The sequence below is a fragment of the Cetorhinus maximus genome, chromosome 3 (assembly GCF_964194155.1).
Source record: "Cetorhinus maximus chromosome 3, sCetMax3.hap1.1, whole genome shotgun sequence".
NCBI classification, from domain to species: domain Eukaryota; kingdom Metazoa; phylum Chordata; class Chondrichthyes; order Lamniformes; family Cetorhinidae; genus Cetorhinus; species Cetorhinus maximus.
The window spans coordinates 161,700,994-161,845,172 of record NC_135881.1 but is presented as its reverse complement, the minus strand read 5'-3'; the positions used below and the strand labels follow the sequence as shown (position 1 = coordinate 161,845,172).

Sequence of the window (144,179 nt, the reverse complement as noted above, 5' to 3'; positions counted from 1 at the left end):
ACAGTCCTAGCCCCTCCTTGCTTAAGCATTCTGGATTCACTTCAAAATTGTGAACCCCATTCTTGTGACGTCACTATTTTCCATTACTACCAGAAAGAGTTATTTCCTGCTTTGGTGTTCGCTTGGCAAGCAGATGCAATATGATTTTGGGAGGCAATGGTGTAGTTGTATTGTTGCTGGACTAGTAATGCAGAGACCCAGCGTAATGCTCTGGGGACCTGGGTTCGAATCCTGCCACGGCAGATGGTGGAATTTGAATTCAATAAAAATCTGGAATTAAAAGATGACCATGAAACCACTGTCATCATTGTCGATTGTTGTAAAAATCCACCTGATTCACTATGTTAGTTCCTTTAGAGAAGGAAGTCTGTCGTCCTTACCTGGTCCGTCCTACAGCAATGTGGTTGATTCTTAAATGCCCTCTGAAATGGCCTAGCAAGCCACTCTGTTGTATCAAAACCGCTACACAGTCACAAAAAAGGAATGAAACCGGATGGACAACCCGGCATTGACCTAGGCACCGGAAACGACAACGGCAATCTCAGCCCTGTCAACCCTGCAAAGTCCTCCTTACTAACATCTGGGAGCTAATGCCAAAATTGGGAGAACAGACTAGTCAAACAACAGCCTGACATAGTCATCCTACAGAATCATACCTTACAGATAATGTCCCAGACACCACCATCACCATCCCTGGGCATGTCCTGTCCCACTGGCAGGACAGGCCCAGCAGAGGTGATGGCACAGTGGTATACATTCAGGAGGAAGTTGCCCTGGGAGTCCTCAACATCACCTCCAGAACCCATGAAGTCTTTTGGCATCAGGTCAAACATGGGCAAGGAAACCTCCTGCTGATTACCACATACCGCACTCCCTCAGCTGATGAATTAGTACTCCTCCATGTTGAACACCACTTGGAGGAAGCACTGAGGGTGGCAAGGGTGCAGAATGTACTCTACCTTCTCAATGGCAATTAGATGGGCAATAAATGCTGGCCCAGCCAGCAAAATCCACATCCCATGAAGGAATAAAAAAAAAACCTTCTTTGGCAATTAAAACATTTTGTATTTCTGTCCTGACATGCCTGTGCCATGTGATTATCATTACAGCGTTGACAAGTCACTACCACAAGCACACTTCTGACCAGGTTTCCCCACGTTAGGCTTGGTGGAAGCCTTCTGGCTGTGGACAGAGCTGTGCTAGTCACTATCATAGGATGAAATTCTCTCCTATTATTTGATGCTGTCACCATGGTAAAAACAATCTTACATGCTAGCTCAAATGTAAGATTTCTTGTGTTTACTAACTTCCTGCAGTAAGCCATTCGACTGACTATAACTGCTCAAAGTAAGGAACAGTGAGGCTCTAATTGAAATCTCCACCATTCGAGCAGGTAGGTCACCAGGAGCCAGCTGATTTTCTTCATCACAGGCCCTACCCCTGTTTGCTGCCAATGTTCTTATACTTTGATTTTATCTTGCTGCCAAAATCTGTTACATAGTGAAAGACACTTACAAAGAAAAGACAGAAAATAAGGTAGCCAGTTCACTTGTTTAATGATTTCAATTGTGCACTGTGCATGCTTAGAACATATGAATACATTACACTCTGTCTCTTCTTTAAATATAGCATCGTACTTCTGTGATGACCTAGTACGGTTAACCAGGATGGGAGTATCACTCTCTAAATGGGATTGTTGATTTAAAGTTATTCCAGACCTACTTTGCTTAATATCTAAACTGATATATTTAAAACTCCCACAAGCCTGACTCCCTATTCTAAATTCTATTTTCACCTTATTAATTTCTCAGATACCGCAGTACCACCCATAAAAAATCAATAACATGTATCATGATGATGCCTGAAAGTTTCTCTTCGTGAAACATTTGAGGCAGAATTTTAGGCCCCTCCTGGTGGGTTTGGAGGTTGAGGAGCCTGTAAAATTCTCCAGGTGACCCCCTGCCACTTTCCCTCCAGCCCCTGACCTATCAGAAATTTTATGATGGAAGGTGAGGCCTAGGGCCCGCCCTCACCCCAAGTGAGTCCCTTATTTGGTCAATTATTGACCACTTAGGGGACTTTTCCCACCCAGCTACAATATTGAGGCCAGTGGGAGGAGATCAAGGACCAGGTTGAAGCTTGGCAGGGAAGCCTCCTTGGGCCTTGGGTGGGAGAGGCAGGTGAGCTTCTGTTGCTGGCCTCCTTTCCTGATTGGTATCTCTCTCAAAGTCTGTCCCCTCCCCTGCAAGTTCTCTCCCACCTCAGCCTTGCCAACATGGCCCCCATCACCCCAGGCCTCCCCTCCTGTCCTTTCCGCAAGGCCTCTGGACTTACTTTTGTCCTGGGCTCCCAGCATTTACAATCTGGAGACTGCTTGTAGTGCCAGCAGTGGTAGAATTGTAAAGTGGTTACAGCACATAAGGAGGCCATTTGGCCCATTGTGTCCTTGCCAGCTCTCTGCAAGAATAATTCACCTAGTCCCACTTCCCTGCCTTTTCCCATAACCCTGCAAAACCTTTTGCTTCAAACAGTTGTTCAATTCTCTTTTGAAAGCCACGATTGAATCTACCTCCAGCACAGTCTCAGGCAGTGCATTTCAGATCCTGAAACCCATGCAAAATGGTTTTCCGAATGTCACTTCTCCTTTTTTTGCTAATCACCTTAAACTGGTGTCTACCAACAGAGACAGTTTCTCCCTATCTACTCTGTCCACACCCCTCATGATTTTGAACATCTCCATTAAATCTCTTAACTTTCTCTTAAGGAGAACATCGCTAGCTTCTCCAATCCATCCAATGTAACCGAAGTCTCTCACCTCTGGAATAATTCTTCTGAATCTCTAATGCCTTCACATCCTTTCCAAAGTATGGTGCTCAGAACTGAACACAATACTCCAGTTGAGGCCAAACCAGAATTTTGTACTGGTTTTTTTCTTTACTTGACTGCACCAAAGAGTATAAGGAGCACACTATTGAAATTCACTAATGAAACAAAAAGCAGGGGTTTTGGAAAATAGTGGAGAAGATTAGAAAAGGCCTTAGAAAGATACAAACAGCTTACTGATTGGACAGGCGAGTCTTCCTGGGTGAGAAGCAGAAGTCTCATCTCCAACCAATTAATGTTCATTAAATAGCTGTTGGACTGCCAACATTGGCAGGGATGTGCTCCCTGCTGACCTTCTCAATGGCATGATGGCAAACACCGCCATATGAAAAATCCTGGACTTGCGATTTGATTTTAATTGAACACAACATATTTTCAGCAAAACAATGTCACCAAAAAATACTACACCCTAGAAGTATCATTTAGAGATGTGTTTCTTTAACTTCTATAGCTTTCCTTCTACATCTGCCTCTTTAGGCGCTTTCAGAAACACTTCTCTCTGAAAAGTTTAGCCCTCCAGAAATGTCACTTTTAGAGTCATACAGTTGGATTTTACTGGCCACCCACCTCCTGGCACACCATCTAGGGAGGGCAGTAAAATGGCAGGAAGCCACATTAGGGAGGCTTTCTCATGTAGTCCCACTGCTGGGCCATTTTACCGGTGTCGTGAGTGATGATGGATTGACAGGAGGTAGGCGACCAATTAGTCCAATTAAAGACTCAATTAAAAGCTATTTTCCTAAACCATCAATGGAGCACCATTGATAAAAACAAAAAACTGCGGATGCTGGAAATCCAAAACAGAAACAGAAATACCTGGAAAAACTCAGCAGGTCTGGCACTGAACAATTTCTCCTTTAACTCCTCTCACTTCCTCCAAATAAAAGGTGCGGCTATGGGTACCTGCATGGGCTCCAGCTATGCCTGTCACTTTATGGGGTATGTGGAACATTCCTTGTTCCAGTCCTATTCCGGTCCCCTCCCACAACTCTTTCTCTGGTACGTCGATGATTACTTCGGTGCTGCTTCATGCTCTCGTCGGGACCTGGAAAAATTTATTAATTTTGCTTCCAATCTCCACCCCCTCCATCATTTTCACATGGTCCATCTCTGACACTTCCCTTCCCTTCCTTGACCTCTCTGTCTCAATTTCCGGTGATAGACTGTCCACCAATATACATTACAAGCCTACCGACTCCCACAGCTACCTCGACTTCAGCTCCTCACACCCCGCTTCCTGTAAGGACTCCATCCCATTCTCTCAGTTCCTTCGCCTCCGTTGCATCTGTTCTGATGATGCTATCTTCAAAAACAGTTCCTCTGACATGTCCTCCTTCTTCCTTAACCTGAGGTTTTCCACCCACGGTCGTTGACAGGGCCCTCAACCATGTCCGGCCCATCTCCCGCGCATCCGCCCTCACGCCTTCTCCTCCTTCCCAGAAACATGATAGGGTCCCCCTTGTCCTCACTTATCACCCCACCAGCCTCCGCATTCAAAGGATCATCCTCCGCCATTTCCGCCAACTCCAGCATGATGCCACCACCAAACACATCTTCCCTTCACCCCCCCTGGCGGCATTCCGTAGGGATCGGTCCCTCCGGGACACCCTGGTCCACTCCTCCATCACCCCCTACTCCTCAACCCCCACCTATGGCACCTCCCCATGCCCACGCAAAAGATACAATACCTGCCCCTTCACTTCCTCTCTCCTCACCGTCCAAGGGCCCAAACACTCCTTTCAAGTGAAGCAGCATTTCATTTGCATTTCCCCCAACTTAGTCTACTGCATTCATTGCTCCCAATGCGGTTTCCTCTTCATTGGAGAGACCAAACGCAGACTGGGTGACCGCTTTGCAGAACACCTTCGGTCTGTCCGCAAGCATTACCCAGACCTCCCTGTCGCTTGCCATTTTAACACTCCACCCTGCTCTCTTGCCCACATGTCTGTCCTTGGCTTGCTGCATTGTTCCAGTGAAGCTCAACGCAAACTGGAGGAACAGCACTTCATCTTCCGACTAGGCACTTTACAACCTTCCGGACTGAATATTGAGTTCAACAACTTTAGATCTTGAACTCCCTCCTCCATCCCCACCCCCTTTCCGTTTCTTCCCCCTCCCTTTTGTTTTTTCCAATAATTTATATAGATTTTTCTTCTCCCACCGATTTCCATTCATTTTAAATGTATTCCACCCATCGTTTATTTCACCCCACCCCCACTAGAGCTACCTTGCTTGTCCTGCTCTCCACTCTTAATTAGCACATTCTTTTAGATAATATCACCACCTTCAACACCTCTTTGTTCTTTTGTCTGTGACATCTTTTGGTTATCTCCTCCTATCACTGCTTGCTTGTCCCAATAACACCCCCCCCCCCTTCTCCCCCCCCCCACCCCCACCCCAAACCAGCTTATATTTCACCCCTTTCCTATTTCTACTTAGTTCTGTTGAAGGGTCATGAGGACTCAAAACATCAACTTTGCTCTTCTCTGCCGATGCTGCCAGACCTGCTGAGTTGTTCCAGGTATTTCTGTTTTTGTGATGGAGCACCACTACCCTCCACCTGGCTCCTCCACCCCCAACACCTGCTGCATGGGGAGGCTGCAAACTACAAGGAGGTGGCATACTCGCGGCTTCCTTAGGAGGACTATTGTACCTGAGGCTCCATGGCTCAAGGAGGGGGTCCCTACTGGCAAAGGCCACACCCACGGCTTCACACTCCTGCTGGAAATGTTGTCAGTTCAATCGCTGGGGCCTCCGTGTCTGGACCCTGCGGAGAAAAATCAAAACTTTGAACTTCCAGTGAATGACTGAAAGGATCACAGAACAAGATTTCAAGTTTTAAGACTTTAACTGTAACAAAAAAATTAAAAGCAACATTGACTAAATATTATTTTCGTAGGCAACTTATGCTTTAAACTACAGAAAAGAACTTCCCCTTTTAACTTTTAAAACAACTGAAAATCCCATGTTACAGTTGTACTTTACACTGTCCTTTAAGTGGACACTTCATTCTCCAGGAACCAGCCTAAAGTGATTCTTAACTCCTGAGGTCTTCCCTTTTCCAGCCGGGTAACTTTTAATGCCAGAACTGACTTTCGTGGTGAGGATTACCCTAGAGATTCCTCTCTCTAGCCAAAACTAGGGGAATCTTCCCGTCTTGGTTAAGTCCTCATGAGCATGGTCTCTTCATGCTGAGTGCGAGCTCCCACCCATTCTGTGTGATGAAAAATAGAGACTGAATGCCTCTATTACTCTCTCTTTCTCTCTCAGATTCTTGCATACTGAGGTTCAAGGGTATCTTAAGAAACCTGTATGGCTTGCTTTGGGCACTTCCCCTTTCAAAGCCCATCTCCATGTCAACGTGAATCACATGGGCCTTGTATCCTGGTGGAACCTACCTGGAAGTCAAATTGGAGTGAAGTGGAGACAGTCGGGAGCAGGGTGTGACTTAAATACAGCTTGGGGATCAGAGCATTGCCTAACCTACCAGGAAGTCAAAGCGGAGCAGCTGGAGACAGTCGGGAGTTGAGAGCACATCATTTCAGCTGCTGAAGAAACTGGGTGAAAAGAAAACTGTGACATCACAGGAAACTAGTAATTTGATTCGCCTGTAAGTGCTTGGTGTAATGCCTAGTGTGTTAGTAGCCAGTTTGGGGCACCACAATTAAGGTAGATCTATAAATCAAAATAACTAAAGCTTAAAAATAAAATAAATAAAATAAAATAATTAGAAAAATACTTAAAACACATACCTGTGTAATTAAGAAACATACAACTTGTAGTTGTAGGTCATACTAGCATTTAATAAGTAAAGTACATGTAGTATACATAGGAATTATACTAAATTAATTAAGAAAATAATTAATTTAAATTAACTAAATAACGTAAGTAACAATGGTAGGGCAGGTGTTATGTTGCAGCTGTGGAATGTGGGGTCTTTTGGATGCCAAGGCGATCCAGGACAAACATGTCTGCAGGAAGTGTAAGCAGCTAGAGGAATTTCAGGTCAGGGTTATTGATCTGGGAGTCGAAATGCAGACACTGCGCAACATCAGGCAGGGCAAGAAACACCTGGACACTTTGTTCTAGAAGTCACAGAATAGCAGGAAGGGACAGAGAGATAAAATCTAAGGGTACACCAACAGTCAAGGCTAGATGTTACAATAATAACAAAAATTCAAAACTAAAGGCTCTGTGTCTAAATGCACGTAGCATTCATAACAAAGTAAATTAATTGGTGGCCCAATTTGAAATAAATAAATATGATCTGATAGCCATTACAGAGACGTGGCTGCAGGATGACAAGAATTGGATATTGAATATTGAGGGGTATATGATATTCAAGAAGAATAGGGAGCTAGGTAAAGGTGAAGGGATAGCACTGTTGATCAAGGATGGTATTAGTTGAGGAGATCAGGATGTAGTATCGGTTTGAGTGGAGGTGAGGAATAGTAGGGGAAATAAGTCATTAGTGGGAGTGGTCTACAGGCCTCCTAACAGTAACCATAATGTAGGACAAAGTATACAGGAAGAAATATTGGGTGCTTGTGATAAAGGGACAGCAATAATCATGGGTAACTTTAATCTACATATAAACTGAAAAAATCAGATTGGCAGTAATACCCTGGATGAGGAGTTCACAGAATGCATTCCAGATAGTTTTTTTAGAGCAGCACATTCTGGAACCAACCAGAGAGCAGGTTATATTAGACTTGGTATTGTGTAATGTGACAGGATTAAATAATGAGCTCAGAGTAAAGGCACCCCTAGGTAGCAGTGATCACAATATGATTGAATTTTACATCTAGTTTGAAAGGGGGAAGAGTGGGTCTAAGACTAGTATTTTGAATTTAAACAAGGGCAACTATGGGGGAATGAAAGCTGAGCTAGCTGAAGTGAACTGGGATACTAGGCTAGGGGATTTATCAATAGAGAAGTAATGGCAGGTATTTAAGGGGATATTTCAGAATACTCAGAATAAGTATATTCCTACTAGAAAAAAAAATCTAAGGGAGGATTCACCATCCATGGTTAACTAAAGAAGTTAAGGAAAGCCTCAAACTTAAGGAAAAAGCTTATATCTGTGCAAAGGTGAGTGGCAGGTCAGATGATTGGACAGGATATAAAGAATGGCAGAGAAGAGCTGAAAGGTTAATCAGGAGAAAGACTTTAGAGCATGAGAGGAAGCTAGCTAGAAATGTAAAAACAGATATCAAGAGTTTCTACATGTATTTAAAAAGGAAAAGAGTAAGTAAAGTGAGTGTTGGTCCTCTAGAGAGTGACAGTGGGGAGTAGTAGATAAGATAAGAAGGAAATGGTGGATGAAATGAACAAATATTTTGCTTCTGTGTTCACTATAGAGGATACAAAAAACATTCCAGCATGGCTGTAAATCAGGAGGTGGAAGGGAGAAGGGAAATTTGTGAAATTACAATCACTAGATAAGCAGTACTGAATAAACTGATGGAGCTGCAGCCTGACAAGTCTTTGGGTCCAGATGGACTTCAACCTAGGGTCTTAAAAGAGGTGACTAATGAGGAAGTAGATGCTTTGGTGTTAACTTTCCAAAATTCTCCAGATTCTGGAAAGGTTCCATCAGACTGGAAAGTAGCAAATATAACCCCTCCATTCAAGAAGGGATGGAGGCAGAAAACAGGAAACTATAGGCCAGTTAGCTTGATGTCTGTTTTGGGGAAGTTATTAGAATTGATCATTAAGGAGGTTATAGCTGGGCGCTTAGAGAAACTCAAGGTAATCGGGAAGAGCCGGCATGGTTTTGTGAAAGGGAAATTGTGTATAACCAATTTATCGGAGTTCTTTGAAGGAATGACATACGCTGTGGATAAAGGGGAGCCTGTAGACCTGCTGTGCTTGGATTTCTAGAAGGCATTTGAAAAGGTGCTACATCAAAGGTTATTGCAAAAAATAAAAGTTCATGGTGTAGGGGTAACATAGATAGAAGATTGGCTGGCTGGCAGAAAACAGAGTGTATGCATAAATGGGTCTTTTTCTGATTGACAGGATATGATGAGTGGAGTCCCGCAGGGCGCTCAACTTTTTACAATTTATATCAATGATTTAGATGAGGGGAATGAAGGCATGGTAGCTAAATTTACAGATGACACAAAGATAGGTAGGAAAGTATGTTGTGAAGAGGACATAAGGAGGTTGCAGACAGATATAGGAAGGTTGAGTGAGTGGGCAAAAATCTGGCAGTTGGAGTATAATGTAGGAAAATGTGAAGTTGTTCACTTTGGCAGGAAGAATTAAAAAAACAGAGTATTACTTAAATGGAGAACGGCTACATAATTCTGAGGTGCAGAGGGATCTAGGTTCCAATGCATGAGTTACAAAAAGTTAGTATGCAGGTACAGCAAGTAATTAAGAATGCTAATGGAATGCTATCCTTTATCACAAGAGGAATTGAACATAAAAGTACACTTCAGTTATACAGGACATTGATGAGACTACATCTCAAATATTGTGTACAGTTTTGGTCTCCTTATTTAAGGAAGGATGTAAATGTGGTGGGGGCGGTTCAGAGGAGATTCAGACTAGATTCATACTGGAATAAGCGGGTTGTCTTATGAGGATAAGTTGGACAGGCTGGGCTTGTTTCCACTGGAGTTTTGAAGAGTGAGGAGTGACTTGATTGAAGTATATAAGATCCTGAACGGTATTGACAAGGTGGACGTGGAAAGGATGTTTCATCTTGTGGGTGAGTCCAGAACTAGGGGGCACTGCTTTCAAATTATGGATCACCCTTTTAAGACAGAGATTAGAAGAATTTTTTTCTCTCAGAGGGTTGTGTAACTTTGGAACTCTCTGCCTCAGAAGGCAGTGGAGGTGGAGTCATTGAATATTTGTAAGACAGAGATAGATAGTTTCTTGTTAGGTAATGGAATCAAAAGTTAGGTAGGTAGATGGAAATGTGGGTAGAATGGAATTCGAAAGACAAACAGATCAGCCATGATCTTATTGAATGGCGGAGCAGGCTCTAGGGGCCGAATGGCCTACTTCTGCTCCTATTTCATATGTTCGTATGTCATACGGTTGGAAGCTATTATTAAAGATGTTATAGCAGGGCACTCAAAATATTCAAGGTCAAAATGGTCTTGTGAAAGGGAAATTATGTTTAACAAATTTATTGGGGTTCTTTGAAGAAGTAACATGTGCTATGGATACTGTACCTAGATTTGATGAGGTGCCACATCTAAGGTTATTGCAGAAAATAAAAGCTCATGGTAGAGAGGACAACATATTAGCATGGATGAAAGATTGGCTAGCTAACAGGAAACAGAGAGTAGGCATAAATGGGTCATTTTCTGGTTGACAAGATGTAATGAGTGGTGTGCCACAGGGATCTGTGTTGGGGCCTCAACTTCTTAGAATTTATGTAAATGATTTGGATGAAGGGACTGAAGGTATCATTACTAAATTTGTTGATGACACAAAGATAAGTAGGAAAGTAAGTTGTGAAAAAGACATGAGGAGGCTACAAAAGATATAGATAGGTAGGCGTGAAGGCAAAGAACTAGCAAATGGATTGTAATGTGGAAAAATGCAAAATTGTACATTTTGACAGGAAGAATAAAAAAGCTTATTATTTAAAGAGTGAAAGATTGCAAAGCTCTAAGATGCAGAGGGATCTGGGTATCCTAGTGCATGAATTGCAAAAAGTTAGTATACAGACACAGTAAGTAATTAGGAAAGCTAATAGAAAGTTATTATTTATTGTGAAAGGCATTGAGTCCAAAAGTAAAGAGTTTATGCTTCACTTATATAGGGCATTGGTGAGACCACATCTGGAGTACTGTGTCCAGTATTGATCTCCTTACTTAAGGAAGGATGTAAATGCATGGGAAGCAATTCAGAGGAGGCTTATTGGAAACACCTGGAATGGGCAGGTTGTGTTATGAATGAAGGCTGGACAGGCTGGGTTTGTGTCTGCTGGAGTTTAGAAGAGTAAGAGGAGACTTGATTGAAACATATAAGATCCTGAGGGGTCTTGACAGGGTGGATGTGGAGAGGATGTTTTTTCTTACGGGAGAATCGACAACTGGGGTCACTATTTAAAAATAAGGGGTCACCCATTTAAGACAGAGACGAGGAGAATTTTTTTCTCTCAGGGGGTAGTGAATCTTTGGAATTCTCTTCCTCAAAAGGCTGTGGAGGCAGAATCTTTGAAAATCTCTAAGGCAGAGCTGGATAGATTCTTGATAAACAAGGGAGTGAAAGGTATGTGGGAATGTAGAGTAGTGGTTAAAATCAGATCAGCTACGATCTTATTGAATGGTGCAGCAGGCTCGAGGGGTCGAGTGGCCCACTCCTCCAAATACTTATGTTCGTATGTATGTTTGTTTGAAATGCTAATTAGCTATCCTTTAGGCTCTCAACACCATTCTACCTTGGAATTAAATAGACAGTTTAAAAGCATAACCATTTATAAAGCCTGACACTCTTGTGAGACTTGGAGACTAAGGGCGGAATTTTCTGTGCCCGCTGGCGTCCGGCTTATTTGGCAGAGTGAGCAGAAATATGGCGAGAAGGCCAAAAATCAGTTTCATGACATCGTGAAACCAGTTTGCGATCATCCGCTCAGCCTGTCAATGGTGGGTCACGTCTCCTCATTATAATACATCAGCATATCATTATAAGGCTAGCCCGCAGGACTCATCCACCCACACTGGATCGTCCGCCCACATCGGCGTGATAGCACACCAAAGTGTTTCACAATATCACATAACTGACGTGCACCTGGTGAGCTGCACTTCGCTTGGGATTTTGAGGTTTGTTTGTCTACCTTACTTAGGGCAGCCCTTGTAGTCATCAGCGCCAGGCTTCACAGACAGCACCACATCACTTTTAGTGGGGGCTCACGGGCAGGTCTCTACCTACCAGATCAGCTGTAAGACAGAGGTGGCTATGAATGGATACAGGACTAGGACTTGCTTGGGGAAGGGGAGAAGTGGCCTTAGGCAAGGGAAGAGGCTGCAGGGCGAGGGCTGTGCTGGGGAAGGAGGGTAACCCAGGGTTTGTGTGGGGGGCACATGTTGATCTGTGCAAGTGGCCTCAAGATGGTGAGGGCTGAGGAGGCAGTCTCCAGAGGAGGTGAGGCCAGATGGGGATGTGAGGGTGTGTGTGAAAGATAGAGTGGTGATGTCCCTTGAGTTGGCAGTGAGAGAGATGCCCATGAATGTGTAATGGACTTGAGTGTGTGAGTTTAGAGTGATGAGATGTTTGCCATACCCTGGCTGCATGGATGAGATCATTCATCCTCTATCTGCATCGGATGGCCAACCCCTTCTGTGCCGCATTGGGATTGATCGCCACTGCCATCGCCTACCAAGCTGGATTGGTAATGTTGCTGCCCATCCTGCGGCCAGAACGGGGGTAGAGGACATCACAGTGGGCCTCCATGGCATCCAAAAGGTGCTCGAGGGACACGTCACTAAACCTGGGGGCTGCAGTCTTTTTGCCTTTTGGGGCCATCCTATCTTCTGTGTAGCAGTCCTGAACTGGAAGCACTGAGTGGTGTGCACGCAGCTGCACTTTAAATAATGCGTCTGGCATGATGAAGCGGCAAGGTGCTAGCATAGTGCATGAATGAGAGCCTGCTCGCCATGGAAAAGGTGTGTTTCCTGGGAATGCATAATTAATGCGGTGGGTTTGGGACAATACAAAGTGAGAAGCCGCCATTACGGCCAGCAAGTAAAATGTCGTTTTTCTTGCCCGCTACCACACTTAGGGCAAATCTGGGACGATTCCGCCCTCAGTGTGGTGATGGGCAGGAAACTAGGAGTGATTCTCACTGTACGGTGGGAAGGTTCTTGTGCCAAATCATCCGTTTTTCAGCTCATTATTTATTCATCAACGAGGAGCTTGCTGAATCTCATGGCACGACCGGTAGAGATTTGTCCACTCCGCCATTGCCTTATGACCGAGTCGAAGGTCCATCGCCATATTTAAATGGCACCCACCCACACATTCACTCAGTGCAGGACAGGAGTGGTGTCAGAAAAGGAACTCCATGTGCCAAACAGATGCAAACCATCTGCCCCCAAGTTCAGCGACAGCTCCCTGGAGAGATTCCTCTCGGAACTCCAGGATTGGCGGGAGGTCCTCTATTCCAGAGATGGCAGCAGGAAGTCCACCAACTTGCCTACGCTGGCTTGGGAGGAGGTCACCAGGAAGTTCAGTGCCTGTGGACCCCAGAAGACGACCGTCCTGCAATGCAGAAAGAGGTCAAATGATCTCATCCACTCTGCCAGGGTAAGTCAACCTCATCCTCACTCCAAACTCACACTCTCATAAGGCCATCAGGCATTCGAAGGGTTACAGTCCGCCGGGGTCTCACACACTACTAACAGAAGGGACATCACCACTGATTGTCTCACAGACACTTCAACATCATCATCTCCCTTAACATCCTGCACAAGTCGCATCTTCAGCCATTACTGTGGAGCACTCATTGCTCACTGCATGTGTGCATGCTTATGATCTGCTCTTTCAACTGTACTGCTCACAGCCTATATGCAGGACAAGATCACCCACAACATGAGGGAGAGATCCCAGAACAGAGGTGGGATGCTGGAGTTGAGGCCACTCGCTCCCTACAAGGAAACTTGCTCAAAATTGGTTGTACTAATTTGCCCAACCATTTGGCCAAATCATGCTGTGCAGAAAGATATCCTGCAGGATAATGGCTACCCCAATCAAATCATTTCATGCTGTAAATTGTACAAACTCATGAATGGGCCTAAAGCTGTCACTTTTGGCCCTGAAAAGTGCCCAGTCTGCCTCAGATTACCCTGGAAGGGCAAAGAATCTCAAAAAATTTGAGCAACAGGTGAAGCTAGCTGTTTCATGCTGCCACTATGTAGCAGCAACACGAGTGGTATTGACCAGTAACAGGATGCTGCTGTCAAGCCGAAAAGACTTTCTGCCTATCACACAAATGAGTAATGTGGTGTATGAATTTCAGTGCCAGTGTGATGCTCGGTATGTAGGCCGTACATCCCAAAGGCTGGCAGATCATATCAAACAGCATGACCCAGCCGCTGTTCACAATGGGCAAGGTACAGACTGTAATCAACCAGCCCATGTTTGCAAAATTCAAAACACAGTGTCCAACATTAGACGTGATTTCGAGATTGGATAACATTAGCTAAATAATCCTCAGGGTGCTAAGAATTATGCTGACAACCAATTTAAGATTGTCAGTCGGGCTCGCAGTTTGGCACATTTGCGTGTACTGGAAGCTACATATATTAATACACAGGGTCCTGTTCTTTGCAGACAGAAAGAACATGTACACACATTGCACCTGCTTCAGCTAAACAAAATAAGTGACAGCCATTCGCTGGTTCATTCCCCAGGGCAATGCCTTGACCAATCAGAGTCAGGCTGCATGGTTTAAATTTCAAACAATGCTTGGCAGTTAGCTGTCAGTTGCCATCAACTGGTGCATTCTCCATGGCAACGCCTCTACCAATCAGAGTCCACTTGCCAACCAATCAGCATCCTCTTCTCATACAGTATAAAGTTGTTGTTTCCCCTGACATTGGCATTTTCTTGTGAATTGTCCTGATGTGTATATGACGAAAAGCTGAACAAAATTTTCAGCAATACTCAAGACCTTCATGTAATTAATGTCAGGCTTGGGTTACTGTTTGGGTAATCGTCAAGGACCTTAGCCTTTCCTGCAGCCTGCAGCTTTAACTCATAACCATATTTATGGATAAATATTCCCCCTATATTAGTTCCCACTTTCCACATGCATGATGGATCTAGTTTGCATTTGGTGACTCTTGAAATGTCTGTTAGACGGCCATTCTATGCAATGTTATAGGTGTATGCCTAGCCTCATGATGCCAGCCTATTACATTTACCAGTTTGCAATCAGCCGCTTTGCTGGTCAATGGCGGTCACTGCTGTTGGACGTCGGGAACTTCATTGCAACACATCTGCATATCATTATAAGCCCATCCTGCCGGAATTATCCCCCATGCTGGATCATCTGCCAACATTGGTGGGAAAACACGTTGGTGCAGGACACGTCTTGACAACTATGATGTGCAGAAGTCGGGACTTACCATCAGGGCCTTGCTCACATCATGGATATCCGAGGAGCAGAAGATGCTGGAGCCCAACAGCAATGGGACCCTAGAGGAACGTCCTTGGCATGCTGGGTGGATTCTCATGGACATGGCTCCACTGGGGAGCAGCGCACAGGAGCTGGAAAGTCACCGTTGGAGGTCTGCTCACAATGCTTGATCATCGAGGGGATTGAGAGGGAGGTCCAGCTGTGTTTGGGAGAGGAAGATTTACCAGGTCATGGGAGAGGAAGGGGGGAGCGAAGGTGTCGGTGGGGGTCAGGTCAGGTGCCGGGGTGGGGAGGGATTACAGGGGCAGGAGAGGTTATCAGAGTAGAAGACAGCACCTGGGGGGAGGTAGGTGTAAGGGCGGAAGATGTAAGGGAAGGAGTTGGGAGGAGGGAATGAGTCAAGAGTGGGGAAGGAGTAAGGGTGAAGGAAGGAGCCTGGAGAGGGGAAGGGGTAAGGGTGGCAGAAGAAGTAAGGGTGAAGGAAGGCGCCAGGAAGCAGGAAGGACTAAGACAGTGGAGGGGTGGGCAGGGGGGGGGGTGCTGGTGCCACTCCAAGAGGGGAAAGAGTTCCAAGAGGGGAAGGAGGGGAAGGAGACCTGAGGGGTGGGATGAACAGGCTGAATACAGCCATGTGTTCTCACCCTCAGTCAGGCTACTGTCAGCCTGGCTCCTTTAGCCGAGACACTAGTCCAGCCTTGCTCTTACTTCATGACTGAAAGCATTGTGGCCTGTAAGATATGACCATTGAAATGATTATGTGAAGCCTTGCCTAGAGCTTTATGCTTATGTCCAACAGCCCTATTTGTTTACACCCCTGTCCCTCTTTACATACCTCCCTTACTGACATGTGGACTCTCAGACCAAATCAAATGTTTCCCCAAGCCTTAACGGATTCTCGCATGAAACGCTCCATGAGTTAAGGTGACAAACTGCTTCAATTAGCATTAGACACATGTTAACAGATCTCAGCTGAACCATAATCTGCAGGACTTGAGCTGAAAATTAGGGTGCACTTTCAATCGGTCCACAACTGCAATGGTTGATTCCTCCTATACACCCTCAGACTCCTACCCAGGCAATTTTTTCAAACTTAATTTTTCAACTGTGTTATTTGAGATCCGAGTCAAGATGGTGGCACTGCGATTTCTGATGGAGGCCAGCTCCCACTCTTACCCTCCAAGTCCCTCCTATTGTCCTCCATCCTAACCACATTCAAATTCCCCTTCCTCTGGCCTCTTCCTGTCACCCTAGAACCAATCTTCATTTATGTTGATATTCCTGTCCTCCCCTTTTCTGTTGATGAGCCCATGTCTTACGTCAATGTGACCTCTCCCCTTCTTGAGGCCACATGTACTGTGGTATTCTAGGTATCCCCCCACCATGAGACCTTCCAATACTTGCCCTTGACTTACCAGCTCCCACTTTACCGGATGCAGATTCTTCCCCGAATGGTGACTGTGCTATTTGCTTTCCAATACAGATTCTCCAAACCCCTGGACCAACCTCTGTAGCACACTGACCATGTGAGCTGTGCGCAACCTTCACTGCCCAAAGAGGCCTTCCACCTCCAGGACCGGTTGCCATGTGGAGTCCTTTAGCATGGCCTGTTCAGCCCCAGGACTGTCTTCTGAATCTGCCTCAGCAGTGTTGGCCTTAGCCCCAGGACTGTCTCACACTACTACCCTCTGTACCTTTGACAACCCTGCCCCCCAAGTCATGCATCTGCATTCCAGTCTTCCCTCCTGTGCTCCACTCACTTTGCTCATGTCATTCCAGTGCCTCCCCACCTTGCCTCCCTGGCTACACTCAGTCCCACCCAGACATACATGTGGCCTCCCATGCTCCACTCACTTCCTCTCAGTCATGTCTCTGTCTTCCCTCTCCTCGCTGGTATTGCCTCCCGCACAGCAGCCTGGCACAGCTTCATTGAAGCACCAAGATGTCACAGCATCATTGTGAAAGGCAGATGAAAGAAGTGTCTACGCACACCACTTATATCCAGTCGTGAAACAGACTGTTCTAATTATCCCTTGGCGGGGCACTTAAATTTAGAGTTGAATGTAATTCTGGCATGTTGCATTTTTAATGAGCATTCATGAGATGCAAAAGGATGCAATTATGGTTCTAGACATGGATCAGCAGGAAACTCGACTTGCCATGAAAATCGGGAGAACAAAATTTCAAACTAATTGCCCACCGGCAGGAAACTGACTTTTACCATCACTCCAAATTTTGTGCCCCTGCCTGCCACGATTCCCACCACTGGCGGGAGTGGAAAATTCCACCCTAAAAGTCATCCACCGACAGCACAGCTGCTCTAGTTACATGTGTAAAACAACCTTATCTGCCCATTTGACCGTCCCGTCTATATCTTCCTGTAGCCCAAGACACTCAACCTCACTGTTAACCACCCGGCCAATCTTTGTGTCATCTGCAAACTTACTAATCCTACCCCCCACATAGTCATCTATGTCGTTTATATAAATGACAAATAATAGGGGACCGAGCACAGATCCCTGTGCTACGCCACTGGACACTGGCTTCCAGTCACTAAAGCATCCTTCTGTCATCACCCTATGCCTCCTACAACTAAGCCAATTTTGAATCCACCTTATCAAATTACCCTGTATCCCATGTGCATTTGCCTTCTTTATAAGTCTCCCATGTGGGACCTTGTCAAATGCTTTGCTGAAATCCATATAAACTACATCAACTGCACTACCCTCATCTACACACCTGGTCACCTCCTCAAAAAATTCAATCAAATTTGTTAGGCATGACCTCCCTCTGACAAAACCATGCTAACTATCCCTGGTTAAACCTTGCGTTTCCAAGTGGAGATAGATTCTCGCCTTCAGAATTTTCTCCAATAGTTTCCCTACCACTGATGTGAGACTCACTGGTCTGTAGTTCCCTGGCTTATCTCTACAACCCTTCTTAAATAGCGGAACCACATTAGCTGTTCTCCAGTCCTCTGGCACCTCCCCTGTGGCCAGAGAGGAGTTAAAAATTTGGGTCAAGGCCCCTGCAATCTCCTCCCTTACCTCCCTCAGCAGTCTGGGACACAAATCATCCGGACCTGGAGATTTGTCCACTTTTAAGCCTGTCAACACCTCCAATACCTTGATAAAAGCAAAAAGCTGTGGATGCTGGAAATCCAAAACAAAAATAAAAATACCTGGAAAAACTCAGCAGGTCTGACAGCATCTGCGGAGAGGAACACAGTTAACGTTTTGAGTCTGTATGACTCTTCAACAGAACTAAGGAAAAATAGAAGAGAGGTGAAATATAAGCTGGTTTAAGGGGGGGTGGGACAACTAGAGCTGGATAAAGGGCCAGTGATAGGTGGAGATAGCCAAAAGATGCCATAGACAAAAGGACAAAGAGGTGTTGAAGGTGGTGATATTATCTAAGGAATGTGCTAATAAATGACATTAAGGGTAGAAAGCTCCAATACCTTGTCACTCCCTATATCAATTTGCTCAAGAACCTCGCAGTCTCTATCCCCGAATTCCTTACCTTCATCCTCATTCTCTTGGGTGAAGACAGATGTGAAGTATTCATTCAACCCTCCATCAATGTCCTCTGGCTCCACACATAGATGGCCCCCTTGGTCCCTTATGGGCCCTACTCATTCCCTGGTTATCCTCTTCCCATTGATATACTTATAGAATATCTTGGGATTTTCCCTACTTTTACCAGCCAGAGCTTTCTCATATCCCCTCTTTGCTCTCTTAATTGCTTTCTTAAGCTCCCCCCTGCACTTTCTGTACTCCACTAATGCCTCTGCCAATTTGCTCCCCTTGTACCTGCTAAAAGCCTCTTTTTTCCTTCTCATCACATCCTGAATATCTCTGGTCATCCATGGTTCTCTGGGCTTGTTACTCCTTCCTATCACCCTGGAGGGAACATGTTGAACCTGTACCCTCCCCATTTCCTTTTTGAACTCCTCCTACTGCTCTTCTGTAGATTTCCCCACAAGTAGTTGTTCCCAGTCTACCTTGGCCAGATCCTACCTTATTTTACTAAAATCCACTCTCCCCCAATCCAAAACATTTCTTTGCAACTTGTCTATTTCTTTGTCCATAACAAGCTTAAATTGTACCATGTTGTGGTCACTATCACTAAAATGCTCCCCCACCACCACCTCAGCCACCTGTCTGGCTTCATTCCCCAGAATTAGGTCCAACACTGCACCATCCCTTGTTGGACCCTCTACATATTGACCTAAAAAGTTCTCCTGTACACATTTCTAGAAATCCATTCCATCCAAGCCCTTAACACCATGTCTATCCCAATTAATGTTGGGAAAGTTGAAATCACTAAATATAATTACCCTATTGTTATTGTTTTTACACACCTCCACAAATTGTGCACATACTTGCTCCTCAATTTCCCGCTGACTATCTGGGGGTCTATAATAAACACCTAACAATGTGGCTGCCCCTTTTTTATTCCTAAGCTCCACCCATAAAGCTTCATTCGATGCCCCCTCCAAGATATCATCTCTCCTTACTGCAGTAACTGACTCCTTAAGTAATAATGCAATGCCTCCTCCTCTTTTACCCCCTTCCCTGTCTCGCCTAAAGATTCTATATCACGGAATGTTGAGCTGCCAATCCTGCCCCTCCCTCAACCAAGTCTCTGTGATGGCTACTATAACACAATTCCACGTGTCAATCCTCACCCTTAAATCATCCGTTTTACCTGTAATACTACTGGCATTAAAGTAGGGGCCATCCAGCTTTGCCTTACTCAATTGAAACTTAATGCAGCTGTACTTCTTCTGACTTGATTGTTTTACTGTATATGATGTGTCCCTATTCTGCAAACATTCTGTGTCCCCTCCCTCTGCCGAATTAGTTTAAACTCCTCCCAACTGCACTAGCAAAACCACCCGCAAGGATGTTAGTCCTGCTCTGGTTCAGATGTAGACCGTCCCGCTTGTACAGGTCCCACCTTCCCCAGAAACGGTCCGAGTGATCCAGGAATCTAAAACCTTCCCTCCTGTACCAACTGTTAAGCCACAGATTCATCTGCGCTAGTCTCCTATTTCTGAGCTCGCTAGCACGTGGCACTGGGAATAATCCAGAGATTACAACCTCAGAGGTCCTGCTTTTTAGTCTACTGCCTAACTCCCTGAATTCTTGATGCAAGACCTCATCCCTCTTTCTACCTATGTTATTGGTACCAACATGTACCATAACCTCTGCCTTATCACCCTCCTCCTTCAGGATGCCCTGCAGCCATTCAGTGACATCCCAGACCCTGGCACCAGGGAGGCAACACACCATTCTGGAGTCACGTTGACGGCCACAGTAGCGCCTATCTGTTCCCCTAACTATAGAATCCCCTATTACTATTGCTCTTCCTCTCCTCCTGTACAGACAGGCTGCTTGTGGTGCCAGAAGCTTGGCTCTGTCTACACTCCCTGGAGAAACCAGTGCCCTCATCAGCCTCCAAAATGGAATACCGATTTACGAGCGGGACCCCAAGGGACTCCTGAACTACCTGCCTGTTTCTCTTGGACTGCCCGGTGGCCACCCATTCCCTTCCTTCCTCAAGTCCCTTCAGTTGCGGTGTGACCACCTCTCTAAACGTGCTATCCACGATGCTCTCAGACTCGCAAATGCTCTACAGTGTCTCCAGCTGCCGTTCCAACTCTGAAACCTGAGCTTCCAGGAGCTGCAGCTGGACACACTCCAGGCACACATACTGGTCCCAGGCACTGGAAATGTTCCCCGCTTCCCACATGGAGCACGAGGAGCACACCATGGCTTTGAGCTCTCCTGCCATGACTTATCCCTTTAAATTAACCTTTTAATTAACCAATTAAATTATCCCTTTAAATTAACCAATTTATCTAGGGCCCTTCTCTCCTGATCCTTGTTACTACAGAATATACAACCTATAAACTACAAAAAGACCTTAACCTATAAGCGATAAAAGTAGTATATACTTACCCAACCTTACCCGCTACTTACCAGTCATTTCTCTCTCTTGTAGCTTCTACTGCTGAAGCAGGGCAAGACAACTCTCTGATGACTTTGATATTAGAATACAACGTAAGGTTTCTAAATGTGACAATGATACCAAACTTGGAGTTGATTTGTATCATCCTCAGTGTTTGCCACACATCCAAGTTGACACCGATCCTCCATTTCCATGAACCTCAATTTGGGTAACCAGCCTTTTATGTGGTACTTTGTCAAAGACTTCTTAAAATTTGTGTGGACAACATCCATTGCATTCTTTTCATCAATCTTCTCTGTTACTTCATCAAAAAATTCAATTTGATCATTCAAGCCTTTTACAAATCCATGTCGGCTCTCCTTAGTTAATTCAGATCTCTCTAAGTGCCTGCGGATTTTTTTCCTGATTATTGTTTGTAAAAGCGTACCCACGACTGATATTTAAGTGACTGGTCTGTAGTTACTAGGACTGTCCTTACACCCTTTCTTGCCACTCTCCAATCCTCTGGCAGTTTTCCACTATCTAGGGAAGATTGGAAGATTATGCCAATTGATCTACACTCCCATGAATATGTGGTCAAAAGAGCTCAGAAGATTTTCAAGATTACTTTTTCAGCCATGGACAACATCTGGATCACCCCAGTCACTTTCCAAAACCTTAGCAATTAGCCTTACTTTAGCTTTATTAGTCCCATTGCAAGAACTTCAGTACAAATCCACCCATGTGACAAAGGTGACTGCCTCTTGCCTGGTACTCCAGAATAAACTCCAAACTCTCTCAAACTATCTAGTTCCATTTGCTTTGCCCTTCTTATTAGTTTACCCTCAAGTCTATTGGCAGCCTCCAAAACATCACAATCTTGAGGACTTCTTCTTCTAGTTCGTCTCCCATTCTCATTGTCTCATCTAATCTGTTCAAGCCATGGCCTTTACTTGCACCTCTATGTCTGTTGGAGCTATTACTGCGAGATCTCCCTCTTAAGAACAATAAAGAAGGAGTAAGTCGAGTATGAGTGAAAGTGAACTAGTAACATAAAACAGATAGTAAGTTTATACAAGCAATGAAAGTGAGGGCTCAGTTTAACTTAGGGTGAAACATACCCTAAATTAAAACTGCAGACCCATTGACTTTCCAAAAGTAATTGCCTTATCATACTCCATGTCAAGTTTCATTTGTGCTTTCTTTTATAGAAGGTATTATAGAAGATCCTTACTACTTAGTGAATCAAGGTAACATTTTAACCATTCTGTTTCCCATACTGTCAAACTGTAAGTATTATCTTGTACTGCACTGTTAAAGAACTATGCAACTGGCACATTCATCATAGTTCTAAAATGCCTGTGACCAGTATAATTTGTTTAGATTTATCATTGTCTTGCGCTTTCTCAGCATTCTGCTCTATATGTGTCATTTTGAGAACTCCGCCACTCTGCTTTGGACAGTTCATCACACAATGATTATTCAAGTCACACCTGAAGCGCCTATTAATTGTTCCTTGGGCATCCCTAAGATTCATTGGCCTATCATTGCAGTTCTTATTCTATCTTCTGCAGAAAATGGCAAATCTGCTAAAGGTGCATTCATTCTTAATCTGCCTGCCTTTATCCTTCCAACGTACTGAGGACTGTGTCGAGTATCTGGACCATTTCAAAATCTTGCAATCATTGAGTCCTCAATTCTTTGTGTCACCATGGAATGCCCCATTTGTTCCATGAAGGCTGAAGAAAATGATTGTTTGCCCAGGATTTTTTTCAAGGTAGCGGATATCTGATCCAACAGTGTCTTCTTCTCAGAGAACCAAACACCAGTTAGAACCTGGGACCAGTCCACATGAGACACCTTAGCACAATTCAACAATTTAAATGCTAATACTCCAAATTGAATTTGATCAGTCTTCTATACAACATGTTAAATAGCTTACATCAGCTCCTATTCTTTATGTTCCCGTGTTCCATTATATATTTTTTATGGAATGACCATTTGTTTCCTGAAATCTAAAATCCAATTATGCCTCATAGGCATTTAAGCAATTCTTGAGTTATTGCCCACTACCTATAATTAAACAAAACTAATAAGCAATTAATAAGCAGGTTCATCTTCCACAGAGCCATTGCTACTCCGCTGGGCTGGCGCCTTAGCGATTGCTGGAGGACAGATTGCTGCACTGCTGTGACACCCTGAAGGTGAGTTGAGCTGGAGATGATGACCTCACTGATTCAAGTTATAACCATGTTGGATGATGTCAGCTGCAGTAATCCTGATTCCTGATTATAAAATTCTATCTACAAGATACAAGTGTTGTACTTTCTACAAGTCTTAAGTAAACTTGGTCAGCAGCATTCTGCAATCATAGTTAGTGTCCTAGAACAGAGAGACATGATAATTTCAACCAAACTACTTAGGCCATATCAATATTTCAATTTGAATCCTTCATACATTTACAAAGTTGGATGTCGGACAGAGATCATGGGTTAGGTTATCTCTGCAGGCTTCTGAAACCTGCTGTGAGGCTCAAATGTGGGTGAGAAACCTCCACAGTGTGGTTACTCTGGCTGTTCTGGGATAAAGTCACAATTAATGGCCATAGAGTGAGCTCGCCATCTAATTAAGGGTGGCAGGCAGGCTCTTGAAGTTGGAGGGCGATTCAGAGGCCTTCCAGCATAAAAATAGCTTCAAGATGCAATGGATGGTAAGTGAGTGAGAGTGTTTAAAATGGAGGTGCTCTCCCTCTTACTTCTTAAGACTGGAACTAAAAGTTCCAATTTTGCAGCTAGGCCATCATTGGGAGGGGGAAGGGAGTTAGGGAAGGTTGGGGGAAGAGTTTGCTGCCAGGAGACCGCCTCCAAGCAGTTAAACTGGCCCCCGCTGCCTCTGGGAGTTGCGAGGCTGACTGGAAAATCCCCATCAACCTCCTTTACATGACCTTAATTGGCCCTTAACAAGCCTGATCGGTTGCCCACCACATCCCCCTCATCCCACTTCTGGCAATGGGCCACGGGTGGGATGCAGTGCTGGGGAACTGGCTCACTGGCCAGTGGTGCTATTTTTAGAGATTGCCCACCTCACTCCCAGACCTGGTATGGCTTAAAAATCTGGCTCCATCTGTATCAAGGTATATTTTAAAGTTTTCATAATCCTTGTGTAGCTCTGAAAAATAATAAGAATGTGGTATGTAAAATATCTTCTTTGTTGTACCTAGAACATGCTCATTTCCAAGGTTCACTAAAGAGGAAGATGGAGCAGAGATCTGTTACATCAGATCGTGGGCCCCACATGACTGGCCTGGCTTTTTTTGGGGGGACACCTTTTTTGTCACAAATGCCTGCCTGGAGCAGGCATAGAGCTCTGGGATAAGTATTATAATGATATGTAACAGGAAAATTCGAGATTGGAGGATCCGTAGGGGTACCAAAGGAAAATCAATCAAAATAAGCAGAATATCTCATTCTTTTTTGGTACTTTACTTTCTCTGCTAGATGATCGAAGATCCCAGAGCATTTCTACAAGGCCTTAATGTGAATGGCCATGAAGACAGCTGCAGGCCTCTCAAATCTTTAACTGTACTCTTGTTCCTGGCGTCAGATCCTGGTGCTAGGCCATGTCACTGGGGGAATTTGTGGCAGGAATATAGGTTGTGCATATGACCAGATAGAAGAAATTGTGTGTATCTCTTCTTTTACAGGCACAGTGCACCTCAGGTACATTGTACCTGTACGATGACAGGCCCAAATGTCCACTGAAAGTTTTTTACTGGGTAAGCATTGATCTTTCCTCTGTCAATCATGACCGTGAACTTACGAAATTGTTTTGCTCATGTTGAATCATTAATACAATAAAAGAGTGGGAGGCCTCAGAGCAGGAATAATTTTGGTTTCAACATTTAATTTCCTAATAGTTAATATTGTTGTTAAATTATTGCCATTAGGTCACTGATTTAACTCATTGTCTAATTAGATTTGGCACTTTTCATTTTATATTTCAGGCCATCATCAGGATTTTCAACTTCTCAGTTCAAATTTTTAAAAATGTAATTAACTCAACAGTCATATTTTTCAGATTACTGTTACTTTTGTTGTCCCTCTTTTCAGAAATAAAATGTGACACTGCTCTAACACTCCTGGAACAACTGTTTATGTGCAACTACAAGAATTGAGTGTCTTTTGGAATACGACCATTATGATCAAAATATGGAAATAATACAAAGAAAATATGAGGTTATGTACTTTGGTAGGAGGAGTGGAAGTGCAGAGTATTTCTTAAATGGTGAGTGATTGGGAACCATTGATGTTGTTATGACTGGTCCCCGGGCGAGGGCCCCCAGTTTGCTAGCCTCCCAAAGTGGAACCCCAATTTTGTTATGCTCCCGGGTAAGGAGGAATGAGCTGGCTCCCTTTCTTTATTCAACCCCCTTGGTTGGTCGCAACAAGATTAATTTAAAAGGGATCCCTTTCCCCCATGGATACATTTTCCTAGTCCAAATGTATCTATTTTTTAGAAGGAGCCAATTTAACCAGGCTTTCTTGAGCCAAAGAAAGAGTGAGTTTATGAGTTTCTAAAACCAGAGAAAAATAATAAAAATACAAAACACATACACACAGATCAGAAATTAGAAGTTAAGGGTCCAAATAAAAGTCTAAAAAAATCAGTCTTTGGCTTGCCCGTGAAGCATAGATGGCCGTATGTTGCGGCCGTTAAGTTGGGTGATTCCAGTAGAGCTGACTTTGGCAGTTTTGTGGTTGGTTTGGAGACTCTTGTTTCTGCAGGATAGCTGAAGAGCTGTCCTATTTCCTTTTGATTGTGGCTTCTGCTGAGCCCTACCTCCAGCAACAGAGAGAGACTGACTTCACCTGCAAGTTCAGGGGTGACTAGTTGGTCTTCTTATGCTGTCTCTCTCACAGCACACCAGCACACGCTGCACTTCTCTGCAGCTAGCTTTTTAACGCATTTTCCCTGCGTATTCCATGAGGGTAAATGGTTGTCTTGCATCCATCTCAGAACCATTTACATATTCTGAGATATAAATCAACAGGAGGTGGATTTATGGGTGACTGCTGAGATGTGCAAATCAGTCTTTTGTCTCTGCAACCACAGGAGTTTAAAGCTCAGTCTTTTGTATCTTTCCTATCTCCCTTTCAAGTATCCCTGCTTGAAGAAGGCCATGACACCTATTCAGGTGCAACATTCCTTGTTCTCTCAGGGCAGGTCATATAGGAATTTTCCAGAAAGTGGTCACTTTACATTATCAGCCATCTTTTGCTCAGTGTCCTTGCTTGTATTTCTTTCAAAACACAGAATTTTTCCTTAAAAAGTTCAATATGCCCATAAGAAATTTGTGTATGTAATCGGCTTTTCATGACAATGTCCAAAGGGATCTGGGAGTCCTTGTTCATAAGTCACTGAATGCTAACATGCAGGTGCAGCAAGCAATTAGGAAGGCAAATGGTATATTGGCCTGTTTCGCAAGAGGATTTGAGTACAACAGGAAAGATGTCTTGCTTCAATTGTATAGAACCTTAGTTAGACGGCGCCTGCAGTATTGTGTACAGTCTTGGTCCCCTTACCTAAGCAATGATATACTTGCCATAGAAGGAGTGCAGTGAAAATTCACCAGACTAATTCCTGGGATGGCAGAATAGTTCTATAAGGAGAGATTGAGGATACTGGGCCTGTCTTCTCTAGAGTTTAGAAGAATGAGAGGGGATCTCATTGAAACTTACAAAATTCTTAAAGGGCTCAACAGAGTAGATGCAGGGAGGATGTTTCCCCTGGCTGGGGGGGCTTCTAGAACCAAGTATCAGAATAAGGTATCAGAATAAGGGGAAAGCCATTTAGGACTAAGATTTGGAGGGATTTCTTCACTCAGAGGGCTGTGAATCTTTGGAATTCTCTACCCCAGAGGACTGTGGAAGCTCAGTCATTGAGTGTATTCAAGACAAAGATTGATAGATTCCTGATACTAATGACATCAAGGATATGTGGATAGTGTGGGAAAATGGCGTTGAGGTAGCCGATCAGCCATGATCGAGTTGAATAGTGGAGTAGGCTCGAGGGGCTGAATGGGCTACTCCTGCTCCTATGTTCCTATTACTCTGCACCAAAAGATTTCAGTGGGAAATGTGGCACTCATGTTGCATTTCAGGGATTGATCAGTCAGATGGCATCTTTCAAAGAGAATAGTGGATTCAGTCGGCCTTAGCATCATTCCAAAACGGAAGAAAAAAGTGTTCAATCTCCGATAAATCTTATCTGCCTGTTCACTTACCCTAAATTGGTACAAGTCACTTAAACAGGACTATAGTCCTCCTGTGGCACACCAACTCTTCTACTGGGCTTTCTCAATCTCAGGCAGTATCCACTAACATCATAGTGTTCCCAGCACTGGACGAGTGACTGTTGATATCAATGGTTTGACACTGATTAAGTTTCCAAACCTGCAACCTCTACCACCTAGAAGGGCAATGCTAGCAGACATGTGGGAATACAATCACCTCCTGCTTTCCTTCCAAGTCTCACACCATCCTGATATGGAAATATATCCCTGTTCCTTATCATCATTGGATCAAAATCCTTACCTAAAAGCACTGTGGGAGTACTTCCACCATACAAACTGCAAGGGTTCAAGAAGGTAACTCACCACTATCTTTCTAAGAGCAACATCGATGGACAATACATTTTTGCCTTGCCAGTGCACCCATATCCCCATTTAAAAAAAAAATTAACAGCAAATTTACCCTTTTACCAAAATCTATGACATTGAGGATCATTGGAATCAAAAAGGCTCTTTGATGAACCTTTGACAATGATGATTCAAATTTCTCAATATCTTTGCACCAAGGATTGTGATATTGCTGAAGATCAAGATTATGTAGAATCATTATGTAACACTGTTTTAATTCAGATGCCAAAACCTGAAGGAAATAATTGACATGAACAGGATGAAAACAATAAAGCTGACATATAATTCCAAAAAAAGCATCAAAAACCACAACTGAATTCATCCCAATTATCTATGGATCTAAATGTTATTCTTTTGATGTACAGCATCTGATTTCTGCATTCAGTTGAATGACACTTGATGCAGGTAGGAAAACAAAGATGTTATTAACACTTAATGAAGTTATTTGAAAGTGGAAATGTGGAATTATTCCTAGCGATCCATTATTAGAAAGCAAGAATGTTACTGATAAATGTCCCTATTGTTGATATTTCTAGGCAGAGTTTGTTCTAAATTTCATACTAAAGAAATAAACATGTTAAAACAACTCACTAATCAATATTGAACACACAATAAAGGTAGAAAGCAACAGACCTTGATGAATAGCTGTTCAGACTGGTAACTTGATTCTATTCTTAAAGACGATGTTGACTTAAAGAAACTGGTAACTTACCATGGTGTAACATACTGGAGAATATGAATAATACTAACCAAAGTAATATTTTTGTCTACAAGGTTTTATCACAGCAATTAGCTTTACATAGTGATAGACTCCTTCAAATGAAAAACAATTAATTGCAAGTCTTATCTTATGCATTATGGGAAGCAAAGAAAGAATGATGATTACCTGTTAATAATCATAACCTGCCTATTGGAAAAATGATTACCTGAGCAGATTAGAAGGGACAGGGAAATTAGGAATTAAGTCAGTTGTCCATGATGAGTTAACTGCTAAAAAAGCAAATTGTAAAAGTTGAATGGAAATTTACAGTTTTTAATATCAATCATATCATATGAGGGAGAAAGGAAGAATTAAAAACTAAATAGATATAGGCTTCAGGGCACAACACAGGATGAGGATTTGTGAGCTTTGCCTTATTGAAGTACGACATAGTGATATTACCGCTGGACCAGTATTCCAGAGACCCAGGGTAATGCTCTGGGGACCTGGGGTTTGAAACGCACCATGGTAGATGGTGAAATTTGAATTCAATAAGAATCTGGAATTAAAAGTCTGATGATGACCGTGAAACCATTACTGATTGTTGTAAAAAACCCATCTGGTTCACTAGTGTCTTTTAGGGAAGGAAATCTGCCGTCCTTACCTGGTCTGGCCTACATGTGGCTCCAGACCCACAGCAATGTCATTGACTCTTAAATGACTCTGAACAAGGGCAATTAGGGATGGGCAATAAATGCTGGCCTAGCCATCGACACCCACATCCCATAAAAATGAATAAAGTTCGCAGCATCTTGGGGAAGAACTGATAACTTATCTGGTCACATCAGGAGTACTACGTGGAATTCTGGTTGCTGTGAGACAGCAAAGATATCCAGGCTGCAAAGGACAACCAAGCATAACTAACGATATCTGAACTATGCCGAGAGGTTAAAGTGCCTCGAATTATTTATCTGGAGAATAGAAATTTTAGAGGCAGTATCATTCAAGTATTCAAGATCCTTAACTGAGTCGACAAATAGAACCCTGATAATTGGCTTGAGATTGCTGCAGACTGACTAGGGGAGATAGGTTCAAGTTTAGAAAATGGAAGGTGTACAGACAGTTTAGATTTAACTACATGAAGCGTGATGAATATGTGGAATAGTCTCCCCAGACAAGGCAGTGGAGGAAACATCTAAGGCAGAATTGGAGATGATTGACGGGTGATCGTTTCAGGGATAAATAGATGGGTTCTAGGGTCCCTTTTTTTCGATGGTTCCGTACTTTCCTACGTTTCTAAGAGGGCATTCATTGAACTGCCTGATAAAGTAAATTGGACATTTTTTCTCATTCCACTTATTCTAAAGCCTTACTCTGTATGTATTTCAAAGCCCTATTGAAAAAGCGATTCGCTATAAGTAATTGTGGAAGTGGTAATCCAGTATTTTTGCTTTGAGATTGCAAACCTCTTAAGTGTTAGCTCTCTCTTAAAGGCGTATGCTTTGCTGTTGGAGGAATAGGGAGTTACCTCGAACAGTTTGATGTGACACTGCAATGCCTCCAGCGCCCATTCGCGACGCTGGCTGACACAGAGATCCAAGTGTGAGAGCAGGGTGCTGCCTTTAAGGGTGCGCTCCTTCATCTCTGCTGTCCACCGCTTCGCCTCAGTCCTGGCTGGGCGCCGCGGCAGTGGTAGCCTCTCCCCCATACCCTGCATCCCAATGCCGGCCGCCTCGAGTAAAAGCGTCCCCCAGCAGCAGCAGCGAACGGCCCGTTCAGCCATGGCCGCTGGCGATTATTCCATCAACCTTACGGTGCAGCAAGTCCTGAGCCTGTGGGCACACGGTACCCTGCGGCACTTCACAGGTAAAAGGAGGCAGAGGGAGGCTGAGGGGCCGCTGTTGGGGATCTTGTTGATCCGGGGTAATGGGGAGAGAGAGGGGACTGGAGTGAAGTGAAGTGATTGCAGCGCCTGGAAAGCGGGGCGGGCGGGGGGCTGAGGCTGCTCCAGCTCCAGGCCGTGAATTCAAGTGAAGGCATGGGAAAGATTGCAATTCAATCCAGAGTAGCAGGAGAAAGCTGGCGAGCCTCCTAAATACCTGGCTCATTCAAAGCAGGAAGAGTTCCTCCACAGCCCGAGTTGTGAGCTGGCTACGTTACAATATGTGGAATGTAACAATTGTTTCGAGTTGTGACTTGGGGAGCTGAGGGCCGCAGTGGGATAAAACACGGAGGGGAAACAACCCTCCTGATGTATTAAGGGCAGCATTACTGGTTAAGGAGGGTAAGGTTACTTGAGGGTTCACCAGGTTAAAATCAATATATTTGAAATGGAGAAAATAGCTATTTTTTCACATCAGTTGGGGAAAAAAATGAAATGATTCTTGTTGGTCTACACATTAGATCGCATTAAATGGAGGGCAGGGAAACGTTTTCTCAAAACATTAAAAAAAAACTTTTTTCCCTTCCCGTATAAGAATGGTAATGTGTTGAGCAATACTAAAAAAAATAGTTAATTACATTATTCACAGAGTAAGGGGTAAGGAAATAAGACACTGCAACATGAATTATATATCAAGCTACCAATCTGCCAGTGGGATTGTTCTTTGTCCCTGGCAAATGACAGTATCACATGTAAGATTGTTAAATGGTAATTGATTATAGTAGTCAATCACTTGCACTATACAAAGTGCTTTGAGATCGGCCTGGCAAAGAGGCAGATCTGCTGAAGACAGAGGAGCAATTTTTCTATTGTATTTTACAAGTTTAAAATAATTTTAATTGCAAATTTACTTTGATTTTTTTTTTAGACTCTACCATTGGTAGAATGGAATTTGTTGCCCATTCATACATTCTATTCATGTAGCTAAATGGGAATCCAGATGTGGCTATTTACAATAAATAAAAAATGAGCAATAGACACCTTCATTGCATGTGATCGCTACTCATTTACATGCTATATACATGTATACTCAAACTATTTTGTTTTTAAAAAATTAAATGAAGTGGGGTGTGAATGTTTTTCAACCATTTGAGAGTTTTAATTCCTTTGTTACTAGATGACAGATGTTTAAGTAAATATGCAGGTGAAGTACATTTTTGTGTATTGAGAGTGCAAGTATTGTACTTACTACTAAAATTTGGATATGCAGTGAAACATCTGTGGTTGGTCAGCAATTTTTATTGGAGAACACCTAATAGAGTGATGTGCAGGCTGGAGTGTGTTATGTGAAAATGACGCCATTGGCAGTCATGCCTTAAGTAACCTGGGCCGTAAACTCCAGAATTCCCTGCTTAAGCATCGCTCTTGCTCCCTTCAAATCTACCTCTTACTCCAAGGTTTGGCGACCGCCTATCTTAATATATCCCCTCTGTGTCAAGTTTTGTTTGATAACACTCCTGTGAAGTACCTTGGGTGTTTTATTAAGTTAAAGATGCTATACAAATGCAAGCTTTGAAGATTGAGAATTTGTTTTAAAATACAGGAGTTGGAGTGACTTATGGATATCATCTAAGCAGCAATGCATTTTGCAGTCTTTGTGAAGTGTTGCAGAATGTATTCTACTTTTTGTTTATGTTTTCTTTGCAAATATCATAATGAGCATCCTATATTTGGTCTCTGGTTATGTCCCATGGGATTAGACCAGACGTGATCATAGAGATTTATTTTACTGACACAGGGAATACTGCACCTTCCATATTATAAATAGAATACACATTGGCAAAAAACCCAACTGCTTCATTTGTGGGGGAGGGGCTGCACTAAATAGATTTTTTTAAAATGTTGAAAGGATACAATGGAATTCTGGTTGTTCAAGCAGCTTAATCCCAGTTGTAATACTGACCTGCACCAGCTTTATCTTGCAGGATTTCATTTGATGAATTGCAGCTTGTTTTGTTTCCACACAATTGCTTGAAAGGAACATCACAGCATTGTGCTTTCCCATGTACAATAAAGCTGTTCACAGTCCCAGTGACGATATCCCGTTAGATTTGGTCTTCAAAAGCAAGTGTTTTGTTGACTTTGATAGTTTCCCCAGCTCCCCTATTAAAATGGCAACAATCTTTTTAAGATAGTTAATATAGTATTACTTGTTACAATCAGGTGAGGAGGGCTTGGATGGCTCCCCACTTTCCCCACTCCTTGTTTGACTGCAACAGGCTTTTTAAAAAGATTATGCTTGCCAATCCAGTGAGTGCTATACTGTTTATGTGCTGTTACTGTAAGAGAGACAAGCAGATTTCCTTGATTTATTTTTAAAAAGAAGAGGGTTATATTTATTGCACTTTACCCAGTCTAAGGAAAATAATAAAAATGTTCCAACTTCTTTTTCTCTTTTTCTCCCTCTCTCTACTGCAGGGTTGAGTTCTTTTTAGAAATCTGTATGTGGCACATGGCTAGTCAAATAGCAGGCAGGGTTCGGGCTTGCAAGATAGGTGGAGGGGGGGGAACGAGATCAACACGGGTCCCTGCCACTGTAAAGTATTTTCTCCTTCTGTCTTTGGCCTGGAGAAAACAATTTCTTAAATGCAAAGAGTTAGCTGGCTTCTCACATGATCCCCTCTCTCCAACTGACCAGGAACCTAAATATGATCATAGCTAGTGGATTCCAGTGGATGGTTTCAACTTGATTAGGTTATGGCTGGGGTGGATTCCTTTCTTAGCCATAGCTCATTGTCTGAGGTGATTCCATCGAATGCATAGTCCCCACTCAGGTGATTGTCTGGATGTTCTGTGAATGGGTTAGGAGGTGATCCCATTCACACCAAGGTAATTGTCTCTGGAGTTTTCTAGACAGGTTGGCTTCACTTAATGACTTTGAAATTTTTCATGTACAGTGATGCAGGTTTTCAGCCATCTTGGAAGCTACGATTTCAAGTCACTGGAATGTGGCATCAGTCTTTTTAAAATTTGATCAGTGGTTTCCAGCCAGTAAATTCAGAATTTTTTTTTATAAAGCATGGCTTTGCGACATCCTCCTATAGCGGATTATTTGGGGTTACTAGAAATAAACATCTGTAGTTCAATGTCCTTGTATTCTTTGAAGAACTGTTTGCTCTCAAGCTTATCAATTTCTCTTAAAAGTGCTGCTTGAAAGATAGAGATTATAGACTGATTTTGCTCTTCAACTTGCATTTATACAGTGCTTTTAATATAGTGAAATGCATTGGAATGTTTTTCTGAGACATCATCCAAAAAAATGGACACAAAGCAAAAGAGACAATGGGGATCAATTTTTAGTTGCGATTGAAATTTGTGCCAGGAGCAGGAGTGTGACAAGCTGGAGAGACCTGATCATATTTAACTACTTTCCTTTGCTCTTGTTTGTAAACGGCTAAAATGAGTTTCTTTAAAATTAAAAAAAAAATGTAATATATAGTATTCTCCTGTAACGATTGGAGGGCTCATCAACTAAGGTTGGTTTTGCACCCACCCAGATGGTTATATACAGAGACTTGATGCAAATATTAAAGTTAGTTTTGGAAGCAGTTGCTGTATAGGAAAAGGGAAATAAATCCAATCTTGCCAACAAATGTCTAAACATCCGCATTTCCTGGGAATTATTCATAGAATTGTACATCACAGAAAGAGGCCATTTGGCCCATTGAGTCGGCACTGGGTCTTTCGAAAAGCAATCCAGTTAGGCTCCCCGCCCCCACCTGTTCTTTTACCATATCCTTGCAGTTTTTTCGCTTGCAAGTATTTATCTGCATTGAAATGGGATTGTTAAATAGGGAAAGACATAGGGAAGGTTTCTTCAACAGGAATATTATGATTTGGGGTTCAAAAAACTGAGTGAAATACATTTTTTATGACAGTCAATGTAATAGTTATTGTACGGTTCACTGTGTTTAAATAAACAGATACTTTTGGATTTAATTATATCTCTGCAATTATATTCCCCGACTCCACCCCCCCCTCCACTAAACAGATACTTTTGGATTTAATTATATCTCTGCAATTATATTCCCCGACTCCACCCCACCCCCCCCCACCCCCACCCCCCCCCGCCCCGCCAATAAAGATCACCTACATGTTATATCCAAAATTGTTGATGTAGAGCCAGGAATTGCTGCAATGGCAGTTTTGGTGGCAAACAATGTTAATTGGACTTTTTTTGCTCACTTAACATTATACTGCCAATTGTGAGAAGCTTAATCCAGTAACAATACAGTGATGTCAGTGTCACATCTGGGACCTCATGAATGCTGTGCCCAATTGCATGTCTCATTATGCTTTTCTTTAATTAAAAGAAAAAAAGCAAACGATGGTGAATTAGCTAAACTGGAGATACAAGAATGGCTGAGAGAAGAGTGATCGGATTTCCAAAAAAAAAAATGAGCAGAGGAAGGGAACATTGCAACCCAGTTGTGGTTGTAAATTGTTGCTTTGGTCCTTCAGAAGTTAGTGAATGACAGGGTAAAATGCACAAACATTCTTGACCCATGATGCATCGAACAGCTTCCCTGTTTCTCATCAAGTAAGTGGAGCACCCAGTGGGTATGCCATTCCACTGCCTTCAGAGGAACATGGGACTTGTTAAATGAAAACATCTGTTTAGATTGCTTAATACCATTCCGGTAGTCATGGAATATAATAATTGTAGCAATTATACTGTTAAGGACAAAATAAACTATCAATTGGAAAGACACAGGTTAACAAGGAGAGCCAGCATGGATTTGTCAAAGGCAAATTGTGTCTGTCTAAAGTGATGGAATTCCTCGATCAAGATATTGCAATGGATGTGTGTATGGACTTTTGTATTGCATTTTGTTGAATGCTTTCCAACAGGTGTATTAAGAAGATGGGAGCTCATCGAATTAGAGGAAACGTGTCAGTATGAATAGAGAATGGACTCAGTGGCAGGATGCAAAGTGTGGTGAATAGAAGTTTTTCAGACAGGGAGGTGGTCTGCTGTTGTATTTCCCCAGGGGTCAGTTTTGGGCCCGTTACTCTTTTCAATTTTTATAAATTACACAGATTTCAGTATTGGGAACAGCATTATGAAGGCTATAGATGTTTTGAAACTTGGCAAAGGAGTAGATGATACTTGTAGAATACGGGGTGGAGTTGATATAGTGAGATTAGGCAGAAGCATGACAGATTACATTCAGTCCACCTTGGGAAGGCTAATACGGAAAGACAGTATAGTATCAATGTCTTATTTTTGAAAAGTGTTTTAGAAAAAAAGAGAGATCTTGGTGCTCATATACACATATCCTTAAAGGTGGCGAGGTAAACTGATAAGGTGATTTTTTTTTCCCCCTCCTTTAAAGTATGTGTGTCAGCTGTGGCTCAGCTGGTAGTGCTCTCACCTCTGAGCCAGTACTTGCACATAAAATGAAGGTTGACATTCCACCTGAGGGAATGCTGCACTGCCAGAGCTGCTGTCTTTTGGGTGAGATGTTGAACCTCTGCTCTCTCAGGTGGACATAAAAGATCCAATGGCACTATTTTGAAGAAGAGCAGGGGAGTTGTCCTTGGTGCCCTTATCAATATTTATCCCTCAATTAGCATCATAAAAACAGGTTATTTGGTCATTATCACATTACTGTTAATGAGAGCTTGTTGTGTGCAAATTAATGGATGCATTTCCTGATGTAAGCTTCAAAAAAAAAGGACTATTGGCTGTAAAGTGCTTTGGAAAACCCAGTGGTTGTGAAATACACAATATAAATGCAACTATTTTTTACTTGGGTTTATAAATAGTGGAATAGAATATAAAATCAGAGATATACTAGAACAATATAAATAACTCCATTCCATCTCTGACTCGATTTTTTATTCAACCATGGGATGTGAGCATTGCTGGCTAGTTTATTAAATGTTGCCCATCCCTCATTGCCCTTGAGAAGGTGGTGGTGAGCTGCTTCTTGAACCGCTGCACTCCATGTGGTGTAGGTACACCCACAGTGCTGTTAGGGAGACAGTTCCAGGATTTTGACCCAGCGACAGTGAAAGAGCGGTTTTATATTTCCAAGTCAGGATGGTGTGTGGCTTCGAGGGGAGCTTCCAGGTGGTGGTGTTCCCATGTATCTGCTGCCCTTCTTCCTTCTAGATGGTAGTAGTTGTGCATTTAGAAGGTGCTGTCTAAAGAACCTCGGTGAGTTGCTGCACTGCATCTTGTAAATGGTACAGACTGCTGCCACTGTTTGTCGGTGGTAGAGGGAGTGAATGTTTGTGGATGGGGTGGCGATCAAGCGGGCTGCTTTGTCCTGGATGTTGTCAAGGTTCTGGAGTGTTGTTGGTGCTGCACCCATCCAAGCAAGTAGGGAGTTACTCCATCACACTCCTGACTTGTGCCTTGTAGGTGGTGAGTGGGCTTTGGGGAGTCAGGAGGTGAATTACTCATTGCAGGATTCCTAGCCTCTGACCTGCTCTGTAGCCACAGTGTTTATATGGCTAGTGTAGTTCAGTTTCTGGTCAATGGTAACCCCCAGGATCTTGATAGTGGAGGATTCAGTGATGGTAATGCCATTGAATGTTGGGGGAGGTGGGGGCTATATTTAGATTCCCTCTTGTTGGAGATGGTCATTATCCGGCATTTGTTTGGCGAGAATGTTACTTGTCAGCGCTGATAGATGGTAGTCAGATAGCACTGTAGATGACTCCTTCCATTACTTACAGATGATGGAGAGTATACTGATGGGGCAGTAATTGGCTGAGTTGGATTTGTCCTGCTTTTTGTGTACAGGATATACCTGGACAATTTTCCACATTGCTATGTATATGCCAGTGTTGTAGCTGCACTGGAACAGCTTGGCTAGGCGGCGGGGTGGGGGGTGGGGGGGCGGCGGCAAGGCCTGGAGCACAAGTCTTCACCACTATTGCCTGAATATTGTCAGGGCCCATAACCTTTGCAGCATCCAGTGCCTTCACCCATTCCTTGATATCACGTGGAGTGGCTGAAGACTGGCATCTGTGATGCTGGGGACCTGTGGAGGAGGTCGAGATGGATCGTCCATTTGGCACTTCTGGCTGAAGATTGTAGCAAATGCGTCAGCCTTATCTTTTGCACTGATAGGCTGGGCTTCCCTATCATTGAGGGTAGGGATACTTGTGGAGTTGCATCCTCCAGTGAGTTGTTTAATTGTCCACCACCATTCAGGACTGCAGTGCTTTGATCTGATCCATTGGTTGTGGGGTCGCTTAGTTTTGTCTACTGCATGTTGCTTATGCTGTTTGGCATGTAAGTAGTCCTGAGTTGTAGCTTCACAAGGTTGACACCTCATTTTTAGGTATGCCTGGTGCTTCTGCTGACATGCCCCCCTGCACTCTTCATTGAACCGTGGTGGATCCCTTGGCTTGGTGGTAATGGTAGAGTGGGAGATATGCCGGGCCATGAGGTTACAGGTTGTGGTCGAGTACAATTCTGCTGCTGCTGCTGAAGTTCAGTGTCTCATGGGTGCCTAGTCTAGAGTTGCTAGAAATCTATCCCTTAGCACGGTGGTAATGCCGTACAACACAACGGAGGGTGCCATCAGTGTGAAGATAGGACTTCATCTCCACAAGGACTATGCGGTAGTCACTCATATCAAGGCTGTGGTGGACAGATGCATCTGTGGCAGGTAGATTGGTGAGGATGAGGTCAAGTATTTTTTTCCCTCTTGATTCCCTCCCCACCTGCTGCAGACCCAGCCTAGCAGCTATGTCCTTTAGGGGTGGGCAAGTAGTGGTGCCACCAAGCCACTCTTGGTGATGGACATTGAAGTTCCCCACCCAGAGTACATTCTGCACCCTTACCACCCTCAGTGCTTCCTCCAGAAAATGTCCCAGACACCACCATCACCATTCCTGGGTCCCACTGGCAGGTCAGACCCAGCAGAAGTGGCGGCACAGCACTTCGTCTGAATGGTGTGCTCAACGTGGAGGAGTACTGACTCATCAGCTGAGGGGGTCGTGGTACGTGGTAATCAGCAGGAAGTTTCCCTGACCATGTTTGACCTGATGCCAGAGTCGATGTCGCAGAGCAACTCCCTCATGACTATATCACTGGACCGCCACCTGTGCTGGGTCTGTCCTGCCATTGGGACCCAGGAATGGTGATGGTGGTACCTGGGACATTTTCTGTAAGGTATGACTGTCAGGTTTTTGCTTGACTAGCCTGTGAGACAGCTCCCCCAATTTTGGCACTAGCCCCAGATGTTAGAAAGGAGGACTTTGCAGGGCTGACGGGGCTGATTTTGCCATTTTCATTTCTGGTGTCTTAGTGACGATTGGTCCGTTTGGTTTCATTCCTTATAGACTTCTGTAGTGGTTTGATACAACTGAGTGGCTGAGGGTATTTAAGAGTCGGCCACATTGCTGTACATCTGGTGTAACATGTAGGCCGGGTAAGGATGGTAGATTCCCTCCCCTAAAGGACATTAGTGAACTAGATAGGTTTCGACAATAACAGAATTACCTGGAAAAACTCAGCAGGTCTGGCAGCATCGGCGGAGAAGAAATCAGTTAACGTTTTGAGCCTTCATGGCCCTTCGGCAGAACTGAAGCATAGTTAGGAGAAGGGAGAAATATAAACTGGTTTAAGGTGGGGGTGGGAGGGGGGGGAGGGGCGGGGGGGGGGAAGAGAGAAGTTGAGGGTGTGGTGATTGTGGAGATAAGCAGTGATAGGAGCAGATAATCAAAAGATGTCACAGACAAAAGGATCAAAGAGGTGTTGAAGGTGGTGATATTTGTCTAAGAAAAGTGCTAATTAAGAATGGAAGACAGGATACTCAAAGTACAGCTCTAGTGGGGGTGGGGTGGACAGACTAACAAGGTTTTAGTTTTAGATTTAAAAATAATGGAAATAGGTGGGGAAAGAAGAATCTATATAAATTATTGAAAAAAAAAGGGGGGGGGAGAAACGGGGTGGGGATGGGGGGAGGGGGAGTTTAAGATCTAAAGTTGTTGAATTCAATATTCAGCCCGGAAGGCTGTAAAGTGCCTAGTCGGAAGATGAGGTGCTGTTCCTCCAGTTTGCGTTGGGCTTCACTGGAACAATGCAGCAAGCCAAGGACAGACATGTGGGCAAGAGAACAGGGTGGAGTGTTAAAATGGCAAGCGACAGGGAGGTTTGGGTCTTTTTTGCAGGTGTTCCGCAAAACGGTCGCCCAGTTTGCGTTTGGTCTCTCCAATGTAGAGGAGACCGCATTGGGAGCAACGAATGCTCTACATTGGAGAGACCAAACGCAAACTGGGCGACCGTTTTGCGGAACACCTGCGGTCTGTCCGCAAGAAAGACCCAAACCTCCCTGTCGCTTGCCATTTTAACACTCCACCCTGTTCTCTTGCCCACATGTCTGTCCTTGGCTTGCTGCATTGTTCCAGTGAAGCCCAACGCAAACTGGAGGAACAGCACCTCATCTTCCGACTAGGCACTTTACAGCCTTCCGGGCTGAATATTGAATTCAACAACTTTAGATCTTAAACTCCCCCTCCCCCCATCCCCACCCCGTTTCTGCCCCCCCCTTTTTTTTTCAATAATTTATATAGATTCTTCTTTCCCCACCTATTTCCATTATTTTTAAATCTAAAACTAAAACCTTGTTAGTCTGTCCACCCCACCCCCACTAGAGCTGTACTTTGAGTATCCTGTCTTCCATTCTTAATTAGCACTTTTCTTAGACAAATATCACCACCTTCAACACCTCTTTGATCCTTTTGTCTGTGACATCTTTTGATTACCTGCTCCTATCACTGCTTATCTCCACAATCACCACACCCTCAATGTCTCTCTCTCCCCCCACCCCCCACCTTAAACCAATTTATATTTCTCCCTTCTTCTAACTATGCTTCAGTTCTGCCGAAGGGCCATGAAGGCTCGAAACGTTAACTGATTTCTTCTCCGCCGATGCTGCCAGACCTGCTGAGTTTTTCCAGGTAATTCTGTTTTTGTTTTGGATTTCCAGCATCCGCAGTAGCTTTTAGCTTTTTGTTTTTATCTCCGGTTTCGACAATAGTTTCGAGGTCATCATTAGACTTTTAGTTCCAGATTTTTTTTTCTGCCGTGGTGGGATTTGAACCCAGGTCCCCAGAGCATTACTCTGGGTCTTTGGATTATTAGTCCAGTGACAATATGTCGTGTCCCAGTAATTTCTGGCTTACAGTATATTGTCCACAAGCAGTAGATGCATCCTTGTTGCCTTTCTACTCTTGTGTTCACGGTCATAGTTTGTGGGGAGAAGTGGGTTGGGGGAGGGGATGCAAGAGGCCAGAGAGAAAATGCTAAGGAAATTTTTATTATTCCTGGTCTGTGCTCAAGTAATACAGTTAAGTTCCGAGGAACAAGGGAAGGTGCAATGTCCTTCAGAACTGTACAATATTCATGTAAAGTACATTGAGTCTGTTTCTGAACCCTGGAAACTAAGTTACAATTAAAATAGAGCTTGTTTTACTTGGTGCTTGTTTTATTCCTGGTTTATTGGCAGAAGGCTAGTAGGTTAAAAGTGGAGAAAATTTAATTTTGAAGTAACAGAGATTTTACTTGGAAATTATTGGTTTCTGAAATTGAGCATTTTCGCCCTAAAGTAAATGTGCATGTAGCTCAAAGTATGAGAAAATAAGCAACATATGTGCCGAAAACATTAGATCACCATAGCACGGGAATTGCTGTTGGTCCTTTTTTAAATGTTTGTGCTGATAACCTTAGCAAACTAGATTTGACTGTTGAAGGTTCTCAATGAAATTCAGCATCAGCTGTTATTTTTAAATCCAGTGTCCCGGATGCCATTCGCCCAATACCTTCAGAAGTAGATTATTCTTTCATTGCTATTTGTGGGATCTTGCACTGTGCAAAATATCTTCACTGTTTGCTTACATTATATCTACTGCATTTCATAGTTCACTTGCATGCAAGGTACATTGAGATTACCTGTGGGGGATGTAATAAAGTTGCTGTAAAGCAAAATCTCTCAGTTTGGGTGTATTGCACTTACTATGTTTTGCACTGGTGTTTATTCTCATTTCTCATTTAGCTTTAAACGCAGGCTATTCGGCCCCTCAGGCTGCTACACCATTCCTTTAGATCATTGCTGATTTGCATCACAAATCCATTTTCTTAATCTTTGCCTTTCATGCCTTTATGTCTTTAACTAATAAAGATTACATATCTCAGCCCTAAAACTCCAGTTGACTTGGAATACCCAGAATTCTGGAGGAAGAGGTTCCAAATTTTGAAAAAAGTACATGCTGACTTTGCTCCTGAAAGGTCTGGCTCTAATTTTATGTCCCCTTATTCATAATTCCTGTAGCTGAGGAAATCATTTCTCTATACCTACCCTACCTACCCTATCAAATTATCTTAACAGTTTTAAATACCTTGTTCAGATCATCCCTCACTTTCCTTTTAGCTTGTATTCCACTGAATTAAGTATATGCAACTTGTTGAAATTTATCCCTCCAAGTCTTTCTGGTAAATCTGAGCTGCAGCTCCTCTAAGGCCAGTGTACCCTTCCTGAAGTGCGATGCCCAAAACTGAACACAGTGCTCCAGTTAGAGTCTAACCAAGGCTTTATACCCTGTCTGAAGGGAGCATAACTTCCTCCCCCTTTTATCAAGGAGACTGGAATACAAAGACTTACATTTACATAGCCCCTTCATGATGTCCAAAACAATTTGCAGTCGGTGAAGTACGTTAGAAGTGTGTTTCCTACATTACAACAGTGACAACTTGTGCAAAGCAAGCTTCCTACAAACAGTAATGTGATGGTGACTAGAGAATTTGTTTTGTGGTGATGTTTGTGGGATAAATATTGGTTAGGACACTGGGGATAACTTGCTTGCTCTTTTATATCCACCTGAGAGAGTGAATGGGTCCTCAGTTTAACATCTCGTCAGAAAGGTGACGTCTGACAGTGCAGTGCTCTCTGAGGTGCACTGGAGTTTCGGGGTTATTTTTGTACTCGTCTTGGAGTGGGATTTAATTCCACAACTTTGACTCTGGCGAGAGTGCAATTAACTGAGTCACAGCTGATAGAAGACTTACATTCAATATCCTTTTATGATTGCTTTTTGTGCCTTCCCACTAGCTTTTAATGATTTGTTTACCTGGGCTCCCAAATCTTTTTGCTCTTCTACAGTTTCTAGTTCTCACCATTTAGGAGATGCATAAATTTATCTTGGGTCCAAAGTAGTTGACATCACACATTGGACTCCATTTGCAGTAGTTTTACTCATTCATTTTAATCTGTTTATGTCCCTTTTGCAACTTTCTCTAAGACTGTTTCTGCTGCCACCTGCACTACTTATTGTTCCTCTTAGTGTCATCTGAAATATTTGCATTTACAACTCTCTCTTCCAACTCATTGATACACAATGAAACGTAGCTGTCTGGAAAAGGTAGTCATCTGGATTTTTGCTGTCATTTGAATATCTCTGGGGTTGCATCTAGTTTAAGGGTTCTAATTTACCTGTTGCATCATTTGAGCTGGTACCATTGTTGCCGGTCATAGGTATCAAGCACAACAAGGCTCCTTCAGTGTCCTGGATGGCCACAAGCATTTTTAAGACTCCTCAGCAACAACTTGCATTTACATAGTATATGGTGTACAAAGTTATATGATGCAGCCATCTCATTGCATTTTAAGGAACTGCGAATTTAACTAGTGAACTCTGCACTGCCTGCTCAGGCTTGGATGACTGTTTGCCATGCATTTGTGTTTTGAGCTGGGGTAACAATGTTCACACTGAACCACTAGTGGATTTGCTTCCTCACTCCATTAACATTAAATAATGTGCAAGATTCCCAACCTGGAGTAACATCTAAGACATTGAAAACCATACCTGTTTTTCTGTTTTCTCTTGTTTTACCCCTACAAAATTTATGGCATCTCGCATGTATTTCTAACTATTTCCATTTCTGGTCATTCTTCCCTCATTTTATAGGTTCTCGCTCATATTCAACTCCATCTTTGATTCTGTTCTCTTCCATTTCCCTCATGTCATTTTTTACTTCAGCTTCTGACCCCCAAAAAAAGTGCATGCCTTGGCTTGGCAGTTAGTACTCTCGTTTGAGCCAGAAGGCTGTGGGTTCAAGTCCTGTTCTAGAGACATCAGCGCACAACCTTGACTAAGAGACGACTGCAGTACAGAGTGAGTGCTGCATTGTTGGAGCTCTTTCAAATATAACATTAAACAATCTGCCCTCTCTGGTGGATGTAAAAGATCCCATAACAATATTCAAAGAGGAGCCTAGTGTTCTGGCCATTATTTATCCCTCAAACAACATCACAAAAGCACGTTACCTGGCCATTAACTCATTACACTTTGTAAGATGTTGCTGTAAACTGTGCTTCCTACATTACAACAGTAACTAGACTTAAAACATATTTCCTTGACTGTAAAGCAACTTAGACCCATCATAGGATCGTGAAAATCATCATGTTCTCTTTCTCGCTCTTTTCTCTTCACTTGTCTTCATCCTCAATTCATAATTATCTAGTGGGTGAAATTTATTTTTATGCAGAGACAGTATGTTAATTGGAAATTAAATTATTTCCTGTCTGTAGTCTTGATCGAGCAGCTTACCAGTGCTCTCTGTGGCTAAGTCAAGCAAGATTCAGTAAGTTAAATTCTTCTACTAATGTTCATCACATGTTTAATGGGAAAGTAGTCCCAAATCTAACTTGTACCTACCTGAGCTCTTTGGACTTCAGTCAGTGTGATGTATCCCCCTATGGCCAGGCAAACAAAGTCTTATGTATTTAGATTTCTCAACTTGTTTTGAAGATTTATTTAAATGTGATGGATTTGCACCTTTATCAGACATATCCTGTTGTTTAAGAAAAAACTCCACTTTACCAATATCAAATTCTCAGCTCAGCAAACACTGTGTGTTTGGTATTTTCATATCTTTCCACCTCCAAGGAGTAATTTAGTGTGTTTACCATCTCCTGTTCATGCTTGTTTCAACTCCATGCAAATCCCTTGGGGTTTTAACTTCCTCCTCTGTTATAATGGTAGAATAGTTTGGTGTTCTGCTTTGTGTCTGTTGCAATGCTTTTCTTGATATTCGTACAAATTATTCACTCACTGTTCTTAGTGGTTAGGTTCTTGAATAGTAATCTGATCACTCACAAGAATCTTTATTGAGGGGAGCACTGTCTCTTCCAGTCATCTTGACTCATTTGAGTTAGGAAATATACAAACGCATGAAGTAGCAGCAGGAGTAGACCATTCAGCCGCTCAACCCTGTTCGCCATTTGATAAGATCATTGCTGATCTGATTGTGACCTCAACTCTACTTTCCTTTCTGCCCACTTATACCCTTAGATTCTTGATTGAAGGGGGTCAATCTAACTCGGTCTTAAAAATATTCAATAACCCTGTCTCCACTACTTCCTGGGGAAGAGAATTCCGTAGACTAACAACTGAGAGAGGAAATTTCCTCATCTCCGTCTTAAATGGGAGACCCTTTATTTTTAAACTCTATTCCACCTAGTTCTATTCTTCCAATAAGAGGAAACATCCACCCTGTCAAGTCCTCGCTGGATCTTCTGTTTCAATAAAATCACACCTGATTCTTCTAAAGGCCAGTGGCTACAGGTGCAACCTGTCCAACCTTTCCCCCGAAGACAACCCCTTCATCCTAGGAATCAGTCGAGTGAACCTTCTCTGAGCTGCTTCTAATGCAATTAAAGCCTTTCTTGAGGAGATCAAAACTGTACACAGTATTTCAGATGTGGTTTTGTCAGTGCCCTGTGCAACTGTAGCAAAACATCCCTACTTTTGTATTCAATTCCCCTTGCAATAAATGACAATATTCCATTAGCCTTCCTAATCACTTTGTACCTGCATATTAACCCATTTGTGATTCATGTACCAGGACATCCAGATCCCTCTGTACCTCAGAGTTCTGTGACCTCTCTCCATTTAAATAATATTCTGCTTTTCTATTCTTCCTGCCAAAGTGGACAAGTTCATATTTTCCCACATTATACTCCATGTCAGTTTTTTGCCCACTCACTTAACCTGTCTATGTTCCTTATGTCCTCTTGCCAAATTGCTCTCTCCCTTACTTTGTGTCATCAGCAAATTTAGCAACCATATATTTGATCCCTTCATCCAAGTTATTGATATAGATTGTAAATAATTGAGGCCCCAGCTCTGATTCCTGAGGCCCTCCACTAGTTACAGTTTGCCAACCCAAAAATGACCCATTTAATCATTCTCTGCTTCCTGTTAGTATGAGTAGAAGATTGATTAGCTAATATGTTACCCCCTACACCATGAGCCCTTATTTTGTGTGGTAACCTTCGATGTGGCACCTTCTCAAATGCCTTTTGGAAATCTAAATACACCATGTCTCCCCTTTATCCACAATTCTTGTTACTTCCTCAAAGAACTCTAAATTATTCGAACATGATTTCCCTTTCTCAAAACCACGTTGACTCTGCCTGATTATATTAAGATTTTCTAAATACCCTGCTGTAACCCTCTTAATAATAGATTCTGGCAGTCATGTAATTCATTTCTAGTTGGATGTTTCCTATTAATGTTTTGTTTTTCTTTATTCTTTGATGGGATGTAAGCATCACTGGCAAGGCCAGTATTTGTTGTCCATCCTTAACTGTCCTTGAAATGAGTGGCGTGCTGATGATTTCAGAGGGCAGCTAAGAATCAACTGTATCACTGTGGATCTGGAGTCACGTGTAGACCAGGCAAAGATGGCAGATTTCCTTTCCTAAAGGACATAGTGAACCAGATTGGCTTTTACGACAATCAACAATAATTTCATGGTCACTATTACTAGCTTTATATTTGAGAATTAATTAAATTTAAATTCCACCAGCTGCTGTGGTGGGATTTGAACCCGCCTGGGCCTCTGGATTACTAGTCTGTGCTATTTTCGACTTTTTAATAGTTATGATTTGCTGTGCTGTTTCCTGTATTTTGATCTGCTCAGTTGTAGCAAATCTCAATTTTTTTTTTTGCCTTTTGACCGTTAAACTCTCATAGCCTGAGGGCCTGGAACCACAACTCTCCCTGCAATTCCTGTTTTGACTACCTTAACTTTCCAGGTATTGTTGCCAATAAACCAACCCTTGTTTAGCTGTAAGTTATATGCACTTTCATTGCCCTAGGTTTTGTTTCTGATTCTTACAAAAGCAGAATGCCGGAAATCTGTAATAAAAACAGGAAATGCCAGGAGTACTCAGCAGGTCAGACAGCAGCTTTGGAGAGATAAACAGCTAACGATTCAGGTCAATAATCTTTCATTAAAACTGGGAAAAGTTAGAAATGGGTTTTAAGCAGTAGAAATGGGGGAGGGTAGAAAAAAAAACAAAAGGGAAGATTGCAGAAAAAAGAGACATGCTATCAAAGTTTTTCATCTTACACTCATCAGGACAGATTGCAAGATTACCATCAGTAAAGGAAGCAATAATTTATACTGTAGAGAGTGCTGATTGGTAGAGGCATTGCCATGGAGAATGAAGCAAGGAACGGTTAACCGGATGAGCTTTTGTTCACATTTAAACCTGGCACGTTGACTCTGGCCAAGGCATTGCCATGGGGAATGAACCAGTTATTTAGTTGAAAAAGGTGCAGTGCGTAGACAACACCCTATCAATCTTGCGATCTATCTTGATGAGTGCAAGACGAAAAGCTTAGCATGTTTCTCTTTCTTTCAGCAATACTCAAGTTCTGTACTACCTAATGACTAAAAGGGAAGATCTATGATTGGGCAGATGATGAGAGATGTTAAATGATGAGAGTTGGTGGCGAAGAGCCAAAGGGAGTAGTAATGGGATGAGTAACAAAACAAAAGATGTGCCCAGAGGAAATGTGAAGAGCAGAATGATGAGCAGCTCCTGCCCAAAAACAAGCGTAAGGCCGAAACATATTCCATCCATGCTTTTGAGTTCCCTCTTCAGCACTGACCTATTTTAAAGCTGTCCTGATTTGCAGTTTTGTGTCACCCTTAGTCTCATCAACACCTTAACGTGAAAGGAAAAAAAGTAAACTTTAAAAAAATTTTTGGTAGGCACTAACACCCCTCTAGATCAATCTTTCCCCTTCAACTTGCACCCCCCACCCCAAAATCTCCCCTCTTCTAATGTCACCTCTTGCCATGTATTCACAATACCCTCTGACCTTCCCTCCCCGCCTGACACTGAATGATCTGTATATCCCCTTATGCCTCCACCTCAAAGAATTTCAAGCTTGGCGTAATACTGACTATTTTTCCATCGTCTTCGGAGGATTCCTTCTCCTGCACAACAGACCTCTTTATCCATCTCGAGTATTCTCCCTCTACCTGGACCCCTCCCTCTGGCCTCTTACCTGTTCTTAATCTTTTCATTGTCATGTCAGCATTTCTCAATCAGCGATCTCAATTTCTCTGCTCCCCTCACGTGCTCTAACTTATCTCGCTCTGAACTTGCTGTACTATGTTTTCTTGGGTCCTGTTGACAAGGGTGGTGCTTGTATGACGAACTGACCTCTACCTAGCACAGCTTGAACACCAACTCTGACATTTCTTCTTGCTTCTCCTGGGCTATGACCTTACCATTGAACATCAAGCTATTGTTTCCAGGACATCACTGACTTAATTTCATCTCCACGGACTCCGACCTATAGGCCCCCAACCCCGAACACCTTTACCTTTCCCAAGATCCACAAACAGGGCTGCCCTGGTAGCCATATAGTTTCAGCCTATTTCGGCCCCTGCCCCACTGAACTGATTTCTCTTTCCCCCCCCCACCCACCCACCCACCCACCCGACTTGGTCAGTCTCTGCCCACCTACAACTGTTTCTCTTCTGATGCCCTCCACCAGTTTAAATTTTCCAATTTCCTGACCCTAAACATCTCCTCTTCACCATGGACGTCCAATCTCTCTACACATCTGTCCCCCCCATCGGGATGGTCTTGTGGCTGTCCGTTTCTTCCTTGATCAGAAGAGCAACCAGTCTCCAACCACCACCACTCTCTGCTCACATTGAATAATTTCTTCACCTCCACTCACCCTCCAAATAAAAGGTGTTACAATGGGTACCTACAGGGAATATGTGGAGCACTCCTTGTTCTAGCCCACTCAGGCCCTCTCCCTGATCTCTTTTCTTTTTTCTTGTACATTTGTGACTATAAGGGTGCCATTTCCTGCTCTCGCCCTGAACTGGAAAAATTAATCTACTTTAATTACAATTTCCCCCTTCTCTCACCCTCACACAGTCCAGCTCTGACACTTCTCTTCCCTACTTTGACTTAGCCTCCCCCGCCAGAAATGGAGACAGGTATCAACAAACATTCATTATAAGCTCACTGACCCCCAGGCTACATCAACCTCACTTCCTCACATCCTGCTTCCCGTAAGGAATTATTCCATTCTCCCAATTTTGCATCTGTTCTGATGGTGCAACCTACCACACCAGTGCTTCTGTTATGTCTTCCTTATCCTCAACCAAGCATTATTCCCCCAGCATGGTTGACAGCACCCTCGATTGTGCCTGATCCATTTCCTGCACCGTTGTTCTCATCTGTTCCCCTTCCTCCCAGAGCCACAATAGGGCCTCCCTTGTCCTTACCTTTCATCCCACCAGTCTCCAAATTCAATGGATAATTCTCCAGCGTGATGTCACCACCAAACATATTGCCCCCTTTGCTTTTTCAGCATTCCGAAGGGGATTGTTCTCTCTGTGATACCCTGGTCCATTCCTCAGTCACCCCTCACAACCTGTCCTGCTTCCACAAAATATTTCTGTGCAAATACAGGAGATGCCCTAGCGGACTGGGCAGGAAGACTACAAGTAGGACAGTTGATGAACAGTGGCAGATATTTAAGGAGCTATCCAATTCCTCCTAAGTAAAATACATCCCAATGAGGAAGAAAGATGGGAAGAGGGGGAAAAAGCATCCATGGCTAAGCAAGGAACTTAAAGGCAAAAACTAAGGCAGACCAAATTACGAAGTGGCAGGCTGGAAGATCGGGAAACTTTTAAAGATCAACAAAGGGTAACTAAAAAAATAATAAAAAGAGCAAAGGTAAATTATGAAAGAAAACTAGTGCAAAATGTAAAAACTGATATCAAAAGCTTCTACAAGTATATAAAAGGAAAGAGTAGCTAAAGTGAATGTTGGTCCCTTGGAGGACGAGACTGGGGAGTTAATAGTGGGGAATGCAGAAATGGCAGAGATGCTTAATCAATATACTGCCTCAGTTTTCACAGTGGAGGACACTACCACCCCAATAGTAACAGGTAGTGCAGATGATGTAGAGAAGGAGGAACTTAGAGCAATCATCATCACTAGAGAAAAAGTACTGAGCAAATTATTGGGATTAAAGGGTGACAAGTCCCCAGGACCTGATGGCCTACATCCCAGGGTCTTAAAGGAAGTGGCAGTGGAGATAGTGGATGCATTGGCTATAATATTCCAAAATTCCCTGGATTCTGGAAAGGTTCCAGTGGGTTGGAAAAATGGTAATATAAAGCCCTTATTCAAAAAGGGAGGGAAGCAGAAAGTAGGAAACTATAGACCAGTTAGTTTAATGTCTGTCATTGGGAAATTGTTGGAATCCATTATTAAGGAAGTAGTAATGGGGCATTTGGAAAGTCAAAATGCAATCCATCAGAGTCAGCATGGTTTTATGAAGAGTAAATCGTATTTGACTAATTTGCTAGAGTTCTTTGAAGATGTGACAAACAAAATGGATAATGGGGATCCTGTAGATGTAGTATATCTGGACTTCCAGAAGGCCTTTGATAAGGTGCCGCACTAAAGATTAATAAACAAGATAAGATCACATGGAGTTAGGGGTAATGTATTAGCTTGGATAGAGGATTGGCAACCAACAGAAAGCAGAGAGCCGGGATAAATGGGTCTTTTTCTGGAAGGCAATCTGGAACTAGTAGAGTGCCACAGGGTTCGGTCCTTGGGCCCCAACTATTTACAATCTATATTAATGACTTGGATTCAAGGATAGAAGGTACTATAGCTAAATTTGGAGATGACACCAAAATAGGTGGGAAAGTAAGTTGCAATGAAGAAATAAGAAACCTACAAATGGATATGGACAGGTTAGGTGAATGGGCCAAAATTTGGCAGATGGAGTTTAACGTGGATAAGTGTGAGGTTATCCATTTTGGTGGGAAGAATAAAAAGGCGACGTATTATTTAAATGGAGAGAAACTTCAGAATGCTTCAGTGCAGAGGGATCTGGGTGTCCTCGTGCATGAATCGCTGAAAGCTAGTATGCAGGTACAGCAGGTAATAAGAAAGGCAAATGGAATTTTTGCATTTATTGCTAAAGGAATAGAGTATAAAAATAGGGAAGTGTTGTTGCAACTGTACAAGGCATTGGTGAGACTGCACCTGGAGTACTGTGCACAGTTTTGGCCTCCTTACTTGAGGAAGAATGTAGTTGCATTGGAGGCGGTTCAGAGGAGGTTCATTAGATTGATTCCAGAGATGCGGGGCTTGTCTTATGAGGAGCGATTGAGCAGTTTAGGCCTATACTCGCTAGAGTTTAGAAGGATGAGAGGATATCTAATTGAGGTATATAAGATGCTAAAGTGGGTAGACAAAGTAGACGTGGAGCGGATGTTTCCCCTTGTGGGGCATTCTAGAACGAGAGGTCATAGTTTTAGGCTAAGGGGTGGTAGATTTAAATCCGAGATGAGGAGGAATTACTTTTCTCAAAGGGTCGTGAATCTGTGGAATTCACTACATCAGAGTGCAGTGGATGCCGGGGCACTGAATAAATTTGAGGAGCGAGACAGATTTTTAATTAGTAATGGGTTGAAAGGTTATGGGGAGAGGGCAGGAAATTGGAGTTCAGGCTGAAATGAGATCAGCCATGATCGTATTGAATGGTGGGACAGGCTCGAGGGGCTGAATTGTCTCCTCCTCCTAGTTCTTATGCAACCCCTATTTTAGCTCCTTCCTTTCACCTAACGCCCCAAACACTCCTCCCAGATGGAACAGCGATTTTCCTGTACTTTCAATTTTGTATACTGCAGTCTGCTCCACATTATGGACACCAAACCCAGATTGGGTGACTGCTTTGCAAAATACTTCTGTTAAGTCTGCAAGTGTGACCCTGAACTTCGTTGGCCTGCTGTTTTAATTCTCTAGCTTGCTCTCATGCTGACCCCTCGGTCCTTGGCCTACTGCAGTGTTCCAATGAAGCTCAACACAAGCTCAAAGAACTTCTGATTAGACACTTTGCAGCCCTCCAGACTCAACATTGAGTTCAACAATTTCAGACCATAATCTGTGCCCCCAATTTGCTTCCTTTTCTTTGCATCTTTTGGCCTTGATTTTCTCTTATTTTGTTTTCCAACAGCAGCTGTTCACCATTCTACCATTTGCATCTCCTCCAGACGTATTTGTTTCTTTACGTGACTCATTTGGTCCCCACCAACTCCTTTTGTCATTTCATGTTTCCTACCTTCTACCCTATCACAAACCTTCCCTTTTGTTCTTTTTCCACCCTCCCCATTTCATACGGTTAAAGCCTATTACATTTCTCATTTTTCCTGGTTCCAGTGAAGGGTTATTGACCTGAATTGTTAACTCTTTCTCTCTCTATAGACGCTCTTTGACCTACTGAGTTTTTCCAACATTTTTCTTTTTAATTGGATTCCAATGCATGAATTGCAGAAGCAGAGAAAATATAGATAGTTTTGCCCTTTATCTCTTTTACTATCCTATCATGTTGTTCGCTTTTACGATGTGATGCATTTTATGATGCTGCATTTTTGGTAATTTCCTAATCCTAATTTATTAATCTCTCTCTTGTGCAGGATATGACATCTTGTTGAAACAATGCCTAACAGGTACTGTGGTGCCTGTCCAATTTGGGTGCAACCGTCACCCTTGTGCATGTTTTGTTTCTTCAAGGATTGTAGCTATTTATTTGTTTTTGCATCATTCAGTTAGTTAAGTTTTTAAGCTTACTTTTCCTATTGCTTTCACCCTCCTTTTTTCCATTGTGTAGCACTGGAAATATGCTCAAGTATTTCTGTGTGTTTCTCAACTCCTCTTTCAGTTTTATTTTTATATAGGATATACGACACAGAAACAAGCTATTTGGCCCAGTCAGTCCATTGCTGGTGTTTATGCTCCACTTGAGGTTCCTTACATTTTTTCTCATCTACATCTGTCAACTTAATCACCTATTCCCTTCTCCCTCATATGCTTGTCTAGTTTTCCCTTAAATGCATCTATAATATTTACTTCAACGTTCTTGCCACTCTGAGTAAAGAAATTTCTTCTGAATTCCCTATTGGATTTCTTGGTTGCTATCTTTTATTGATGGCCTCTACTTATGCTATTCCCCAAAAGAGGAAACATTCTCTTTGTATCCTCTCTGTCAAAATCTTACATAATTTTAAATGCCTTTTATTAGGTCACCCCTCAGCCTTTTTTCAAGAGAAGAGACCCAGCCTGTCGATCCTTTTCTAAAATGTAAACCTGCACATTTCTTGCATCATCCTTGTAAATCTTGTCTGCACCCTCTCCAATGCCTCTACCATTTTCATGATATAGTGAACAGAACAGTACACAGTACTTTTTCCAGTGTGGTCCAACCAATGTTCTATACAGGTTTAGCATAACTTCCCTAATTTTCAATTCAATCCCTCTAGAAATAAACTTTTTTTTTTATGGTCTTCTGAGTGTGTGGCACAACTTTCAGTGATTTGGTCTCTTTGTACTCTGAGATGCCGTTGTTCCTCTACCCAACCGAGGCTGAAACCTTCCAAATAGTAAGTGATCTTCTTACTGTGGTGGAATCTGTGGTTTCAAAGCTTTTTTTTTTGAGATGTACCCTAACTGAAAAGAGAAGCTGAACCTTCTGATTTCTAAGGAGACAAAGACTGGAACTTTAGATTGGAAATTAAAACTTCTGGGGAGACTGAATCTTGTTGAAGCATTCAAAGGAATACAGAGCCATCCAAGTTGGGTAGTAGATGATGATCCAAGTGGTACAGTAGAGACAGGCTGAAGCCGATGGAAGCTTGACCTAGAGCTGAGAATAGGCAAATACACCGCTGCTGCTGTTTGTTTTAATTCATTTACGGGATGTGGGCATCGCTGGCTAGGCTAGCATTTATTGCCCAACTCAAATTGCCTATTGAGAAGGTGGTGGTGAGCTGCATTCCAGGTGGTGCAGGTACATTCACAGTGCTGTAAGGGGCTTCCAGTATTTTGACGCAGTGACAGTGAAGGAACAGTGATATATTTCCAAGTCAGGATGATGAGTGGCTTGCAAGGGAACTTGCAGGTGGTGGTGTCCCCATGTATCTGCTGCCCTTGTCCTCCTAGATGGTAGTAGGCATGAATTTGGAAGGTGCTGTATAAGGAGCCTTGGTTAGTTTCTGCAGTGCATCTTGTAGATGGTACACTCAGCTGCTGTTCATCAATGGTGGAGGGAGTGAATATTTGTGGATGGGGTGGCAATCAAGCAGGCTGTTTTGTCCTGGATGGTGTCAAGCTTCTTGTGTTGCTGGAGCTACACTCATTTGGGTAAGTGGAGAATATTCCATCACACTCCTGACTTGTGCCTTGTAGATGTTGGACAGGTTTTGGGGAGTCAGGAGATGAGTTACTTGTTGCAGAATTCCCAGCCCCTGACCTGCTCTTGTAGCCACAGTATTTATATGGCTAGCCCAATTCAGTTTCTGGTCAATGGTAACCCCCAGGATGTTGATAGTGGGTGATTCAGAGATGGCAATGCCATTGACTGTCAAGGGACGATGGTTAGAGATTCTCTCTTGTTGGAGATGGTCATTGTCTGGCACTTGTGTGGTGCGAATGTTACTTGTCACTTGTCAGCCCAAGTCTGGATATCGTCCAGGTCTTGCTGCATTTAGACATGGACTGCTTCAGTGTCTGAGCAGTCGCAGATGGTGCTGAACATTGTGCAATCATCAGCGAACATCCCCACTTCTGAACTTATGATGGAAGGAAGGTCATTGATGAAGCAGCTGAAGATGGTTGGGCCGAGGACACTATCCTGAGGAACTCCTGCAGTGATATCCTGGAACTGAGATGATTGACTTCCAACAACCACAACCATCTTCATTTTGTGTTAGGCTTTACTCCAACCAGCAGAGAGTTTTCCCTCTGATTTCCATTGACCCTAGTTTTGCTAGGGCTCCTTGATGCCACACTCGGTCAAATGCTACCTTGATGTCAAGGGCAGTCATTCTCACCTCACCTGCTAGTTAAAGATAACATTGGTGGATCTATGCAATCCAGACCATTCAGAGCTGGGGAGGTTGTATAGACAGATGTCATGTTTTGGGTGCAGGCTGTGCCTGTTGAACTCGGGTTGGCTGTGCACCGCTGTCAGCTGAGGATCAGGTTGAATCCTCAATAAACTGGAGCTGAAATTCTTCGTGAGGAAGACGAGTTTGTGCTGAGTTGGCTGCCGAGCCAATTCATAAGATCTCTCTTGGTTGTATCTGCCATTCAACATGTAGCATAATTTTTACAATTGACTGCAATTTGTCTGTTAATTTATGTTTAACTAATGTTGATTTGGGGCTTTAGAGGATCATCTAAGATGATGTTTTTTGTTTGCTTTGTTTGACTCATGTAAAAATTCTTCTGTTTTAAACCATGGAATCTTGTGGCTCAATTCTTTCAGCTGTGATTTTGGATTTCTGCTCTTTTTAAAAAAAAAGTTTACTGGTCCCTACTGAGATTGAATAGTGTTAGAATCTACTAAAATGCACTATCCCACATTTATCTGAGTTAAACCTTACTATTTAGTTGCCCATTCTGCAAGTTTATTACTGTCTTCCTGTAATTTGTTGTAGTCGTCCTCCATATTGGCTATTTCCCCCCTCCCTCCTCAATTTGATGTCATTGTGAATTCATAAATATTGTTTTTTGATTCACAAGTGCATGTCATTAATGTAAATTGTGACCACCAGCGGTCCCAGCACTGATGCTTGTGGAATCCCACCTTCTGCCACTTGGAATAATTGCCCTTTAGTCCCACACTCTGCTTTCCCTGTTGGAGCCAGTTAGCAATCAGTTTTGCCATTTGTTTCCTGACTCCACATTCTCTGGCCTTATTCAGTAGTTCATTATGGGGCACCTTTATTGAAGACCTTTTGAAAATCCAGATAAATTGCATCTATTGCATTACCATTGTCAACTCCCTCTGTTACCTTCTCAAAATTCAATAAGGTTAGTCAAGGGGGATTTCCCCTTTTAAAATCCATGATGACTATTCATTATATCTTTCATTTCTAGATGTCCTTCTATTCTCTCCTGCAAGGATTGCATGATTTTTTTTCCTACCACTGATGTTAAGTTGACTGGTCTGTAATTCCCTGAGCATGTTCTGTGCCCTTCCTCAAATATAGGAATTACATTAGCTATTTTCCAATCTTCTAGCACTGCACATTTTTCTGCTAAATTATTAAATAGGAGTAGTAATGCTTCTGTCTTTTCTGTAGATTATTTCAAAATACATGGATGCCAGATCAGAAATGTTATCCTCTTGAGTTTATTTAGTTTTGTTTACTGTATCCAGTTTAAAACAAAATCATTTTGTTTAATTTTAAATGCACTTGTCTCATTGTTCATCTCTTCATTCAATGTCATGTCTACCTTTTCTTCTTCTTGAGCTCTCTGCCCAAAGCGTCATGATCTCCACCACAGGGCAAGGAGGCAAGTCCCGAATCCACCCCAGCCGGAACGAGGATTGAATCCTATGCTGTTGGCACCAATCTGATCCACACCAGCCGTCCAGCCAACTGGGCTCCCCAGGAATCAAAGGTTGCTGTGGCAATATACACTTTTTTACATGCATTTTGTAGTCTGGAGTCATGGATAGTGATGGAAAAGGCTTCAATTTCTTTCCATCGCATGGCTGACCAGAAATCCCCCTGATCGTATGTTGGAAGGATTTACAAGCTGTTGTGCAGCCTGTTTGGCAATGCTGCGTGTACACCTGGGGTGGGAATTGAATCCAGAGGTACCTTCTGAGCACACGAACTTTACCTACCTGTTCAATTTCCCTGATTAAATAATTATTTCCCTTCAATGTTTAATATTTCTGGCATCTCTCTATTGTTACCTGTGATATTACCCTGTCTATCCCTAATGGTCCTATTCCCATTACAGCCTTCTATTTTTTTTTGTTGATGTGCCTGTAAAATATTTTACAAATTTGTTTTATATTCCTTGATAATTTAATTTTGTAGATCCTGTTTTCCTTCCTAAGTTGTTTTTCTTATTAGGAAGAAGGTCTGAAATGTGAAAATGTCATTTACATCTGTATGGATGACCATTTTCTTTATTCTTTCGTGGGATAAGATGTTGGCAAGGCCAGAAATTGTTACCCATCCCTAGTTGCCCTTGAGAAAGTGGAGGTGAGCTGTCTTCTTGAACCGCTGCAGTCCTTGTGCAGGTACACCCACATTGCTGTTAGGAAGGGACTTCCAGGTGTTTGACCCAGTGACAGTGAAGGAACGGTGATATAGTTCTAAGTCAGAATGGTGTGTGGCTTGGAGAGGAGCTTGGTGCTTTTCCCATGCACCTGCTGTCCTTGTCCTAGGTTGTAGAGATCGTGGATTTGAAGGTGCTGTTTGAAGGAGTCATGTTATTGCAGTGCTCCTTGCATATGCTGGACTCTGCTGCCATTGTGCATCAATGGTGGAGGGAGTAAATATTTAAAGTGATGGATGGGGTGCTGATCAAATAGCCTGCCTTTTCCTGGATGGTGTTGAGCTTGAGTGTTGTTGGAGTCGCACTCATCCAGGAAGTGGAGAGTATTCCATCACACTCCTGATCTGTGTCTTGTATATGGTGGACAGGCTTTGGGAGTCAGGTGATGAGATACTCTCCACAGAATTTCCAGCCTCTGACCTGCTCTTGTAGCCACAACGTTTACATGGCTGTTACAGTTCGGTTTCTAGTCAATGGTAATCCCAAGGATGCTAATAAAGATAATGCCATTGAATGTCAAGAGAAGATGGTTAGATTCCCTCCTGTTGGGGATAGTCATTGCCTGGCACTTATCAGTCCAAGCGTGAATGTTGCTCAAGTCTTGCTGCATTTTGGACACTGACTGCTTCAGTATCTAAGAAGCCTCAAATGACATTGAACAATGTGCAATCATCAGCGACCATCCCCAATTCTGAACTTATGGAAGGAAAGCCATTGAAGCAACTGGAGATGGTTGGGCCTAGGATGCCACAGTACCCTGAGGAACCATTGCAGTGATGTCCTGGGCTGAGATGATTGTCCTTCAACAACCCCAACCATCTTCCATTGTATTAGGTATGACTCCAACCAATTGAGAGGTCCCCACTGATTCCCATTGACTTTAATTTGTCTGGGGCTCCTTGCTGTCATACTTGGTCAAATGCAGTCTTGATATCAAGAATAGTCACTCTCGCCTTGCTTGTTGAATTCGGCTTTCTTATCCGTGTTTGGGCCAAGACCTTTGGCCAGGAGCCAAGTGTCCCTGGTGGAACCCAATCTGAGCATTAGTGAGCAGGTCATTGCTACGTAAGTGCTGCTTTGATAGCACTGTTGATGACACCTTCCATCACTTTGGTGATGATCCAGAGTAGATTGATGGAATGATAATTGGCTGGATTGGATTTGTCCTGCCTTTTGTGGGCAGGACATACCTGGGCAGTTTTCTACATTGTCGAGGAGTTGCCAGTGTTTTAGTTGTACTGAATCAGCTTGGCTAGTTCTGGAGCACATCTTCAGTACTACAGCCAGGATGTAGTCAGGATCCATAGCCTTTGCTGTATCCAATACAGTGAGCTGTTTCTTGATATCCTGTGGAGTAAAGTGCAATGGCTGAAGAATGGCATCTGTGATGCTGGGTACCTCGAGGAGGCCGAGATGGATCGTCCACTCTGCACTTCTGGCTGAAGATGGTTGCAAATGCTTCGGACTCGTTGTTTGCACTGACACGCTGGGCTCCCCCATCATTTGAGGATGGGGATATTTGTGGAGCACCCTACTTCAGTTAGTTATTTGAATCTCACTGAGCCTTTTCTCTCTCTGCTAAGCAGCTCTCCTGTCCTGTCAAATGTAGGCAGCTCCTCATTTTGTTTACACTTTCCTTGCTACACAGGTCACTCACCTAAGCAGCACGTCTCTTAATGCCACTGTCTCTAGATGCCTCAACTGCCTTTATAGGTTTACTGTGCTCAACAACTTTTGTATTGGTCAGACCTGGACATTAATCTTAGAGTTCCATACAGGCACTCATCAATAAAACTTTCACAGTTCCCTAACCCTTCAGTGCCTGAACCCTTCTTTTCACTTCCTATATTTTCTCGAGTTCTTTAATTAACAAATACCTATTTACTTCTCACATCTGGGCTGCTACTTTCAGAATATCTCTTAATAGTCATTATCTGTAAACTAGGTCTATTTTGTGGCGTTATTACTCAACTGACTCTGAGAATTTTTTGCAATAGATTCTAATGTTTTCTTCAATGTTGCTGTACATGGTACTGATGGTTTCAGTAAGGTTACTCCAAGCATCCCCAGATCCCTTTCCTGTGTTGCCCCAGGATACTACTGCCGCTTAATTTGTATCACCCGACTTCTTTTCCATTCTAAACTGATATTTTCAAGCTGTATAGCTGTACGGCCATCTGGAATTTGTTAGACGATCTTCTTGATTTGTTTCCAGTCTCACTTTCTCGCTCATTTAGTCCACTTGTTCTATATTATTTACAAAATTTCTCCCATTACCCTCCCCAAGCCAATTAACCTCAGAACTTGATTATCTTTAGAGTTTTGTCTCAACAATATACATAAATAATTTAAAAGTAAACTGTAACACCCAGAGCCCTGTGCTTGCAAAATCCAATGGTTTTTTAGGTCCCATCTATACTGATGCACCTAAATGTGTAGCAATGTATGCTTTGTCTGAAGAGAAAATGGTTGATTCAATCTAGAAGCCGCCTCAATTTTGTAGCTGCCAAACAGTGGCCCTGTATGACACTCTTAAGATCTCTTCTAAAATGTTTTCTAATATCAAAATACATAATACCCACCGCGTTTCTCCCTGCTCATGGGTCTGTTATTTCTTCAAAGAATATCAATAGTTTTGGCAGCATGACTTGCTTTGCTGACTCACACAAAACATGAGAGAATTCATGTTATTGACCACTTTCTCATATCTGCTTGTCGCAGAATACATTGCAATAAATCACACTGAAAGCTAGTTTTAACCTACTTGATACTATAACTCAGCCATCTAGAGCTGTCTTTGAGAATTACTTGCAGCCTTTTCATATTTGACTATTGCTTTTGATCTTCTGTGGCAGTGAAGTAACTGATGTTCTACATCTTGGTTTCGACACTAAAACATTCCATGGTGATTATTGATTCTTATACTGTAAGTCACTCCTCTTCTCCCACATGCTCTCACTCTTTTATGCTCGCGCTCTCACCACTCACTCCCCCACCCTAATTTTAATCTCTTACACACACTCCATTTTTTTCCTTTTTCCTTCAAGTGTTCACTTTTATATTGACTCTATTCCTGATGGCGATCCTGCTTTCCCTTAAATCTACCACACTAGTGTATTACTCTTTTATTGGTGAAAGAAGCTATTAACTCTCAATTAATCCATCACTTTAAGTTCTGATGATCGACATCGTTTTCACGGTCACAATTTTATTTCTTATGAAGCTCTGCTGAAACATTTTTAAATTCTCTCTAGTTGCCTTGAGCATCACCAGAATCTTTATTTTAGCACTGTTCATGGCTATGTAATTTTCTCTCTCTCTCGACTGTGTTGATTTGCTGATGCTCTGAATCTTTCCCCATTAACTTGGGCTCTCCGGTTCTCCATTGGGCTCTTCCTACTTTTTTAGATCAGTGATGCACTCTTCTTCTTAAATTCTATACCACTGTAGGTCTCTTGCACTGGTATCTGCGGCTATAGTCAAAGCATCTCTTTCTTGCTGTCCATGCCCTTCAATGAGGGAACTGAAAATCCTAATTCTTTAAAGGCACCCACTTTCTGCAAGTTTTTAATAAATTTAACCAACACCTACAATGTGTCAATTTTGACTTGCCCTGAGCTCTTTTTCATCTGTCCTCCACATGGATTTTGGATGTAGTTTTAAAGATAGATGAGATATTAAAGTTATGCTGCAGCAACACACTGTTTACCCCCTCAAAAACTTGTTTAATGCCATGCAAAAAAGAAAGTCCATCTAAAGCACTTATACTTTTCTCCCATTTTATTGTAGTTGATGCTTGATTAAATTTTACTAGGTGTCACCTATGACTCAGTAGTAGCACTCTTCCTCTGTCAGGTTGTGAGTTCAAGTCTCACTCCAGAGACTTGAATATTCTAGGCTCATGCTTCAGTGCAATACTATGGGAGTGATGAGTGGTCAGATGTACTGTCTTTCAGATAAAGATATTAATATGAGGCTCTGTCTGCCCCCTCCACTGGAAATAAAAGATCCCATAACACCATTTGTGGAATAACAGTGGAGTTCTTGCCAGTTTCCTGTCCAGCATTTGTCCCTCAGCCAACATCATTAAAGCAGATTATCTGACCATTATTTCATTGCTGTTTGTGGAATTATGTTGTGCACAAATTTGCTGCCATGTTTCCTACATTAAATAACAATTACATTTCCAAAGTACTACATTGGCTCTGAAGGACTCTGGGACATCCCGAGATTGTGAAAGGTGCTATGTAAATACAAGTTTTACTTTATCAAGATTACAAATGTATCATCATATCTACAAGATTTACTTCCACCTGTTAATATAAAGACTCGCACTTAAAACTTTGGATTTTAAATTTAAAACTTGGTGTCACCTAACTGGTAATATTGATGCCTTTTTGATTTTTTAAAAATTGTATGGTCTGAAGGTTTTCCCTCCTTCGAGCAATATGTTACTAGACTATGTTACTATATCAGGTAGTGGTAGAGCCAGAGGGGTGGGGGTGAGTGCAATTATGACCATCCCAATCCCCAGTTGTTTGGAGGTTGGCTAACGTGACATTGGAGGACCACTTCTCTTTCACTCCCATATATACCAATATTGCTCACATTTGGCCTCCTGATTCGATCTGCAAGTCTCCCAGATTCCTGGTTGAGCCATCAGACTAGTAAATCAACATTCTTACTTTCTAGCTTGATGCCCTTCATATAAGTGTTCTTTGTTATCCCTGAGCAATCTGATTTCCATTCCTGTAAAAAGAAGGCAGACCTGTATTGGAAGGAAGAGACAGGAGGAGGAGATTTACAGCTGCTGACAAGAATTTCTCATAATCTAAGCCAGGGGCAAATTTGAAAGTTTGACTGGTCTTTCTGCATCCCCACTGCCTGCCCACACCCACCCCCGCCCCGCCCCCAAAAATCTTTTCAACCACTCTGATCCGGTTATTAGCAATGAACTAGATAGTTTGTGAGCTGTTGGCGAATAGCAAGCACAAAATGATAATATTAACCACGTGATATGGTTTAAGATTCAATTATAAAAGAGTCAGTTCAAAAACTGGAAAATTCAATAGAATCATAAAATGGTTACAGCATAGAAGAAGGCCCTTCAGCCTATCCTGTCCATGCCAGCTCTCTGCAAGAACTACTCAGCTAATTCTGCTTCCTTGCCCTTTCCCCGTAGCTCTGCAAGTTTTCTTTCTCGTCAAGTGCTTATCCAATTCCCTTTTGAAAGCCACTATCGAATCTGCTTCCATCACACTCAGGCAGTGCATTCAACTTGCTGTGTTTTTTTTAAAAAATGCTTCACATGTCGCCTTTGATTCTTTTGCCAATCGCCTTAAATCAGTATCCTTGGGCTCTTGGCCCTTCTGCTAATAGGAACAATTTCTCTCTATTTGCTCTGTCTAGATATCTCATGATTTTGAACACTTCTATCAAATTTCCTCTCAACTTTTCACTAAGGGGAACAGCCATAGCTTCTCCAATCTATCCATGGAACTGAAGACCATCATCCTTGGAACCATTCTTGTAACCCTTTTCTGCAACTTCTTTCGAGGCCTTACCAAAAGTACAGTGACCAGAATTGGACACAATACTCCAGTTAGGGCTGAACTAGTGTTTTATAAAGGTTTGTCATAAATCCCAGGATCCCTTGTGTCTCTTAACCACTTTCTCAACCTGCCCTTCCACCTTCAACATTTATACAATGAGTATATGCACATATTACTCTCCACCCAGGCCTATCGTACTGTTCCCTTTATTACACACTACACTTCTCACTCTTTCTACCAAAATATATTACTTCTCTGCATTAAATTTCAACTGCTAGGTGTCTGCCCATTTCACCAGGCTGAAATGCCCTCTTGAAGTCTATGATTAACCTCCTCACAGTTCACAACACTTCCAACTTTTGGATCACCTGCACCTTTTAAAAATGTGCCCTGTACATCCAAGCCTAGGTCATTAATAATGTCAAGAAAAGCAGTGGTGCTTGTACCAACCCTTGGGGGACCTCACTATATAACTTCCTCTAGTCCAAAAAACAGTTGTTCACCGCTACTGTATCGTGGCACTCACCCACCTTTGTATTTGTGCTACTATTTTCCCTTTTATTCCATGGGCTTCAACTTTGCTGGCAAGCCTGTTTTGTGGCATTTTATCAAAACCCTTTTTGGAAGTAAAATGTACACCATATCAACCACATTAACCTTATCAACTGTCTCTGTTACCTCATTTAAAAATCTTACTCAAGTTAATTAAATATGATTTTCCTTTAAGAAATCCATGCTAGTTTTCCTTTAATTAATCCTCAGTTGTCCAAGTGACAATTTCATCCTAGATTATTGTTTCTAAATACTTCACCACACCAACTGCCTAGCCTGTAATTGCTGGGTTTATCCTTGCACCCTTTTTTGAATAAGGGTATAACATTTTCAATTCCCTGCATCTACCACCCCTGTATCAAAGGAGGATTGGAAGATTATGGCCAGTGCCTTCACAATTTACACTCTTGCTTCCCTCCATAACCTCTGATGTATCCCATCTTTGAGTACAGCTAGCCTTGCAACTACCTCCCCTTCCACTATGACTGGAGCAGCATTTCTTCCTTGATAAAGATAGATGCAAAGTACCCATTTAGTACATTGCCACATCCTCTGCCTCCATGCATACATTCCCATTTTGGTCCCTGGTCAGTTTAACCCCTCCTTTTACTACCCATTTACTATTTATATTCCAATAGAAGACTTTTGGACTCCCTGTTATGTTAGCTGTCAGTCTCTTCTCATACTTCCTCTTATTTCCTTTTCCACTTCCCCACTGAACCAATCTGGTTCTCAGTTGTATTATCAACCTGCAATCTGTCGCATCTACGCCTCCCTTTTCTGTTTTCTCTCACTCCCTATCTCTTTCAGCATCCAGAGAACTCTAGTCTTGTTTGCCCTACCTTTCCCTTTCATGGGAATGTACCCTGACTGTACACAAACCGTCTGCTCGTTAAAGACTGCATTGTTCTGTTACAGTTTTGCCTACTAATCTTGATTCCAGTTTACCAGGAAGAGGTTCAGACCCCATTGAAGTAAGGTCCAATTTCATATTTGTACTCTAGATTGCTCCTTATCCTTTTCCATGGCAATCCTAGACCCTATGATGCAATGATCACTGTCCCTGAAATATTCCCTGACTGACACTTTATCCCTTTTGACCCACCTTCACTCCCCAGAACAAGATCCAACAATGCCTCTTTCCTTGTTGGGCCAGGAACACACTGAAGAAGAAAAGTCTCCTGAATACATTTCAGAACTCTTCCCTCTTCATTATTAATATCCCATTCTAAATTAGGATAACAAAACTAGAAGCTTGACACCATCAAGGACTAAGTAATAATTGGCAGCCCATTCTCTAGCTTAGATATTCACTTCCTCCATCACGGGCACAACTTGGCTGCAGTGTTATCATCTTCAAGATGTACTGCAGCAGCTCACCAATCCTTCAATATCACCTTCCAAAGCCCCCGCCTCTATCACCGAGAAGAACAAGGGCAGCAGAGGTGTGGGAACACCACCGCATATACGTCCCCCTCCAAGTTGGGACTTGTGGAAATATATCACTGTTCCTTCACTCTTTTTGGGTCAGAACCCTGGTACTCACACCCTTTATTATACTGTGGATGTATCTATACCACACAGCAGTGTTTGAAGAAGGTGGCTCACCAATACCTTCTCAAGGGCAAGTAGGAACAGGCCACCTTGCCAGTGATGCTCACATCCCATGAATAAATTTTAAAATAAAATCTTCTGTTCCTCTATAGGTTCCCTTAGGAGTGGAAATGCTGCTCCAGACCCTGAAATGTTAAGCAAAACCCTCTGCCCTAGCCCTCCCTATATTAGCATAATTTCAGTTTCCAGTGGCTGGCCCCCACCAAGCGTTTACCCACTGCTGAGGACCAATTCCTTGAGTCCATCCTATTCCCGCTCCTGCCTACTATCTTTGGATTCATTACCAACAGCCAGTGATGAGTGACTTCCAGGCATAAAAAATTATGTTTATGACTGGGCCCCTCGGCCTTTCTGACATCTGGGAGTGCCACCTATTTGAAGAACTTCCTGCCCGAGTTCTCCATACAAATATTAAATTGTCTCCTGAAGCTACAAGAAATATTTTGATTTTTGTTGCTGGGCAAGGTGTAAAACGGGTCAGCCAAAAGTTAATAAAATCAGAAAATGCTGAAAATACTCAGGTCAGGCAGCATCTGTAGAGAGAAAAATGGAGTTAATGTTTCAGGTCAATATTTCAGCAGCTTTTTAATTTCTTAAATAAGAACAACGAGAAAAGACAGAAGGGAACAATAAGCTTAAGCTCCTAGGCAATTAAAATAAAGGTGCAAGGCTTGAACACATTCCTTTTGTTTGCAGAGAATGCATCCCTGCATATGAATGTACATCACTTCTTGCAAGCATAAATGAATCACATCACAAGCTTGACTGATTATCTTAAATTGGTTGTTAATGTAGTTATTAGCATATTCAGGATTGTTCAGCAAGTGTTGCCCAATTGCAGAATCACATCTAACAGCAGACATTACGTTTTGGGTTATGAAAGTGCGGGCTGGTTGAGTATGATCTGGACCCTGCCTGTTGCAAACCACTGAAGTTCCCCACTTTTTTCTCCATGGCAATGCCTCCATTAATTAGTGCCAACTTGCCAACAAATCGGTACCCTTTTTTTTCCTTGTATAAATTGTTGTGATCATTTGAAATTTGGCATTCTTGTGTTTGTCCTGTCGAGTACAAGATGAAAAATTTAATCAACATGTCTCTCCTCTGTAACATTCAAGTTCTGCACCAAGCGACTGTTTATTTAACAATACAGAAGACAACTTTGTTCTTTCTCCACTGACCCACTCCATTATTGCCAGAACCTGAGATCTGCTTCTCAGGAGCAGAGTTACCTGTGTCTTTCCTTGGGCTGTAGCTATGGGGCTATTTTTCCAAATTATTTCAAAAGCAGCTGTAGCATGAATTTTAGTTGTTTGGGATAAAACCAGCAAGAGTCCCTTTTTTTAAGTGTGCCTACCCACACAGTAAGTAACAGAAGCTTCATGATTCCAACACCTGTGTTTTTTTTTATCCACGCAGAAAATTTGAAAATGTGTTTTTGTTATCTAGCTGTAATGGGCAAGACTGGTTATTTATCATAGATCTTGTGGGCCTTTATAAGGGCATAGTTTAACCTCACCTGTAGAATAATACACTATTATATTGTGTAACAATCCTGTCCTTGTAAAACTTTGCTTAATGTGAGCAATGTAATAGAAAATCATCTTATGCACATGTTTATTTTAAAGTCAGTTTCACTCTGCACTCTGGGCATTACAATTCACGGTGCTGCATTTTGTTAGAAAACAGACCTTTTTTTAAAGAATGCCAGTGATTGGCAAAGAGCCAGACATGATCAACTCTTACACTCACCTGTGAGTAACCTGAGCATTTTCCAACCAACTTCGAATGAACTGTTTACATATTTAGAGTTTGATCTTTTAAAGTTAGCAACTAGAAGTAGCAGATACCATGATCATCCAGTAAGTTTTGTAGAAAAAAAACACATTTGTGATGTATAGATTTCAGAAGAGAAATCTAGCCAGTTCTGGAAGCTTACTTCATTTCTTTCAAGAAGCTTTGCTGTATTCACCAAGTTAGTTGTACGACTAAAGAAACTTATGTGCCTTGTCTTTTCATCAATGTCATTGATGTGAAGGTCTAAGATTTGTTTTAGTTGTGTTTCTTACACCCTAATAATTATTTTCTTTTTTCCCGTAGAAATGTGGTACTGGGTTTTCCTCTGGGCTCTCTTCTCCTCTCTCTTTCTCCATGGTGCTGTGGGCCTGCTGATGTTTGTAATGCTTCAAAGACACAAGCAAGGCAGAGTGATATCAGTGATAGCCATTGTTGTGGGCTTCCTGGCATCTGTAACTGGAGGAATGATCACCAGTAAGTACTTGAACTTGGGCAGCAGACATGCATGTGATATTTTGGTAGTTCAATGTGTGTTGGATAAAGTTAAGTAGAAGATAAGTCATGATCTAGTTGAATGTTGGAGCAGGCTCAAGGGGAAAATGGCCTACTCCTCCTATTTCCTATGTTCCTAACCTGTAACTATTGTGAAAAAATGGCCTTTTAAATTGCAAATTATGTGCTTTATTTTCTTGAAGTTTTTTTTTAAATAAATGAAAGTCCCAGATTTTCTGAATGTGGTGGTGATTGTTGTTGGTGTTTGCATGCTGCAAGACGCAATATGCTGTTCATGGAACAGACATGCAAAGCTTTCTGAAAATACTAGGAAGGCTTCTTATAACCTGGACCCTCTCTCTTAAGAAAAAATATTGAGTGTTAATGGAATTATTGATCACCTGTTTCTATTTTTGAACAGTGAGTAATGATGGCGGGAAGCAATAATCGGGTATAGCATGAGGAAACTAACCTAATGTGAAATATCAAAAATCATGAAATGTTTGACATAACAAATGGCAATTTGTAGTCAGTGGCGATATAACAGCGATTGCTGCTGAACCTGAGGAAAGTGTTGCTGAGAGATCTAGTGATCTGTGGCAACAGCTTCAACTCTCTTGATAGGTAAATTATCATAGTGTAATTTAATGGGGATCCCAAGTATTGAGCTGCAGTGATGCCATCAAGCTGTCTAAGCAGCCAATAACAGAATTTTCATGGACAGCCAACCAGGAAACAAAAAACATAACTTTTAATAATCACTTTTTTAAAAGTTTGGGGAGTGTGCATGGATTAAGGTAAAAGCTGAAATATCGTGAATAAACTTTACTAGATTTTTCAAACAGGTAAATCTTTTTGAATTAACCTTTGCATAAATTTAACAACATTCCATTATTTTTTCCTGGGCTGTCAGGCAGTAGTTATCCCTCATCACTGTTAAAAACCCAGTTTCCCCTCATTAAACATTGAATAATTTTTTTTACAGGGTTTCCAATAGTGATGTGGGAGCAGAAAAGGGGAAGTTCTCATCAGAGCAACTAATCTTGCTGATTGCCAACTTGGTGGGGTCACAGCACAGCCTGTGGCAGAGTAGTGAATAATAAACTGCAACTTCAGGACTTTTACTCTGCGCTTGCACTAAATCCTGAAGTTGCAGTCAGATTGAGAGGGAGAATGAAAGCGAACACTGACAGTTGTCATCAAAACTTCCACAAATTCTGGGATAATGGCTATGCAATATAGAGTTTGTTCCTGCACACAGGTGCTATTAATACAGGAATACATCTTTAAGGCATTGGTGCCCAACCTTCATGTTTTTATGGTCTCTCTTTGTGCCTAGCATGGAACCTTGGCTGTCAAAAATTAAGCTACAATCCATGTTCCCATTAATTTGCATATATTTTGCATTGTTGATCAGTAAGCCTCGTGTTGATGGATAAATCCGAAAATCAGAACAAGGCAACAGTATTGCAACTATCCTTATCTAAATCTATGACCTATAAAGATACGTGTGTGTATACTCCTTTCAATTTGCTGATATTTTCTACATTTGGCTGTCATATCTTTCCAATTTGGGTTATCTCAAAATGCTGTTCTAGTCAAACATTTGAACAGTGTCGAGCAATGGAGTGAACTCTGTGATCTGACTGAGGTTCCAGATAATTATGTCTATTTATTTTGAAGTTTTTGAAGTGTGTTACTGAATATAATGATTTCTTTAAAATTAAATTGCTTTGGCATCTTTTATAAAAAAGAAACACTGATGGCTTGGGTCTATTTAAGATAATGGCTGGAATCTTGTAGAGGTGACGGGGGTCTATGCTGCTGGCTAGAGGTCGCATTAGCACCTTTAGGGAAGGCCCGCAGCATTTTGTTTCAGTCAGACACTTGACAGCCCGGTGGGGAGGCTTATCTCTGGGAGCTGCCAGTCAAGTCAGAGGCCAGAAACAGCACCGCTACTGAGGAAGAAGTGGCTGCTGATGCAACACCCACCTGGGATCGTCTCTGGATCCCAGTCCAGAGGTGAGTGATGGTGGGAGAGGGTCAAGGGGAAGGGGTGTCGGCAGCAAGGGCAATAGGGGTGGCTCTCAGTGCCCCCCACTGCTCCCCCTTTCTGATGCTGGGTCCCTCGATCAGGCGTTGAGTGCCTTTGAACAAGGCCCCTATCCAGGGAGCCTGCAAGTAATGTGACAGGGTTTGCTTACCTTGCTCCCTGCAAGGCAAGCCCTGCGCTTGTCATTGGCCTTATACCACTGGCAGTGATATGAGACCCTTATGTGGACATTAATTGACAGCCCATTGGAGGGCCAATGCTTAGCTGAGCTATGTAGATTATGCTGACTCTGATTTGATTCCTGGTCGGTTGCTAAGTTAGCTAATTTGAGCAGTCGTGGTGGTTGGAGTGCCATTATTGCCTTAGTGTCTCTGAATTGGAGAATATCAGAAGTGCTCACTGCTAAATAATATTGTGTTGCATACATTCTTCAATTTAACATTTAGTTTGAGGTTGCCATGAGATTTGAGTCACATTAGCCATGTTTATCTGTTAAACTATAGGAAGTAATGTGTCCTTATATTATTTAGAGTTCAGATGAGAACTGACCTCAAATATATTTTTCAAATATTCGCTCAGTTTTGGGGGAAAAAAAAAGATTTTGCATTAACTACCAAGTGAATAATTATCTATATGCGACAATTAGTGTTCTTGAAATTCACAGCAACCAATCTAAAAGTGTTTACGTTACTAACTAGTTTCCATTTATAAAGAAAATCGACAAATTTAATTGCTGAGGAAAGTTTGAAGTTTCTTTCAGCAGCCATTCTTAAAAATAAAATTTATAATGTCCTTTTTAAAAAATATCACAAACTTGGTTCCAACAACTTTCTCCCACAGAATGCCAAAGGGGCAAAGTTCAGCTTGAGGGTGCGCAATGTTCTGGTTTGTGCTCCACTGAAGTTGAATTTCACCCACAGATGTCTGAACATCCTAGACTGTGGATGTCTCCCTGCTCCAACCTCTTCATGCGCAAAATACCTGACCAAATTTTCTGTAGGTCTCATGTATAATCTAAAGTACGAGAACAAAACCATTACTGATGTTTAATTGAAGGGGATGTACTAATGAATTTTTTAAACTTTGCATTAGTTTAATTTATGTGTGTGCTTGCTTTTGTGTTTTGAACAGCTCTGTGGAACTTTCGCTGAATACATAAGGAAGGTAGTGGCAATAAACTTCAACTTCAACATGGGCAAAAGTGAATGAAGCAGAGTGTATAATAGGTGGTAGATCCATTGTTACCTGTTTTGCACCTCTGTCAAAGATGAATTTTAGCCCCAGGGGTTTGTTCTATTACATTGCTATATGCTATAAAGCTCCTTTTGGATAATATTGTGCATAGACTCACTAAGAGCAATACCAAGGGAAACCCACTAGCATTAAATTGTGTCCAACTTCTCATTTGCCATGACCTCACATAAAGACCACAATGTCTGGTAGAATTCTTGACTTTTTTCATCAGAAGGCCAAGGATTTGGGATCCACTCCACTGACACTTCAGTGTAGTACAGAGAGTACACTGTCTGAGGTGTTGTCTTTCTGAGACTTTAAACTGAGGCTGTCTCTGCCCCACGGAAGAATGTAAATGATTTCAAGGCACATTTTAAAAAGAATAGCGGTGTCCTCTTGGTATCCTGAATAATGTCTATCCCTCAACCAACAGCATTAAAAGTATCTGGTCAATTATGGTCCAGATTGGTTAACATGTAGCCAATGTTACTGCAGTGACTACCTTTAATTCATTTGCTGTATAGTACTTTGGGATATTCTGAAGACATGAAAGGTGCTATATTGTTTTGTTTCTTTTTGAGTGTAGTTTGAAACAATAACAGAGCAAAATCTAAAGTATCAAACCAAAAACAAGCGATTGCAATATCAGAATTCTGCTCCTCAGGCTTCCCACTACAAAATATGTAGACCAGGGATTTTAAAGTTGGGCTGCTTTTCAACACTGGTGATCTTTGATAATTTTCAAGTTGCTTTTAGACTAGGCCAGTGAGCAGAGGGGTGATGGATGAACGAGACAGCAGGAGAGCAGAGTTTTGGATGACCCCCTCCAGTTTATGGAGGGTTGAAGGTGGAAGGCTGGCCAGGAATGTATTAGAATAGAGGTTTTTTTTTTAAAGAAGAGAGCCATTCATTGATGAGGGATTCAGCAGCAGATGAGCTGAGGTGTGCTGGAGTCATGAGGATATGAAGGTGGAAATAGGCGGTCTTAGTGATATGGCAGATATGACACCAAGATTGCAAAGAGTTTGGCTCAGCCTTACCATTGCCTAGGAGAGGGTCAGACTTAATGACGAGGGAACAGAGTTTGTGGTGAGACCTGAAGACGGTAGCTTTGATCATCTTAGTATTTAATTGGGAGAAATTTCTTTCATCCAGTACTGGCTGTCTAACAATTTAGAGACAGTGGAAGAGTCAAGAGAGATAGTGGTGAGATAGAGCTGGGTATCATCAGCATAGATGTGCAAACTAACATTGTGCTTCCGGTTGATGTCGCTGAGGGGCAGCATGTAGATGAGAAATATGAAGGACCAAGGATGGATCCTTTTTGGGGGCACCAGAGGTGACTGTGCGGTAGTGGGATGAGAAGCCACTTCAGGTGATTCCCTGGTTACGATTAGATAAGTAAGAGTCAAACCAGATGAATGCAGCCCCACCTAGCTGGAAAACGGTGGAAGGGCATTGGAGGAGGATGGTGTCATCAACTGGGTCAGAGGCTGCAGATAAGGTGAGAAGGGATGGTTTACCTTTGTCACAGTCACAGGATGCAATTTGTCTGTTTACCATTTTGATGACTGTTTTGGTGCTGGGGCTATAACTTAATTGGAAGAATTCAAACATGGATTTTCGGGAAAGATGGGCACAAAGTTGAGAGAAAATAACACATTCACGGACTTCGGAGAAGAAGCGAATGTTGCAGTTGGGATGATAGCTTGCAAAGCCAGAGGGATCAAAGGTTTTTGTTTGCAGAGAGAGGATGATGGCAGATTTTAAGAAAATGGGTACACAACTTAAGGAGAAAATGTCATTAATAATGCCAACTAATGTGAGAGCCAGTAGGGAAGCATCTACTTTCATAAACTATCTTTGCTGAGGCTTTTAAAGAGATTCAAACTTCCAGGTGATGCAAATGACTGAAAGCACTATTGACTAAACACTTTTTTTGTAGTCAACTTGCACTTAAGCTACAGGGAGGAACGTTGCACTGTCCATGGAATTATGGCAAATAGTCCAGCTTCCAGTGGGTTCCTGTATCCCCATTTCAATGAGTTACTGTCTCCAGGCACTTTCCTCAGTTTTTGGAGAGTTTCTTAAACCCACCAACAGCAGTAAAGCTTGTTCTGATTATTCTTCTTCCCCAAGCTATGCAAAGACAAATCTCATGGACTCTGTAGAAGGCTGTAGGATGTGTCTCTTTGACTGACTAGAGACCATTTCCCTCCTGCATCCAGCTGTGGTAGCTTGCAAAGCCAAGTAGCCCTTTCTGTCTGCCAACCATATAGATCTGTCTGTCTGTGATACTTATTGATTTGGAGGGAAGCCAGTAACCTCATCTGAAAAATGGCTTCCTCTGCCTCTTTCCCCATGGCAACATGAAACACATTAACATTTCACCTGGGTAGAGATACTGATTAGCTATTCTTGACCTAACTCCCTTTCATTTTCGAGTAAATAGTTTACAGAACAACTGTTTACAACCTTCAACACCTTTTTGAGACTTTGGGAGACACCAAGTGTACTTATTGTGAATTCAGAGACTGCTGCTGTTGTCTCTGAGTGTAAATACCTTGAACCTTCTTCCCAATAAACAATTTAAGTCTTCCTTTAATCTCTAACAATGAAACCACCCAGACAGAATTCAGAACAGGTCATATGAACCCCTTCATATTACCTTAAACTTAAAGACCCAGTCCAAAACATACAATTAAGAGGTTCATAAGATTAACAGTGGCTAATGGTTTCATGAGGAGCAGGAGGTGGGGCTCATGGACAAGTTGAGTTCAGAGAGCACATGAGTGGAAAACAGAGAAACTAGAGAAAGCTGCAAGTTCAGGCTAAGGGGAAGGGCTTTACAGAAAGTTTGGCTGGATGGGCTAGGGGAAGAGAGAGCAGGGGCAATGTCAGTGGATGGGATGGCCTCAATCTTGGTTAACTCCATGAGCTCTTCGCAACTGCTGGAAGTGTGTGGAGGGGGAAAGAGAGAGGGGCTTTAGAAGATGACTTGCAGTAGGGAAAAGAAGCCAAGGAATCATCACAGACACTCAGAATCTTTACAATCAGAATGAGGCCATTCAGCCCATCGAGTTTGCATTGGTTCTGAAAAAGCATTCTACCTAGTTCCACTCCCCTGCCTTATCCCTGTAACACTGCTCATTCTCTTTTCAGATAGCAATCCAATTCCCTTTTGAACATCTTGATCAAACCTACCTTTGCACCCCCTCTCAGGAAGGTCATTCCAGACTCCAACCAGCCTCTGGCTGAAAAGTTTTTTCCTCGCATCACTTGTACTCCTTTCGCAAATTATTTTGAATCTGTGCTCTCTAATTTTTGATGCTCTTGAGTGGGAACAGTTTCTCGCTATTTACCCTGTCCATACCTCTATCAAGCCTTGGTCTTCTTTTCTCTAAGGAAAACTGTCCCAACCTCTCCAATCTATCCTGATAGCTACAGTTCTTTATCCCTGGAATCATTCTTGTGAATCTCCTGTGTACTTTCTTCTTCCTCAGTGCCCAGTACTAGACACAGTACTCCAGATGAGGTCTAACCAGTGTCTTATACAAGTTCAACATGATCACCTCCTCCTTGTACTCAATGCCTCTACTAATAAATCCTAAGATACTCTGCTTTATTAACTGATCTCAACATGCCCTGCCATCTTCAATGATGTATGTGCATATACACTGAGGTCCCTCTGTTCCTGCACCTCCTTTAGTGGCTCTCCCTTTATTTTATACTGTCTCCATATTCTTCCTGCCAAAATGAATCACTTCACACTTCTCTGCATTGAACTTCATCTGCCACTTGTTTGCCCAATCCACCAACATGTCCTTTTAAAGTTCAAGACCATCCTCATCACAGTTGACAACGTGACCATTTGCAAATTTTGAAATCATGCCCTGCACAACACAATCTAGGTCATTAATATATATATCAGGAAGAGCAAGGGTCCCAACACTGACCCTTGGGGAACTCCATGACAGATATTTCCCTAATATGAAAAACAACCATTTATCACTACTCTGTTTCCTGTCACTCAGCCAGTTTCTTATCTAAGTGCCTACTTTTCCTTTTATTCCATGAGCTATAATTTTGCTCACAAGTCTGTATCAATTGCCTTTTGAAAGTCCATATATACCACATCAACAGAGTTGCCCTTATCAACCTTCCCTGTTACCACCTCAAAAAAAATCTCCAGCAAGTTAGTTAAACATGATTTTCCCTTGATGAATTCATGCTGGCTTTCCTTAATTATCCTGCACTTGTCTAAGTGATTATTGATTTTGTCCTCAACTACAGTTTCCTGAAGTTTCCCTACCACTGAAGTCAAGCTGACTGGCCTATAGTTGCCAGCATTATCCTCCACACTTTTTTGAACAAGGATGTAACATTCACAATTCCCCAGTCCTTTGGCAGCGCCCCTGTGTCTAAGGAAGACTACAAGATTAACACTAATGCCTCTGCAATTTCCACTGTCTTTTCCCTCAGTACTCTTGGATGCATCTCATCCGGTCCTGGGATCCTATCTATTTTAAGTAAAGATAGCCTAACACCACCTTCTTCTCAACTGTAATTTCTTCGAGTGTACCAGCTATCTCCTCTCTCTCATAAAAGCAAAATACTATGGATGCTGGAAACCTGAAATAATAAAGAAAATGCTGGAAAAACTCAGATCTGGCAACATCTGTGGAGAGAGAATACAGTGTTAATGTTTCGAGTCTGTATGACTCTTCAGAGCTAAAGAGAAGTAGAAATGTGATGGATATTATACTGTTCAAGTTGGGATAGAGCAAAATAAAAGGTCAGGGATAGGTGGGAGCTGAAGAGAGAGTGACAAAAATGTCATGGACACAAAGCAAAGGGAGTGTTAATAGCAGTGTTAAAGACTAAAGAAAATGCTGATAGTGGCATAACACATTCTGCTATCTTACCTTTAGCAGCCTAACAAGGGCAAGTGCTCTGTGAAAGCACAACCATAGAAACAAGTGACAGATGGCCCTGTTTGGGAGGGTTGGGGGAGTGGAATGGGGAAAAAGGATAAAAATAATTTTTAAAAAGAATATGTATGAAGATAGAGGAGAGAGTTCATGATCTGAAGTTGTTGAACTCAGTGTTAAGTCTGGAAAGCTGTAAAGTACCTAATGGGAAGATCAGGTGCTGTTCCTCCAGTTTGCCTACATACCTGCATGAGCAGCAGTTATGCCTGTCTTTTTTGTGGGGTATGTGGGACATTCCTTGTTCTAGTCTGTATTAGGCCTCCTTCCGCAACACTTCTTTCGGTACATCGGTACATCGATGACCATCAGTGCTGCTTCATGCTCTTGTCTGGCCCTGGAAAAATTTCTTTTTTGCTTCCAATTCCTGCCCCTCTCTCACCTTCACATGGCCCATCTCCGACACTTCCCTTCCCTGACCTCTGTCTCCAGTTCTGGTGACAGTGTCTACCAATATTCATTCGGAGTCCACCGACTCCCACAGCTACTTCGACGACAGCTCCTCGCACCCTGCTTCCTATTAGGACTCAGTACCTCCAGCTCGCCTGCATCTGTTCCAGTGATGCTACCTTCCAAAACAACACTTCTGACATGTCTTCCTTTTTCCCTAACCAAGGGGTTTCCCCCCTCTCTCACTGTTGTCCACAGGGCCCTCAACTATTTCTGACCCATCTCTCGCACCTCTGTCCTCACCCCTTCTCCTCCCTCCCAGAGCCCTTCTCCTCACTTTTTTCACCCCACCAGCCTCCGAATTCAAAGGACCATCCTCCGTCATGTCTGCCAACTCCAGCATGATGCCACCACCAAACGCATCTTCCCCTCACCACCACCCCTGTCAGCATTCCATAGGGACCGTTTCCTCTCTGACACCCTGGTCCACTTCTCCATCATTTCCAACTCTTCTTCCCACAGCACCTTCCCATGCAATCGCAGAAGGTGCAACATCTGCCCCTTTACTTTCTACCCCCCTTTACCTCCTCCCTCCTCAACATCCAAGGCCCCAAACACTCCTTCAGGTGAAGCAGTGCTTCACTTGCACCTCCTTCAATTTGGTCTACTGTGTTTGCCGCTCCCAATGCAGCCTCCTCTACACTGGGGAGACTAAACGTAGACTGGATGACTACTTTTCAGAACACCTTCACTCGGTCCGCAATCATGACCCAGCCCTTTCTGTAGCTTGCCATTACAACACACCTTGTTGCTCTCATGCCCACATGTCCATCCTTGGCCTGCTGCAATGTTCCAATGAAGCTCAATGCAAACTGGAGGAATAGCACCTCATCTTCCGATTAGGCACTTTACAGCCTTCCAGACTTAACATTGAGTTCAACAACTTCAGACCATGAACTCTCTCCTCCATCATGGTCCCTTTTTTTTTAATCCAATTTTTATTTTGTTGATTTTACTTATCCTTATGTATTTATTCATTTTTAAGTTTTAATCTTTTTTATCCCTTTTTAAATCCTTTTTCCCCCACACACCCGTAGGGCCATCTGTCACTTGTTTCTGTATTGTGCTTTCACAGAGTGCTGACATTTGTTCAGCTATTGACCCATTCTGCCATCTTGCCTTTATGTCACTATCAGCACCTTCTTTAGTCTTTAACACTCCCTTTGTCTTGTGTCCATGACATTTTTGTTGATCTCTCCTGAGCTTTCATCTATCCCTGACCTTCTATTTTGCTCCACCCCTTCTTAAACAGTTTAATATCCATCAAGTTTCTACTCTTTAGCTCTGAAGAAGAGTCATACGAACACAAAACGTTAACTCTGTTTCTCTCTCCACAGATGCTGCCAGACCTGCTGAGTCTTTCTAGCATTTTCTGTTTTTATTACCTCCTTTCTCACCTTGGCCCGGGTACCATCTCCTTTCTTTGTAAAGACAGGTGCAAAGTTATACCTTTGCTATTTCTTCTGCTTCCACGTGCAAGCCCTTTTTTTATTCTTAATCGACCCTACTCTTTCTTTTACCACTCATTTATTAATATCCTTATAGAAGGCCTTGGGGTTCCCTTTTATGTTAGCTCCGAACCTCTCTTCCTGCTATTTCCTTGCTTTTCTTATTGATTGTTTTACTTCCCCTCTGGCCCTTTTACATTCAGCCTGATTCTCCATTGTATTTTCTACCTGACATCTATTGTACACACACTTCTTCCTTTTCATCTTTACCTGTATATCTCTCTCATCATCCAGGGCGCTCTTGATTCATTTGTCATACCTTTCCCTTTTAAGGGAATATGCCTGCACACTTTTTCTTTGGGTGGCCCGTTGATCAGCCATCGTCTCTTCTGCCAACATTTGATTCCAACTCACTTGACTCAGATACAGTCTCATCCCATCGAAGTTAGCTCTCCTGCCATTAATTATCCCTGCTCTGGATTGTTCCTTGTCCTTTTCTGCAGCCAACCTAAACCTTATGATACAATGGTCACTATCCCCTAAATGCTGTCTCACTGATATTTGATCCACTTGTGCCAACTCATTCCCCAGAACCAGGTTCAACAGTGCCTGCTCTCTCGTTGGACTGGAAACATACTGCTGCAGAAAATTATCTTGAACACATTCTAGGAACTCTCGCCCCCTCGCCCCTCTTGTCCCTTGGCACTATTACACCTTTTTCTTTCATTCCTCCCTAGAGATTCCATCCTTGACCCCTCTGGAATATCCTCTCTCTCTCCAGTACTGTAATGCAATCTTTAATCAATACTGCCACTGAGCATGTCTCCCCCCCACCCCATTTTCTCCTTCCCTGTCTCTCCTAAACACCTTGTACTCAGGAATATTTATCGCCCAGTCCTGCCCTACTGGAGCCAGGGCTCTGTTATAGTAAAAATATCATAATTACATTTGTCAATCTGTGCCTGCAGTTCATCAATCTTATTAACCATGCTCCATGCATTCACAATGCATATAAACCCCTGATTTAGGCTATTTTTTCCTTTCCCCCATACTCTGATCCCATCTAGTGACTTACTATTGCCTTCTCTAATTCTATCAAACTCTCCAAGTATTCTATCCACCTTGATACTACTCTCTGATGCACCCTCCTTATCAGTTAATATTTCTCTACTTCCCACTGCCAGTTTTTCTTCTCCTCCACTCTGAATTTCCCTTCAAGTCCCCATCCCCCTGCCAATTTAGTTTAGACCCTCCCAGCAACATTTGCAAACCTTCCCACGAGGACATTAGTCCCATTCCTGTTAAGGTGTAACCCATCCTTCTTGTACAGGTCTCACCTGCCCCAGAACCGATCCCAATGCCTCAGAAATTTCTCCAGCCACGTGTTGAACTGCTCAATCTTCTTATTTGTATGCTCACTTGCACGTGGCACTGGGAATAATCCTGAGATTACTGCTTTTGAGGTCCTGCTTTTTAATTCCCTTCCTAATTCCCTAAAATCTGCTTTTAGGACCTCGTCCCTTTTCCTACCAATGTAACTGGTCCCAATGTGGACCATGACCCCTGTCTGTTCACCCTCTCCCAAAAGAATGTCCTATAGCCACCCTGTGACATCCTTGACCCTGGCATCAGGGAGGCTACATACTATCCTGGATTCATGTCAGTAGCCACAGAAATGCCTGGCTGTTCCCCTAACTATGGAATCCCCTACCACTAGAGCACTTCTGCCTCCCCGCTCCCCCCAAACAGCTGTGCAGTTGATCCACCCGTGGTGCCACAAATCTGGCTCTTGGTACTTGGCTCTGAAGAACCATCTCACTCACCAGTATCCAAAATGGTTAGAGAGCGAGAGATCCTCAGCTTCAGGGTGTTCCTGCACTACCTGCCTGTTTCTCTTAGATACTCCGGCAGTCAGCGATTCCCCCTCTGCCTGTGTATTTAGCTGTAGTGTGACCACCTCTCAACATGCTATCCATGTAATCCTCAGCCTTGCGGATGCACCACAGTGACTTCAGCAGCCTCTGTAGTTCCATAACCTGGAGCTCAAGTTTCTGCAGCTGGTGACACTTCCTGCAGATGTAGTTATCGAGGCCACTTTGTGCTGGCACGACTTCCCTCATCCCACACAATGCATATTCTACATGGCTGAGCTGCACTGACGTACCTTAAACTTTATATAAAGTGTTTACTACTGCATGGTACACTATAATTCACCTGTCACTCATCAATCGTCGTCTCTGTGTCAAGTCCTGAAAGGCCTATACTTAGCAACCAATCAACTTGCAGGACTCCTGTGATGTCACTTTTATATTTAAGCTGTGAACTCCTGGCGTGCTGTCCTCTGCTTTATGGGCTTTCTTTCTCCAAACTCCTCCTTTATGGGCTTCCCCTGTAGCAAAGTAACAACCAGCAACAAACTCCATTTTAAACACTCTAATGCACACAAAGCAGCACTCCTCCAGTGCTGATCCTAGAATGGTGGGCAGTTTTCACAGGTGAGAACTGTATGGAGCAGGTGTCCTGCCGATCTGGCATGAATGGCTAAAGCAGTTGGCCACCATATCCGTTCAGCTTCAGACTTAAGGGAGCTGAAATGAAAGCCATGTGAGGAAAATGGCTGGGATGAGATAGAATAATGGTTTCAATTATGTTGAGGGAATTGAGGATGGAGGTGAGGGCATGGTTGAGTAGAATGATAGCTACAGAAATGCTGTGGTGAACAGTGCACCAAAATCTATATTTTGAAAGTAGTTTGTAAGTGAACTAGAAAATAGTTTTTCATGGGGTGGCCACAAGGGGGAAGCAGGAAGTGATCAGCAGCAGTCATGTGGGATTTTAAGGTCAAAGGGATGACTGAATATGGATTGGAGAAAGATTAAGGGAGACTAGGAATGCAGTGAAGTCGGAGCATGATGAATGTAAGGCAGCTGCAGTTGTATACAGCATGTGCTTTTGATTAATATGCATTTAGTGTTTTCATTTTGACCCAAATCTTCCGGTCTCTGGATTGACTGAAGATTTGTGTCAGGGCTCTGGATGGAAGTCCTGATGCATAGACCTATGTGGGAGTTGTTGGGGAAGTTTTAAAATTCTGATGGGCAATTGCCCTGCTCCTGGGAACCCTCCAAATGCCTCTGACTCTGAGCTAGAGTCAGAGACTTGGGACAGATCTGCACGACTTACCTTGAAAGTTGCTCAGGAAATTTGACAGTTTAAAAGCTGCTGTAACACCTCTATAACTCCACAACTGACACCCCCCCCACCCCCCCAACTCCCAGACTCAACTACCCACCTCACCCATACTGTATCATTAAAACACTGGACCTTTAGACACTTGTAAGAATATGGCAGCCAGTGCCATAAAAAGGGGCGTATCCTCTCTTGTCCCCAACTCTATTTTGCTCCAATGGAATTCCCTGGGAGACACTGTACTGCGTGCTTCAGTGATGACCAGGATCAAAATTTCCCGGAAGAAATGCGAAGTAGTGTCAGGCAGGGGAAATGTGTGTGCAGCCTTGCCGCTATTTGGAAGTTTCAGTCCAATGTTTTTTTGCCAGCGTCTTACAATTCATTGAGGTTAGCCGTATTAGCACAGTAACTTAAATGAGAATGGCTATAGCTAAAGACCTGAATAAAAAAGTTAACTTGCTTGTGTTTAGATTTTCAGTGGTATTTCAGATCTTGATGTAATTAAACGTTATTTTAGTGAAACCTTTTGGCTTTCTTAACAAGTGTTAAGGGATTGTCTATTGTTGTCTCACTTGAAATCAACTCCCATTATAAAATCCTTTATAGTTTGCAGAATTGCTTTTAATGGACACTTTAAAAAAAATTCCCTCCATTGTTAATTACCTCACTGATTTTATTGTATGTCAAGTTTTCACAAATACCACAAATCCTACAAAAAATGGTAGTCCCTGACTGTACAGATCTGTAGTACATAAGTAGTAAATGCTTGCTCACCTCTTTATTATTCTTATCAAATTAATCAGTTCACCAGAGCTGGCTCATAAAAACATAAGATATAGGAATAGGCCACTCGGCCCTTTGAGCCCGTTCCACCATTCATTATGATAGATGAAATGATCATGGCCTCAACTCCACTTGCCCCCCAATAACTCGCGACTCCCTTGTAGATCAAAAATCTGCCTGACTCAGCCTTGAATATATTCAATGACCCAGCCTCCACTGCTTCCTGGATAAGAGAATTCCAAGGATTAACAACCTTCCGAGAGAAGAATTTCCTCCTTATCTCCATCTTAAATGGGAGATTTCTTTATTTTTAAACTTGCCTCCTAGTTCTTGATTTCCCACGAGCTGGAACATCCTCTCAGCATCTGCCTTTGTCATTTTCTTGGGTATGACACCCTGCAGCTTTTCAACTTCAACTTAGACTTGTAGAGCCAAGTCCCAGCATAGTTGTTGGATGGATTGCTTTGAATCACAGAATCTCACAGTGCAGAAAAGACCCTTTGGCCCTTCGAGTCTGCACTGACATGTGAGAAACACCTGACCTACCTACCTAATCCCATTTATCAGCACTTGGCCCATAGCCTTGAATGTTATGATGTGCCAAGTGCTCATCCAGGTACTTTTTAAAGGATGTGAGGCAACCAGCCTCCACCACCCTCCCAGGCAGCTGTTCTTGCATGCTAACTTTTTGCTTCACATATGAGGACACCCAGATCCCTCTGTACTTCAGCATTCTACAGTCTCTTCATTTAAATAATAATCTGTTTTTCTATTCTTCCTGCCAAGGTGGACAACCTCCCATTTTCCACGTTATACTCCAACTACCATTTTCTTGCCCAATCTCTCAACATATCTATATTCCTTTGCAGACTCATTGTGCCCTCCTCACTACTTACTTTCCTACCTATCTTTGTATCGTCAGCATAATTGTCTACAGTACAATTGGTCCCTTCATCCAAGTCATTAATATAGATTGTAAATAACGAGCCCTAGTAGTGATCTCTGCGGCACCCCACTAGTTACATTTTGCCAACTGGAAAATGACCCATTTATGCCAACCCTTTGCTTCCTGTTAGTTAGCCAATCCTCTATCCATACTATTCTATCACCACCAACACCACAAGCTCTTGTGTAGTAATTTTTTATGTGACACCTGATTGAATGCCTTTTGAAAATCCAAATACTCTACACCTTTTGGTTCCCATTTATCCACCCTGCTTGTCACATCCTCAAAAAACTTCTAATAAATTTGTGGTTCTGCTTTTTAATTTATTCTCTAGCTGCTCGTACTCCCTCAGCAGAACCTCTTTCTTTGTTGTTCTTATGTGGTTGGTATCGACGTGGAGCATGACAACTGGACCATTCCCCTCCAACTCCCAAGTTCCTTTCCAGCCACAAGGAGTTGTGCTTAACCCTGGCACCAGGCAGGCAACACAACCTTTGGGACTCATGCTCTTGGCTGCAAAGAACAGTATCTATCCCCTAAACTATACTGTCCACTATCATTACCTTTTTATTCCCTAAACTTGAATGGCCCCCTCTACCATGATGTTGTGGTCAGTTTGTTCATTGTCCCTGTGGTCCCTGCTCTTGTCCACACAGGCCTCAAGAACCTCATCTGTTGGACAAGTGCATGGGCTGAGAGGCTCTTCTAGTGCTACTTTCTGGATCCCTATACCTGCCTTATTTATAGTCACACCCTCTTGTCCCTGACTACGGATCAAGTCTGAAGTGCTTAACCAAGTGCCCAAGTAAATTTCTCCCTCCCTGATGCATTGCAGTGCCCAAAGCTCATGACTCCAGCTCATAAACTCTGATCTATAGCACCTCGAGATGCAGACACTTGCCGCAGATGTAATAATTAATTAGGGTTTCAAATTTTTTTCACCCCACAATTAATTGCAGTTATAATAAAGTAGTTTAACTAGTTAATTTAATTAACTAGTAAATTTAGTACAGTACTTGTATCTCTCCAGTCCGAGTAAGTAAAACTTAAAACTCAGTTAATGCCTTGAGGCTTCAGGTCTTGGACTGCTGTTTGTCTTGTAAAAGACCAGACCAGCACCTCTTCCCTCACTGCACAGAATTCCCTCACTTGCCAAATTTCAGAGTTAAGTACTCTGTAAAGCTGTTCTGTCAACTGGGCTCCCTGCTACTAACTCACTTTGCTATTGAAGAATCCCTTAATTTCCAATATCCAATGGGTATGTCAAACATACTTTTAAGGTTGCAAAGCTGTTCTGGTGTTAAATGTAGAAAAAAAAAATGCTTTTCTATAGAGCAGTTCCTGACTGCAGGACACCACAAAGTGCTTCAGATTCATTTGAAATATTTTGAACCATAGTCACTTGTAAAGCAGGGAAGCATGGCAACCAAGTTGCACGTAAAAATATCTCATGAACGGCAATGAGATAGATAACCAGACATTGGCCTGGATTTTACAGTTAGTGAAAAATGGGCAGTGTTCGTCTTACACTTATACTTGCCTCTAAACGTTCTGTGGGCTCTTACACACAGTTTGTGGAGATTAGAAATTTGAAACAGCGTAACGTGCTCCACAGGACGTCTAGGCCCTCTGAATGGGGAAGCTACTGTGCATTTCCCTTAACCAATCATATTGAAGAATCCTTACTGAATCAGGAAGTGTAAGCTAGGATAGTTAATTCATTGACAAATTATGTACAGAAAGCAGAATAGAGAGGAAACAAATAGGCATTGAGAGAGGGGGAGATAAAAGGATGGGGAGGAAAAAAAACAAACAATTTTAATTGAAACAAATTAAATTTCCAACAATAAATTGAAATCTGAATGAATGAAACCTCACACTTGTAAAATTTACTTTTCAATGTCACCGAGTTTGTTTGGGAGTAATTAAGACACACTGTTTAAAAATTCACTTATGCTTGAATGGACAAGTCTTTTTTCTGATGTATTAAGTATGCGTCTATCATGAAAATACTCTCAACTTCATGCCCTTCCATGTATTTGAGTGACTCCAGGATTTCCATGTTAAACTGCTTGTCTATTTGCTGGAAGTTGCTGCCCAATTTAGTCTTTAGTGAACTCTGAAAGCCTCACCATTGTTTTAACACAAAGTCATTGACAATCTATTTTTGACATTGGTTTAGTGATAAATGTTGACTGGACATCAGAAAAACGTGTCTGTCTTTTGAATAGTCCTGTGAAATCTATAATATTCACCTGAAGGGACACTGGATCAGAGCACCTCTCCCAGTGTAGTACTTGAAGTGTCTGATTAAATTATATACTTAAGTGGGACTTGAAACCATGACCTCCAGACTTGGACGAGAGAGTGCTCCATTGAGCAACTTTTGAAAAATAACTTTTAGTTCAAACGCATTGCATGATACTTTTAATTTTGAATCGGAAACCCTGGTTAAATCTATAATTATTTTGTAGAGAAATGTAAAGTATTTGATATTTAAAATGTACAAGTTTGGTATTAATCATTTTTCCATTTTTGGATCATCATGACCATGTGCTACAGATTTGGCCACTTTTATTGGAAATGCCAACTTGGTGTTTTTAGTGCAATTTATTTGACTGCTTCAAATTGATTCATTAGGATCGACCAAACTCTATATCTCCATTATGTAGGAGTACATTTCAAAGATTTGTTTCAAGTTGTTGCCTTGGAGAAGAGCAACAAAGTTCCACTACCAGAAAATGTTTTAGATACCATACCACCTTTACCTGCGATTTAGATTTTAAATGCTTATTTCCTTTATGAAGCCAAGGAAATGTTGATCTTACATTGTAAGATGCCAGCAAATTTTTGATTGTGCTACAGTGAAGGTATATTGATGTGGAAAATGTGTTACCATATTTTGGATTGTAACCTCATTAATTGCAAATCAAATCTGCATGGTTGTACGGCACTTAACAGATGCAGTGTTGGTGCATTTTGAATGCTGATACAAGAAGACACTGCTGTCATTCTGTCTGCCTACACTGCTGTTAGAAAGCACTTTGCACACTATAGCATTGTGATGTAATAAGTTTTCAAAACACTTCAGAACTGGTGTGATTTGCTACTTCCTGGAAACCGGGCAACACGGGACCATGTAGACAACTGTAATTTATTTAATGGTGAAATATAGTAAACTTAAGCTCAATAGATTAGTAGTTTCAGTTTTTAGTATAAATATTACTTAACTCTCCTGGAAGATTAACTGCACAGTAGCTTATGTAAAATGTATTTATGATGGAATAAATACAGTGGAAATGACCAATTCAAAGAGGTGCATATCTAAAGCTGTTCAGCCATTCAATGCAACTAATGGCTTCCTCTAGTGTAAAAGGGTAACACCCAGGAAGTACTCAGCACAACACCACATACTCACTTGCAAGTTCTGTACACCAAATATATATTTTTAGATATAAACAGCATAGGCGTAGCTTTCTTTCTGCTTCCTGTGATCTATTGATGGCTGTTGTGGATTGTACTGAGGGAAGATTAACCTATGAACACTCAGCCAGCAGTCATTATTGAACAAAGTTTTAAATTGTTTTACTCTTTCACAGGATGTGGGCATTGCTGGCTAGGCCAGCATTTATTTACACCTCCACAGCAGAGAGGACTCTCTAACAAAATGCTCAGATTTTGTATTATACTGTACTCCCCTCTACTGTAATCACAACCAAAACATGACCGATGCTACCAGAGTACTGTAAATGTTAAACATGTTTTCCTTAATGCAGTATGTCTTTCACAAAAATATTATCATTTGATGAGAAATAATGAAAAGAATAATTGATTCCTCCTTCCTTCCCACATACTTTCAATGAACCTCATAGTTTCTTTCTCTTTCTGTCTGGGTATCTCCTTCCATTTCCATTAGTTTGACTCTTGCTCTCACAACATCTCTGACTGTGTCAAACCTGAACTTTGACCTTGACTACCAATTCTACTTAATGGTTGGGATTGTGACGTACAATGATTTTGTTGTAATCAAAGACTCTAACTCGCATTGCTCCATTGGTGGATACTGGCAAACTTAACTTTTTTTTTCAACTTTTACTTTGAACTATCAGAGGAATCTGGAATATAGGAGGTTTCTCATGCACAGATTGCCCCTTTCAAGCAAATTATCTACATGACACTGATGGAGTCTCTCTCCAGTCTTCTCTAGATATATGAATACATTCAGGCTGTTTACAACTACTCTGATCACATACTTCTCTTCACCTTGGTGAATTTTTACCATAACCTCCTGACCAGCACTGAACTTCTAAGTTTCATGCCTCATGTATCATGACTCATCTTCACTTTGTCTTGCTTTTCTCTTAGATTGCCATTGACATCAGCCTTAAGCAAACTAAACCATGTCCTAGGAGCATGTTTAAACACAAAGTCGTCAAGTGAGTAACCTGTTGTAGATTGTGGGGCTATTCTGTAAGAGAACAAAATTGTCTATCCTGTGTTGAAAAGAAACAAGGAAATTACTGCCTAGCTTGTCACGTAGCCAATACTCCTGCAAGGACCACTTCACAATCTGTACACTTACTTCTGCAGCATCATTAGATGCTGGGTAATATGGTAGGATTAGTGTGTTTGACTCCATTCTTACTAAGAATGATCAGGTGAGGAAGGATAGACTGGTTTTGCACCTTTCCCTCCTTGTTTAGTTATAGTAGAGGCTTTGAACTTTAAAAAGATGCTGTATTGTCAGTTCGGTATCTACCTGACTGTGTGCTGTTTGTAAGAATTAAGGCAGACAGGGATTCTTGAGTTAAGCACAAGAGGTGTTTTTATATATATATAGGTGGGTTTTAGTACGATAAAACTATTAAGAATGTATCAATATGTCCTCCTTCTGCTAATGGGCGCAAACACGTGTTCCAAGGCCAAGCTTGCAGAAAAAAGTACAACTGTATAGGGAGTATCAAATATTAAACTTGGCCAAGTTAAAGTGCAGATTTTTTTTTAAAAAAGCAAAGTAATACAGATTCACGAATTTGCTTCTGAAGGTGTTGGCTCTTTAGCTGAGACAATTGCTTTAAAGTTGCGGCTGGTTATGAACCTTTTCTCCTGGAAACACTAGAAATCTAATGGGTTTCAGTAGCGAGTCTCTTGTCTGTCTGCTGTAGGAATGTGGACACACTTTTAACTCAACAAAACAGGTTTCAATACTTGGATGGAATATTGTAGAGAGAGGGTGAAAGACAGCCACTTTCTCCAGCAGCTAGAATATCTCTGCCAAATCCCTAACTCTCACAAAAGGTTGTATCACGTGACCCCTCCATGTTGGTTGTACATTCCTAAACAGGCTTGTCCAATATTTTCATGTGAGGAACCACATTTCGGTTTTTTTTCTCAATCAAGGGGCCCTATGAGCAAGTTTCAGAAAGATAACGTTTGACACATGAAACATGAATTTTAAGAAAAAGGCTTAACTATGAAAGGAAACAGCTCGCTGAGCAAAAAACACGATGTCAAATCAATAAATTAATAACTTTAAAAATGTTGTAATTAACAGAGATGACTATTAGGTGGGCCCCTGTTTTTCTTTTCCCTCCTCCCACACTTCTCCAGCCCCCGACCTCTTTCCCCCAGGCCCCCCACCGCCATGCCCTGGAAGCTGAAAACTGATGACTGTCACTTACCTTCCCACTGCTTGCTGCTCATCTGATGACGGCTGTTTTCTCCCTGCATTTGCTGTTGAGCTGAGCCTATCAGAAGCAAATGCGGAGTGAAAAGATCCTGTGATTGGACGAGCAGCTCAACAGCATCTTTCAAATGCAAGTCTGCAGTTCTTGTATCTCGGACAATGCTTGGTGGGATGGATGGAGAGGCATGGCGGGCTGGATTCCAGCCTATCGTCTTAAGCCAATTCCTTCCTACCAGGGAGACATTGTTCCCTCCTGCTAGGACCAGTGGCAAGTATTAGGATACATCATCATATTTCACTCTAATACTAACTTCACCGAGCACTGGAATACTGCTATTGGAAAAACTAGTCAGTTTTGCACCAGTTTTGCATAAGGGAATGTGACTTGGAAACTTTATGTACTCATTCCAGCTGCAGCTGTATCAACAATGGAAGTAAGATTTGAGTCTCTGACTTTCATTTCTACTGTGGGTGCTGGAATTATATCTTCAGCCCTATTACTCTCATCTTCCATGTGCTGTTTTCCTTGCTCTCTGAGTACAACTCTAAATTTTCCTATTAGATATTCCATTTCCACATCTATCATATACTCATTTGAGGATATGCTGACTCCTAGTCTAGCTTTAGAACTACCTCGATCTGGTGAATGGCTGTGACCTGGAGCTTTACCACGACTATTACATCCTCTCCTGCATGCTGTCTGAATATGACCAACTTTCCCACAAGCATAGAACTTTGAATGGGAATGGGGGAAAGCTACAAACATAGTAAATAGGAGCAGGATTAGGACATTCAGCCCTTCGAGCCTGCTCTGCTATTCAATATGATCATGGCTGATCCTCAATCTTAATCTCAATCTCAATCTCCTGCTCTATCCCCATACCCCTTGATGCCTGAGTCTAGAAATTTATCTATTTCCTTCTTAAATATATTCAGTGACTTGACCTCCACAGCCTCCTGTGGTAGAGAATTCCACAGGTTCATCACCCTCCTGAGTGAAGAAGCTTCACCTGATCTCACTCCTAAATGGCCTACCCTGTATCCTGAGACTGAGACTCCTTGTTCTAGACCTCCCCATTCCTGCATCCAGTCTGTACAGCTCTGTCAGAACTTTATACGTTCCAATGAAATGAGATCTCTCATTCTTCTAAACTCCAATGAATACAGGCCTAGTCAACCCAATCTCTCCTCATACGACAATCCTGCCATCCCAGGAATCAGTCCAGTGAACCTTTGCTGCACTCCCTCTATGGCACGTAAATCCTTTCCTTAGGTAAGGAGACCAAAACGGCACACAATACTCCAGGTGTGGTCTCACCAAGGCCCTGTACAGCTGCAGTAAGACATCCTTGCTCCTATACTCGAGTCCTCTCGCAATGAAGGCCAACATACCATTTGCCTTCCCAACTGCTTGCTGCACCTGCATGCTTGCTCTGTGATTGGTGTGCAAAGACACCCAGGTCCCTCTTGTACATCAACGTTTCCCAATCTATCACCATTTAAATAATACTCTGCCATTCTGTTTTTCCTACTGAAGTGGATAACTTCACACTTATCCACGTTATACTGTATCTGCCATGTATTTGCCCACTCACTCAACCTGTCGAAGTCGCCTTGAAGCCTTTTAAAATCCTCTTCACCACACTCATTCCCACCAAGTTTCATGTCATTGGAAAACTTGGAAATATTACATTTGGTTCCCTCATCCAAATCATTGAGATATATTGTGAATAGGGCCAATGCACTGATCCCTGAGGTACCCCACTGGCCACCCCCTGCCACTCTGAAAAGACCCATTTATTCCTACTGTTTCCTATGTGCTGAACAATTTTCAATCCATGCCAATGTATTACCCCCAAGTCCATGTGCTTTAATTTTACACACTAACCTCTTATGCGGGACTTCATCAAAAACATTCTGAAAATCCAAATACATCATATTCTCTGGTTCTCTCGTGTCTAATCTGCTGTTTATGCCCCCAAAACATCCCAATAGGTTTGTCAAACATGATTTCATAAATCCTTGTTGACTTTGTCTAATCCTGTTGATATTTTCTGTGTTCTGTTATCACATCCTTTATAATAGATTCTAGCATTTTCCCTACAACTGATAGGCCAGCTGGTCTGTAATTCCCTGTTTTCTCCCTCCCTCCCTTTTGTAAATAACGGGGTTTAAATGGTGGTTGGCATCTAAATTTCTGACCGAGATGGTGAGCGTGGCTGCTGGGGCCTGGGTTTCACTGAAATCTGGTAGATCTCCCCTGCAGGCTCAGGAAAAGAACTCCCCTACAATTTGAAAATATCTCTTTCTGCCATTTCCATGGCTTTGGCCTCATCTCAGGTCTACTTCCACATCATCTGATTGTCTTTGCTCAAAAGCTTGGCCTGGCTTTTATTATACTTCAGGCCTCCTACGAATGTGTCCCTCTAAGGTTGATTTCTAAGTTAGTACCCTACTCACAATAAAGAGAGTTTCTATTATTTGAGAATGTAATCTGCAACAGTCTCACTTGGCAACTGTTTTCTTTCATGGAATGAAACTCTTTAGTGCAATCTCATCTTAGTCGTGCCATAGTATGAGTCCATAACTTCATTTTGGCATATCTCATCGAATTGGGGTGCATTGGGCAACAGTGGTTAAATACCACATCAAAAGCATTTGGCCCCATTGTGGTGAGGAAATATTTACTTTTTTCCTTGTCTGTTGTTCGCTTTCGGCCAAATTTGAAACCTTCGTTCATAATTACATCAGTCCTCTTTGGGGCTGAATTCCCCCATTGTCCCCAAATATGTCTTCAGTGCCATAACATGCTAACTCACTGGGCGGGATGGGAAAATTCCACCCATGGCATGTTTTTTGGCGGACGGGAGCAGAGAATCCAGCAGCAGGCGAAAAGTCGCAAATCCGCCATCGTAAAAATAGGTTAGAATTCTCCCAATGGTGTGTTTATGGCGGGTCAGTTATCCCACCGACTAGTGGCACAAACGCCATTTGCACTCATTAAATGTCACGAATGCACGTTATTCCGGCTGCTTGCCAGAATCTTGTCAGGCCTTCCAATCCTGTCACGCCAGTGGGAAATTATATCGGCCTCAGATCAGTTTGAGAAGGGGTGGCGTGCACGAGTCAGACTGCAGTTCATTGGTAACTTCAAGGTGAAACATACATGGCCTACATGCCATAGCTTTGCGCCAGTCTTGCTGTGATGAGTCCCACTCTGCTGGGACGGTAGGGCTGGTCTGCTCCTGCTCCTACACTTTGCACACTAATCACAAAGCAAACATGCAGGTGCAGCAAGCAGTTGGGAAGGCAAATGTTATGTTGGCCTTCATTGCGAGAGGACTCGAGTACAGGAGCAAGGATGTCCCGTGGAGCACCACTGTGCTGTGGTACTCATGCAGGCCTCCACTTTCAGAAACTAGCATTTCAACCAGAGGTGGGCTGTGAGACTAGGGTGGGGTTGATGAGCATGGGGCAACAGGGAGGGAAGGCGGTGGAATGGCAGTGAGGGGGAAGGGTAAATGTGATGGGGGTCTTTCTGAGGTCGCCCTCTAACCTCTTGTTGCTGTAGGAGTGAACAGAGCCTCCTTAGAAAGGAGGAAAGATGAAAGCCACTGAAAGCCAATGACTTCATTAACGCTGTTAAAGGGCTACTCAGAACTCAGTGGCTGCACATCACAGTCGCTGCATCTCAAGAGTAACATATAGGAATGTTGAATTTGGGAATGCAGGCAGAAGTGAAAGAGGCACAGCTGCTTCATATATGGCATTCCATTAATGAAGGCCTGTCATGTGTTCACCAGATTTGACACTCCTAATGGGTCAAAGGGCATCCACTTATTGACCATGCGCAACTGGTCATTAATATGCCACATCAGAGATTGGAGCATAGAGCTAGGTTGGGTCACTCATCTCTGTGAAACTTTAGCATCCCACGCAGGGCTCAAGATGTTACATATCTGCAATGCCATCTTGGCCACCTGTGTGTGTCCTAGTGTTTCGGGGACAAGGCGGAATTGCCACCATGCAAGTAGGGCAGGAAGATCTATGGATCCTTACAATTTCCATAGTTTTATTGTCTGGGATTCACTTTCTTGCCCCTTGAATCATTAATGTCTTCAATGTTTCCTGTCAGAGGGAATGCAAAAGCAGATATGGATCCAGGACTCAATGCTGCCTTTGTCAGAGTCCTAATACAATGGAGGAGGCGAAGGAGGGAGAGGCAACTCTGTGTGCAGCTCCAGCAGGAGGGACATGGCCAAGTGGAACCACAGCATGAACAGGAGGGTCGGGAGAAGGGACCCAGACAATGGGGCGACTCGCCAGACCCAGGGTTTATCATAGAAGAATCTCCTATTTACAAATGAGTGAGAGGCAATGCCGTGCATGTCTGTGCTTGTCTTGAGCTCTGGTACATCACGTATGCCACATTCTTCATGAAGACATGACACCAGTGGCTTTGAAGGTGACCACAGCACTAAATTTCTTGGCCTCTGGTCCTTTCGAAGGATCAACAGATGATCTGTGTGGCATCTCTCAGTCTGCAGCACATCGATATATAAAGGAGCTCACAGATGCCCTTTACAGAAAAGCCCATCATTATGTCAGGTTTGCTGTGGACAGAGATAGCCAGGCTGCGAGATTCACCGGCTTCGACGCCACATCAGGCTTCCCAAGAGTGCAGAGTGCAATAGGCTGTGGCAATACGGGCTCCATGGCAACAGGCCCTAATGTTTATGAACTGCAAGGGTTATCATTCCATCAATGTACAATTGGTGTGTGATCACTGGAATCTCTCACTGCATGTTTGTGCATGGTACCCTGGGAGTTGCCACAACTCCTACATCCTGAGTCACTCCCAGGCGCCTGAGATTTTTGAGAGGCCATTATGTCTGCAGAGATGGCTGCTTGGGGTTAAGGGGTACCCACTGAAACGCTGGCTGATGACACTGGTGCATTGCCCTCAGAGTTGTTGCGAGGAGAGGTGCAACGCTGCTCACAACTCTAAACGCTCCCTTAAAGGGCCGACCATAGGGTTTCTGAAGATGCACTTCAGATGCTTGGATCACACAGGTGGTTCACTTTAATACACTGCTGACAGGGTTTTCTGCATCATCGCAGTGTGTTGCACTCTTCACAATCTGGCTATGCAAAGAGGCGACCCCCTGCTAGGGGATGAATGAGGGGAGGATGACAGCTCATCAGAGGATAAAGATCCGGAGACCCAGGAACCTCATGAGGCTGCTGAGGGTCAGTTTGAGCAAGATCACGCCATGGAGGAAGGAAGACGTGGGAGACGTGCCTGTGATACGTTAATTGCTGACAAATTCCAGGAAGAGTAAAGTTAAGAGAGGGAATATGGCCACATCTCTCTTAGCCTCAGTGCCATCTTCTTTCAACTTGGGATGTCCACCCACTTGCAGTGAAAAGGAGTCCCGCATTCACACCTGCGCATTCTGACCTCATGAATTGCCAGGCCATGACTTTTTGCTTTGGTCCGTGGGGCTCTGAGAGTGAGCTTACTCTGGGAACTCAGAGTCCACTTAGGGACAAGATCGATGCAAGAGAAGACCTGAAGCCTTTGCCGTCATCTAATGATGCAAACACTGCTGCGACTGAGAGGCGGACATGGCTAGGTATCTCCTCCTCCCGTGCATGTCCTGTCTTCAGCCACTACCACTGAGGAGACTCAAATGCTGCTAGAATATCAATGCTGATGAGCTGCCCTCAATGGTGTTCCTTGAGGAAGAAGGATTAGAAACGCTTACATCACACATTTCAAATAAAGATTTAAACACATCTCCCTGACATCACACAAGGGGTGCGGGTACCAGTTCACCTGAGGCTGACATCACAGGAATGTGAATCTCTCAGTGGGACACTATCACTGAGTGGGAGGAAGGCTAAACCTCAAAATAAGAGGACTCCAAAGTACAAAATCATGCCTTCAGTTGACAGGAACATTCACATAACCATCAAATGTATTCACAAAAGTGCAATTTATTTACGTCTAGCACACCCATGACCCAAAAGTGACATCAATTTTTCTTAACTTTCCTAACGCTACGGCTGTGGCTGGGTGCAGCCCCGATATCAGCAGCAGAGGTGGAGGCAGCCTGCTGACTGCTACATCCTGATGTCTGCGATGACCTTGGTGAATGTCCTCTGGTGGCCTGAGGCCTGGAGGGCCCCAGCCTAATAAGGGTCACCTGCTCGGGGGCAGAAGTGCTCTCGGCAGCCTGAGCAGCTGGTGTGAATGGGGTCACAGGCAGAGGGGGCTGTGAGCAGCTGCACACCCCGAGAGGAGGCCCCTGGGGTGTCCGTCTGATGCTCATCCTCCCTGTGGGTGCCTGAGGGCCCCGCCCTGACTCCAGGCGATGGTGCACCTGGAGGGAGGTGAAGGTGCCTCATCCCCATGTTGCCTAGACCATGATGGTGCCCACCAGGGTGTGTGGCCATGAAGTGCAGGGCCGAACGCAAATCCGACAAGAGCTGCTGGACCAAGGTCTCCATGGTGGTTGCCAGCCTTCCCATGGTGACCTCGAGGTGCTCGCATGTCGGAGCCACGACATCAGACAGAACGCGGACAGAATCCTCCATTGATGTAGACTGCTGAGTGACTGTTGAATCTCTGCCTGATGTTCCGCAGCCTATTGGTGCATCTCCAAATTGATATGGTGGCCGCTTCCAGAGGCTCTTCATCTGACTCACCGAACAGGTGCCTTGTCTCCAGCAGCCCTCCGAGTGCCGGAGACCTGGGTTGTCCTCGCCTCCGACTGCGTGTCAGGTGTTGCCCAGAAAGTGAGCCCGAGCCTAATCTACAGCTGTGCCCAACCATTGTGTGTCTGAGCTGGTGGAAGGTGCGGGTGAGCACCGTGACGGTTCTTCCAGAGCTTCCTCTTCTGATAAAGTCTGGGGGCTCACATTGGTGGTGCTGGACTGGCTTGGGGGCCTTGATCTGCTGGTGCCTAGAAAATAGAGTTTCAGTTAATGAGCATGAGCTAGATAAGACTGCATGTGACTCACTGAACGTCAGGATTTGATGAAGTGACGGAGCTGTGATCTGTACTGGGTTGGTGGGAGAGGCCGATCTTCCCTTCCCCACAGGAGCAATCCCTATCCTCCCCAGCCAGCTCAGCTGCAGCCTCCTCAAACTCAGTGAGGACAGTGATGTTGCCCGCCCTCCCCAGTCTGCGCTCTCTCGCGCCTGTTGTGCGCCAGCTTGGCCTGTATAGAACCAAAGGAAAGTTACAGCAGAAAAAAGGCCATTCAGCCCATCATGTCTGTGCCAGCCAGAAAAAGATGAAAAAGAAATTAGCCACTCATTTTAACCCCACTTTCCAGCATCTGGTTCGTAGCCTTGCAGGTTACAGTGCTTCAGATGCAGATCAAGTACCTTTTTAAATGAGTTGAGCGTTTCAGCCTTAACCACCAACTTTGGCAGTGAATTCCAGACGCCCACCACCCTCTGGGTGAAAAAGCTTTTCCTCATGTCCCCTCTAACCCTTCTACCAATCACCTTGAATCCATGCCCCCTGATAATTGACCCCCCTAGCTAGGGGAAACAAGTCTTTGCTTTCTACCATACCTAGGCCCCTCATAACTTTGTACACCTCAACTCGGTCACCCCTAAGCCTCCTCTATTCTAGGGAAAACAACCCTAGCCTAATCAATCTTTCCTCATAGCTGCAATTTTCAATCCCTGGCAGCATTCTTGTAGATCTTGTCTGTACTCTCTCCAGAGCAATTATGTCCTTCCTGTAATGTGACCAGAACTGTGCACAAAACTCCAGCTGTGGCTTACCCAGCGTTTTATACAGTTCCATCGTTACATCCCTGCTTTTGTATTCAATACCTAGTCAAATAAAGGAAAACATTCCATATGCTTTCTTTACCACCTTATCTACCTGTCCTGCCACCTTCAGGGACATTCCAAGGTGTCCACTTCCTCAACCCCTCTCAATAACTTCCTGTTTGTTGAGTATTCTCTTGCTTTGTTTGCCCTCTCCAAATGCATTACATCACTTTTCTGGATTGAATTCCTTTTTGCCTCTTTGCTGCCCACTCAACCAAACCATTGATCATATTCTGAAGACAATAGCTATCCTCTTCACTATCAACTACACAGCCAATCTGTCTCATCTGCACATTTCCCAATCATACCTCATACATTTAACTCTAAATCATTAATATATACAACAAACAGCAAGGTCCCCAACACTGAGCCATGTGGAACACCACTGGAAAATGTTATCCATTTGCAAAAACATCTATTGACCATTACCCTATGTTTCCTGTCGCTGAGCCAATTTTGGATCCAACTCGTTAGCTTCCCCTGTATCCCATGGGATCTCACTTTTCTGACCAGTCTGCCATGTGCGACCTTGTCAAATGCCTTATTAAAATCCATGTAGACAACATCCACTGCTCTACCCTCAACAATCCTCCTTGTTACTTCCTCAAAAAATTCCTCAAAAAAGTTAGTAAGACACGATCTTCCCCTAACAAAACCATGCAGACTGTCCCTGATCAACCCGTGTCTTTAAGTGACAGTTTATCCTGTCTCCAGGATTGATTCCAATAATTTGCCCACCACTGAAGTCAGACTGACCAGTCTAAAATGTTCTGGCCTATCGCTCGCACCCTTTTTAAATAATGGTACAACATTTGCAGACGTCCAATCCTCTGGTACCTTGCCTGTATCTAGTGAGGATTGGAAAATGATCCTCAGATTATCCGCTATTTCGTCCCTGGCTTCCTTTTAATAGCCTGGGATACAATCTATCTGGCCCTGGTGACTTATCCGCCGTCAAGGATGTCAGTCGCTCCAGTACTTCCTCTCTCACTATGCTTATTGTATCTAATGTTTCACACACCACCTCATTAACTAGAATGTCTGAATCATCCCTCTCCTTAGTGACGAGAGACAAAGTGCTCATCGTGAACCCTGTCCGCATCTTCAGCATCAACGCACAGGTTACTATCTACATCTCTAAAAGGCCCTAGCCTTTCCTTCATTATTCTCTTGCTCTTAATGTACTGGTAAAACATCTTTGGGTTTTCTTTGATTTTACCTGCCAATATTCTTCGTATCCCCTCTTTGCTTTCCCAATTTCCATTTTTACTTCACCCTTGTACTTTCTATATTCCTCTAGGCTTTCTACAGAATTAAGTCTTTTGTGAGTGTCATAAGCTTTGTTTTTCTGTTTCATCTTGGCCTGTATGCTTCTGGATAACTGGGGGCTCTAGATTTGGCAGTACCACCCTTTTTTTTTTGTGGGGACATATCTACACTGTGAGTGTAGAATCGCGCTTTTGAATGCCTCCCACTGATTTGACACTCTTTTCCCTTCTAATAGGTGTATCCAGTCCACTCTCGTCAGCTCACCTTTGAACTTCATAAAATTTGCCTTCCCCCAATTTAGAATTTTCGCTCCTGTTCTGTTCTATCTTTGTCCTTTTTCCATAATAATGCTAAATCTAGGACAGTGCAAGATGAGGACCCTGGGACAGGCAGTCAGCAGCACCTAGAGAGAGCGCGAGGAGGACCCTGGGACAGGCAGTCAGCAGCACCTAGAGAGAGCGCGAGGAGGACCCTGGGACAGGCAGTCAGCAGCACCTAGAGAGAGCGCGAGGAGGACCCTGGGACAGGCAGTCAGCAGCACCTAGAGGAGAGCGTGAGCGGAGGGCCCTGGGACAGGCAGTCAGCAGCACCTAGAGGAGAGAGCGAGAGGAGGGCCCTGGGACAGGCAGTCAGCAGCAGCTGGAGGAGAGTGTGAGAGGAGGATCCTGGGACAGGCAGTCAGAGCTGAAGTGTGACGTGAAAGGAAAACAGGTAGGTGATTGGTGGGTATCCCTTCCATTTCTCTCCTGATTGGCCAAGTGGTTTAAGTTAGGAGATGTTATTACAGCTGAAGAATACAGTTAAGAAATTCACTTTTAAAATATTTAACATCCAAATTAATTAATTAAATAGAATAGAGATGGCTGGGCAGGTGATGTATTGCAGTTGTGTGCAGGGGAACTGCTGGACGCCAGTGCAATTCACTGAGCACATCAGCAAGTGTAGGCTGCTCGAGGAACTTCAGCTCAGAGTTGATGCGCTGGAGTCTGAGCAGCGGATGCTGCGACACATCAGGGAGGGGGAGAGTTACCTGGACACTCTGTTTCAGGAGACAGTGACATCCCTTAGATTAATTAAATCAAATTTGGACTGTGGTCAGGAACAGGAGGGCGTGACTGCGAGTGAGGAAGATATGGGGGCTCTGGAGGAGCCTCAGCCAGTTCCCTTGTTCAATAGGTACGAGGTACTTTCTCTAGGTGTGGACGAGGGTACAGACTGCAGGGAGCATGAGCGAATTGACCACAGCACTATTCAAGTGGGCGGGGAAAAGAGAAATGCAGTAATAATAGGGGATCACATAGTTAAGGGAATAGATACTGTTCTCTGCAGCAAAGACAGAGTCCCAAAGGTGACAAGGTTAAGGACATCTCTTCTGGGTTGGAAAGGAACTTGGAGCGGGAAGGGGAAGTATCCAGTTGTCATGGTCCACGTAGGTACCAACAGCATAGGTAGGAATAGGAAAGAGGTTCTGCTGAGGGACTACGAGCAGCTCGGGGCTAAATTAAAAAGCAGAGCCACAAAGGTGGTAATCTCTGGATTATTACTGATGATTTGCTGACGATACAAAAATAGGTGGGAGGGCATGTTGTGATGAGGACATAAGGAATCTGCAAAGGGATATAGACAGGTTGAGTGAGTGGGCAAAAACTTGGCAGATGGAGTTTAGTGTAAGGCCATGCACTTTGGTGGAGGAATGAAAAGGCAGGGTATTATTTAAATGGAAAGACTTCAAAAGAAAGTGCAGCACAGAGGGATCTGGGTGTTCTTGTGCACGAAACACAAAGTTAGCATGCAGGTGCAGCAAGTAATTAAGAAGGCAAATGGAATTTTGGCCTTTATTGCTAGGGGGTTGGAGTTTAAAAATAGGGAAGTCTTGTTATAACTATACAAGGTGTTGGTGAGGCCACATCTGGAGCACTGTGTACAGTTTTGGTCCCCGTATTTAAGGAAGGATATACTCGCATTGGAGGCAGTTCAAAAGTGATTCACTAGGCTGATTCGTGGGATGAAGGAGTTGACTTATCAAGAACGGCTAAACAGGTTAGGCCTTTATTCATTAGAGTTTGGAACAATGAGGGGTGATCTTATTGAAATGTACAAGATTCTGAGGGGGTTTGACAGAGTAGTTGTTGAGAAGATGTTTCCACTAGTGGGGGAATCTTGAACTAAGGGACATGGTTACAGAATAAGGGAACACTCATATAAAACTGAGATGCGAAGGTATTTCTTCTCTGAGGCCAGTGAATATCTGGAATTCTCTACCCCAGAGAGTCGTGGAGGCTAGATCACCAAGTATTTAAAGAGGAGGTGGATAGATTTTTGAAATATCGAGGAGTTGAGGGCTATGAGGAGCTGGCACGAAAGAGGAATTGAGGAATGGGGCAGATCAGCCATGATCTTGTTGAATGGTGGGGCAGGCTTGAGGGGCCAAATTGCCTACTCCTGCTCCTATTTCTTATGCTCTATATGTATTATGGTCACTATCTCCAAAATGGCCCCCCACTGTTATTTCATCCACTTGCCCAGCTTCATTTCCTAAAAGTAAATCTAGGATTGTGCCCTTTCACATTGGGCTTGTTGTGTGCTGACTAAAAAAGTTCTCTGGAATATAGTTCAAGAATTTTGTGCCCACTGTGCCCTTCATACTGTTGTATCCCAATTGATTTTAGAGTAGTTGAAGTCCCCAGCTATTACTGCCCTATTGTTTTTGCACTCAGAAACCTGCCTATATATTTGCTCTTTTAACCCCCCCACTATTTGGCGGTCTATACGACACTCCGAGCAGTGTGGCTGCCCTTTTTTTTTAATCTCTGAACTCCAACCGTACAGCCTCATTTGATGCATCATTTAGTATATCATCCCTCCTCACAGCTGTAATTGATTCTTTAACCAATAATGCTACGCTCCCTGCCGTTTTTATTCCCATCCCTATCCTGTCTGAAAACTCTGTATCCAGGGACCTTGAGCTGCCTCCTTAAGTCAAGTTTCTGTTATAGCAACGATATAATGTTGCCATGTGTCTGTGTGCCCTCAGCTCATCGGCTTTATTTGCTATATTCCTTGTATTTACATATATACCTTTTAACACTGCCAAATTCCTGTGCTGTACACTTTTTTTAACTTGTGCCACTTCTGCCTTTCAGAGTCACTCACTAATTCTCCATCTCCCATTCCCTGCTCTGAATTTGCCCTCAGGTCCCTACTCCCCTGCCAGTCTAGTTTAACCACCCCGAACAGCACTAGCAAATCTCCCTGCGAGGATATCCATCTCAGTCCTGTTCAGGTGTAGACCGTCCAACTGGTCCCAACGCCCCAGAAATCTGATGCCCTCCCTCCTACACCAGCTTTCCAGCCGTGTGTTCAATTGCTCAATTCTCCTATTTCTAAACTCGCAAGTAGGACTAGCAGTAATCCTGAGATTACTGCTTTAGAGGGCCTGATTTTCAATCTCCTTCCTAGCTCCCTAAAGTCTGCTTTTAGGACCTCATCCCCTTTCCTACCTAAGCCATTGGTAGGAAGATGGACCACGACCTCTGGCTGATCACCCTCCTCCAGAAGAATGTCCTGCAGCCACTCTGTGACATCCTTGACCTTGGCACCAGGGAGGCAACATACCATCCTGGAGTCATGTCTAGGGTTACAGAAATACCTGTCTGTTCCCCTAACTAACGAACCCCCTTTCACTATATCTCTTCCTTTTTTCTTACTCCCCTCCAGTACAGCTGAGCCGCTCGTGGTGCCACAAACTTGGCTCTGACTGCACTCCCCTGAGAAACCAGTGCCCTCACCAGCTTCCAAAACACAAAACCGATTAGTGAGCGGGAGCCCAAGGGACTCCTGCACTACCTGCCTAGTTTTCTTGGACTGCCTGGTGGTCACCCATTCCCTTTCTACCACCAGATTCCTAAGCTGCAGTGTGACCACCTCTCTGAACATGCTATCCACATAGCTCTCAGCCTTGCAGATGCGTTACAGTGACTCCAGCCACCGCTCAAGCTCTGAAACCCGGAGCTCAAGGTTCTGCAGCTGATGACACTTCCTGAACATGTGGTCGTCTAGGACATCGGGGGCGTCATCGACTTCCCACATATTAGAGGACACGCATTCCACGCGACTGAGCTGTCCTGTCATGGTGTAAATTTACTTCTTTTAGGTTTACTTTATTTTACTTTGGTTTACTTCTATTAACTTTATATTACTTGGCTCTACTTAATAAACCTTACCAAGAGTACAGTCCCTATTTTAAACCTTAGAAATAGAATAAACCTTAAACACTTACTAGATATTCACCAGATACTCGCCAAATCTTCAACCAATCAAGTTGCTTCTTTTCTGTGATGTCACATTTTGTTTTTTTTTTCACACTCCTTTCGAACTCAGCGCAGGCCGGTTCCAAACAGCTGACAGGTCTGCCTCTCCGACTGCTCTTCCCGAAGGTGATTGAAGGTAAATGAAGAAGAAAGAAAGGCATGTGATGAGAAGAGATGGAGCAGAGGTTGGGTGAGATGCATGTCCCCTGTGTGTGGTGAGCCTTCCCCAAAAGGGCTAGAGGATAGAGTGTGAGCAACATGATAGATGGGATGATGGTGATGTGAAAGTCTCTGAGAGAATGAATGTTGACATGCGTCCCCTGCAATGGTTGCGTAAGATCCCTGAAGAGAGTAGCTGTTTGAGTGCATGATGCCATGATGAGATATTGGAGAGAGTTGAAGGATGACTTACCCTGGTGGAGCGGATGAGATCATTCATCCACTTCCTGCACTGGGTGGCATTTCGGGCGTGATTGTCAGCCACACTGACCTGCTCTGTGACAGTCTCCCAGGCTGGAGAGGTGAGACTGCTGAGCTTCCTGTAGCCATCCCTGGGATAGAGCGCGTGCCCTTGTTAAACTATTTCAGAGAGCACAGATGTTATTCAATAACTAAAACATTCTGAAAGAGAAGATTGATCTACACTGGTCATACAAGGATCCCTAAACAGATCTGGAATAGGAAGAGAGGAAATAAAAAGAGCTGGATGTCAACTAACAGGGACTCCATAAAACATATACAGCTGCAATGCACTTTGTTAAGCTAAATGTACTAGGTGTTAGCCAAAGCCAGAATTATATGGTGTCTATTCGTTACTGTTATGTTCAATTGTACAAGAAATCTTTGTTGCAGGCACTATATAAATGTTAATTCTTGACAAATTCAAGTGCAATTGTACCTCTGGTGTAACTGATGGTTGCAATATTTCTGTTGATTAGTAGCTTAGTACTGCCACATGAACAGTTCTCATCTCCCGGAGTTTATACAAAATACAACACACTATAAATTTGTGCAGGAAAATATAATTTGTCATTCCACGTAATGATCGATTGACTGCCTAGATGAGTGCTGGCAAACAGTGTACGCAGTGGATAACCAAAGCTGATAATGTGAATTGAAGCTCACATCAGGGAATGGCTAACACCTAGTACATTTAGCTTAACAAAGTGATGAATCAAAACATTGAGTGTAAAAGAACCATTTTCGGCATTTACACTGGAAGCTGTTAAGCTTCTTTTGGAAAGCTTTGTTGGACTTTCAAATTTCTGATCCATATATTAACCAGTCAGCACATTGCTCTTAAAAGTTCTTAGCTTTGTTTCTTCTCCAATCATATTTGCACATTGATTGGCCTCAGCTGGAGCTTTGTGGACAATTCTGAGCAACACATTTCCAAGAAAGATGTAAGGATGTTAGAAAGGGTATAGAGGAGGGGATTACCAGAGTGTTAATAGGGTATTTATGAGGAGAGGTTGTAAAAGTTAAGACTGTTGTCTTCAGAACAGAAGATTGAGCTGACACAAGAGGGTTTCAAGGTGATGAGAGGTTTTGGTAAAGAGAAGAATTATTCCTTCTGGCGAGGGATCATAAGATTCAAAATCATTGGCAAAAACCTAGAGGGGCAATTAAGAATATTTTTCACTGAGAGAAGTGGGGGACCTGGAATGCTCCATGTGAAAAGGAGCAGATGTTAATTCCATAAATACATTTTTAAAAGGGCGCTGGATAGGTACTTGAGGATGAGGAACTTGTAGGTTTACAGACAAAAAATTGGGGCTGTGCGACTAAGCATGCCTGTTCTTTGATAGGGCCAGCATAGAGACAATGAGCTGAATGGCCTCCTTTTGTGTACAAATTTCTGTGTTTCTAGTCTCTGTTTTGACATCCAGATTATGTATAAACTCAGAGCATTTAAGCACATCATTCAGACCAGGGAGATCACTGTCCTTCAGTGAGACAGAATGGTAATTATAGTTGAACTCAGCTGGCTCTATTTTATTCTCCATGGCACTGTTTACTAGACACACACTTACCCGTAGACTTTCAATGGGCTTTTGAACTGGAAATTTTGAACTGGAAACTGTGAAATATTGCAACCATCAGTTACACCAGAGGTACAATTGCACTTGAATTTGTCAAGAATTAACATTTATATAGTGCCTGCAACAAAGATTTCTTGTACAATTGAACATAACAGTAACGAATAGACACCATATAATTCTGGCTTTGGCTCCCGTAGTTCCAAGTGCATTGCAGCTGTATATGTTTTATGGAGTCCCTGTTAGTTGACATCCAGCTCTTTTTATTTCCTCTCTTCCTATTCCAGATCTGTTTAGGGATCCTTGTATGACCAGTGTAGATCAATCTTCTCTCTCAGAATGTTTTACTTATTGAATAACATCCTGTGCTCTCAGTGGAGTGGAGTGGGATTAAAATGACCAGCTGGTTTCTTTTTCACCTTTTTCTGGCTGGCACAGACATGATGGGCTGAATGGCCTCTTTCTGTGCCGTAACTTTTCTATGGTTCTGTGTGCCCTCCACAGGACATCTGTGGCCTAGGTGAAAAGGGTAAGCAACTGTGTGTATAATTAAACAATTAGATCGAACAATCATTAATAAGCAGCGCAGTGTTGGAACAAGGAAGTGTCAGTTTGAATGGTGAATTCAATGTCAAAACATGTTCAGAAGGGGAAGAAAGATTATACTGAGAGAGAAAGAAAGCGAGAGATTGGAGATGGAAAGAAAATGCTCACCTTTTTAATTTAAATAGTTTTAAAATTTCCAACAATTAAAATCTGAAGAAATGAGACCCCACACTTGTAAAAGTTAATTTCAGTGCTAGAGAGGTTGTTCAGAAGTAACCAAGTCTTATCGTGCCATTTAAAATGCATCTGTGTCTCTGCCACCATTAAATCTGCCTAATTGCATCTCCATCACATTGTACAACTCTGCCTCTGTCTCAGCTAACTTACTGCTGAAAACCTCAACCATATCTTCTGTTACCTCCTAGATCTGACTATTCTAACATTCCTGGCTAGCCTCCCAATTTCTACCCTCTGTAAATGTATCATCCAAATCTACTGCCCATATCCTAACACACACAGCAAGCCCCAATCACCCATCGTTCCTGTGCTCACTGACCTCCATTGGCTCCTGGTTAAGTAAAGCCTTGATGCTTAAATTCTCATCCTTGTTTTCAAATCCCTCTTTCTATCTCTAATCTCCTGTAGTCCTAAAACCCTCTGAGATGTGGGTACTCCTCTAATTCTCTGTCCCTCTTTCACCCCTTTTAAGATGCTCCTTAAAACCTATCTCTGATCAAACTTTTGGGTCATCTGCTCTGTCTCCATATGGCTTGGTGTCAAGTTTTATTTGGTAACATTTTGTGAAGCACCTTAGGATGCTTTACTATATTTAAAGGTGCTATATAAATCAAAGTTGTTGATGTCATTGACACAGGAACAGCGCTTCCACTTTTTGGAGCAGTGTGTAGACCTTGAACAGCCTCACGTTCTTAGGGTAATGTACCATAAACCATTCTCTTAACTTGCACCAAGTTCCGTTCTCCTATAAGCCCTGTGCTTGCTGACTTACATTGGCTCCTAGTTGGGCAGTGCTTGTGATCCTCGTGTTTGCATCACTCCCATGGCATTGCCCTTCCCTATCTCTGTAATTTCCTTCCACAACTCTGCGTTCTTCCAACTCTGATCTCTTATGCATCCGCCAATTCCTTTACCCTACCATTGGTGGATGGGCATTAGCCATCTAGACCCTAAGCTCTTGAATTCCCTCCACAAACCTCTTTCCGTTCCATCGTTGTCCTGCTTTAAGAAACTGCATACAAACTACCACTTTGGCCAAGCTTTTCATCACCTGCCTTAATGTCATCTCCTCTAGCTGCATGTCAGTTTTGGCTAATAACTCTCTTGTGAAGCATCTTGGGACTTTTGCATTTATATGGCACCTAAAATATAGTAAGGTTGCTGCATTGGAATAGACAAGACCAAATACTTTATGGCATAATAGAGGCTAATACGACAGCTTCACACCCTTTGATACAGTTGAATGGGGAGGCAAGTAGTAAGGATGCAGTTTTTGGGAAGACATTGGAGGAATGTTGCATCTTGGACAGTAGCTTCCGGATTTCAACAGTTAACTGCACGCTGCTAGAAGTTGCTGTCTGATTTCCATGTAAGTCATGGTGAGCGCTGTTTGCCTCTACAGCTCAGTATCTCTAGTTAGTTATCAAGCAGGGAAAGAAGTCTCCAGTTTTCCTCTTGGCCTCTCCCAAATGATTATCTCTGGAAAGGGAGAGGAAAAGTCACCTCTCTAAACTGAAGTCAGCCAGAGATTACTTTATAGAATCCTTATTCGTGTGTGTATCACCCTCACCATCTCTCTGCCACTCCTAATATAATCTGCATATGTATGAGCTATGTTTGGTATAATTTCAAAGTTTGCAGATGGCACTAAACTTAGCAATGTAGTGAACAATGGGGAAGATAATAAGTCTTCAGGAGGACAGATAGAGTGGTGAAATGGGGAGACATTTAGCAGGTGAAATTTTAATGCAGAGTATCATTCGGAAAAGATAGGAAAGGGGAAAAGGGAGGGGGGGTGGAAGTACTGCTTTGGGGAGACATTGTAGTAGAGAGGATTTTCTTGAGGTGGCAAGGATAGCGTCCATTTGGTTAGAGTTGAGAAGCAAGAAAGCCATGATCAGCCTACTGGGGATACTCTATAAGCCTCCAAATATTGAGAGAAAGGGGAGCAAGTATGTAGGGGGAACCACAGATATATGCAAGAACTATAAGAGTCCTGATATTTGGGGTCTTTAATTACCCAAATATTGGTTGGGATTGTTAAAGGAGAGGGAGGAATTTCTGAAATGTGTTCAGGAGAACTTCCTTGATGAGTATGTTGTTGATCCAACTAGGAAGAAAGCATTGCAGGATCTGTTGGAGGAGATTTACTGGAATGGTTCCAGGAATGAGGTATTTTAGCAACAAGGTTAGGTTGGAGAAGCTGGGGTTGTTCTCCTTGGAGCAAAGAAGATTGAGGAAAGATTTGAAAGGATTGAACAAGATTACGCAGGTTTAGATAAGGTAGACAAAGAAAAGCTGTTCCCATTAGCTGATGGCACAAAGACAAGGGAGCACACATTTTCAGGTTTTTGGCAAGGCATGCATGGGGGGATGTGAGGAAAATTTTCTTTACATAGTGACTGTGACTGATCCCAAACACTGCTCACAAAGGTGGTGGAAGCAGAGAAGATAAATGATTTCACAAAGAAATTGGATTGGCATTTGAGGAAGATAAACTTGCAGGGCTACTGGGAATAGAGCAAGGGAATGGGACCGACTGGTTTAATCTATAGAGAATGAGCACAGACTCAGTTGGCTGAATGGCCTCCATCTACTGAGTAGTGTGAAGTGATACATTTAGGTAAGAAGAATGAGCAGGGGCAATATTAATTTAATAGAATTTTACAGGGGATACAGTAAGATGGATCTGGGGCTGTATGTACACAAATATTGGATGGTGGCTCATCAAGTTAAAAAGGCTTTTTTAAAGCATTTTGGATCCTTCACTTATAAATAGAGGTATAGCATACAAAAGCAAAGAAATTATACTGAAACATTAAAATGCTGATTAGGCCTCAGAGTATTGTGTTCAACTCTGGCACCACACTTTGGGAAGTATATCAAGACCTTTGAGAGGGGGCAGAAGAATGGTACCAGAGATTAGATTATATTAGAATGGTACCAGAGATAATGGTTATGTGGAGAGTTTGCAGAAATGTGTCTGTTCTCCTTGGGGCAGCAAGGACTGTATACAGTTTTGGTCACCTTAAGGAGGGATGTGCTTGCATTGGAAGCAGTTCAGAGAAGGTTCACTAGGCTGATTCCTCGGATAAAGGGGTTGCCTTATGAGGAAAGGTTAAGCCTATATTCTTTGCAGCTTAGAATAATGAGAGGTTCCACATGTAAGATTCTGAAAGGGCTTGACAAGGGTACATGCTGAGAGGATGTTTCCCCTCGTAGGGGAATCTAGAACTAGGGGGGCAAAATTTCAAAATAAAGGGTCTCCATTTAAGACAGACGAGGAGGAATTTCTTCTATCGAGAGAGTAATTTGTCTTTGGAATGCTCTTTCCAGAGAGCAGTGGAGGTTGGGTCATTCAAGCTTGAATATGGGAAAATAAAAACAAAGGACTTAGGAGCAGGATTGGCCATTCAGCCCTAGGGCCTGCTCTGCCATTCAATAAGATCATGGCTGATCTGGTTGTGGTCTCAACTCCGCTTTGCCATTTGCCCCCCTATGAAAAATCTAACAAGAGAGTTGAGGATTATGGGGGGGGGGGGCAGGCAGGAAATTGGAGCGAAGGCTGCAATCAGATCAGCCATGATCTGATTGAATGGTGGAACAGACTGAGTAGGTTGAATGGCCTACTCTTGCTCCTATTTCTTATGATCTTATTTAATGGTGGTGTTCAGAATCAGGAATGGTTTTGATTTTTGTATTTAAGTAAAGTAACACAAGCAAAATAACAGTAATGTGGAAAATAATGCGAGTAAAAAGGGACCAATCCCTGGATCAGATGGTTTCTAACCCAGGAATTTAAAGGAAGCAGGTGAGAACATTGTAGATGCCCTAATTATAATCATCCAAGTTCTCTCAAATCTGGAACCATTCCTAAAGATTGGAGAATTTCCCAGCTATTTAAGAAACTTGAGGGAGAGAAGCCAGGGAACTATAGACCAGTTAGCTTAATTGCCTGTTTTCAGGAAATTGCCAGATCTTGTAATTATGGATAGGGTGATTGAGCACCTTAAATATTCAGCTGGTCAAAGGCAGCCAGTGTGGATTTGTAAAGCATGGGTCATGCCCAACAAATTTGACCAACTTTTTGGAGAGGTGACTAAAATAATTCAACAGGGGAACGTCAAAGGATGTTATTTATTGCTGAAAAGAGACCTGCTGTCAAAGCTTTTCATCTTGCACTCAAGATAGATGCAAGGATACCTGGGGAAGAATTTTTAGCTCGGTGGTTGGGCGCACACTCAGCCCAACTGAGTGTAAAATGATGCACGATGATGTCGGGCGAGTGTCCTGACGTCATTGTGCACTCACACAATATTTCAAGTGGCGTGTACATGTCGGAGTTGGCAGCGCACCCGCTGACAATTAAAGGCCTATTAAGGCCATTTAAAAAGTTAATTGAGAGAAATTTTTCGCTGCCCATCCAACCTTAAAGTTGGCGGGCAGGCGAAAAGTCCAAGCAGCCTTTGCAATTTTTAGGAAAACCCATCCACTGGCGGGATGAGATATCCAACGGCAAATAAAATAAAAAATTTTAAATTTAATTAATAACATGTCCTTGCTCATGTGACTGAGTCACATGAGGGGACATGTTTTATAACATTTTTAAAGTCTTTATTTATTTTGAAAAATGTCCATCTTCCTGAAGCAGCTCTGTGCCTCGGAGATTTTCAAGCACACATGCCTTCCTCCCCCTGCCTCCACACAGGCAGCGCTGAACGCTACCGCTCACATTTCACACTGGTGGGCCTTAATCGGCCCCTGCGGTCTGGTCCCGATTGCGGGCAGCGGTCGGCTTCCCGACTGCACCCACTGAGCCCGCTCAACAAGGGAAAATCCTCCCCCAAAACTCAAGAGGGAACAACAATTTCTACTGCATGTCTCTTTGTTTCAGCAATATTCTTAAGTCGCTTAATACAGAACTTAGTATTATTTATATGGACTTCCAGAAGACATTTGATAGCCCTTAATAAGAGATTTGGTTAAAGATAACACTCATTGAATTAAAGATGCTTGTGGAAAAGGACAAGGATGGGCCAGAAATCAGAGTTCTAAATTGGGGGAAGGTTGATTTTAATAAGATCAGATATGATTTGGCCAGAGTGGACTGGGAGCAGCTACTTTTAGGTAAATCTGCATCAGAGCAGTGGGACTCATTCAAGAAGGAAATAGGGAGAGTACAGGGCCAATATATTCCAGTAAAGACAAAGGGTGGGACCAACAAATCCAGGGAACCCTGGATGTTGAGGGATATACAGGATTGGATAAAGAGAAAAAGAGAGGCTTATGGCAGATACCGAGGGCTCAAAACAGCGGAAGCCCTAGAGGAGTATAGAATGTGTAGGGGGGAACTTAAAAAAGAAATTAGGAGAGCAAAAAGGATGCACGAAAAAACATTGGCAGGTAAAATGAAGGAAAATCCAAAATTATTTTACAAGTACATTAAGAGTAAGAGGAGAACTAGGGAAAGAGTAGGGCCCATTAAGGACCATAGTGGTAATTTGTGTGTGGAGCCGGAAGACGTAGGTAGGGTTCTAAATGAATACTTTATGTCGGTGTTCACAAGTGAGGGGGACGATGTGGGTATGGAAATCAGGAAGAAGGACTGTGATATAATTAAAGAAATTAGCATAGAAAGGGAGGAGGTTCTAAGTGGTCTGGCAGGCTTAAAAGTAGATAAATCTCCAGGTCTGAATGAAATGTATCCCAGGCTGTTGAGTGAGGCAAGGGAGGAGATAGGGCTGCTGGCTATAATTTTCAATACCTCTCTGGCCACAGGAGAGGTGCCAGAGGACTGACGGACAGCCAATGTGGTACCGTTATTCAAGAAGGGAGGAAGGGATAAACCAGGGACTACAGGCCAGTCAGTCTAACCTCAGTGGTGGGGAAACTATTGGAAGCAATTCTGAGGGACAGAATTAATCTACACTTGGAGAGGCAGGGATTAATCAAGGACAGTCAGCATGGTTTTGTTAAGGGGAGGTCATGTCTGACCAATTTGATTGAATTTTTCAAAGAGGTGACCAGGTGTGTAGATGAGGGCAATGCATTTTATGTAGTCCACTTGGTCTTCAGCAAGGCTTTTGATAAGGTCCTGCATGGGAGACTGATAACGAAGCTAAGAGCCCATGGGATCCAAAGCAATTTGACAAATTGGATCCAGAATTGGCTGAGTGGCAGGAAGCAGAGGGTGATGGTCAAGGGGCATTTTTGCGATTGGATGCCTGTGTCCAGTGCAGTTCCACAGGGATCGGTGTTGGGTCCCTTGCTGTTTGTGGTATATATAAACAATTTAGACTTGAATGTAGGAGGGTTGATCAGTAAGTTCGCAGATGACAAGAAAATTGGTGGGGTGGTAAATAGTGAAGAGGATAGCCTTAGATTACAGGAGGATGTAGACAGGCTGATCAGTATCAAATGGAATTTAATCTGGATAAGTGTGAGGAGCTGCACTCGGGCAGGACAAACAAGGCACGGGACTACACAATGAATGGTAGGACCCTGGGAAGTACTAAGGATCAGAGGGACCTTGGTGTGCATGACCACTGGTCCCTTAAGGTAGCGGGACAGGTAAATAAGGTGGCTAAGAAGGCATATGGGATACTTGCCTTTATTAGCCGAGGCATTGAATATAAGAGCAGGGAGGTTATGCTGGAACTGTATAAAACGCTGGTTAGGCCACAGCTAGAGTATTGTGTGCAGTTCTGGAATCCGCATTATAGGAAGGATATGATTGCACTAGAGAGTGCAGAGGAGATTTACCAGGATGTTGCCTGGGCTGGAGAGTTTTAGTTATGAGGAGAGATTGGATAGACGGGGGTTATTTTCCCTGGAGGAGAGGAGATTGAGGGGGGACGTGATTGAGGTGTATAAAATTATGAGGGACATAGATGTGGCAGACAGGAAGGAACTTTTCCCCTTGGTGGAGGGATCAATAACCAGGGGGCATAGATTTAAAGTAAGGGGCAGGAGGTTTAGAGGGGATGTAAGGAAGAATTTTTTCACCCAGAGGCTGGTGAGAACCTGAAACTCTGCCTGAAAGGGTAGTAGAGGCAGAAACCCTCATAACATATAAGAAGTATTTGGATGTGCACATGCGATGCCATGGCATACAAGGCTATGGGCCTAGTGCTGGAAAATGGGATTAGAATAGTTAGGTACTTGTTTGACTGGCGCAGCCTCGATGTGCCGAAGGGCTTTTTTCTAAGCTGTAGACCTCTGTGACTCTATGAAAGCTATTGAGTTGGTTAGAAAATTAGGACAGTGGCAGGTACACAGATTGAAAATTAGAGACAGACTTTTCGGGAGTAAAATTAGGTAACATTTCCACAAGCAATGGATGCTAGAGATCTGGAAATCTGCAAGTGGCAGTTGCTAGATAAATCTGCAATTGATAGACTTTTGTTAACCAAAGGTATTGAGGGATATGGGCGAAGAAGGGTATATGGAGTCAGGTCACAGATCAGCCATGATCTCTTTGAATGATAGAGCAGGCTGGAAAGGCTTAATGGCCTTACTCATCTTCCTATGATACAGTGCCTAAGCTTGAAGATACCCAGATCCAAAAAATGATCAAAGCGCTTGAGGAACATCAGGCTCTCCCGGCACTTATACGCACAAAAGATCCCTCTTGAGCACCTGATATAGACAGTTTAAAGGGAACACTGGGTTGTCCCAGAAACCCTTCAGAACTACTTCCTATATCAGGCACATGACACCCCGACAGTGGGCACTGAGTACTATATATGACATGGTGGCCCGGTCAAAAAGGGGATGTAGATCATTACTCACGTAACTGTTCAAATATGTACAACATCAAAAGTATGTGTAAGTATATTAATCTCCATATAAACTATCCTACCCATATTCACTACCACCTCTTTGACCTTTGCTAGTGGACACCTTCCCTATACAGGTAGAAACTCTTGCATTTTCCAGTGCCACTGCCCAAGTCAAAGTCAAGATTCTGGCAAACCATGTATTCACTCAATGGGGCTTCCCATATTGATTGATCCTTTGTGAACCAAGGAAGTCACTTTACATGAAGGTTTTTTTTAAAAAAAATTCCTTTAAGGAATGTGAGTGTTGCTGGCATGGTTAGCATTTGTTGCCAATCACTGATAAGGTGGTGATGAGCTATCTTCTTGAATTGCTGCAATCCATCTGTGCAGGTACATCCACAGTGCTGTTAGGGAGTTCCAGGATTTTGACCCAGCAGCAGTGTAGGAGCGGCGATATAATTCCAAGTCAGGATGGTGCGTGGCTTGGAGAGAACTTGCAAGTGTTGGTGTTCTCATGCATCTTGTTACACCTGTCCTTCTAGGTTGCAGGTTTGGAAGGTGCTGTCAAAGGAAGTTTGGCGAGTTGCTGCAGTCCATCTTGTATATGGTTTGTACTGCTGCCACTGTGAGTCGGTAGTGGAGGGAGTGTAGGTTTACGGTGGTGGATGGGGTGCCAATCAAGTGGGCTGCTTTGTCCTGGATTTTGTCAAGCTTCTTTTGTTGTTGGATCTAAACTTCTGATTTGTGCTTTGTAGATAGTGGGCAGATATTTGGGAGTCTGGAGGTGAGTTACTTACTCACTGTGGAATTCTTGGTCCCTGACCTGCTTTTGTAGCCATGTGATTTATATGGCTGTTCCAGTTAAGTTTCTTGTAATTTATGATGCAATTTCTAGGAATAAAATGTGATTTCATTGTACCCACAAACCTACTTCTTAAAATTACATAAGATGTACAGCACAGAAGCAGACCATGCAGTCCAAATGGTCTACATTGATATTTATGCTTCACACAAGGCACCTCCTACCCCATCTCATTTAACCCCATCAGCATTGACTTTTATTCCTTTTCCCCCTCATGTGTTTATCCAGCTTCCCCTTAAATTTTCCTATTCATCTCACTACTCCTTGTGATCGCATGTTCCACATTCTAACCACTCTCTGGATTAAAAAGGCTTCTCCCAAATTTCTTCTTTTATCATAAAATAAATGAACTGCACATAGAAACAGTCTTAAAATCAGTGCTAAAGAAATTAGCAACTCCATCTTCAAAAAGTTGGGATCAACTGCCACCATGAGCTCTAATGGCTTTGTGATTGGCCCCTTCCTGATCTGTCAAGATAACTTGTGAGATTAAGACAGGATGAACTATGCAGACTCCAGAATTTGAAAGTGCTGTTGTAAATCACTTGCACTGGGGAGAGCATTTTCTGTGGATGAACACACGATATTGGGGTTGGGAAGAAGGGGAATGTGAGAGGAGATAAATGCAAGAAAGTGGTTTGAGATGGCTTTATCTGTGATTGGCACATCAAGCGAGGCCACAGGAGAAAAGGTCAAGGAGATGGTAGCAAATACGGGTAGAGTAGTTTATACAGAGATTAAGGGAGAATAATAAACTCGGAGTGAGGGCTGAATGAGTTTAGATGGAGGTTCATGCTACCAAGCATGAAGAGCCATTTGGTAGCATGATCCTCCATCTAAACTAAACATGAAGAGTCACTTAGTGCAGAGTGAGGAAAGAAGTGAAGATGTCTCACTGAAAACCTTGGTGTGGTATATGGATAGGAAGGGGGTGGACCGAGATGTATTTTGGGTAGGACAAGTGGTGAAAGCTTCATTACAGGGAGAGGTGGCCAAGTTTCTGTTGGCTAGATCCACAGCATTAACACTCGGAGTGATGAATCAAAGGAATATAGAATCATAGTGTCCGTGTAGGCTGAGAAACTGCGATCCAGCCTAATCCACTTATCAACTCTTGGCCTGTAGCCTTGTAGGTTACAACCATTCAAGTGCATATTTGGTTAGAGTTTCTGTCTCTACTACCCTTTCAAACAGTGAGTGCCAAACCCGTCTGTGGTCAGGGACAGGAGGGTGTGCCTGAGTGAGGCAGGTATGGGGATCCAGAATTCAGTTTTGGAGGTGCCTTAGCCAGTGCCCATGTCCAATTGGTACAAGGTTCTTGCTCCTGGTGTGGACAAGGGCACAGACTGCAGGAAGGATGAACAAACTGACCGCAGCACCATGGTACACAGCGCCATTCAAGTGGGGGGAGAAAAGAGAAATGTTGTAGTAATAGGGGAATAGATACTGTTCTCTGCAGTAAAGACAAAGAGTCCCAAAGACTATGTTGCCTACTTGGTGCCAAGGTTAAGGCCATCTCTTCTGGGCTGGAGAGGAACTTGGAGTGCGAGGGGAAGGATCCAGTTGTCATGGTCCACATAGGCACCAACGACATAGGTAGGAATAGGAAAGAGGTTCTGCCGAGGGACTACGAGCAGCTCAGGGCTAAATTAAAAAACAGAACCACAAAGATAATAATCCCTGGATTACAACCTGAGCCATGTGCAAATTGACGTAGGGTAAATAAGAGTAGAGAGGTAAATGCGTGGCTCAAAGATTGGTGTGGGAGAAATGGGTTCTGATTCATGGGGCACTGGCACCAGTACTGGGGAAGGAGGAAGCTGCTCCGTTGGGACGGGCTTCATTTGAACCATGCTGGGACCAGTGTCTTGGCAAATCATATAACTAGGGCTATATTTAAGACTTTAAACTAATTAGTGGGGGGAGGGGGGTGGTGGTGGTTCAATTGAAGGGAAGTTTAAAAAATCAAAAAGAAACGAGAGAACAGAGGTGCAGAGTAGTGAAAAGGCAAACGATAATCCAAGTGTGTTGGGCAGGGGCAGAAAACGTAAGCAGAAGAGTGCAGCAGAAATTAGACTCAGAATGAATAATAATGGTAAAAAGTCGATGCTTAAGGCTCTTTATCTGAATGCAGGCAGCATTTGTAACAAAATAGATGAGTTGACGGCACAAATGGAAATATATGGATATGACTTGATAGTTGTTAGAGATGTGGTTGCAGGGTGACCAAGACTGGAAACTCAACATTCAAGTGTATTCGACATTCCAGAAAAATAGGCAAAAAGGAAAAGGAGGTGGGGTAGCTTTGTTAATAAAAGAAGGTATCAGTGCGGTGGTGAGTAGTGATATAGGTGCCATAGATCGTGAAATGGAATCAGTTTGGGTAGAAATAAGGAATAGCAAGGGGAAGAAGTCGCGGGTGAGAGTCGTCTATAGGCCCCTGAAGAGTTGCCTCACTGTAGGATAAAGCATAAATCAGGAAATAATGGAGGCAAGTAAGAAGAGCGCTACAATTGTTATGGGTGATTTTAATCTGCATATTGACTGGACAAATCAGTTTGGCAGGAATAACACCAGAAGATGAATTTATAGTGTGCATCATAGATTGTTTCCTAGCAATATGTTGCAGAACCTACTTGGGAACAGGCTATTTTAAATCTGTAATGTGTAATGATGTGGGATTAATAAGAGATCTCATAGTTAAGGATCCTCCAGGGGGTAGCGATCACAACATGGTAGAATTTCAAATTCAGCTTGAGGGCGAGCAACCCGGGTCTCAAACTAGTGTCCTCAACTTAAATAAGGGCAATTACAGAGGGATGAAGAAAGAGTTGTCTAAATCGGGCTGGGAAAATAGACTAAGGGGAAGGTCAGTGGATGAGCAGTGGCAGACATTTAAGCAGATATTTCATAAGGCTTAGCAAAAATTTATCCCAGTCAAAAAGAAGGACTCAATGAGAAGGATGAACCACCCATGGTTAACAAAGGTGTTCAAGGAGATTGTCCAATCAAAAACTAAGGCATTCAAAGCAACGAAAACTAGTGGTAGGCCGGAGGATTGGGAATTTTTTAGGAGCCAGCAGCGGATGACTAAAAAGCTAATAAAAAGGGAGAAAATTGATTATGAAGGAAAATTGGCAAGAAATATAAAAACAAACAGCAAGAGCTTCTGCAGGTATATAAAAAGAAAGTAGCTGAAGTAAGCTTGGGACCCTTGGAGAATGCAACTAGAGAATTGATAATGGGGAACAGGGAAATGGCAGGTAATTTAAACCAATACTTTGCACTGGTCTTCACGGTGGAGGAGAATATAAACATCCCAAAGATGTCAGATAAGCAAGGAGTTAATGAGAGGAAAGATCTTGTAACAGTCTCTATCACGAGGGACAAAGTATTTGACAAACTAATGGTTGTTATGGCACAGCAGTTGGTAAAGGCTGAGTTATTTAACATCTCAGAGGGAAACTTTAAACAACTGTCATAACTTATATTTTCAATTGGTATGTTTGAGATGTGGCTCTGAATTCAGAAATGAAACCATCAAGTATCCAGAGGTTTTTTATATAACTTAAATATCTATTAATTTAACAACTAATTTGAACAGGAGTCTACAAATTACTACCATAATCGCTTTTAAACAAATCCCCAAATTAATCACTCTTGGGTAATCTTCCCCAAGGCAACAATAAGCCATAGACTTAAACAGACATCAGGCAAAGCACATTTTATCTTACAAATTCAAAATGAGCTTCCTTTCAATTTGTTCCTTTGCAGACACTGGTAAGGTTTGCAGGCTGCTTAGACTCACATGCCTCTGGCTCAGCATTTATTGCCCATCCCTAACTGCCCTTGTTCAGAGGGCATTTAAGAGTCAACCACATTGATGTAGGTCTGGAGTCACATATTGGCCAGACCAGGTAAGGACAGCAGATTTCCTTCCCTAAAGAACATTAGTGAACCAGATGGGCTTTTACGACAATCGACAATGGTTTCAAGGTTATTGTTAGACTTTTAATTCCAGATTCTTATTGAATTCAAATTCTACCATCTGCTGTGGTGGGATTCAAATCCAGGTCCTCAGAGCATTATCTTAGGTCTTTGATTACCAGTCCAGTGATAATACCACTACGCCATCACCTCCCCATTAGTAATATAAACATATTCCATGCTGTCTCCTAGCTAGGTGCAAGACTTCACCCCCAGTCTTCAAATGGTTTATTCAACAAAATGCAAACGTATCCTTCACCTTTTTAACATCTCGAAGCTACTATACATTAAAATACCCAGACTAGCTGCTTTAATCCAATTAAGGCGCGCACACTCTCACCCACAGACACTACTACAAGTCCAATTTAAAATAATTTCCAATACCATATACATTTAATATCTTCATGACATGTGACTAAAGGGCAACAAGTCACTAGGATCTGATGGCCTGCATCCAAGAGGTTTAAAGGAAATGGCTGCAGAGTTAGTGGAGGACTTGGTTGAAATATTCCAGAACTCACTGGATTCCAGGAGGGTCCCAGAGGATTGGAAAACCGCTAATGTAATGCCCCTGTTCAAGAAGGGAGGGAGCCAAAAAGCAGGAAACAACTATAGGCCAGTCAGCCTAACACCTGTCGTTGGGAAAATGCTAGAGTCCATTATTAAGGAAGAAATAGCTGGACATTTAGAAAAGCTAAACGCAATCAAACAGAGTCAACATGGTTTTGTGAAAGGGAAATCATGTTTGACAAATTTGCTTGAGTTCTTTGAGGATATAACGAGCAGAGTTGATAAAGGGGTAGATGTAGTGTATTTGGATTTCCAGAAGGCATTTGATAAGGTGCTACATAAAAGGTTATTGCACAAGATAGGAGTTCACAGTATTGGGGGTAACGTATTAGCATGGATTGAGGATTGGATAACACATAGAAGACAGAGAGTCGGGATTAATTGGTCTTTTTCAGGTTGGAAAGATGTAACCAGTGGAGTGCCACCAGGATCAGTCCTAGGGCCTCAATTATTTATTACCTATATTAATGACTCGGAGGAGGGGGCAAAGTGTAATGTGTCCAAATTTGCTGATGATACAAAAATAGGTGGGAGGACATAAGGAATCTGCAAGGGGGATATATACAGGTTGAGTGATCTTGGCAGAGTGGAGTTTAACGTAGGAAAGTGAGGTCATGCACTTTGGTAGGAAGAATGAAAATGCAGGGTATTATTTAAATGGAGGGAGACTCAAAGTGCAGCACAGAGGGATCTGGGTGTTCTTGTGCACGAAACAAAATTAGCATGCAGGTGCAGTAAATAATTAAGAAGGCAAATGGAATTTTGGCCTATATTGCTAGGGGTTGGAGTTTAAAAATAGGGAAGTCTTGTTACAACTGTACAGGGTGTTGGTGAGGCCGCATCTGGAGCACTGTGTACAGTTTTGGTCCCCGTATTTAAGAAAGGATATACTCGCATTGGAGGCAGTTCAAAAGAGATTCACTAGGCTGATTCGTGGGATGAAGGGGTTGACTTATCAAGAACGGCTAAACAGGTTAGGCCTTTATTCATTAGTGTTTAGAACAACGAGGGGTGATCTTATTGAAACGTACAAGATTCTGAGGGCGCTTGACAGGGTAGATGTTAAGAAGATGTTTCCACTAGTAGGGAAATCTCGAACTAGGGGGACATGGTTACAGAATAAGGGAACACTCATTTAAAACTGAGATGTGAAGGAATTTTTTCTGAGGGTAGTGAATGCCTGGAGATCTCTACCCCAGAGAGTTGTGGAGGCTAGATCACAAAGTAGTTAAAGAGGAGGTAGATAGATTTTTTGAAATATCAGGGAGTTGAGGGTTATGAGGAAATGGCACGAAAGAGGAGTTGAGGCCTGGGACATATCAGCCATGATCTTATTGAATGGTAGCGCAGGCTTGAGGGGCTGAGTGGCCTACTCCTGCTCCTATTTCTTATGTACTTACCACCATTTACATGAAAGAATTTCTCCTTAACTCCCCTCTAATGCTTCCATTGATTAATTTAAATATATTCCTCTGGTAATTGACTTCTCTGCAAAGTGAAATAGGTCCTTTCTATCTACTCTGTCTCATTCCCTCATACTTTGATACTCTCAATTAACTCTTCCCCTCGGTCTCCTCTCTTCTGAAGAAAACTCAACTTATCCAATTTTTCAGCAAAGCTCAAATTCTCCAATCCTGGCAGCATCCCTGCTCTGTGCACTCTCTACTGCAATCATGTAGTAATCATGCAATCATGTCGTGACCTGTAATGCTGTGACCAGTACTTGGCTGCAGCTTCCAAGTGTTGTTATATAGTGCTAGCATAACTCCATGCTCTTATATTCTATGCCCATATGCTGCCTTAACCTATCCTGCTACCTTCAGGGATCTGTGGACATGCACACCAATCTGTTCTTTCACACCACAGTATTTTGCCATTGTGTATTTTCATGCCTCATTTCCCTTTCCCAAACGCATGACCTCGCACATCTCCGGATTGAATTCCATTTGCCACTTTTTTGCCAACGTGACCAGTTCATTGATACCTTCCTGCAGTAAACATTCTTCCACACTATCAACCACGTGGCCAACTTTTGCCACATCTGCAGACCTCTTAGTGTTGCTCCCCATGTTTAAGTCTAAATTATTATGTACCATGAAAAGTAAGGGACTTAAGGCTGTGGAACTCCACTGGAAGCAGTCACAAAAACTCTCATTGTCTATTATCCTTTGCTTCCTTCACTGAGCCAATTATGGTTCCAAGCTACAACCTTCCCTTGGTCTCATGGGCTTTTAATTTTCTACCCAGTCTGCCATGTGGAGTCTTGTCAAAGTCCTTGCTAAAATCCACGTAGACTACATCAAACATATTGGACTGGGCTTGGTCAGCATTGGTCAGTGATTGGCAACAAATACTGACCTTGGCAGCAACACTGACATCCCATGAAGGAATTAAGAAAAAAAGATCCTTCCTGTAAAGTGACTTCCTTGGTTCAAAAATCAATCAATGTGGGAAGCCCCATGTAGTCCCTAATCGACTCTATTTGTTGCTACCTCAAAAATTTCAATCAAGTTAGTCAGGCAATCTATATCAACCATCTTTGATTGATCTAAGTGGCACTTTAGATGTTTTTCCAGCAATTTTGTTGGCAAGCTTTTTTATATGATACTTTATCAAATGCCTTTTGGAAGTCTACGTACCCCACATCAACCATATTTTTACACTCAACAGCCCCCTCATCAAAAACTCAAGCTAGTTAAACACAATTTGCTTTTACCAGATCTGCGCTAACTTTCATTAATTAATCCATACTTGTCTAAGTGACTGCTAATGTTGTACCTAGAGTCAAAGAGGTCTACAGCACAGAAAAAAGCCCTTTGGCCCATCGAGTCTGTGCCAGTCAAACAATTGCCTAACTATTCTAATCCCATTTTCCAGCACTAGGCTCATAGCCTTGTATGCCAAGGCATCGCAAGTGCACATCCAGATACTTTTGAATGTTCCTAGGGTTTCTACCTCTACCACCCTTTCAGGCAGAGAGTTCCAGATTCTCACTACCCACTGGGTAAAAAAAATTCTTCCTCACATCCCCTGTAAACCTCCTGCCCCTTACCTTAAATCTATACCCCCTGGTTATTGATCCCTCCACCAAGGGGAAAAGTTCCTTCCTGTCTACCCTATCTATGCCTCTCATAATTTTATACACCTCAATCATGTCCCCCCTCAATCTCCTCTGCTCCAGGGAAAATAACCCCAATCTATCCAATCTCTCCTCATAACTAAAACTCTCCAGCCCAGGCAACATCCTGGTAAATCTCCTCTGCACTCTCTCTAGTGCAATCACATCCTTCCTACAATGTGGATTCCAGAACTGCACGCAATACTCTAGCTGTGCCCTAACCAACATTTTATACAGTTCCAGCATAACCTCACTACTCTTATACTCCATGCCTCAGTTAATGAAGGCAAGTATCCCATAATCCTTCTTAACCACCTTATCTAGCTGTCCCACTACCTTAAGGGACCGGTGGACATGCACACCAAGGTACCTCTGATCCTCTGTACTTCCCAGGGTCCTACCATTCATCGTGTATTCCCGTGCCTTGTTTGTCCTGCCCAAGTGCACCACCTCACACTTATCCAGATTAAATTCCATTTGCCACTGATCAGCCCATCTAACCAGCCCGTCTATATCCTCCTGTAATCTAAGGCTAGTTAAACACAATTTGCTTTTACCAGATCTGCGCTAACTTTCATTAATTAATCCATACTTGTCTAAGTGACTGCTAATGTTGTACCTAATGTTGCTATTTACCACCCCACCAATTTTTGTGTCATCTGCAAACTTACTGATCAACCCTCCTACATTCAAGTCTAAATCGTTTATATATACCACAAACAGCAAGGGACCCAACACCGATCCCTGTGGAACCCCACTGGACAGAGGCATCCAGTCACAAAATCACCCCTCGACCATCACCCTCTGCTTCCTACCATTCAGCCAATTCTGGATCCAATTTGCCAAATTGCCTTGGATCCCACGGGCTCTTAGCTTCATTATCAGTCTCCCATGCGGGCCCTGCTGAAGTCCAAGTAGACTACATCAAATGCATTGCCCTCATCTACACACCTGGTCACCTCTTCGAAAAATTCAATCAAATTGGTCAGACATGACCTCCCCTTAACAAAACCATGCTGACTGTCCTTGATTAATCCCTGCCTCTCCATGTGTAGATTAATTCTGTCCCTCAGAATTGCTTCCAATAGTTTCCCTTCTACTGAGGTTAGACTGACTGGCCTGTAGATCCCTGGTTTATCCCTTCCTCCCTTCTTGAATAACGGTACCACATTGGCTGTCCTCCAGTCCTCTGGCACCTCTCCTGTGGCCAGAGAGGTATTGAAAAGTATTGCCAGTACCCCTGCTATCTCCTCCCTTGCCTCACTCAACAGCCTGGAATATGTTTCATCCAGGCCTGGAGATTTATCTACTTTTAAGCCTGCCAGACCACTTAGAACCTCCTCCCTTTCAATGCTAATTTCTTCAATATATCTCTGTCCTCCTTCCTGATTTCCATACTCATGTCGTCCCTCTCACTTGTGAACACCAACACAAAGTATTCATTTAGAACCCTACCTACGTCTTCCGGCTCCACACACAAATTACCACTATGGCCCTTAATGGGCCCTACTCTTTCCCTAGTTATCCTCTTACTCTTAATGTACTTTTAAAATAACTTTAGATTTTCCTTTATTTTACCTGCCAATGTTTTTTCATGCCCCCTTTTTGCTCTCCTAATTTCCTTTTTAAGTCCCCCCCCCTCCCCCTACACATTCTATACCACTCCAGGGCTTCTGCTATTTTGAGCCCTCGATATCTGCCATAAGCCTCCCTTTTTCTCTTTATCTAATCCTATATATCCCTCGACATCCAGGATTCCCTGGATTTGTTGGTCCCACCCTTTATCTGAACTGGAATATGTTGGCCCTGTACTCTCCCTATTTCCTTTAATGAGTCCCATTGCTCTGACGCAGATTTACCTAAAAGTAGCTGCCCCCAATCCACTCTGGCCAACTCATATCTGATCTTATTAAAATCAACCTTCCCCCAATTTAGAACTCTGATTTCTGTCCATCCTTGTCCTTTTCCATAACCCCCTTGAATCTAATGGAGTTATGATCACTATCTGCAAAATGCTCCCCCACTGATACCTCTACCAGTTGCCCGGCTTCATTCCCTAGAATTAAGTCCAAAAGTGCCCCCTCTCTTGTAGGACCTTCTACGTACTGGCTTAAAAAGTTCTCTGGATGCATTTTAAGAATTTTGCTCCCTCTAAACCTATCACAATATGACTAACCCGGTTAATGTTGAGGAAGTTGAATTCCCCCACTATTGCTACCGTATTATTTTTACACTTCTCTGAAATTTGTCTACATGTCTGCTCTTCTATTTCTCTGACTGTTTGGGGGCCTGCAGTACACTCCCAGAAATGTGATTGCTCCTTTTTTGTTTTCAAGTTCTACTCATATGGCTACATTTGAGGAGCCTTCTAAGATGTCATCCCTCCTTACTGCTGTAATTGATTCCTTGATCAATATTGCAATACGCTCTCCTCTTTTACCTCCTTCCCTGTCTCGCCTGAAGACCCGATATTCTGGAATGTTGAGCTGCCAATCCTGCCCCTCTCTCAACCATGTCTCTGTGACAGCAATGACATCATACTTCCATGTGTTAATTTGTGCCCTCAACTCATCTGCCTTATTCGTCAGACTCCTTGCATTAAAATAAATACCATCCAACCTTGCCAAACTCCCTTGTGCCTTAACTAGCCTATAATTTCTATGCCTTCCAGACTCACTTGTGTTCTCTTCTAATTTTGGCTGTGTATCTCCCCCTGCTGAACCTCCTCTCAGGATCCTATCACCCTGCCAAGTTAGTTTAAATCCTCACCAACAGCACTAGCAAACCTCCCCACAAGGATATTGGTCCCATTCCGGTTCAGGTGCAACCCCGTCCGCCTTGTACAGGTCCCACCGCCCCCAGAAACGGTCCCAATGTCCCAGAAATCTAAAGCCCTCCCTCCTGCACCATCTCTCCAGCCACGCATTCATCTCTCCAGCCACGCATTCATCTGGACTAACCTCCTATTTCTATACTCACTAGCACGTGGCACTGGAAGTAATTCAGAGATTACTCCTTTGTCCTGTTTTTTAACCTGCTTCCTAGCTCCCTAAATTCTGCTTGCAGGACCTCATCCCTCTTTCTACCTATGTCTTTCGTACCAATATATACCGTGATCTGTCTGTTTGCCCTCCCTCTTTAGAATGCCCTGCAGCCATTCAGTGACATCCTTGACCCTGGCACCATGGAGGCAACATACCATCCTGGAGTCACGTCTATGGCTGCAGAAATGTCTGGCTGTTCCCCTTACTATCAAGTCTCCTACCACTATTGTTCTTCTCCCCCCCCCCCACCCCTGTGCAGCTAAGCCACTCAGTGCCATGAGCATGGCTGCACTCCCCAAAGGAGCCGCCACTCTCACCATTTTCGAACACACAAAACAGTTCTCAAGCGAGATGCACCCTGGGGATTTCCTGACTACTTGCCTGACATCTTTCTTCTGACTGGTCACCGATTCCCTCTCTGTCTGCACTTCTGTAAGCTGTGGGGTGACCACATCTAAAAACATGCTATCCACGAAACTCTCAGCCTCGCGGATGCGCGTCAGTGCCTCCAGTTTCCGCTCGAGCTCCAAAACTCGGAGCTCAAGTAGCTGTAGCTGGCTGCACTTCCTACACTTATGGCCGGTCAGAGTGCAAGGAGCGTCTAGGACTTCCCACGTGTTGCAGGCAGTACATAACACAGGACTGAGCTGCCCTCCCATGCCTCTAGTAGAAAAAAAAAGACTTTAATTTAAATCCAATAAAAAAAAAGTTAAATTACTTATGTACTTTAAATAAAAACTAGAACTCTTATTTTAGCTTAATCTATTTTAATCTGGAGAAAAACACTTACCCACTACTCACCAATCAGCTCTCACCTTTGTGCTGACGTTACTTTTTGAAACTTCCCCGTACCCGCGCTGGTTCTGATCTTTCCGCTACTCTCTCGCGCTGTCTTGTGATGTCACTCTTATTTTTAACAAGAACTGACTGCAGGACACTCTTCCCAGACTGCTTCACCGCGATGCTGACTGCAGGACACTCTTCCCAGACTGCTTCACCGTGATGCTGACTACAGGACGCTCTTCCCCTGATTACCATTTCTAAAAGTTTCCCCACCAATATGGTTAAACTGATTAGCCTGCAATTGCTGGGTTTATCTTTGCACGTTTTTTTGAATTCTCCAGTCCTCTGCCACCAATCCTGTATCTAAAGATGATTGGAAGATTAGAGCCAGTACCTCTGCAATCCACCATCAGTATCCTTGGATGCACCCCATCTGGTCCTGGTGATTATCAACTTTAAGTTCAGACAGTTGGTTCCATTGGTTGCAAACCTTGCCTGTATTTTTGCAGATGCATATATAATTTATTTTGCTGGAATATCTTTGTTTAATTCACAAGTATTTAACATTCATCATTTTAATATTTGTGATTTACTATTTAAGTAATTGTTCTTTCTCTTTTGTATAGGTGCAGCAGTCGCTGGCGTGTACAGGGTAGCAGGAAAGACCATGGCTCCACTTGAGGCATTGGTATTTGGTGCTGGACAGACAGTGCTCACAGTTGTCATCTCATTCTCGAGGATTCTAGCCACCCTATGAGGGCAGATTTCAATAAACTAAGCAAGTACTGTTGGAGTTCTTAATGAGGGGGAAGGAAATGAAAGTTTGAGGAAAAACCTGCTGAAAGACACCAGAATTGAATGCCAACTTGCAAGGTCAGGAAGTTGTATGAAAGATGCAAAGTTTTGTGATCTCCAGGCAAGTAGGGAAAAACAGTCTGCTGTTTGGATCTCTGCACTACAGCACCATATGTGCTTTTTCCAGAAAGGAGGACATGAAGGTGACTAATGAGTCAGCGAAGCCTCACAAGCAAAGGATTTTGTAGTTACCAGTCATATTGACCATTAGTGGTGACTGATGCACACAACTGTAAATGCACTCTAATACAAACTGCAGGGAGAGTGTCAGTATTACATGTGCCAAACTTGGAAGTTTTTAAACATTATTTTGAAAATGTGAACTGTGGTATCCAGGTAAAAAGTGGACTCTGGGGAGATGTTTACTCCTGTACATAAATAAGTACGATCATTACAAGAACTGGACATGATGTTTCCCGTTCTCTCTTCCCCCACCCCCCACTCCACAAACCTGAGGTTACTGTGTTTGTGTGTGTGTTGTGATGATCAAAAAGCCCCACCAGGTGAATAGGTTTAAATACAATACTACCATTAGTGATGTGCTGCTTTACCGTTTTAACTTTTGTCATGACCAACCTTGCTTTCGTTCATTACTGCAGCTTCAAAATGCACATGAAGCTTCCTGCTACTCAACTGTTCTCTTTGGGAAGGAATTACTATATAAGTACACAAATTACTTGACTTGGGATTCTCACTATTGTCTATTGAGCATGTCACCTTTAGCCAGTACAATTGTGCACAAGCTAGCTTTTAGCAGGGTGCATGCCAGCAGCAAAAACCCCACAAGACCTATTATTCACTTAGTTTACAATTCATAGTGAAACTAGGAAAATATAGTTGCATATTTCTGAATGATTGTGAAATTCAAACATTTGTACACCTACTCACCCTTTGTCTCATGGAGTTTTTCTTTCTATGGTTCAAACGGCTAACAGTAGTTTACAGGGTCAGCCTCCTCGGCAAAAGTTGCTGTACAGTAGTTTACAGACTGGTCTCCTAGGCAGACCACATTCAAGTTTTTAGGTTTGCATGCTCCTCAAACTTATCCCAACTGCAATAGGTGGATCTACTGGCTCTTGACCATTAGGTGGAAGTGAGAAACATTGACAATGTCCCCTGGTGTATTAAAGCATGACTGTTGTGCACTGCCCCTCTAGTTTTATCAACTACATGACTATAGTAAAATGCACAGCTGGAACTACCCTGATACTTGCACTATAGCAGTAGTTTCAGAGCATATAGAATTCTCTTGTGTTTGATGGTGCAAGAGATGGGCATTACTGGGCAGTGGATGGATGTGCACTTGCACGTTTTGATTTACTTGTAACATTGAAACTGGGACTGGAACCAAAGATTTGTAAAACCTGGACACCCACTTACAATTTTTGATCAGTGGGACGTTGCCCATTGATGTGCTGCTAGTTCTTTTTTGTTTAGTTGAAGTAAATTCCTTTTTTGTAAATCATTTTTAAACTTTGGTTATAACTTGAACTCTAATTGCTAGAAGTTGTGGTTGTAAAAACATCAAGATCCATATGGTTGGTTCCAGACTGCTTTTAATTTCATTTATACTAACTAATGTATTTGCCGACGTCATGACATCAGGCTTAGTTTGTTTTAGCATTAAAATGTTCACGGGTGTCCCTAATATATATACCGCACAAATTTCAAGCTGCCTCCAAAGAGGATCAGTACTGATTGAACACATTTCTTCAAATTGCAATGGAAGATTTAAAATTTGTCTCTGACATTTGACCCGCCCTCTCTTAATCCTGCTTTGCATCCATGGAGACAGGAGACCGTACCCACGTATATCTGATGTACAAACTATTCCGATGTGTTGCTGGTTTATCAGAAAAAGAGACAACTGACTTCTGTTGGCCATTTTTTTTCTATGGGTTATCCTCTACACACCACCCTGAGGGATACACTCACAAAGGGATAGCTTGCCTTATATCTAAGAGCTATGCTATTAACATCAATGTAACGCCAGAAATAGTGCACAGTTGGCAGGAATGTACTGTATTTAATTATTTTGCCTACTACATTTTGTAGTTATATTCTCCTTTGGGCCCAGCCAATAAGTAAACCTTTCATTGAATCTAGAAATTGCCAGCTTGTCTTCAAACTGTTAACAAAATATCAGTAGAGCACTGAGAAGGCAAAGGTACATCTGAAAGCTAGACTGGACTTTTAAAATTTTCTCTTCAAGCCCATTTCCTTAAATGCTTGTTTAGTGATCTACACAAGTTTGGAAATACATTTTCAGGAGAGAGGACTGTGATTAAAAAAAAAATCTTTGTGCCTGATTGTAAATGTGGCGTAAATCCATCCATGATGGCAATGCCCATAATTTTGTTCTGTACATCATGTTTTGGAAATTCCACCTCCATTGTATGTGTTCTATTTTCACTATTGCTATGAGAACTGAACATCTACAGTTCGACACAGTGTGCAGATAGACTCAAATATGAGGCTCTGAAATTCCATGTGTTCTCTTAATTCCTATCGCAGCTGTTGAATCTTTGGATAAAATGAAAGATCCTCTTCAAATTATATCTGCTTCCAAACCACTGCCATCAATGCTGCTTCATTCTGTAACTTGTTTGATATGGATTTACCTGCTTGTGATATCTAGGCTTTAATAGTTATGTAGGTATGAGTGACTAAAATATTTCTGCTGCCAACATGAACTAAAACTATATATTGGTAAGAAATTCACATTTTCTAACATTGTTTCTTTCTTGGAATTATTTGAGTAAACAATGAACACAACAAAAGAATGTCAATTTAGCATAGTTTCACATTCCTTGTGACCCGCACATGACACTGTTTTTTCCTGCTTATGCTAGGAATACCCAAATTGTGTCTGTTTGTGTTCCAAAGTGGAGTTCTACAAATAAATCTCAATGCCTCAGACTCTCCTTTAACACCTTCTACTGTAAACTTTCTTGTGAATATTTTACCTCTTTATTATTGATCCAAAAAGTAATCTCTCAGAACAAAGTCTAACCTATATTTTTATACTTCATTAAAGATCAGTATTTATCATAGCTCTAATCAAATGCCTGGATGTTTGATTTTTTTTGTCCAGCGCTGTGTTCTCTACTTGCTAGATAGTAGGATGTAATGCTACTCCAGTAAGCTTATTGGTTCTTTATTTTGAAGCTGCAATAAATCTGTCTGAGAATGGTCATGCTGCAGCTCGGTTTCAAAATATCATGTATTTGTTACCAATATTTAGTAAGAGCCTATTGAATACTCTTGGGTGTGTTTCAAACCTTTTTCAGTTATTTTATACAGACTGAATTCAAACTAGCTCTAAGCTGAATTGAATCTCTAAAATTAGAAAAAAATACAGAAGAGAAAAATGTCCAGCTGCATAAAGCTTTATGCACTATACACTAAAATGTGAGTTAACATGCACACTGGAAGTTATAGAGTAGCATCAATGGAATTTACTGTTTAGCCACCATACCTCTCCCACTGTAGACTGGACAGTTTGAATAACTAAGCCACACAGTTGGTGACTAGGAATCCATAGCTGCAATTTCCTAAGGCATTCTCAAAATGACAGACCTCGAACTTCCATGGTGACTTGGTCAGTAAAAGCACTGCACAATGTAGATCTGAGCCAAACGGATCAGGAAGAGTCCGGGTTCAACTTTGTCTGAATTTCTGGTACGGAGAATTCCACAGATTATTAGCTGATACAGAGAAGGCAGAAGAACTTGTCTCATGTAAAATTCTCAACTATTATTGTTTGGTGTAAAAGATGGTAGCTCCACAGAACAGTTCTGTGTTGTGCGCACCCTTTCACTTGCTCAAACATGATGGCCCAGGCCCAGACCCCCATCTCCATTTAAATGCCTTGAGTAATATGGATTTGAGTAACCTTTGTTTGGATCATACTGATTAATTTTCCTAACAATGCCTTCATAATCTTCATTAGTTTGAACACATTCATCTTTGAGATAGTATGAGAAATTAGATCTTTGGCAGTTTATTAATGGTAATGTGGATGCAGGTCTGCATTTGTCCATGTGTGATCTTGAAAAAGAGTATACTGCTGTAAAAGGCCTAGATTTTTTGATAAGCTGACAGTATGCCATTCATTTTAAATGGTTTTATAAAGTCTGCATTAGATTTTGAAAATCTAGTATAAAATGTTCATCCTTTGTTTTGAATCTTTGGGAAGATTTGCTACTCAATAAACTTTATTGTTTTAAACCCAATATCAGATACCTTGGTCACTGTGAAACAGTAATTGAGGCATTGCACATGTTCCAATTTTTAGTCAAGAAATTTGATAAATTGTTATTTTGTGGAAGGTATACTGAATTATTTAAAATTTTTAAAAATTGTAAGTACTGAAAATCAAAAAATATACAATAGCTGTGCCTGATTCTGCAAAGGAAAAAGGCAGCTCAACATTTCAGATGCAAAACCCTTCTTCAGGAATGAAAACTGGAAGATAACTCCTTAGTAGAGCTGAAAGGAATGTTTGATTCTGATGAAGGAACTACATCTGAAATGTTCATTGGCCCTTTCTTAAACTAACAAGTTTGCTGTGAATTTTTGTTTTGGTGCTTAATTACTCATCTCTTTCTGTCACTTGTGTTAAAGATTTTATTGGTTATCATTTTAATTTTTTCTGCTACCTCATTAGCCTTTTTTAGCTACCTGAAAAGATAGTGAAACAAGCTAGTAACAGGCATGTGGGTTGAACAGGTGTTGAACCCTTAACCTTTAAATAAAAAACATTTGAACAAAAATTATCACTTAATGCACTGCATTTCCTCCTTTCTGAAAATTCTTTAGTTTGTTCATTTTTTAACCTTTTTAATGTATTGTAAATGTTAAGCATCAAATAAGTGTTAACTGTGAATACTCCCAGAAAGTCTGTATTGTTTCCCTTCAGTCAATACTGTGAGTTTACAATTTTTAAAATATATTTAAAACTGTTTAACCTGCATAAACTAAAAGCTCAATGAGTGCCAGGTCTTTCTGAGGTATCATGTATTTGTGATTCCATGCAATTGCATGTTATTTTTGTCAACTTGCATGGAATGTTTTTCTTTCTGCCAAACTTTATTATTACATTTGGGGAGAAAACAAATTGCCAAAGAATTCCCAAGAAACATTCTTCAAGAAACAAAAACTGTAAACGCTGAGCTCCAGTGATTCCTATAGAGTGATGGACTTGTTAAATGCACAAAAAAAGTTTCTGCAAAAGAAGGTAACCCATTGTAATGGTTTTAAGAACTGTACAGAAATAAAAAGAACAGACAGTATCCTTAGCCTATTGTTTCTGTTAAAACTGAGGACAATATTTTTAAATCTAAAAATAAGATCCAAGAAGTCTATTCTGATGAGCCACTTTTTAAAATAATTAACTTTATATACCCCATTCAAGGCCAATAAATCGTTCTGAGATTTTGTGCCCATAACTGAACATAGCACTCCAGATGGGGTCTGATCAAGATTCAGTATAGCTGAAGCAGCATAAATTCCTGAGCTTTGGATTACAGCTATCTTGGGATAATGGACAACATTTTTTTTTTACTATTCACTCTTGGGATGAGAGCAATGCTGGCAAGGATAGCATTTATTGTCCATCCCGAATTGCCCTCAGGAAGGTGATAGTGAGTCACTGTAGTCCATCTGGTGCGGGTGCACACAGGTGGTGAATGAGGTACTGATCAAGCAGACTGATTTGGATGTTGAGTATTGTTGGAGCTGCATACATCCAGGCAATTGAAGAGTATTCCATCATACAACTGACTTGTGCATTGTAGTTGGTGGACAGACTTTGGGGAGTCAGAAGATAAGTTAATCACTGCAGAATTCCCAGCCTCTGATCTCCTTTTGTAGCCACAGGTATTTGGCTATTTCTGTTAAATTTTTGTTCAATTGCATCCCTAGGATGTTGGTGGGGATCAGTGATGGTAATGCAGTTGAATGTCATGGGAGATGGTTAGATTCTTTCTTGTTGGGGATGATCATTACCTGACACTTAGCAAGTAAATACGCACCACATCAGCCCAAGACAATGTTCTCTAGGTCTTGCTGCATTTGAGCACAGACTGCTTCAGCATCTGAGGAGTTGTAAATGTGCAATCATCAGAGAACATCCCAATTCTAACCTTTAGCTAGTGAAAGGTCATTGGTGAAGCAGCTGAAGATGTTTAGGCCTGGGACACTATCCTGTGGAACTTCTGCAGTGATACCCTGGGGCTGGGCTGATTGGCCTCCAACAATCTGTGATTGCATTTTGTACCTGTGCGCTAACTTTTGTGCACATTGACATCTAACTCCCTTTGCTCCAACACAATTCTTAATCTCTCACCATTAAAAGAATATTCCCATTTGTTTTCTCTTATTTAAGTAAATGAACTTGCACTTGCCCACAATGAACTCCATCTGTCATATTTTTACTTAGCCTTTCTATGTACTTTCATAACTTCCTGTTTAACTAATTGTATCTCTTTCTGTCATCTGCAAATTTGGATCTCTGATCATCCAATTATTAATATACATAAGTTCTTGCTTCAGGTGCTTTTCAGGAATTAGGAAGATCATTCCAGCTATTTGTCCTTCTGAACGCATGGCAGGGAGGGTGGTGGGGAACAAGAATGTGAACGTTTTTGTATGCAGTCAGATTTGATTAAGTATACAAGTGTACAGGTCTCATTTAAAAAGCAAGTCTGAAAAAAAAATTCTTATCAAACACCAGAAATCTGCTGCACTAATAGGTGACTTCTAAGCGTTGCAATCTTTCAGCATAAAACTGGCTAAAGCCCTATTCCCATGCACTATTCCTCTGAGAGGGAATCGGGAAGTTGGGAAGAGATGATGCAGTTTTACTCTTTCTGTATTTATCACGAATTCCAGGAAATTCTAGTTTTTCCTTTAAAAGGGGCTCCCCAATTTCTCTGTGCCATAATGATCAAGATCATCCCAGGCTTGATGCCTGTTTTACAGTGTTACCACACCTCGGGAAGTGGGGACAGCACATGAAGCTGCTCCTTGCTTGCAAATACTCTTGCACTGTCTTCCCTTTAGATACTGCCGCCTGTTCAGCAATGGAAGTGGGCTACAACTAAACAGACACAATGCTTGTCTGAAGGGACCTGATTTGCAGTAATTTTTTCCCTGCATTCCCGAGTTGGATGATCAGTGATGAAGCCATACTTGGCTTCCCCTGGGAAAGGTCAGCCAGTATTCCTGGTTCTGGTAACTAAACAAAGGAAGAATGACTAATTGAGTGAATTACCAGATGTATGAAGGTACACCTAGCATGAAGCACTCTACAGGCGAAGGAAAAGATTGCCTCCCTTCTAGCTCTGTTTTCCTGCAGCCTGAATACATTACACCAGCTGCAGAACACATTGGTGAACAGAATGGAACTGTTTCACCAAATCCTGTTTAAACATACTTTAAAACAGTGAGTAACATGGCAGTATTGTTAGCCATCTTGTAGGCCTTGGTAACTTCTCCCAACTGGAGCATTCTTGAGATTCGAAGTATAACTTTTCAAAATGTTGCCTCCCATCTGAAAGTTTTCAACTGCCAGTTAGTTTCAGAATCTCTCTGATCTTTGCCCAACCAATTGAGCCAATCTGTGTTGTTCGTAACCAACATGTGTTTTTATTATATATACATTAACAATTTTAAAAAGGCATTTTTTTAAAAAGAAAATATAAAATCTTTGCAGGGAGCACATGATGTCTACTATCTAGGGAATTAAATAAAGCCACCAGGAAGTCTGGAACTGGATGGGCCTTCACAGTATCAATTCCAAAAGCTTAGATGTATTACTTTTTGAACAATTTGAGGCCAGATTCCATGAAGAAACCAAAAAGCTGGGGTTATTGGATGCTTTGGAATCAGTTTTGAATATTTAAATGTAACTTTTATTCAATACTGTCTACCTGTAACTGTCAATGGAAGGGGAGATCTCCCAAAATATTGTTTTCTAGTATCTGAACGGAATAGAAAGGTTTGGTTACTCTTTATAGATGGAAGATGCATTAGTCGGGGCAAAATTAAATTAATTCAATGTTAGTGTTTCAGTCCATGTGTAAATAATATTGTATGTAACATGCTGTTTGTTTGCAACATTGTGGTCTGCTGTTGTTGACTGCTGTGGTGGAGAAAATTCTATCACCCAACCTGATTAGTCAGAATGAAAAGAAGCATATTCTTTTTGTATTTAAACAAAACCCTTTTTCGTTGTTGACCTCTTCAAAATGAATTCTTGTCAGTTTGGAGATGTTTAGAAGTTCCTACAACAAGCTTGCTATTTCTTCTTGTTTGTCAAAATGAATAAAAATACAAAATGGAATAGCTCACTTATATTTTGCCAATGAAAGAATTTTTGGCTTCAAGTACATGGCTATGTACGTGTAGCACATTCACTTAGTGTTTTGCCTCTCTCCGTCATCATCCCAGTGATTTCAGGTGCATTGGACTCTAGGATCGGGTTTGATTACATTTACTGTATGATAATTACTTAAAAGCTGTAAATAATGTATATTCTGGTTTTTAATTTCTTTTATAAACAACCATTTTTATTTCCCTGTTTACGTACAGCCCTGTATTGTACATAATTACTTGGAGAATAAAGTTTTGCAGTGAACTATTTTGGCTCGGCCTGCTTCCATTTTCAGCTGTAACATGAAGTTAATCAGGATGGATGATGCTAGTCATGATGGATGTTGTTTATGACTATTGTTGAAGTTTATCACTTAAATATTAGTAAACTCATAACACCAATGTGCTATACAACACAACAGTAGGAAATAAAAACAGAAAATGTTGCCAATCCCACTAAGCTGTACTTTCCAGGCTGCTGCTTGGCTGTATCATGCAGGCCTTGTTCTGTGATAATTACTATGGATGCATGGCCATGCAAGAAATAATTTCAAGAGACCGTACGCAAAAGAAAATGATCATCGTCAACTAAATGTTAAAGGGAATGTTTTTCAGCAGGTCTGGCAATGCCTGTGTAGAGAGGAACATGAATTAGCATTTCTAGACAATGACCTTTCCTCAGTTCTGATGAATGATCATTGAGCTGAAATGTTACCTCAATTTCTCCACAGATGCTGCCAGACCTACTGAGTATTTACAGCATTTTGTGTTTGTATTTGGTTTTTGGTATATGCTGTAAGTTGCTTCTGCATTGGAGAACAGTAGGATGTTTGCTTGCATGACTTCCCTGACTATCTAGCATTGCAGTTTGGAATTTGTGTGCAAGCTTCTTTCCTCTTTCAAGTATTTTGGTGGCCATTTCTTAAACAGCTTTCACCTCCCACAAGACTACCTTTGTTGTTCTTGCCTGTCACGGTTTTAACAATCAATTTCTAACTGTGGCTGTTCGCTTACGTAGGATGCCCGTCACCTCACATGTCAAGCTAGAAAAATAAAATGCCTCACTTCATCTTAAGCATTGCTGTGTCTTATGCTTGCTTCAGATGTTTTTTCCTAATGTCCAACAGAAAAATTTGCTTCCATAACCAAGTACTTGCTCCCAAAGAATTGAAGCTTGAGCTTGTATGAAATAATTTGGGAGAATAGGTCATGTAACATTCACTTGGTGTTCAAGGCATTCAAAATCTCCATCTTTTTTCTTTGTTCGTCAATTAGACTTTGTAACAGTCCCTCCCCAGCAGCGTGAGAAGTGTGGCTACTCTTATCAGTTCAGGCTTGTTAATTAAGTCGGTTGCAATCTCATAGTTTTGCCATTGTAAGTCAAAAACCTGCCAATTTTGCCACATATTTCCTTTAATTTCTACTGGAGAGGGAGTGGAAAATTTATTCATGTTATTCACTTTTTTTTGCAGCCTTCATTTTGTTTGCTTTTCCTTAATTCACTTTTTCCTTTTTCTTTTCCTTGAGAAATGGCAGCCGACAGCTTGCCTCTTGGCAAAGTCACATGACTATGGCAAGACAGGTAGTACACTTAGTAAAGGTTGCATTTCCAAAACCTTAGCACTAATCAAGAATATGGATTTGGGTCCATTTTGCTCCCTTGTTCCCTGTTCCCACCAAGGCAGAGTGCCCTCCACCACCTGCAAAATATTTTTTAATAGAAGACTAGGCCATTCTAATTTTTGAACCTGTTCTGTTATTTAATTAAATCATGGTTGATCTGCGCCTCAATTCCATTTTAACCACCTTAGCTCCAGATCATTAATTCTGTTCATTAAATCTGTTTATATCTGTGTTAAAAATGTTAATTCAGCAGCGTCAACATCCGTTTGGGAGAGAGAAGTCTATATTTCTGAGCCTCCTGATTTCATCTTCAATGATGGAACTCTAAATATAAGATTATGATATAGTAGTCATCACTGAGACGTGGTTGAGGAAGCGGCAGGATTGGCAGCTCAACATTCCGGGGTATAGAATCTTGAGGCGAGACAGGAGCGGGTAAAAGAGGAGGAGGCATTGCATTGTTAGTTAAGGCGTTAGTTACTGCAGTAAGGAGAGATGATACCTTGGAGGGGGCATTGAATGAAGCTTTTTGGGTAGAGCTTAGGAATAAAAAAGGGGTAGCCACATTGTTAGGTGTTTATTATAGATCCCCAGATAGTCAGTGGGAAATTGGGGAGCAAACATGTGCACATTTGCGGAGGTGTTTAAAAAATAACAATATGGTAGTTGTATTGGGTAATTTCAACTTTCCCAACATGGATTGGGATAGACATAGTGTTAAGGGCTTGGATGGAGTGGATTTCTTGAAAGTACGGGAGAACGTTTTAGGTCAATATGTAGGGGGTCCAACAAGAGATGGCACAGTGCTGGACCTAATTCTGGGGAATGAAGCCGGACAGGTGGCTGAGGTGGTGGTGGGGGAGCATTTTAGTGATAGCGACCACAACATGGTACAATTTAAGCTTGTTACGGACAAAGAAATAGACAAGTTGCAAAAAAAATGTTTTGGATTGCGGGGAGAGTGGATTTTAGTGAAATAAGGTAGGATCTGGCCAAGGTAGAGTGGGAACAGCTACTTGTGGGGAAATCTACAGAGGAGCAGTGGGGGACGTTCAAAAAGGAAATGGGGAGGGTACAGGCTCAGCATATTCCCTCTAGGGTGATAGGAAGGAGTAACAAGCCCAGAGAATGATGGATGAGCAGATATATTCAGAATATGATGAGAAGGAAAAGAGAGGCTTTTAGCAGGTACAAGGGGAGCAAATCAGCAGAGGCATTAGTGCAGTGCAGAAATTGCAGGGTGGAGCTTAAGAAAGCAATTAGGAGAGCAAAGATGGGAGATGAGAAAGCTCTGGCTGGTAAAAGTAGGGAAAATCCCAAGATATTCTATAAGTATACCAATGGGAAGAGGATAACCAGGGAAAGAGTAGGGCCCATAAGGGACCAAGGGAGCAATCTATGGGTGGAGCCAGAGGACATCGATAAGGCGTTGAATGAATACTTCACATCCTTCTTCACCCAAGAGAATGAGGATGAAGGTATGGAACTCTGGGAGAGAGACTGCGAGGTTCTTGAGCAAATTGATATAGGGAGTGACAAGGTATTGGAGGTGTTGGCAGGCTTAAAAGTGGACAAATCTCCAGGTCCAGATGATTTGTGTCCCAGACTACTGAGGGAGGCAAGGGAGGAGATCGCAGGGGCTCTGACCCAAGTTTTTAATTCCTCTCTGGCCACGGGGGAGGTGCCAGAGGACTGGAGAACAGCTAATGTGGTTCCGCTATTTAAGAAGGGTTGTAGAGAGAAGCCAGGGAATTACAGGCCAGTGAGTCTCACGTCAGTGGTAGGGAAACTATTGGAGAAAGATTCTCTCCTTCAGAATTTTCTCCACTTGGAGAGGCAAGGTTTGATCAGGGATAGCTTTGTAAGAGGGAGGTCATGCCTAACAAATTTGATTGAAATTTTTGAGGAGGTGACCAGGTATGTAGATGAGGGTCGTGCAGTTGATGTAGTTTATATGGATTTCAGCAAAGCCTTTGACAAGGTCCCACACAGGAGACTTATAAAGAAGGCAAATGCACATGGGACACAGGGTAATTTGATAAGGTGGATTCAAAACTGGCTTAGTTGTAGGAGACAGAGGGTGATGATTAGGAGGGTGCTTCAGTGACTAGAAGCCAGTGTCCAGTGGCGTACCACAGGGATCTGTGCTGGGTCCCCTATTATTCGTCATTTATATAAACGACATAGATGACTATGTGGGGGGTAGGATTGGTAAGTTTGCGGATGACACAAAGATTGGCCATGTGGTTAACAGTGAGGTTGAGTGTCTTGGGCTACAGGAAGATATAGACGGGATGGTCAAATGGGCAGATAAGTGGCAGATGGAATTTAACCCTGAAAAGTGTGAGGTGATACACTTTGGAAGAAGTAATTTTACAAGGAAGTATTCAATGAATGGTATGGCAGTAGGAAGTTCTGAGGAACAAAGGGACCTTGGCATGTGTGTTCCTAGATCTCTGAAGGCGGAGGGGCATGTTAGTGGGGTGGTGAAAAAGGCATATGAGACACTTGCTTTTATCAATCGAGGCATAGATTACAAAAGTAGGGAGGTTACGTTGGATAAAAACAAAAAACTACTGTGGATGCTGGAAATCCAAAACAAAAACAGAATTACCTGGAAAAACTCAGCAGGTCTGGCAGCATCGGCGGAGAAGAAAAGAGTTGACGTTTCGAGTCCTCATGACCCTTCAGCAGAACTGAGTGAAGTTAGGAAAGGGGTAAAATATAAGCTGGTTTAAGGTCGGGGGAGGGGGAGAGAAGTTGGGGGTGGGGTGGTTGTAGAGACAAGCAAGCAGTGATAGGAGCAGATAATCAAAAGATGTTACAGACAAAGGAACAGGGAGGTGTTAAAGGTGGTGATATTATCTAAGAGAATGTGCTAATTAAGAATGGATGGCAGGACACTCAAGGTACAGCTCTAGTGGGGGTGGGGTGGAAAGACTGACAGGGCATTACAGGTATAGATTTAAAAATAATGGAAATAGGTGGGAAAAGAAAAATCTATACAAATTAATGGAAAAAACAAAAGGGAGGGGGAAGAAACCGAAATGGGGGTGGGAATGGGGGAGGGAGTTTAAGATCTAAAGTTGCTGAATTCAATATTCAGCCCGGAAGGCTGTAAAGTGCCTAGTCGGAAGATGAGGTGCTGTTCCTCCAGTTTGCGTTGGGCTTCACTGGAACAATGCTGCAAGCCAAGGACAGACATGTGGGCAAGAGAGCAGGGTGGAGTGTTAAAATGGCAAGCGACAGGGAGGTTTGGGTCTTTCTTGCGGACAGACCGCAGGTGTTCTGCAAAGCAGTCGCCCAGTTTGCGTTTGGTCTCTCCAATGTAGAGGAGACCACATTGGGAGCAACGAATGCAGTAGACTAAGTTAGAGGAAATGCAAGTGAAATGCTGCTTCACTTGAAAGGAGTGTTTGGGCCCTTGGACGGTGAGGAGAGAGGAAGTGAAGGGGCAGGTGTTGCATCTTCTGCGTGGGCAAGGGAAGGTGCCATAAGTGGGGGTTGAGGAGTAGGGGGTGATGGAGGAGTGGACCAGGGTGTCCCGGAGGGAATGACCCCTACGGAATGCCGCCAGGGGGGGTGAAGAGAAGATGTGTTTGGTGGTGGCATCATGCTGGAGTTGGCGGAAATGGCGGAGGATGATCCTTTGAATGCGGAGGCTGGTGGGATGATAAGTGAGGACACTGGGGACCCTATCATGTTTCTGGGAGGGAGGAGAAGGCGTGAGGGCGGATGTGCGGGAGATGGGCCGGACACGGTTGAGGGCCCTGTCAACCACCGTGGATGGAAAACCTCGGTTAAGGAAGAAGGAGGACATGTCAGAGGAGCTGTTTTTGAAGGTAGCATCATCAGAACAGATGTGACGGAGGCGCCATCATTTTCACATTGTCCATCTCTGACACTTCCCATCCCTTCCTTGACCTCTCTGTCTCAATTTCTGATGATAGACTGTCCACCAATATCCATTACAAGACTTCGGACTCCCACAGCTACCTCGACTACAGCTCCTCACACCCCGCTTCCTGTAAGGACTTCATCCCATTCTCTCAGTTCCTTCGCCTCCGTCGCATCTGTTCTGATGACGCTACCTTCAAAAACAGTTCCTCTGACATGTCCTCCTTCTTCCTTAACCGAGGATTTCCATCCACGGTCGTTGACAGGGCCCTCAACCGTGTCCGGCCCATCTCCCACGCATCCGCCCTCACGCCTTCTCCTCCCTCCCAGAAACATGATAGGGTCCCCAGTGTCCTCACTTATAACCCCACCAGCCTCCGCATTCAAAGGATCATCATCCGCAATTTCCGCCAACTCCAGCATGATGCCACCACCAAACACATCTTCCCTTCACCCCCCCTGGCGGCATTCCGTAGGGATCGTTCCCTCCGGGACACCCTGGTCCACTCCTCCATCACCCCCTACTCCTCAACCCCCACCTATGGCACCTCCCCATGCCCACGCAGAAGATGCAACACCTGCCCCTTCACTTCCTCTCTCCTCACCGTCCAAGGTCCCAAACACTCCTTTACCAACGTCGTGAATGGTGCTGAACATTGTGCAATCATCAGCGAACATCCCCACTTCTGACCTTATGATGGAAGGAAGGTCATTAATGAAGTAACTGAAGATGGTTGGGCTGAGGACACTACCCTGAGGAACTCCTGCAGTGATGTCCTGGAGCTGAGATGACTGCGACCTCTAACAACCACAACCATCTTCCTTTGTGCTTGGTATGACTTCAACCTCTGGCGAGTTTTACTCCCAATTCCCATTGACTCCAGTTTTGCTAGGGCTCCTGATGCCACACTCAGTCAAATGCAGCCTTCATGTCAAGGGCAGTCACTCTCACCTGTCTCAGGAGTTCAACTCTTTTGTCCATTTTTGAACCAAGGCTGTAATGAGGTTAGGAGCTGATTGGCCCTGTCGGAACCCAACCGGGCATCAGTGAGCAGGTTATTGCTGAGCAAGTTCCCCTTGATAGCACTGTTGATGATCCCTTTCCTTACTTTACTGATGATGGAGAGTATATTGATGGGGCGGTAATTGGCCGGGTTGGATTTGTCCTGCTTTTTGTGCACAGGGCAATTTTCCACACAGACGGGTAGATGCCAGTGTTGTAGCTGTACTGGAACAGCTTGGCTAGGGGCATGGCAAGTTCTGGAGCACAAGTCTTCAGTACTATTGCTGGAATATTGTCAGTGCTCTTAAGCTTTGCAATGTCCGGTGCTTCAGCCGTTTCTTGATATCACGTGGAGTGAATTGAATTGGCTGAAGACTGGCATCTGAGATGCTGGGGACCTCTGGAGGAGGCCAAGATGGATCATCCACTTGGCACTTATGGCTGAAGATTGTAGCAAATGCTTCAGCCTTATCTTTTGCACTGATGTGCTAGGCTCCTTCATCATTGAGGATGTGGATATTTGTGGAGCCTCCTCTTCCAAAGAACAAAGAAAATTACTGCACAGGAACAGGCCCTCCAGCCCTCCAAGCCTGTGCTGATCATATTGCCCGGCAACTAAAACATTTTGCACTTCCGGGGTCCGTATCCCTCTATTCCCATCCTATTCATGTATTTGTCAAGCTGCCCCTTAAACAACACTATCGTACCTGCTTCCACCACCTCTTCTGGCAGTGAATTCCAGACACTCACTACCCTCTGTGTAAAAAACTTGCCCCGCACATCTCCTCTATAGTTTTCTCCTCTCACCTTAAATCTATGTCCCCTAGTAATTGACTCTTCCACCCTGGGAAAAGCTTCTGACTATCTACTCTGTCCATGTACTCATAATTTTGTAAACTTCTATCAAGTCACCCCTCAATCTCTGTCGCTCTAGTGAGAACAATCCGAGTTTCTCCAACCTCTCCTCATAGCTAATAACCTCCAGACCAGGCAGCATCTTGGTAAACCTCCTCTGCACCCTCTCCAACGCCTCCATATCCTTCTGGTAATGTGGCGACCAGAATTGCACACAATATTCCAAGTGTGGCCTAACCAAGGTTCTATACAGCTGCAGCATGACTTCCCAGCTTTTATACTCAATACCCCTGCCAATGAAGGCAAGCATGCCATATGCCTTCCTGACTACCTTATCCACCTGCGTTGCCACTTTCAGTGACCTGTGGACCTGTACACCCAGATTCCTCTGCCCGTCAATGCACTTAAGGGTTCTGCCATTTACTGTATATTCCTGCCTGTATTAGACCTTCCAAAATGCATTACCTCGCATTTGTCCGGATTAAACTCCATCTGCCATTTTTCCGCCCAAGTCTCCAACTGATCTATATCCCATTGTATCCTTTGACAATCCTCTTCACTATCTGCAACTCCTCCAACCTTAGTGTCATCTGCAAACTTACTAATTAGCCCAGTTACATTTTCCTCCAAATCGTTTACGTATACTACAAACAGCAAAGGTCCCAGCACTGATTCCCGCGGAACTCCACTAGTCACAGCTCTCCATTCAGAAAAGCAGCCTTCCACTGCTACCCTCTGTCTTCTATGACCAAGCCAATTCTGTATCCATCTTGCCAGCTCACCTCTGATCCCGTACGACTTTACCTTCTGTACCAGTCTGCCATGAGGGACCTTGTCAAAGGCCTTACTGAAATCCATGTATATAACATCCACTGCCCTTCCATCGTCGATCATCTTTGTCACTTCCTCGAAAAACTCGATCAAGTTAGTGAGACACGACCTCCCCTTCACAAAACCATGCTGCCTCTCACTAATACGCACATTTACTTCCAAATGGTAGTAAATCCTGTCATGAAGAATCTTCTCCAATAATTTCCCTACCACTGACGTAAGGTTCACCGGCCTGTAATTTCCTGGATTATCCCTGCTACCCTTCTTAAACAATGGAACAACATTGGCCATTCTCCAGTCCTCTGGGACCTCACCCCTAGCCAGTGAGGATACAAAGATTTCTGTCAAGGCCCCAGCAATCTCCTCCCTTGCCTCCTTCAGTACTCTGGGGTAGATCTCAGCTGGCCCTGGGGACCTATCCACCTTAATATTCTTCAAGACGCCTAACACCTCCTCTTTTTTGATCTCAACATGCTCCAGGCTATCTACACACTCTTCCCTAGACAAATCGACTGCTGAGTCCTTCTCTTTGGTGAATACTGATGAGAAGTACTCATTTAGTATCTCTCCCATTTCTTCTGGCTCCACACACAGATTCCCACCTCTGTCCCTGAGTGGGCCTACCCTTTCCCTGGCTACCCTCTTGCTTTTTACACATGTATAAAAGGCCTTGGGATTTTCCTTAATCCTGGTTGCCTGTGACTTTTCATGACCCCTTTTAGCCCTCCTGACCCCTTGCTTAAGTTTCTTCCTACTTTCTTTATATTCTCCATGGGCTTCATCTGTTCCCAGCCTTCTAGCCCTTACGAATGCTTCCCTTTTCTTTTTGACTAATCTCACAATATCCTTCATTATTCAAGGTTCCTGAAACTTGCCATGCTTATCCTTCATCCTAGCAGGAACATGCCAGTCCTGAATTCTTATCAACTGACGTTTGAAAGCCCCCCACATGTCAGTTGTTGATTTGCCCTCAAACATCCACCTCCAGTCTAGATTCCTCAGTTCCTACCTAATATTGTTATAATTAGCCTTCCCCCAATTAAGCACCTTAACCCGAGGACTCCTGTTATCCTTATCCACCAGTACCTTGAAACTTACTGAATTTTGGTCACTTTTCCTGAAATGCTCCCCTACTGAAACTGCGACCACCTGGCCGGGTTCATTCCCTAATACCAGGTCCAGTATTGCCCCTTCCCTAGTTGGACTATCTACATATTGTCTCAGGAAGCCCTCCTGGATGCACCTTACAAATTCTGCACCATCCAAACCCCTAGCACTAAGTTATTCCCAGTCAATATAGGGAAAGTTAAAATCACCCACCACAACAACTCTATTGCTTTTACATCTTTCCAAAATCTGCCTACATAACTGTTCCTCAATCTCCCACCGGCAATTGGGAGGCCTATAGTAAACCCCCAACATTGTGACTGCACCCTTCCTATTCCGGAGCTCTACCCATATTGCCTCGCTGCATGAGCCCTCCGAGGTGTCCTCCTGTCGTACAGCTGTGATATTCCCCTTAACCAGCAGTGCAACTCCCCCACCTCTTCTACATCCCTCTCTATCCTGCCTGAAACATCTAAATCCTGGAACGTTTATCTGCCAATCCTGTCCATCCTTCAACCAAGTCTCTGTTATAGCAATAACATCATAGTCCCAAGTGCTAATCCAAGCTCTAAACTCATCTGCCTTGCCTGTTATACTTCTCGTATTGAAACAAATGCATTTCAGACCCCCAGTCCTACTGTGTTCAGTAATTTCTCCCTGCCTGCCCTTCCTCTTAGTCCTACTGGCCATAACTCCAGTGAGTTATTTAATTTACCACCACCATTCACGACTGGATGTGGCATCACTGCAGAGCTTAGATCTGATCCGTTGGTTGTGGAATCGCTTAGCTCTGTCTATCACTTGCTGCTTATGCTATTTGGCACGCAAGTAGTCCTGCGTTATCGCTTCACCAGGTTGGCACCTCATTTTTAGGTATGCCTGGTGCTGCTCCTGGCATGCCTTCCTGCACTCCTCATTGAACCAGGGTTGATTTCCTGGCTTGATGGTAATGGTAGAGTGGGAGGGATATGCCGGGCCATGAGGTTACAGATCGTGTTCGAGTACAATTCTGCTGCTGATGATGGCCCACAGCACCCCATGGATACCCAGAGTTGTTACATCTGTTTGAAATCTATCCCATTTAGCACGGTGGTAGTGCTTCGGAACACAATGGAGGGTATCCTCAATGTGAAAGCGGGACTTCGTCTCCACAATGACTGTGCAGTGGTCACTCTTACTGATACTGTCATGGACAGATGCATCTGCAGCAGGCAGGTTGGTGAGGATGAGGTCAAGTATGTTTTTCCCTCTTGTTGGTTCCCTCACCACCTGCCACAGACTCAGCCTAACAGTTATATCATTTAGCGCTAGGTCAGTAGTGGTGCTACTGAGCCACCCTTGGTGATGGACATTGAAGTCCCCCACCCAGAGTAAATTCTGCCCCCTTGCCAACCTCAGTTCTTCCTCCAAGTGGTGTTCAACATGGAGGAGCACTGATTCATCCACTGAGGAAGGGCGGTACGTGGTAATCAGCTGGAGATTTCCTTGCCCATGTTTGACCTGATGCCATGTGACTTCATGGGGTCTGGAGTCGATGTTGAGGACTCCCACGGTATCTCCCACCCGATTGTATACCACTGTGCCACCACCTCTGCTGGGTCTGTCCTGCTGATGGGACAGAACATACCCAGGGATGGACATTATCTGTGAGATAGTAATCCTCACAGAATCATATGTCAGGCTGTTGCTTAACTAGTCTGTGAGACAGCTCTCCCAAT

The 144,179-nt window shown here is 42.8% G+C and overlaps 1 protein-coding gene across 1 annotated transcript; it reads left to right on the top strand.

Annotated features, from left to right (window-relative positions):
• Positions 1-29,934: 29,934 nt before the first annotated feature.
• Positions 29,935-133,414, top strand: tmem170b (transmembrane protein 170B). Its single transcript, XM_078539175.1, has 3 exons — positions 29,935-30,204; positions 66,549-66,719; positions 124,541-133,414. The coding sequence occupies exons 1-3, from the start codon at positions 30,060-30,062 to the stop codon at positions 124,669-124,671; spliced, it is 447 nt and encodes a 148-aa protein (XP_078395301.1). The 5' UTR covers positions 29,935-30,059; the 3' UTR covers positions 124,672-133,414.
• Positions 133,415-144,179: the final 10,765 nt, after the last annotated feature.

Excerpts from the sequence above, each read along its gene's own strand:
- tmem170b (XM_078539175.1), top strand. The coding sequence starts at position 30,060 with ATGCCGGCCGCCTCGAGTAAAAGCGTCCCCCAGCAGCAGCAGCGAACG. Across the intron at positions 30,205-66,548 it reads TACCCTGCGGCACTTCACAG|AAATGTGGTACTGGGTTTTC; the intron begins GTAAAAGGAGGC and ends TTTTTCCCGTAG. Across the intron at positions 66,720-124,540 it reads AACTGGAGGAATGATCACCA|GTGCAGCAGTCGCTGGCGTG; the intron begins GTAAGTACTTGA and ends TCTTTTGTATAG.